Source organism: Octopus sinensis, linkage group LG6, assembly GCF_006345805.1.
Source record: "Octopus sinensis linkage group LG6, ASM634580v1, whole genome shotgun sequence".
Classification (NCBI taxonomy): domain Eukaryota; kingdom Metazoa; phylum Mollusca; class Cephalopoda; order Octopoda; family Octopodidae; genus Octopus; species Octopus sinensis.
Genome location: NC_043002.1, coordinates 3150127 through 3272022, shown reverse-complemented (window position 1 = coordinate 3272022; position 121896 = coordinate 3150127). Strand labels below are relative to the sequence as shown.

Here is a 121896-nt window from a genome sequence, read left to right as displayed (position 1 = left end):
CAGCATTGCAGGTCTAACACAAATATACACTCTGCCCTTTATTTTGTAGGCCAAGACTTTTGTTGCCAGCATTAGCAACAGCTACCTGAACCTTCTCAACCTGTTCTTACCCTGGTTATTATACTTTCATCTCATATGTAATAAAAGCTATTGACCTCTTCTAGTGAGTTGTTCACATATCTTTGAGAATTTATGTTCAGTGCACTCATAGTATAAACTGCTTCAGTGCATTAGTCACATAAGAAGCTTACCTTTCCTGTTTATCTGCCTGTGATTCCTCTACATCATTTGTGTCTCTAGCTTATATTGAGTACAACATAAGATGTTTATGTCTGCCTCTTTTCTCCACATCAAGCAAAGCTATTTTTCCTGAAGATGCCACAGTTTTGGCTTTTGTTTTACTTACTAAAACCTTAGTCTTAAGTTTACTTTTAGATCCCTTGATTCTAGATTTAGCTTCCATGACTGGAATTTTTTCTCTTATTCCCTATCAATTCAACTATGAGAACTCCATCATCAGCATTTAGGAGTTGTCATGGACAGCTAGTCTTGAACTCTTTTGTGATGGTCTACAGGACTATGTTGAATAGGAGAGAACTGAGGAACTTTGGTGAGCTTCTACGTTCACCTCTGAAGTTGCTGTTGACTCTCACTTTCAGCATACATAGTTTGTACAGCCCTCACAAGACATTCATCAACAGCTAGCTTCTTGAGTGAGCTCCAAATTACAGAGTGTTAGATGCTTTCTCTGAGTCAATGAATGCCAGAAATAGTGGTTCACTTTTGACCAGGGTATTTCTCTGTAACACTGCCCTGTATTAACTCGTACCCTTGCTTCGTCAACAGCCACATACATTATGACCTAGGCTGTGTGTAACTGGCCGTTTCAAATCTGGATTCAGCCGCAGGCCAAATGACCATTACCAATAATTCCAGTTGGTATGATGCCGCTTCATAACCTCAACAATCATTAATTTATTATCGATCTGAATGACCCCAGGTGTTAACTGGCGCAAGTGAATTGAAAAAAGCACAAAACTGGAAATCGAATGCCAGTTTAACTGACATCGTTCTCAGTATTTTTTAAACTTTAATTCAACACGTGGGGATTGAATGATAATTAAATTCGTAATATCGGAATAATTAATTTCAAAATTAATCATAATTAATTTTTGACTTAATTATTCTCAGGAACTTTCCCGCGTGAAATTGAGTGAATTATATATAACTCATCCTTTAAAAAAATATTATATTAATAAATTGAATTAAAGGATGGGTTATTTTATTTATCGTTTTGACCTAATAAAAATATTTGTTGTTGAGGTAAAGATAAATCATAGAATTACTTAACAAGACACTCCAATAAATAGCGTATTCAATTAATTTTAAACATTACGAGTTTAAAATTGTATTTCAAACCTCATTTGCTTTCACACACACAAATTTTTAACCGCTTAAATATGTTTCAGGATGTAGGTACATTTAAGGATGCAAAAATACGATTTTGAATATAGATTTCAATACAAAATAAATAAAACATTAGAGATTGTATTATAATCTTGCGTAAATAAAAATTAGAAAACCAAAAATATGGTTTCTATTTGAAACCTGACCAACATTGTTTCAATAATTGATGTCATGTTGAAAGGCATAGATCTACTTTCACTTTATTTCCCTTGTTATGCTAGTCACCCCTCATAATAGAATCGATTATTACGACGTATTATCTGAGGGATACAAATACTGTCCACTTTGTCACATTATAAATATTTATTGTGTTTGTTAAGGTTGATTCATGACGCATTGACTTTCGTTGTAGCCATTAAATAGAAATATGTTGTATTATTAGTGGGCGACTCGATATTTATTAGTTTTTACATAATTCAATCAGTTATGGGAGATAGTTTTTGGGAAATCATTTGAGAAACGTTTTAATTATTTGTGATGAGGCAACTAAAAACTACGACGTAGATGAATGTTCTTCTTCTTCTTCTTGCAGTCAACCTCGTGGCTTTTAATTAAGATAAACAAACCGGAAAGGATATAAACTTTTATTTTACACTTTCACCATACACCACAGGCATTGCTTTTCAACCCCATTTAATTATTCACTCTAAAACACAATACAATTCAACACTTTATTTATAAAACCGAATCGACATCGTTTTTATTATATTTGAAATTTTCCGTCTAAAACGGTTACAGTTTAGCGAGTTACCTGCCCTTGGTTGTGTCTCTGTATTGCTCCTTCTGCCGGCAGAGGGCGTCGTTGCGCCGTGCTCTGATTGGTCAACTTCAAACCCTGTCTTCCCAGTCTTTACAATGGAAGGAGATTATTCGCCTCCTTCGCAAAGGAAGGTGAGACACTTTTTTTACAATTATATTGCAACTCTTTCAACAAATTTAAATGTTTTTCTCATATATTTATTACTAAACTCTTTTCTTGTCACGTATTTAATGACTATTCTCGGCTCCCTCGTCTGAAATTTAACCCTAAACCTTTCTCCAACGGTTTTTCCTTCTCCCCCCCCCCTCTCCGGTAAATTTAAGGAAATCGAATTAAATCAGAAAAAAATGACAAAAAATAATTCTTAATTAATGTTGGAAACTTATTTGCTAATCTATGAATATATATATTGAGAAGTAAGAGCAAGATTTCCTGTTCCCTTGGATAGTTTTTCCTTTTTACTCAGAATCCCTTTATCTTTCTTTGTTGCTGAGTGCGAGAAAAAAATTGAGTCGAAAATCCACAAATTTTCTTATTTTTATTTCTTAAATGAGATTTAAAACCAAAATTAAGGATTCGTAAATCTGTTTCACGAGATTACGAGTAAAATTGTCAGGTTTTTTGTGTGAAAAAATGGTAAAATCTGCCAAAAGCCGGCAACTCAGGTGCTTTTAATTTAGAAAAGAAAAAAATGCCGTTTATTAATTGCATGAAATTCGTTTATTTCTCCCGACTCTAAATCCGCCGAATCCTCCTCGTTTCCTGCTCAATATTCCTCGAAGCGAGAGACTTTTATTAAATCATCGATGCTCGTTCGCCATGTTTGTCTCTCGATGGCGTAACCGGGAAGTTTCTTCTTCTTCTCTCGAATTATTTCAATTCGACAAGCAAAAAGGAAACGTTTTTCCCATTTCTCTTTTTCATATTTATTCATTTGTTCTGCAAATTGTCATGGACACAATCAATCCAGACTTTATCTGCAACTAGACTCGCCAATTAATTCATAAAATTTTGGCCGGTTTTGAATAAAATGGAAAATGTTCACTTTTTCCTTGGTTTTGAAAGTCTGTAAATTGTTTAAAAATCTATTTTTGTGATCAAAGAAAACCATCGCCGCAAAAATAAATCTACAGTAGTAAATAGCAGGACCTAAAGCCGTTGTTTCTCTATTAATAATAATATACTGTAAATGGTTAATAATAGTAGTAGTAATACTAATTGGTGTTGGGTCAGTGAGGTTGGTCGCCGCACGTTTCCTCCTTTTTCAACAACGTAATTCGCACCAAAAACCGTAAAACTGCTACTTTTATTTCACTTTTAAAGATTCTTTCTAATCTCACCAATTTCTATTTTCAATGTTAAATATTTAAAAATGGTTGTGATAAATTTTATTCACTTTTTAAGTAATTTGAAAAGGAGAGATTTTTGAAACAAAAACCCAGTAATTTATAATTATTTGTAGAAGTTAATTAAATAATTTGAAAAGGAGAGATTTTTTTTTCAAATCAATTTTTGAAACAAAAACCCAGTAATTTATAATTACTTGTAGAAGTTAAAAGATAATTTGATTGCAAAATTTCGAAAGTAAAAGGTATTCGGGAATTCCTCATACCTTGCTAATTTCAAAATTATTCTTAAAACTAAAGATTATTTTTCAGTGTAAGAATTAATGTTTGACTTTTAGGCGAAATTACTCGGTTTAAATGATGATTAACTAAAATTTAATTTCGATTTGAAAACGGACTTTAAATGATGATTGACCGGGGAAAATCCCCCCCCCCAACTAATTAAATATAGGAAAGGAGAGATATATTAATTTTTCTTGAGGGTCTTCTAACTAGTCAAGGTGTGGCAAACTGCTACTCCATGAAAAGAAAGCTTATTGTCGAGCGAAAGTGCACCATGCGCTTCTGAGAGGGGATGGGGAGAGAAAACGGTCTCCAGTGTAAAATTTAAATGTTTACAGAAATTTTGCATTAAGTTCTGCAAGAAACTAAAGAGGCTTTTTTTGTTTTTAGTATCCCAGACGTGGACGAAAACACTTCGATGATGGACCTGATTCCGAGAAATTCAGGAAACTTTTCATTGGCGGTCTAAGTTATGATACCAATGAAGAAAGTTTGAAGAAATACTTCTCAAAATGGGGTGATATTGTTGACTGTGTAGTGATGAGAGACCCCAATACTAAATGGTCAGTATTTTTCATTTGAATTTTAAAATGTGAAGATTTTTGTTTATTTTTAAAATTCACTTTTCTATCTACAATTTGTTTATTCTTTTTTTTTTTTTTAATTAAGGTCTAGAGGGTTTGGCTTCATTACTTACAAAAATGTGAACGAAGTTGATGAAGCTCAGAAGAATAGACCACATTCCTTGGACAACCGTGAAGTTGAGACCAAGCGTGCTATGCCGAGAGATGTAAGTTCTTGAAGCTCAAATATAGAATTTTAATTGTAATGCGTTTTATCGATTTAGAACTTGTGTATATTGTTGGCGTGTCCAGCTTTCAAAGTAAATTATTAAAGTATTTGATAATATTCCATTTTGCAAGCAATTGAGATAGACAGTTCTAATGGTTCTTTTGAGGACATATTCATAAAAAAAATTTTTCTTATTTTTACTCCTACAGGATGCTGAATCTCAAGCAACTGTCAAGAAAATGTTTGTTGGTGGTCTTAAAGAAGACATATCAGATGATCAGTTACGGGAGTTTTTTGAACCTCATGGCAAAATAGCAAACATTGACTTGATTACTGATAAAACCACTGGCAAGAAGAGAGGATTTGGTTTCATTTCCTTTGAAGATTATGATACTGTGGACAAACTTGTCTGTGAGTATTCATCCTAAACTTGATTGCATTGTGATTGACAAACAAAATCTCATCTGGTTACTACGAAACAGTTCTACATGTATTTGTATGGACAAATAAATGTGGACCCTGTCTCTTGATGGGTTTGGTCAGACAAACCAACTCCAGGACTTATTCCGTTGGTCTCTCTTAGAAGAAACCCAATACCAGTTGTCACATGTACGACTGGCATCTTCTAAATTCACTGGGGCTGTAATAGAAGTCTCTCTCCAAATGTGCTGTGCACTGGGACTGAACCTGAAACCATGTGATCGCAAAACAAGCTTCTTAGCCATTCAGCCGGGTGCAAACCCCGACAGCCCCTTTGTATTTCCCTTCAAATAGAAGCAGCAGTCTGTTAATAAATTTCCTAGAGTCTATTACATGTACCTGGAAGCTTGCTTGTTGCTCCTCACAGCATCCACGAGTCGGGTCATGATGTAATGTGGATAAATACTAATGTATGACATCACATGCAAATGAAGCCAATTACACAGAACTCATTTGTGCTATAGAATGTGTCTGTGATGATATGTCTGTATTTTTTTTTTTCTTTTATTCTTTTACTTGTTTTAGTCATTTGACTGCAGCCGTGCTGGAGCACTGCCTTTAGTCAAAGAAATTTACCCCCCAAGGACTTATTCTTTGTAGGCCGAGTACTTATTCTATCAGCCTCTTTTGCCAAACTACTAAGTTATGGGGACGTAAACACACCAGCATCGGTTGTCAAGTGATGGTCAGGAGACAAACGTATACGACGGGCTTCTTTCAGTTTCCGTCTACCAAATCCACTCGCAAAGCTTTGGTTGGCTTGAGGCTATAGTAGAAGACACTTGCCCAAGGTGCCACACAGTGGGACTGAACCTGGGCCATGTGGTTGGGAAGCAAGCTTCTTACCACAGCTACACCTGTACCTATGTACTTTGCTGATGCATCTAAATCTCTTGTAAAGCACAGATTTGTTGGCAAAAGTGTTTGGAAACAAATTCCATTACTAATGCCAGAAGGTGACAGAAAAGTGAAAGACATTTTTAAGTTGGGTGTTACATGGTGAGGAAGAGAAGTTTTAAGTCAGAAAAAATTGAGGGTCTGATGTGAAGAGAAACAATCTTTAAAAAGGAAGACGTACATTTGTGTATGTGAGAAATGAAAAATTTCTGTAATTGCATACGAATGGATTTGTTGGTCACTTCCATGGCTATTAAGAACATGGATACGAATGGGAAATCCTTAATATTGCAAGGGTAGATTGAGTAGAAATTGGTTAGCATTATTATGTAAGCAAAACTTGGCCTAAGCTCTTGTACTGTGGATACATATGGTTAAGATGTGGCCACAGAAGCAGATGATAATGAGTTTGATGATGACATTTTGGTGTCAGTGAGTTCATCGTTGGGCAGCAGAGGTTTTTGGATTTCCCTCCTCTTGTATGTCAGCATCTGGTTATGTTTGTGTGTTTCAACATATTACTGGGATATCCATGGCTAGACCTGTATTTATTTCTTTACTACCCCAGGGGGCACAAACAAGGACAGGCAAACGAATTAAGTCGATTACATCGACGCCAGTGCGTAACTGGTACTTAATTTATCGACCCCAAAAGGATGAAAGGCAAAGTCGACCTCTGCGGAACTTGAACCCAGAATGTAACGGCAGATGAAATACGGCTATGCATTTCGCCCGGCGTGCTAACGTTTCTGCCAGCTCACCACCTATCAATGACAGGGTTTATTTGAAATCTATTTACAAGCAGCTGCAAGCAAATTCCCACTGAACGGGCTTGGAGGCTGAAGCCCAAATCTGGGAATCACAAAAGTATTGTGACTTGTGTGTGACTATGGTAATTGTTAGGGTTTGGCAATAAGATGGAAATTGGGGAAACGTTCTCTGGTTAAAAGCTTTCCTCCTATTTGTGTGTGCCATCACTATTTAATGTCTTATGTGTGTGTAATATATTTTCAGTGAAAAAGTACTTGACTTTAAATGGAAAGCAAATTGAAGTGAAGAAGGCCCTGTCTCGCTCTGAAATAAACAACAGCAGAATGGGTGGCGGACCTGGCTATGGCGGCGGCGGCGGTGGAGGTGGAGGTAAGTGTGACACTTTCTTTTCTGAAAAACTGGTTCTAGTTTGGTAGTTACTTACTGTTTGACAGAGTTAGTGTGAAATGCAATGAATGTTCGGTAGAGTTGCTGAAATGCAATGAAATATTAGCAACAACAACGATAGGGTATACTAGTAGGCTGACTCACTCCGACGACTATGTTGTCCAAATACATAATGATGTATTGTCCTTATTTGCATGAATTTGAATTTCTGTAAATTATGGGTGGTGGAGATGGTTTTAGTGAGGGAGCTAAATTGTGTGCCTCAAATTGTAAATTCTATTGTACAGGTCCCCGAGGTGGACGAGGTGGCAATGACGGTCCTGGCCCCATGAGAGGTGGTATGGGTGGAAGAGGTAGGTTTGTGATTGCACTTAACCATTCTTAAAAGTCTGTTGACTCTTTTACTGCCCAGTTATTTTTTCCTTTTATTTCTGATCCTTTTTTTTTTTCTAAGTTAGGAAATAATGTCCTCTGAGAACTAGTGATGTATGCTTCAGTAATTTTATAATTTAGGAATAGCTGCAATAATCGGATATTTTGATGCATGTTTTATATTTGAACCTTATTGTATACGATTCAGTGTTGAGAGAGAGATTTTGCTGTTCTCATTCTAGGTGGCTCTGATGGTGAGTGGTCTCCTGGATTTGGTAGAGGCTTTGGAAGAGACAACTTTGGTTCTGGAGGTGGTTATGGTACGTTAAAAGCTACCTTTTCATATTTTTTTATGCCTCTTAACACAAAAGCCTGTACTAAAATCACATTTGCAATTGTGGATTTTGATTTGTAAAACTGTTTGGAATAATTGCTCTTCATTTTAAATCTCCTGCTTTGAAATGGTTTTCAAGCTTTATCTTCCTTAAATTTTGATTTGGTTCCATTTGACAGGTTTCTAAAGATGTTTTCTTGTATTTCTTACGTGTCGTTGAAGTTGTCTTTTTGCTTTGTTTCCACAGGAAATTTCGGAGGTAGCGGTTATGGTGGCGGTGGCGGACCCGGTGGTGGTGGTGGTTATGGTGGCGGTGGCGGACCCGGTGGTGGTGGTGGTGGTGGCGGCGGTTACGGCGGGGGTGGATATGGGGGTGGCGGTGGTGGACCCAGTGGGAACTATGGACCTGGCGGCGGTGGCGGAGGGCCTGGTGGATATGGTGGGGGTGGCGGCTATGGAGGTGGTGGTGGTGGAGGACCCGGTGGATATGGTGGTGGTGGCTACGGAGGCGCAGGTGGTGGCGGATATGGGGGTGGAGGTAGTGGAGGCTACGGAGGAGGTGGCAGTGGTGGCTATGGAGGTGGTGGATATGGTGGCGGTGGAAGTGGTGGATACGGAGGAGGTGGCGGAGGCAACTACGGTGGCAGTGGTGGTGGTGGTGGATATAGCGGCGGTGGTGGAGGTAACTATGGTGGTGAGGGTGGTAACTATGGCGGAAGTAGTGGCAGAGGTGGGGGAGGAGGTGGAGGTAATTACGGCAGTGGAGGTGGTGGTAGTGGCAACTACGGGGGTGGGGGTGGCAATTATGGAGGAAGTAGTGGGGGAGGAAGCGGTGGTTATGGTATGGGCGGTGGTGGTGGAAGTGGCGGCGGCGGGGGTGGCGGTAGCTATGGCGGATCGCAAGGAGGCAATGATTTCAATGACAGTTTCAGCGGAGGTGAGGATTTCTTTGAAGTTTGCCTTTTTTTTTTCCTTCTCTCTAATTTATTCGATTTTTCCATTTTGATGTTATAATCTCCATCTTCAGCATATTGTTTTTATGTGGATGTTTTGAACCTGTTTTGAAAGTATCAAATTTTGATTGCTTGGCAGGAAACAGCAATAATTGGCGAGGAGGAGGCGGCGGCGGTAGCAGCAATTATGGCAACAGTTATGGTGGCAGTGGTGGTGGCCCAATCAAAGGAAGTGGTTCAGGTGGCACCTACTCTCAGAGAGGATCTGGTCCTTATGGAGGTAAAAAGATGTGGATTCTGTCATTTTGTTGGGATTGAAATCTGAGACTTGTTGCATGTGACTTTTGAATTGTGGTGCCAAATTAATTAAAATGGTTTGTTGAAATGTTTTAGGTGGCTATGGCGGCGGTAATTTTGGAGGAGGCGGCGGAGGCAGTGGGGGTGGCGGTAGCGGAAGTGGCGGCGGCAGCAGCTACAGACGCTAAAAAAAAACTAACCTGGCAGCGACTTAACATTCAGGTATTTTGTGTTTTCGATTTTTTCCGTGTGATTGAGGGTCTGTTTCAAATTGATATTTTAGCCAGTTTAGTATGTATTAGAGTAATAGGGTTTATAATATATATAAAAAAAAGCAATGTTGATTACTTTATTTCTTTTCACTTCTTTTAGGAGAAGATTTCTTAATAATAAGGATGTTACTGGAAAGGCTTTTACAAACCAGTATTGCCTAAAAATATTTAATTTTAATTTCTAAAATAATAGTATGTTAAAATAGATTGCAGTCTAGTTAGGTGGTAGCTTAGGCATTTTCATTGCAGGCTAAATGAAGTGACAAAATAATTAGCCTTTATGATAACTTGATAAAAACAATATTTGTATCTTGTTAGTGTAGAGTTTTCTAGCGATGATATTTTTTAAATGCATTTAAATATTAATCTGTTTTATTTGATATGTTTAGGCAGGCTTTACAGTGCAGAAACGGAGGCAGCTAGCTTGAATTGTACTTAGTGTAACCGTGGAGACAGGCAAGAGGCAATTGTAGTAGTACTGAGGAGAGACACAAGAGAGGCAGGATTGTACTTAGTGTAACCAAGGAAATGGGCAGAAGCAGATTGGTGGCTCTCAAAGAACACCACTCTAAATTTAAAAAAAAAAAACTTTTAAAAAGATGCAATAAAAAGAAGAAACAACAGAACAAAAAAAAATGACTTGGTAGCAGGCTTTGATCATCATTTTCCAATTTTAAGACATTTTCAAGTGACAGTCGTAGCGTAAGGGTCACATTTGGCCGTAGATGTATGAGACTTTGACACATTTTCTATATTAATCATTTGGCTTGTAGTTTAGAAGTGGGATGTGTAAGCTAGATTTGAAATTTTCAATATAAACAGACAATAATAAAGTTGTTGTGTTAGGTCTAATTAAGCTTTGACATTGCCCACTGCTTTGGCATAATACGTAAATATTAATTATATTAAGAAAATGTACAAAGGCAAAGTATTGGTCAGGTTTACTTTTCATGTAATACTGTCAACTGTGATGGTGTTTTGTGACAACACTTTGCTGACTGTTGTTAGGACTCCACACTAGAAAGCTGCAAGAGATAAAAAAACGGTGGTGCTAGAGCCTAGTAGTGTGAAACTAGTTTCTCTGTGAACTGTTATTGCTTTCCTTGAATGTTGAGTTCAGCTTTGGTGGTTATCAAAACAACAATGGACTTTCCAGATTTTTTTCCAAATATATTTGTTGTGTTCTTCTTCTTTCCATAGTGTAATAAGTCACATGTTATTTGTGAAAAACATGTTTGTGATTCTTTAGATTCTGGTCTTTCACTACTTATTATTTCTACAGCTCATAAATGGACAGTGTTAGTGATCTTCTGTGACCATACAGAATATTTGAACATTGTCTTACAGACACTTCCATAGTTTGTAAATGTTTTTGATACAAACCATTATGTCATAGCTGATTTTTTCTAGTCAGTTATCAAACAACTGTCATTTTCATCGAACTGCAGTAAAATTTGCATGTACCCATTTTTTTAAAACTTTTTTTTTTAAATTTTTTCTCCCTAAAAAATAAAATATTGAAAATTAGTCGTTGAGAATGTGTGTTATTTCTGTTTCTATTGGGTATACATTAAGAAAACATCTGCTCATTGTGGAAGTCTAATTTGTTTAAACGAATATTTTAGTAGCAGCGGCAGTACAGCTGTCATTGTTCACGGATACACAAGACTTTGTATTTCAAATTCTTTTATTTTGATTTTTGGGTGTTTTTTTTTTTTTTTTTTACTCCTTAATAAAAGGAAGTTCCAAATCATCAGAAATACATAATTTAGGAATTGGACTTAATTCTTAAACATTTGCTGCACATTTTAATAAAAAAAATACTACTTTATTTAGCAAAAAGTTTGTGTTTGAGACATTAGCTATTATTAATGCTGTAGATGGAAATATAGAAATCTGTAAATGTTAAGTACAGCATATTTAATAATTGTATTTTGGATGAAAAATTAGTCTTTATTCCAGGCATTGATTTACTTGACCCAAGTCTCCTGAAATTGTAGCTTATTGCAGCTGCAAGCTTCCATAAAACTGCCCATGTATTTGCTTGTGTGCATGACTTTGGAGTAAGCTACAATTTTGAGAGGAACTCTTTCACCGCTGCAGACTTTCTACATGAACTTCCATTCTGCTTTCTTTTGTGGCTTATATCTAGTATTGTTTTAAATGGAGTAATCTTTCTGAACGAATCAATTTGACTTCCATATGTAACAGCACTGAGATATATTCCAACATAAATTTTGTTGCATAAAAACACCAATTCACTCTAGATTAAAGTATTAAGCATTAGTTTGGTTTTTTGTTAGACTTAGCTCTTAATGAATGACTTGAAATCTATAAAATTTTATAATGCTCTGTTTTTACATAGTGAAATTAATTATAAGATTTCCAAGTATTTTGAAGTTGCTCAAAATTTAGTATTTAGAATGGATTTTCATTAAAAAATACTTGTAACAATTTTTAAAATAAACCAAAAAACAAAAGGAAAAATAAGTTGGCTTCATGAAGTATGTTGGAATGCATCCAGTTTGGGTTATCTTTTTGTAAACCTTATTTGTATAAAATTATTAAATATCACAAATTTCTTCATAAAATGCTCTTTTAATGCAAACCTGGGACCAATTTTAAGTTAGTAGAGAAATTACTTTTAATATCAAATTTGAAAAGAAAAAAAGAATTTTAAAAATGTGTTTGAACATTGAAAAATGTTAAACTTGAGATTTCATCGTAGCAATTTCTGAATTCTTCACTACCGATAGATCGATCTGACTTAATGTTACCATTCCTCAGAGGAGAGAGAGTTACATGGACTCTAAAATGTTGTTATATGTTCATTTGTTCAGTGATGCCTAGCTTTTTCTTCATTATTGTTTGTTGCATCAAATAACAGTTAATCTTTAATCATACAAACACTTCCATCATGGACAGCAATGCTTTGATTTGCAAAATATTCTTTAAAATTACCAAATTCAGTTGTGCATTGCTCTGTTGTAAAAAAAAAATAAACAAAAACAAAACTGTTCATCGGAATATTTCCAAGAAATGGCTGATTCCCATCAACAGTTAATGTTTTGGCATGATACGTGATGCTGCTGTGATGAGATTCTTTAAATATTTCTTTGCAGAGTATTGAAATTTTTCAACTGAAAATGTTTCCTGGTTCTTATGTATTAAGCACTGCCTTTTTTAGATTAATATGATTGATGCAAAATTAATTATTTTTCATGGTTGAGTGTCATCACTCCAGATTAGAGTATGAAATCTCTGCAATATAGATTTATCTGTTGTGGTGGTGGGAATTAGAAAGAATTGGTTTTCTACAGCAGTTTTATTAGATAAAAACAAATGATTGGTGGCATAGCTAGTTGCTTTTTCACAGTCAGAAAAAATAAAATGGTTGATTGATGATCATGGACCCCCAAAAAACTCTTGAAATGATCATCCCCCAATGACGCCAGTCTAGTTAGTTTTTGCTTGAACAGGATTTTGCCATGTCTAACCCTTCAACTCACAAGATAGCTTAAAGTGTCAAGTCGCAGCCAAGGAAAAAGACACCTTTAAGTGCAGGTAAGATAGGATTTTAGTAAATTCCAACTTTTAGATTAGACTGTTAATTGTTTCCTAATTATTGGTTGTTTGTATTCGTTTAATAGTTTAAAAAGAGAAAATGGAATTTTCTATAGAGTCTGCTAAGAAAATGTCTTGTCAGGTAAACTTTTCCATGAGGTTCCTTTATTCAGCTGTTGATAGTTGATTGGTCAAAAATCTACTACATGCACTTTCGGCTTAATTTCTGTAGAGGCACTGAAGTAATGTATTTTATAATACTTTATATAATAGCTAAGAACTTTTTTTATGTTTACCTGGTAAAAATTCTATGAAAAGAAAATCTCACTAAACAGTCAAGACGTAGACCTTTTTCTTTTTTTTTTTTTTTCTTCAAGTGATATGGTTGATTCTCTGTGGGGCACTTTTAATGTAAATCTTTCGTGCTTTGACCCCACAAAATGTAGCTAATTTTTAGAATTGAAAATTGTTAGCAGCAGAGAAGTTCAGTGGCTGATAAGAAGAGCAGTTTGGTAATAAACCAAATTTTTTAACAAGATCAGTAAATTTTAATTCTGTTTGGAATATTGTGTTAGTGTAGAGAAATAGAACATGTAAAGATTGTGAGAAAAACCTGATTTTTATGAATACCTTTCACATTTTTATAGCAAAGTGTTTAAAAAGTGTATTTTTAATTTTTTTTTAGTTTGGTCCATCTGGCTTGCAGAAGTGTTGAAAATAAATTTGTGCTGCATCTATGGTGAGTAACATTTAATCATCATTTACCTGATTATTATTAATTTCCCCATTTCATTTCAAAATTTAAAGCCAGTCAAGCTGCTAAATGCGAGTTGGGAAAATCAGTCTTGTTATTGTGTTTAGGAAGTCAAGCTATGATTTGGTGGGGTCACCACTGATACCATTTAGACCCCTTTTCATACCAACTCACCTGACACTACTTTTAGGATACTGATATAAGTTGAAATTTTCTATTGTAAGTAGTCTTAGTAGGAAAGCAGATAAATCACAAATGCCTTCAGATAGATGACAGTAAAGGTGTAGGTAGAAATTCCGGATGTACCCAGTGCAAGCTCTGGACACAGGAGGTGCAGCAATATCAGAAGGTTAACAGGAAACTAGCCTGGCAGATGCACAGGTACAATAAACACTAGACTCAGAAAATAGACTCCAGGGAGGATGCCTAGAAGTAGTTGACAGCTTTTGTAATCTAGGTGACCGAGTCAGCAGATAAGGTGGATGCTCTGAGAGCTTGGCTGCTACTTTTGTTGGCAACAAAGGCCTCTCAGTGAAGGGCAGATTGTAGGCTGTGGTGGTAGAGGAGAGGTGAAGGCTTGAAAGAAATGAATCTAGAATGATTCATTGGATGTTCATGTTGAGAAAACTAGGACATGAGAGGCAATGTGGTGTGCAAGAGAGGTGATTACTGCATTGGTATGGAGGCGGACAGCTGTGTAATGAAGTGCTGATCTCAGTGGAGGGAACCTGCAGAAGGGGTAGAGCCAGGAAGATATGGGACGAGGTAGTGAAGCATGTTCTTTGAATGCTACTGTCTCCAGAATGCAATGGCAGGTGATGGTGACCTTCGGCAATTTACTGTACTTGAGCAGGCTAGGTCACATTGTAGATGTGGCTGGTGCCAGTGACACAAAAAGAGCCCACTACACTCTCCGAGTGATTGACATTAGGAAAGGGCATCCAAGCCAAAATCAGACTGGAACCTGGTGCAGCTCCCTGGCTTGCTTGTTCCAGTCGAACCATCCAACCCGTGCCAGCATGGAAAGGGGACATTAAATGAATGATGATGATTCCCTGTTAATTTATAGTCCAAACCCCAGCTTAATAACGCCAAAGCTATTTTACCAAATTCTTTATTTTAAAAAATCAGTTGAAACAGCAAATTTCAAGAGAAATGGGATAGTGAAAGGATCAGTCTTCTAAAATTGGTAACAGTTCAAAGGAATCTATATTAAGTCTACTGGATATTACTGTTATTGGCCTTTTACACTTTTCCTGAAGGTGTTTTGTGCAGCTAACTAGTTTTTAGCTGTTTGTTATTGTAAAGCTCCAGGTTCTCTCAGATCTGCTTTTTTCTACCCAGAACTCACTGATTCAATGGAATCAGTGTGGGGGAGGGGCATTAGGCTGGCCACCATGTTGAAGGGGTAACAAGCAACAGCTTGGTACTGCCGACACTTACTGCATACCTGTAAGACTTGGGGGGGTTTACAAACATTGTCAAAAGAGCTAAGCTGCTTCCAGGCGAACTGCCTGAGAAAATATTTGAAAATCACCCAGCAAGACAAGGTCCAAGGCACGGGTGTGGCAGAACAAAAAACCTCAAAGTGCATCCAGTCCAGAGCTAAACTCCTTGTCTTCAGTCCAAGCAAACCACCAATACTCAACCTATTGCACCCGGCCCTCTCAACACACATCAGACGAGTTGGCCCTCTCTTCCTCTCCCACGTAATGTTCTTGGTTTACTGTTTGTATTTTTGCTCTCAGTAATAATAATAAATTTAACAATGCCTGAATTTGAAGCTAAGGTAGGAACTGCAAATTATGAGACATTGTTGAAATTCCAAGCTCTTTTCTCCCTCCCTGCTTTATGCAAATTATAAGGGATATCTTTCAAATTTTAATGATCCCATTCTATAGAATTCATTCTCTGCTATTTATAGCAGCAAGTTGATTTCATTATTTCGAATATAGATTGGATGTGACAGTTTGCGAATCCTTAATTATTCAGAGATTTTGCTTTAAATGGCAATTTTAATATGCATCAAGTCCCATATTTAGATATATTTTGACTGATTTCTTTTTTTTCTTTCACTGACTCCCATTTTCTCAGATACATTTTAGCCAAAGTATTCCTCCCCAAACTTCAAGGGAAGCAACCGAGCCTTTCTGCTAAATTATATTCCAAGCTTTGTAATACTGCAGCAAGGGACCCACAGCAAACCCACCATTCTGTTTATTCCCTGCCATGCTTTCCTCACATCCTCCTAACACTCAACCCCCCATAGCAAGACACTTGTACTTGTCCCCTTCTCATTGCTTTAGCCCTTTCAACATCTGGCATAAGGCTACCTCCCATTATTTAAATACTCCCCTCCCTACTCAAAAGCAGGTGCTGCCTCACCTCCACCCTGCTTACTATACTGTTTCGTTTTTCTTTCTTTCTTTCTGTCTTGCTTAATTTACTCGGCAACCTCTCTGGTGCCACAGTGGCAAGACAAGGGCATCCAGCCATGACAACTATGTTGAAGCTGATAGTGGAACTTGGGGCCACTCTGTGGCACACTGGGTTCTGTCAAACCATCCCGTGCCAGCATAGAAAACGGACAATTGATGATGATTAGGATACCTATGTCTCTCTCTGCCACTGGTTATTATACAACCATGCCATTATATACCATCGTCTTTAAATACGAGGGGGTGATCATTAAAATTCCCTTCTGATCCCCTTCCAGTTATTGCAGGAGACAGAATTTGTATGGCTATAATCATACATGTTTCTGCCTGTCACTTTGTAAATTGCAGCTTTCCTCTAGTATTTGTTTGTCTTTTACGGCCAATGAAGTGGACAAAGGTGTTGTAATGGAGGCAGTTGAGTGCAGATCAGTGATCAGGTTCTTATACTTGAAAGGTCGTACAGCAAAAGAAACTTCCGATGAGATGAAAGCTTCTGGTGACGATATGCCCTCATAGGACGTAGTCAAGCATCAGCTCCCCCAGATCGAATTTGGTTGGACATTGGTGGAAACTGATCCTATTCCTGGACGGCCACATTCTGCCATTGATGATGACACCATTTTGGAGGATCACTGCATAACTATTTGGCAACCAGCCCAAGAAGTGTTGGGCCTGGAAGAAATCATTTGCACATGCTCAATAGATTCCCCGGATGCTCACACCTTTTCAGGAGCAGGAACAAGTCAGCTGCTCCCAGGCTCTTTTGACAATGTACCAAGAAAACAAGAGTTTTGGTGGAAAGGTTATTACACAAGATGAAACCTAGGTCCATCACTATGATCCTGACACTGAAGTCCAGTCCAAGCAATGGAAGTATAACTCACCACAGCCAAAGAAGTCTCGTGTCCGACCCTCAGCAGGCAAAGTGATGCTCACAATCGTTTGGGACCAGCGTGGTGTAGTGATGGATTTTCTGGCAAAGGGCACCATAATTGATACGGCATAGTATGCTTCTCCATTGCAAAAATTGCAGGATACTATCAAAGCAGAGAGGCCTGGCATGCTGACTAAAGGAGCCTGCCTCTTCCAAGACAGTGCTCCAATTATTTACAATGTGCATGTTACCCTGATGAAAACGCATTCCTGTGGCTGTGAGAGCCTTACTCTCCTGATCTTGCATCATCTGAGAGTTCCACCTCCTTCCAGCTGTGAAGTCTTTTTCTGAAGGACACACCCTACCGACTTCTATGGATAAGGTCTTCACAGCTGCATAAAGTGATGGGAGAAGTGTGCTACCATTGGTATTGGCTGTGTAGAGAAGGACTAAGAATTCTGCCAGTTCTTGGGAAATGGGTTAGGAGAAATCTTTATTGAATCTGTCCATTCCATGTTTGGAACATCTCAGGTGTGTTGTTGAAAATCCATGGCTACCCAACATTATATGGGTGAGAAGTAGTAACTGGGAAGGGAAATCCGGTAATGTGGGGGGGGGGGGTCCGAGGTGAATGCCACACGATGAGGTGTGAGGAGGAAGTAACATGGTTAGAGATGCAGGTAGAGGTGAGTAACGAGAGAGGGGAGGAGGGTGTGCAAGGTGGCGTGAGGATGAGAGGGAGATGTTACAGTGAGCGAAGATGTTAGGGTGTTGGGAATGATGGCAGATATGAGAGGTGTACTGATGAAGGGAGGTTCTCAAAGGAATGGATGCGAGGAGGGCTGTCAGTTCTGCTTACAAGAAGGGATTGGATGTGAGGGGAATGTTTGATGGGGCAGAATTTGTTACAAGCCCTAAACAGTGCTGTTTTGCTATTCTCTAAGCAAAACAGATCGGCAATCATCTCGGTCTTTTGTCATCTCCATCAGGCTCCTCCTCAGCATCTTCAGCCTTCACTGCTTCGTCCCACATCCTCCTAGGTCTCCCACTTTCACAAGTTCCATCTGCTGGCACTTGTACTGTTGTCCATCCTCTTCACATGGCCAAACCAGGCCTCTTTGGCCAAAGTTTTCTCTCAGTACATTTTAATACTGATACTGCACATTCAAAGCAACATACTAGCTTCATTCTTCATCTTCTACCCGTTGCTTGGCCTCTCCATCCAGGCCTGTCCCTCACTACTGTGTCTCCTTGTTTATACACCAGCATTGTACTATCTGCCTTTCATTCTGAGGGGGAGAGAGAGACCTTTTGTAACCAACAGAGGCAATAGCTCTATCAACTTCTGTCAATTATACTTCCTTCCTTAACCTTCCAGTGATTCCACTGCACTTTCTTGTGCATGAGGTGCGCACCATACGGAATTCCTGCCTCCACCTGCCCTGCATATGGAGCTGAGTTATATAGCCGAGAGGAGGCGTCTGTCTGTTTTCCTGCTTGCTAAGTTAATTGTCAGGCTCTTCAATCCTAGATTCTGCGATGACAATGGTGTTGCAGATGTTTCTAAAGAGCGTCTGCTTTCATATTCCTTGTGTTTGGGTCTAGAGAGCCATGTCTTTATATTATGCTTCGTAGTTTAGAATAACTTTGTTCTTTGGGGTTTTCCCTCCCCCTCATTATTTTAATCAGTTTCCATCAAGTTTAACAAATCAGTCAATGAGATGTTCTCCTTTGTTGTTTGTGACTTCTTTATTCAATGGTTTGTCTTGAAGAATTCATCAAGCCACTTTTTTCAGCCCCACATTATTGAAATAAATACCTCCTCAGAGTGACTGAAAATGGGGATAGTCTCAAGGTGCTATGCTTAGGGAGTAGTGTAGGTGCAGTAGAATCTCTCAACTGAGCTTTTATAGTTTCTTGGTCAGATTAGCAATCGTGGGTGAGGTGGGGCGTTTTTGTGTTGCCAGTCAGGTTGCTTCAGCTGGATTACATCATTAACCCTTTCGTTACCAAACCGCCCGAGAAAAATTTTGGTTAATGTGACCAAGCCGCCCCAAACCACCCGAATTTACCTATTCATATTTAAATGAGAATATCAGAGTAAATCTCTTTAGTACATTCGTGAAAACACGTATTATACTTCGTAAACCATTCAACTACAGTTTTGTACAAAAATCGAAGTGTAATTTTTTTTCCGAAATTTGTTCCTATTGTGTTTTCAAAATTTGTAATTCTGACAAAAAATGGATACGAATTTCATTATATCAAGCAGCGAGTCAGAATTCGAAGGATTTTCTACTGAAGACCTTCATAAATCTAACTCTATGACTGAAAAAAAAAAAAGCATGTGGTATTTGATAATGAATCTGATGTTTCATTTTCCGAAAGTGAAAACAGTGAATCCGAGAGCTCCGACAGCGATAAAGAAAATGAATTGGCACCTGAATGGAGTGAAAATTGAAAAACTGTTTCTTTCGGTGATTTTTCTGAACCAAGCCACAGACTTTCCCACAAGAGTAAAGCCTTAGACTATTTCTTTTTACTTTTTCGAATGAGCCTATTTGAAATCATTACGGCAGAAACAAACGGTTACGCTAAACGTAAACAAAGCGAAAGAAACGATAGTTTGTGGTTTCCCTCAACCTTAAATAAAATTAAGACTATTTTGCCATAAATATTATTATGGGTATCAGAAAGTTACCCAGAATAACAAATTCTATCGTAAAATTTTGTTGTATACCCAACTGAATATTAGCTAATAACCCATTTTCTATAGCGATGTTTGAACAAAATTTTAATAATTTTATATTTTGTGGAATTTACCTGTATCTACCTGCAATTAGAGTCACTTTGTGACAAAAATTATAGTATAGAATTGGTTGAGGACATTTCATTAAAGTATCTTCAAAAATTCACGTTAATATATTGATAAATAAAAAAGTAATAGTTGTTTAATGAAACCAGACTAAATTTAGGATTGTGTTAGAAATTAATTGAAACACATAAGGGGTGTATTTTGGTCAGAAATATAGTAACGAAAGGGTTAAGCCAATGCATTGGTTGGTTTTCGTAGTGGATTAGCCCTTCCTAATCCTACCAGATCCAGATCATTGGGTTGCATAGATGCAGCAGCTCACAGCAATAGGGCCCGTGCTGGGCTTTGTCTCTTTCGTTGAGAACCTGTGTCACTCATGCATTATTTTTGGGTCTTACCCTTCGACTGAAGGTGACGGGCAGCAGTTTCATGAGAGCCTTGTGCTTGGTGGGGGATTGGTATGGCTCCTCATGGACGATCTTGTTCAGTCTGATCACTCGTCATTGGCTGGAACATGGGGAGTCTGTGAGGATGAATTTCCCTCCCCCTTGAAACAAAGTTCTCTCAGTTCGAACGCTTTCTTCCATACAGCTTTGGCAGCTAGATTGAAAGCAGAGACAGGCTGCCGGCGTCGGAAGGGCTGCTTCTTCCTACTCCATTGTCTGACATCGGAAAAGGCATAACATTTATTCAAATGTCAGAAATGTAGAGAATTGAGCTATAAAAAAATGCCCATAAAACACTTTTCTTGCTAATTGAAACAAATTAGGGAAAGAAATGAATTTATCTGAGGAACCTGTGTCTGCTACAGTTCATTGGTTTTGTTACAAGCTGGAAGACGCAAAGTCCGACCGATTTATAAAGAGTGCAACAACCAGGGGAGACTACTTCCATGATGGCAAGTCCGAGTTTGTTTCTCCCGCTTTTTGAATTACTTGGTATTCCATTGTCAGTCATTGTAAGCCACCTAAATTAAACATTCAAGACATATACCCCCTACACTTATACGGTAGAACGTAACCCACAGGAGTGGGTTTAGTGTGAAGAAAGGGTCACTGTTTTTACTTGTTAGTCTTTGATTCAGAAGAAGCAATCAGTCTTCTTGGCTGTAGAAATATCGAGTGGAGGAGGAGGAGGTGTGTTCTGAGGTTGGTTTGTTTGGTGGGAAGCAGGTTTAGGGACCAGATTGGACTGAAGGAGGAGGAGCAGGATGTGTTTAACAATTGGAGACCCTGACATCTGTGAAGGAAGAATTCACATTGAGTTCCTTTACTAAAAGGTCGTATTTATTTCATTGACATCTTGTTAGCTAAAGAAGAGGACCAGGGTCAGATGGAATATCCCCCCCCCCCCCCACTTGAAGATTTGCATTGATTGTGGAATGCATCGGGGAGTAGTCGTCTCTCCATTCTTCTGGTCTCAAAGTGTTGGCAATTTCAGGGCCACTGATATTGGTCTTGAAATGTTTCTAGTATATTGTTCTGTTTGCCGATTCCCTTCTGAATTGCCAATATCTTTGCTTTGCTGAGGCAAGAATTTTTTATGATCCTTTCACAAGATCAGAATGAATATATGGTGTCTTTGCAAAAATTGAGAAGAATTTTGGTTGTGGGAAAGCAAAACTGAAATTTGAGAATTCCTCCACAATGGTCAGCAAATCTCTTGTTTTAGATTCAAGGTACTCAAGGACTGAGGGGCTTTTATCACAAAAATGGAATTTCGAATTCTAAAACCTTGGCTGTCTGAGATGTGGAGCCTGTAAGGATCATGCTTTTGCTTCTCCCCAGATTTCCTCTTTGGCATCAAGGTCAGCAGGGTCAGCTGCAGAAACCTTATGAGCTCCTCTGAAACTGTCCAACCATTGCCAGTATAGAGAACATGTGAAAGGATGAATATGGGAAATTGTTTGCTCACACAAAAAACAAAGTATTTATTGTGTGACGTTTCAACACCATTCCATAACTGACTACCACCACCACCAACATTGCTCTTCCCTGGCATTAGAAAGTGACTTATTAGAATCTTGAGAGCCTTAGATGCTAACAATTTTCCCCTTTTTGTTACCATTCCGTTTACTTTATCAAACACGATGGCAACTGGTTCCTTATCTGTTGGCAACTCGAATTGGCAGGCAAAGAGTCTCGACAGTAATGTAGATTTCCCTTTCTTGAACAGGAAGTCATTGGGTGTTCTGACTGGCAGCAATGACCTGACCCAAAGCTTTGGTCTCAGCAGGACCAATAGCTTTCATGGCAAAGTTGGCAGTGTCCCGCTTTAGACTCTCAAAGGCTTTCAGGGCTGAAGACGGAAAGGGAACTGAATCCTTTAGAGATCTCTTTGGTGTGAAGAAGACGAAAGAACAGTGAAATATGTTTTGGATCTGATCGATTAAATGTATTGGTGGTGTTGGTCTTGTTGATAAAAGAATGTCCACCTTTTCCTTGTTTAAAATAAGGTTATTTTATTTTAGAATCTTGCTGTTGTGATCGTGGGCGTTCTGGTGATAATCCACAAAGTTATGTTAATACGAGGTCTGATTTAGTATCTGGACTGTTGCCATAGTAACAAAGCCACACAGTGATGCTGCTTGGCAATGATTGACCTTAAACTCTGCTGTGCATGTGCACCAAATTTTAATGCTCTACCTCACATCTGCTGTTTACAGCAGTGCTTGCAAGGAAGGTGTGTAGCATGTGATTGTCACATTGACCATGACCAAAGTTCTCGTGGTGATACCTGCTCAGAAGCCTTCGCCAAGTTGCAGAAAGATTGAGTGGTTCCGACGTTTCCAAAATGGCTGAAACAATGTCAATATTGAGGAACGTTCTGCGGAACCTGCAACCAGCAGAACATGACTGATGTGCATGCCGCTGTGATGGGAAATCCTCGAATCACCATCTGTGCATTATCAGACGATGTGCAGATTAATTACATTTCAGTCCATTATCAGTGAAGATTTGGGTGTGAGACGCATGTCTGCCAACTTTGTGCCAAACTGCTTTCAGCTGACTGAAAAGACACAAGATCTCCTTGATTGTGTGGAGAATGATGGAAACTGCACAGATCTCTGGACAGGTATCGCCAAGCTTTTGGCAAAATTTGATGCAGATTATCTGCTCAACTTTCTCTATTAGAGTTAATGCAACAAACATACACTACACATCTTCCTTCCAAGCACTGCTGTAAACAGCAGAAGTGAACTAGAATGTTAAGACTTGGTGCTTGTGCACTGCAGAGTTCAAGGTCAATCTGTGTCAAGTGGCTTTGGCTTCATTACTATGGCAACAGTCCGGATAATTGTTGATCAGACCATGGATAGGCAATGGTGGCATTCAGTCCGTTTTTTGCAATTACTAATTATATGTAGAAAGCTAATGACCTCATTAGTGATTTCCAAATGGAATCTATCTAAAATAGAAGAAGCAATGACCATCGTCGAATGCAGTGTAAGCTTTGTCTTGTCTCTACTTTGTGGATCCAATGTAAGATTGTTTCTTCCTCAATCTGTGATGGAGAGAAGGCATCTAACAACACAGCGGTTTATTGTCTGCGAATAGTCCACAACCAGATGTTTGTTACGGTTATCGGCAGGTGTAACGAACACCTAAACCCTCTTTTAGCAAATCTCTCGTCTTAGAATTTCTGGTCATTCAGAGAATGTTGTTTAGATATTTCAGCTCTGAGTTTGCCGTCAGTTATGCGATCACAGACGGTTTCCGCTGTCCAAGTGGTGCCTGAGGAAGTTTTGTCTCAGGGATGACATCACAACAAAGATCATGGACAATGGAGAATGTGATTCACTCGCAATAATCATTTGAAAATTCAATACTGACTTGACTTAGACTCGATGGAAGTAGCTGCCTCCTGCTTGTGCCACAAATTCTTCCATTTATTCTAATAATTATTAACAGCACATGACAAGCAGTGAGGTGAGCCAGCAGGAAATGCAGCTTCTTTTGGATGCCACTGAAGATGTAGGTTGAGGAGATGAGCATTAGATCTCTCCTTGCTTCTTTGTGGGGCATTTAATCTGCAGAAGAACAACATGCGGATAAAACTGCTGTCACTGTTGAAAGATCAACCCTAGCCTCATTCAACTGAGACAGGCTGTGTAAAAGATGCTGACGTTTCCAGAGCAAATGTTTGTTCAGAGATTTGCAGATCTAGCTTTTCTTTTTTAATGTCAATTAAGCTTTGTTTTATCTGTGAAGAAGAAAAGCCATTAATTAAGGCTTCCTTTATAGTCATCTGTGTATTTGCTCAGCAGTGTTATGGCTTTAAGCTTTTCACTCGTTTGCTAAGGGGTTGTCTCCTGATTGATTAAACGCTTGTCTGTGGATAGCCCAAACATACGCTTCAATGTGTAAAGCCTGCAGACTCGGATTGTGTTTGGCAAAAGATGGTCTCGGAGCGAGACTGATTTAGAATAGTACGGCAGGGGAGATTACTTGGATCTATAATGGAAAGCCACGCATGCATTTAATGTAACTGTTGTGGATAAGAGACTGGGTGTCGTAGGATAGGGAGTTGGATAAGCATGAATCTGCCGGACAATAATTGTTGAAGGACAGGCTCTGAGCTTAATGAAAAACTGCTTCTGCTTTGTTATGTGGAGAGGTCACATCTCATCCTGCTTCCTTCTCCAGTGTAAAATGTTCCACATCTGATAAAATTCAATGACTGTTCCCGTTTATGATACATTTTTTTAGTAAGATGAAAGGAGTGCTAAACTTTCATTTGTCCCTGCTATGATGATTGGGTGACACACCATCCTAGCGAGTGATTTGCAGTTGAATAAAACCTCACAGCCCCAAATAAAAGTTCTGTATTGTAATTGTCTTGAATGGTAGATCTGAAAGAAGTAGGGACCTCCTCTCATAATGTTGTATATTTATAGATTCCTACTTTATTCCAGTAGATTGCCACCATTCTATTACTATGCACAGAATCATACCTTTTCTGTAACAAAGCTATTTTAGAAAATCTTTCTTGGGGCTAAATGACAGCAACATTTGTCGTAAGCCAGGTCTGTTCTGTTTATGTTGGCAAACAATCTTTACTCCAAAGTACTGTTGCTGAATATCTTTCGTTAGATCTATAAATCGTAATTTTCTAATTTATAGATCAGTGACTAATTGTCACTGTGAAAGCTATACATTTCGACTGGGAATTTGGCAGCGGCACCTCATACCGAACAATTATTCTTGTGCTGATGAAGGGAAGTAACCCGGAAATCGCGATACACAGATATTGTTTTGAGCTGAGTGGGGGTGCTAGATTCCCTTGTTCGGAAATATAAGGACACAGATCATGTCGTATAACCAGCTGGAGACAATGTCTCCTGGGGCTAAATTACAGCAACATTTGTCCTAGTCCAGGACTGCCATGTTATGTTAGCAAACAACCTTTCCTACATCTTTCATTAGGTTTGAAACCTTCCACCCATCACTGCTTTATTATCTTGTCAAATGTGGAAATTGGTCGACGCCCAGAACTTAACATTGATTTATGGTTCTTGTGAACTGAGTAACTTTGGGTCTGAAAGCTTTGTAACTTCCACAGTATCTCTATTTATTTATATTTCTTTAGTTATATCTGGTCTGTTAACCACTGAGCTGTGTGTTCTTTTCAAATTCTGCCATGGTCAATTTCAATAAGTACCAAGTAATCGACTCCTTCCAAATTTCCTGGCCTTGTCTGCTTACAGTAGAAATGATGATTGTTTTTGGTATCCTTACTAACCTCTACCTAAAACGTTTTATTAAATTTTTCTTTAGGACTTTTTTTTTTTAATACTCCTAGCTGTGATATCGAAGAGGACAACTTCTGCAAATCGTTCAGTTCTGGTTGACTTCAATTTGGAACTTTTGAGCAGGAAACAAGGTAAGTTCTTTGAAAACTTTTTGTCTGTACAAGAAGCTGTTAGTGTGACATTTAACGATTTTAAATTGATCAGTTTTAAGTGGATATATTTATACTTTAAAGATGCATCTCAGTTGTATGGATTGTGTGTGGATTTATAAACATGGGTTTGATTTATTGTGGCCGAGGCACATTTTGGTATTCCTCAGCTTCTCTGCCCCCGTTTTAATGCTACAAATAATTCATCCCCGGTTGACAACTTGTAACCCCAAGTACTTAGCAATCAGGCTTCTAATTCTGCTTCCAATGACCCCCAAAAAGCATCCAGTTTAGCCACAGCTCCCTTTTGATTGAAATAGAAATAAAGTTCATTTGTGCGAAATTAATAAATGACCATCCATAACTATTGTTGTCTCCGTTCCTCTTTCAATTGCTGCTATCTTTTCATGGACTGTTTTCACATGTTATGCTTAAATAGTTTTTTCTCTTTACTCCAGATTACTTGTGGTGAAGTGGAGGCTTTTATTCATCCTGGAAGCATGAATGAATGTACATAAACCTTTTTTAACTAAATAAATCTATTTTTCTACAAATACTTCTGGAATTTGTCTTTTCTTCTGACCCTGCTTGTATTTTTCATGCTGACATTTCATAAAAACTGATGTTTAAGTAAAAGCTGTCTCCTCAGGTCGGATGAATCCAGTCTGTGACTGTCAGGGTTTCCATCAGAGCAATCTTTACTTCCCATTTCACTCTCTTGGCATTCAAATTACTCTGTCAAATGCAATGCTTATTTATCTATTCTTTTGAATCATGCATTATCTCAGCTTTGAGATTTGCTTCGGGTGTGAAAGGTCAGAATATTTAGCTTGGATATGACCAGCTTAAACGCTAAGCAGTAAAAGTGATGGAAATGAATTTCATGTTTCAAAGACAATAGGAATGAGTTAAACTTGATCCCAGTAGATTGGGTCTTCTTCATTCCATGGGTAAATTCTCTTATATAAAGCTAAGGTCATGCTGGAGCAGAGTATACTTTAATGCATCTTATATAGTAAAGATGCCCCTCTGCAAAATGGATTTTAGAAGGTAATAGAATTCATTCTTTTTAGTTTTGATTCAGTAGTCTTAATTTATCAAACCTGCTGAATAGATTTCTATTAATTTGCTTGGCAGATCTTATTAGAAAGCTGACACAATATCACTTAATGTCTGCTTTCCATGCTGGCATGGGTTGGTCGGTTTGACTGGGCTGCCAAGCCAGGAACCCAGCTCCAATCCGATCTGGCAGTATTTCCACAGCTGGATGCCCTTCCTAATCTCAAACCAGTCAACTACACTTGAATGGGGCTCTTTTAAAATTTTTAATGTGCCACCAGCACGGGAGCCAGTCTGGCAATGATCTCGTTTAACCCATTCAGACATAGAAATATGGAAAAGAATCCAACAGTAACGCCCCTACCCTCTGGTGAGGGAACTTTTCATACAGGGATACCGGGGACCTGACCTTTGTCCCCGATTTAAGTGTGACTCAATCAGAAAATGTGAGCCAGGGCTCGGTATGTATTTAAAAAAAGAGTTGAAAAAGTGAGAAGCAAAGAACATCCAAGAAGAAAAACTCTGAAGATTGCTACACACATGTTATGGTTTATTGACTTTCTTTTTCACTTACATGTTTCACAAAGACAAACTGATGGGTTAAAAGGGTGGGTATGACCTTGATGTACAGCTAAAGTATAACAATACATCCTTATTTTAGCCTACATTTTTCCTAATGTCAGTAGAAGTCATGCAACAGTATAGCTAAACTAAAATTGAAAAAAAGGAAAAAAGACAATGTCTTTGATATGTTGGCCTACCAATGTTAAATAGAGTAAATCGGATCTGAAAGATGGTGTCGTCCTAAATTGGCTTTCCTTCTTATGACATGTTTCATTCTTAATACGTTGCCAACCAAGTAAGTCATCCAATAATCACCAGGGCACTGGTGCGCATCTCATGTTGGCAAAGAGTAGATTACTTTCTTAACCGAGAGCAGAGTTTAATCCTATGAATAACAGATTATTTACCAAATCATGAGTGAGAAATGGTTCATAAGGAAAAAAAAAAAAAAAACTAATTCATGGACAGATGCAAGAATCGACTGCCAGAAGTGTTTAAAGAAACGTTGAATTTCAGAAAAAACTGAAGTCTTACAACTGAACCTACATGAAAGAAAACCCAAGACTAAAAGGAAGGGAAAAAAAAAGAAAGAAAACCCCTCCTCTCCCAGTTATGTCGTCCGTTAATCAAGAAAGACGTGTTAACATGTCACGGAAAGCAGCGTTCAGATCAGCCTTGTACAACTACAATTAACATGAAGCCGTTTGTGCCACTAGACCTTAAGGGACGGCCTTAACTGTAAGTTTATAGTTGACCACTCGTAGTACTATGCCCCAGATAAAACATGGCTACACATATCGCTATACACTGTCTGTTAGTGCAGTTATTTGAGTTTTTTTTTTTTCAAACGAAACTTATTTAAAAATAAGAAATAACGATACAGCAATTATTTTTCAAATGGTTTTTTTTTTTTAAAGGGTAATTTAAAAACTTTGTGAAAGATCTAAATATAATTTCCTGGTATCCTTCACTTGCTAGCTTGTTTTCCATCAGCCCAGTTACATATTTGACACTTAATAGTCCTTTTATCCTCTACTCTTAAGGGCTTTGAAACGGTTGTACTTTAATAATACAGTAGGTGGAATGAATCCACTGTCTATGGTTTGGAATACCGACAAGTTAAAGTCTAAAAATACATTGTGGCGTTTTTTTCTTTCATTTTTTTAATAAGTTGATAATATTTTTCTAGAACTCTTAAGTAGGTACCCTTAATTAGACCTACTACTTGACAATCATTACCTTTCATGGGGGAAAATAGCGATCATTTAAGGTGAATTCTTGTTAAAAGTATTCAAACTGTGGGGGAAAAAAAAAATGAAAAAGAAAAAAAAAAAGCGATTTTTTTTTATTCGAACCAGCGTGGGATTAGCTGGCTTGGAACCAACAATTAGTTTTTTTTCTTTTCTAATGATGTTTGTGTATACGTATGCATGTATATATAAAATATATACAACACATACCGAAGCAGATAGTTCGCTCCCTACCACTAAACACCTATTAACGTTCTCCTAAGGTGGCCACAAATATCACGTGCGCATGTCACACACAGCAGGTATGTCATGTTCCAACGCGAAATTCTTCCCACCTAAAGACACACTGATATTTTCAGTAGGTAGAGTGAATAATTTAGAGTGAAACTGTAATATTATTATTAGTCTAAATATTAGTATAGTTAGAGGAATTAAAGAATTTTCTTTTGGAAACTTATTTAACTTATGCCTGAAGACTTATAGAACCGAAGATAAGAAATAGCGTAGGTCAAGCAATAGAACCAACCGGACGTGCGGCGTTCTAAGTAAAGCTGGATTACTTTAAGCCAAAGAATGCAGCATCGACTTGAATAACCTCTTTTCAATATTGAAGATTCAACAGAAGAACTCTTCAATATATCAGACACACAGGTAACCAACGGGTGTGTGTGTGTATGCACATATGTATACTCACACACACACACACACACAATGTGTGAGTGTGAATATAAAAGATGTAGATAGACAGATATAAAGATTTAAATAGTTAAAGAGAAAGCATTGGAAACTAAATGTTGGTTACAGAATCCGTAGAAATAAAAATAAAATGAATGAGTGAACGAGGTGACGCAGGGTGGACAAATCCTCCAGTCATCATGAGAGAGTTTTACAGTTGTCTTTTGAGGAACTGGTTTGTCTTTTAGTGCACAATTGCACTCTTATGTACAGGACCAAACAATTTGTCAAGGAGACAAAAATCCCATCATTAGGTGAGGAATATGTTGCTTCCATCGGTTGGTTGGACTGACCAAGAAACAATTACCAGTCGTTTTAATTCTTTTCCCCAGCTGGTTCATAAAAACATCAGTTTTTCAATTGACAGTTTTTCCCTTCAATTTCATTTGCTTAGCAAGCGGCAATTGCTTGCGAGACAAATGCCAATAGTTCACCAATATCAAACTGATTGCCTGCTTTTTGATGACATTAAGCAGTATTAAATGGATCCCCTGCATGTATTCCTATGAACCACATGTTGATGGTAAGTTGACAGTTTGGCTCTAGTGCGGGGGGGACTGTTGTTCCACTGCAGGGTGGTTGGAACAGCAGGACGACAGACACACATGCCTGGCATTGCCAACTACCATAGACATACACCGTTTCAGGAGGCCTTCTTCTTGTTTGGAACTGACCACGTATCCAGCTAGAGTATAATACACAAAACAGAGGGAGATCATTGAGTACCGGGTCTGAAAGAGAGGAAACAACATCAACGGGCATCCAACAACTGACCGCATTCATTTGGAATACATCACAGGTGAAATGAAACAAACGAGGTGCAATTGACGAGAATAGGTCTGAGAGAGGAAAGAATACTTTGACATTATCTGAAACAAGAAGGAAACCATTTTAAATTACTTATGCCCTTCTATCCCTCTTTATTTGAATCAATTTTAATGCCAGGTTATCAAATCCATGCCTTAATCCGAAAAGACGAATTACCAAATTCTAAGAGCAGGAATTGACACAGAAATTTTGAATGTGTCCACACAGACATTGTACAGAAAATGCTTTACAATCAAAAGACAAATGGCAGTTAAGTCAAAACTCCAGCTTTGCTTTGGCCCTGAAACATTATTCCCAATATCACTTGTCCAGAGAAGGGAAAAGTGTATTTTCTTTTGACCTTCCTCTTTAAAATTTTGTAATTCATCAAAAGAAAGAGGCTTCACTTCAATAGAAAAATGGCAATAACAGATTCCTAAATTCTAATACAACCCAACCAATCCTCACACAACTGCCAAACCCCTTCAGCAAAACCTGAAAAAATGGTCTTCTACAAATATTCCTAGCAAACTATTTCTATAATTCATCAAGCAAAATCTTATGGAATTTAATTTGCCAGTAATTTAGAAAAAATTTGCAAGAAATAAAACCTAAAAACGGTGGGGGTTGAAAAGTCCATCGGCCGACTATGAGGGAGTGTGTGACATCTTGCATGCATTAATTGCAACTCTTCTTGTTAAAAAACATGCAGAAATGTAGGACATTCATGCAGACATGGTTGCTATGTTACGGGATGATGGTCAGCTGCATCACCAGTGCAACAAATTCAGGAGTCTTGAAGACAACCCAACATCTCTCATAACTGACGAGGAAAACCTTGATCGTGTTCACCACATGGTGATGGACGACAGGTGATTGACCAGAAACCAAATAGCCAATGCTATTAGCATATCCCTAGACAGAGTTGAGAATATTCTGCACAAGGAACCTGGCATGACAAAGGTTTCTGCTTGGAGAAATCCGACATTGTCTGAGGCAGATCCAGCTGATATCCTTGAACATTTCCTAACCCAACATCAGTGTTGGGTTCATCATTTTGAGACAATCCATGCAGTGGGAAACACTCCTCCTCAACTGCTCCAAAGAAGGCCAAGGTCATTTCATCTGCAAGGAAGGTGATGGCCTCAGGTTTTTGGGGTGCAAAAAGGCATTGTGTTTATTGACTGCCTTCGAAAGGGCCACACCATCAACAAAGAGTACTCTGCCAACTTGCCGCGGTGGTTATGAAAAGCTATCATGACCAATCACCCAGGAAAACTGAGGAAAGGGATCTTGCTTCATGAGGACAATGCTACAGCACCCAAGTCCTTGACTTTAGTGGCTGCTGTGCACGATTGTGGCTCTGAACTGGTTTGATCAGCCTCCTCTCATTCTGCCGATCTGGCCTCATCTGTTCCCTAACACGAAAAACACTTGGCTGGGAACCAGTATCAAAGTGATGATGTTATCACATCTGCTTTTGATCAACAGGATGAGGGCTTCCTCACCAAAGGGATTCAAGCACAGCAACACCAATGAAAGATAAACCTCAATTGGTCATGTTCCACAAAAGTATCTTGAGCAGCCTATGTACTTTTCAGCCGTGAGAAGCTAAGATAGAAATAATAAAGTAACAAACATGATTGGAGTTCCTCACTTTTTATTTTTTATGGGAAAAACTACATTGTACAGAAAAAGAAAAAAAAAAGAGAAAAGGAGCTTATCTGTCAGGCAGATTATACATTTAGTATATCTTTACTTTTTATCAAACAATGTTAAAATGGGACTTAATAAAGCAGCGAGAAAGTTTGGAACTTAAGAAATATTGGAAAAGAGAAGAAGCAAAGCGTAAAATGGAAGGAAGAGGATTAGGATTAATGAAAAAAAAGAATCAGCAATTTACAATGAGCCGGGGAGAAGGAAAAATGATAATAAAGCAGATGAAAGTTCTTGACTGAGAAGATTCTAGTGAACGGACGGAAACTAGTTCAGTTCTGACTTGAGCCTCCAAAAGTCTTTTTTTTTTTTGACTAAATGGCACTGGTACCGTTATGTCAGACTCCAATATGTGTGAAACTAAGAATAATGCTAGCTGCCAGGTTCCAGCCAGCAAAACTGCCATTCATCCCTGCATACAATAAGCCTGCCTAGGGTTGAACAGAAAGCATGGAAATTAATTAGAGCAATGAATTTGTAAAAGTTTTCATCAAAATCTACATCAGTCAGACACTGTCTACTAGCAATGAGGATAACTTTAATAATGGGAGTGGTGAGAGGAAAGAGAAAGCAATTTGAAACAAAGAGGGGAAACAGGATTTCCCAGCAAATGAAGAACAGACACTGAAGTTTCTTCCTAAATACAATAACCCCAGTTTTATATACAGACCCCTCTTAGCTAACTGTGTCTGTTAGGGCTTTTATTAAGAAATACCTATTTAAGGGTAGAGATGGAAAATCATGAAAGACACAAGACTGAATTGTGATAACAAACAGGACAGGGAGTTGGGTTAACAATGGAAGAAAAAGCAGTGAGCAAGTGGGTTGGTGGGAGGAGAAGGACTTTGCCAAAGTAATTCACCAAGATTGTTCACATGAAAGTAGATACGTTTGGTAGTAATTCTGGTAAAATTTAACAAAACAAATAATGATAGCCAAGTAAAAAAATATTGAAAACTACAAAGAAATTCTACAGACCAGAATCAGAGGACGAAGGTGGAAAATGGTGATAAAGCCATGAATAACCTTTGAAAATTTGTTCTAACAAACCATATATAGAGCTACTATCAACTGTCATTGTTCAACGTCAACTTTTCCAGGCTGGCAAGGCTGAAGAACTGAATGTCTGTCCTGGCATGGATTCTATGGCTGGATGCCCTTCCTGACACCAACCAAAAGTACCCAGTACACTCTACAAAGTGTACTGGGTACTTTTATGCAGCACTGGCACCCACGAGGGCACAAGATTAGGATCGCTTAACTGAAAAAGGATACAAAGGCAACGAATATTCCACCTGATGCCTCAGTCCTCATCCACGACCAATGCCAGCAGTTCCCTCTCAAAACACACAGACACTACCCATCCATACTGGCTTCGGTTCTTTTAAACGCCTGCACATCCTCGGTAGTCAGTCGAGGTGTCACTGCCATGCAGCATGGCTGTTTCTGCTCAGGCATCATACAATCTGCCTTTCACACGTGGGGGGGGGGGGGGCACATTATACACACACCCCAGCTAGAAAAAGAAACAAGATGGTGGAGAGAAAAGTAGAGATTAGATTGGGGTGGGGAAACTGGTCAGGAGAGATCAAAGGTGATGGGAACGACATCTGTACATCTCTGCCCTCAATTGCAACCTTAACAATGTCTGTGACAAAAAAAGCTTACAAATTGCACATGGGAAGTGATACCAGTAATAAACCACATACCAAGCACTACCAGGTAGAAGGGGGCCATCAGAAAGTAATGCGTATCACATCCACTGCACAATTGGCAACCAGCCTTCTGCCAGAGCCACCCATCTCTTGGACATCCTTCATGAGGAATTTGCCCCAGCAACAAGGAATCCTCATACTACGTCCCAGAAACCGACCACAGCCAACTTTTGATAATGACCCAGCCTCCATCTTTACATTCTTCAAGATAATTTTACTGGTCATTCTCCTCAGTGAGCAGAACAGCTCCGTCAAAACGATCGACTCTCTTGCCTCCACACCAAATGACTGGCCGTCTTTGGTAAAATCTTCCACAACCTGCAAATCTGCAGCCACCTGGTAAAAACCATTCCAGCTTTCAACATCATCAGACATTTACATCTTTGCTAAGACAACATTGAGATCTTGTCTGATTCCAGACTCTCTTTGACACCTGACTATAGTGGGAGCACTAGCATAAAGCAGGCCAACATCTCTGAGAATCAAGTTTCAGCACACAGCGTGTATGGCTTTTGCAGGCCAAAAACATTCTAACTTCTCCAGTGACAACAAGAACCACAGGGCAAGGCCTTGTAGAATACTCCCTCCAGGTTGACAAATGCTAAATACACTGACATTCTTTGACCCCTCCATGACCAGGCTCAGCAATTCCATCCAAAGTATCCCCCCCTTCACTCTTGCAAACCACCAATCATGAGGCAACAAGCCAAGCACTGATTGACCACACGGGTAATTGGGCTGTACCCACTAGAAAGGCCTGGGTCTACACTAATGGACATCTAAACTGTCAAGCATTTGAATTGAACCCGAAACCACATGGTTGGGAATCCAGCCTCCTAAGCACACACACTGAACACAATGGAAAACCCCCATTTTTTCATTAACTGCTGACAAATAATGGGTTCCAAGCAGAAGCCATATTCCACTATGAAGATCATGATTAAAGAGTGGTACAGGTGGCCTGACATCCCCAGAAGGGGACAAAAGACTGATGAATAAGAAAAAAGGAACCAACACTGAAGACAAGCCCCATGGTGGGAGACCATCGGCTTGAATGACCAGTGGACGAAATGATTGATGAGGAGCAGGCAAATTATAATCCTTGAACCTGCTGGGCCGTGCTGACAATGCATTGTAGAAAGCACCTGAGCAGGGGCAGTAATATGCCAGGTGGATATCTTCACAGTTGACATTTTTTTCATTTGTTGTGAAGGTTACAGGGTCTTTATTGGTAAGACAAAAGTATTGTTCTCCTTGATTTTCAGTCTTTGGGAATAGTATCTACTGGAATATTCTCAAGAGTTTACTGATGGAGTAAATGTACAGAGGAAGGAAACGGGTCAGTGAAGAATGCTAGTCCCACTTTGGGGTTGTATACATAAACATGTACAGACAGACGTGCTCTTTTCCTGGTTTAATTTGTAAGGTCATAAATAGATTGCAAATCTGTGGATAAAGAGGTTTGAAATTACACTTTGGTGTCTGAATTCTGAAGGACTTATTTACAGCAGGTCTTTAATGAGAACCTGGTTTGCTGTTTCTTCTCAGATAACTAATTATTACAGCAGTGATTCCAGTCACTGATCATAGCTTCAACTCTAACATTCATTTAGTTTAGATGTGTTTTCTGGGTTAAATTTCTTTTCCCTGTCATACATTATTACGGAGATCTCGACAAGAATTCTCTTAAACCAACACTGACAAACCATCCACATTTTCTGGCTACTTAAAATTTGCATTAAAAGGAATATCCTGGCGACAGATTACACTGCACAATGTCCAGGCCAGAACAGCACATCTCATAAGTCGATCTGGGTGACCATCTCACGGCAAAGCCTACAGTCTGCATTTAGCAGTCACCACTTTGTCCACAGTGGTGCTTCTAGAAGTGCAGACAGAAGTATCCAAGTGTCTTTTGAATACACTTCTACTCATCCTATTTCTCGGACAGATACTGGAAAGATGTGGGGCCTTGAACCCTAGGCTAATTTAGTAAGTAGAGGGTGGGACATTCAGGTCTTTACAATACTGATCTGGGATTGGTATATCACTTCAAGGATCCATCTCCCACACATACACTGCACAACTTCCCACAGACCAATGCTCTTCACCTCTCGCAGATTCATAATGCATTGCATTCAGATGTCCTTCATGAGGCATCATGGGACTGATTCTCGACCTACAATACCATAACACTTTCATCATCAACCCCCTGAAAATTATTTTAGCTCATTTTACTAACCTGCCCAGAATGACTTGGTCATATTTAAACGAGAATTTCAGTACAAATTTCATTGGAACACATGGGAAAACGGGATCTCGCCACCACGTAAACAACTGACTCGTGCTACCTGGCATTATTTTATAGGATATCGGAGTGCTGATAATTTGGGGAGATTTTTTTCTACCTCAACGAATGAAATGTTTCACTGTAGACAAACGCTAGGTACCAGTTTCAGGTCTCCGTGTAGCAAATTCGAATGAAAAAAGGATTTTGAAAGCAAATACAAATCTTGCAAAATACAAGGTGAACACAAGAACCACATGTGACTATGAATTGGATACTTCCATTCCCGAAAGCAAAACGATTCCGACAACAGTTCTGTGAACAATCAAATTTAAAAAAAAATACAGTTGGAAGTTACCCCACATGCTTGGAAGAAAACCAAGCATCTTTAGGAATATTGTTCTTGTACCTCCTCCACAGCCAGACACCTGTTTCTTGCCACTGTTAACCTAACTTTCCAACATCTGATACCAGATCCCTTCCTGCAATGCCCTCCTCCCCTCTCAAAGGTCCTTTGTCTTGCAAGATATTTTGGTGACTTAAAAAGCACCCAATCCGCACTGGAACGTGGCTGGCATTCAGCTGTAAAACCATGCCATAACAAACACAGAAGTCTGATACAGTCTTCTACTTGTAGAGTTCCTGGCAAACTGTCCAACCCATTGCCAGCATGGAAGGCGGTCACTGAACGATGATATATGGAAAAATGCAAGCAAGAGAAACAATATTCTGCTGTTGCTATGTTCTAAATTCAAATTTAGAAGCTACGGTCAACTTAGCTTTTATCCTTTCGGGGTCAATGCAATAAGTACGAGTTAAGCACTGGGGTCGATGTAATCGATTAGCCCCTTTCCCAAAAATTTTCAAGGCCTTGTGCTCAGAGTAGAAAGAAATACTTTTTATTTATATTACTTTTGTAAATTAAAATCAAATAATTCTTAATGTTCAAATTTTATCCTTAGCTGCAACATTTGAAGTAAAAAAATGTTCTTGTTCTGTACTTCACCAGATGTCCTCAACTTTTCCAAGTGTAATAACTTGTCCTGTATTTTCCAGGCTTATAATCTTAAGAATATTATTTCTCTTGCTCACATTTTCCCATGCTATGCTATTATGCTAATTAATACTGTGTCAGTAGTGTCGTTGATAATTTTTTCCTTACCCCAATGATGCCGATGACGTGCAATAAAAGTCCCCTTATAGAACTATGTTATCAGTCTCAAATTTGAGAAACAAACACTCAACACTTCATTGCATGAGATTGATACCAAGAAATTCCTCGAATTGAGTTCCTCCATTTAAGTTTAATTAAAATATAGTTTGTCTTTAAATTAACAAAGTTAAGTATACTTAAATTCCAATTCTTTCATTCCTAATATATTTTCCATGATATTTTACCTAACTTTTTTGATACAAATTTTTGTTGCATGGGAACAAAACTATGAAATTCTTCATGTTTTCTTCTATCATTGAAACTAAAGTATATTTTTTATCTTTGATTGTTGGCACTACTTACTCTCCTATAACAGTGCTACAAATTCTCACGTAAACTTCTCTCTACTGGATCAAATTTCAATTTTTTTATGCCAAAATGTAGCAAAGGACCAGTCCTCTTTTCAATTTGGTTAAGAACTGAATGGTGGTGTGCATGAGTAAATTGCAGCCTTAAGAATATTATTCAACTACTAATGTAATTGAATGACATATATAAACACACACACACATTTGATTCGTTTTCAAATTTACTTGTAAGATGTGAGATAAATTTTGATTAATTTGTATTGGGAATCAGAAAGTGTTTCTCTATTTTTATGTACACACATGAATTTACTGCACTTGATGCGTTTTATTTTCTAATTTTCTTCAAAAATAAATTCCGCCCTCATCATACACCTGTCTTATGTGTACTAAGTTCCACTGATAAGCTGTAATTTGCAGAATTCTATATACTAAAACTTTGTTGTATACTCAATTGAATGTTAGGTAGTGACTCATTTTTTTATGCTGATGCTTAAACAAAATTTTAATAATTTTATATTTTGATGAATTTTACCTGTAATTAGCTTCAGGAGACAAAAACAATCCTTTTGATAAATTGTATTCCAAAAATTACCATATTATGCTCATAAATAAAATTTTTTTTTTATAAAACCTGTCTAAATTCACAATTACTTTCTAAAACATAACAGATGTAGCTTGTTAATAAATATAGTTAAGAAACGGGTTAATGCTATTTTGCAGTTATAGTTGTGAACAATAATAGACAAAGGTGAGCCCACAAAAGCAACATGGTTCCCTACTGTCTCCTGTACATCATTGTTCATGAGACGATGCATAGTTTCTCATATTTACCCCAGGCTAATTGTTACCCTGCAAGTGTTATACATCCACATCCTCTCCATCCTGTTTAGAGAGTCTCTATGGGCTAATACAGAGGAGCATGGAATTCTTTTCAGCATTCAATGTATTTGTAAATTGGAGGCTCACAGCATCGACATCATTCTATATTACCTGACATACTTTGGTATCATTAGCATAGCTCATGCGAGTGACCATTTGTAGAACTGAGATGGCGTCCAGTAGAGCCAGCAAGTGACCTTCTGAGACCCCAAAGTCAGAGTTTCATTTTGAGAGAGTACTGTTGTCCATGACCATCTGATTTCTGCCCCTCCAAATTTCCCAACTACGATGAGATCACACTGCCCCCATGTTCAACTTTACAACATCATTAAAATAATGATACAGATATCTACATACATTTTAATTATAAACTTATACACATAAGCAAAAACATTTACATGTATATATGAACAAAAAACAATTCACACAATGTTTTTTTTCATTTTTTTTTTATCAATAGGAGAAAAATTAATGCGCTTCAATTTTATCAGCTGAAAACTGAAATAAATAAATTTATGCAAGATTTATTTCTCTAGCATCATAAAATGGAATATTTACCTGATAGATAAGCCAACTTCAGACTCATCGCCTATAGCCGCCCCCATAGTTACCACCACCACCACCATAACCACCTAAAAGAAATTACAATTAAATGGTTAGTAATCTACATAATAGTTGAAATTTATAGAAAAACTAAAGACGAAAACTGTTTTTTTTTAATTTACATAATATATTGAATGAAGGCAATTAATTAAATATGACAATAATTTGCTACACACCTCCAAAGGTTTCGTAACCACCACCTTGATTCCAACCACCTTGACCACAGCCTCCATAGCCATGTTGGTTACCATAGCCACCATGACCACCACCATAATTACCTGAGCAGAAACATCAATTAAAATAGAAATTAATCAAAGGCAACAAAAATAATAAAGATTCATGCTACAAACGAAGTTTACATGTATGAGTGTGTGTGTGTGTAAACGAAGGCATACACATGGATATAGCTGCTGCTGTGTGGTTGGATCATATTCACTTGGAAAACCACCTGGCGCCAAAGCTCACGATTCCAATTGTCAGGCAGAAATTACATGGAAAGGTTGTGTGTGTGTGTGAGTTTTGTCTTCTCATTGTGTACCATGTTGAAACAACATCACTGGACAGACACAGCGGCATCATTCACATCTGCTGCAGAAACATGCCTCCATGCTGACCAATCTACCATTGGAAACATGTGAGGGTTGGCACCCAGAAATGTTAGCCTGGGATTCTGACAATATATAACACCAACAAGGTGCATTTCAGAAGTGTTGAGGCTTTTCTAGGAGAAGCAGAGTTGGAACTGTCTTAGATTCTTGTAAATTTAGTCTATTGTTACTTCCAATAAGCTGACCTGCCAACTTGGAGACGGCTGGGAGAGACGAAACCTTGCGTGTTAAACTGCAAAAATCCCACACTCCAGATGGCCTAGGGATTAAATTGCAGGAGCCAAACATTTATTTTCAACTGGCACAAGAAGCTCACAAGCCTCTCTTTCGACAGTAAGGGAATTATCTACATCCACCAGGTCTCCTCTGGCCAAATGGTCGACCAAAAGTAGTCACTGAAGGAGTTTAGGAGATTTCATTCACAATAGGCCAGAGCACCTGCAGCAGCCCAATTCCATCCTGAAAACTAAAAACTTGACAGACATGGACCCATCCCCTTTACTGTCCAGACCCTTGCTCCTTGTGACTTTTGGCTGTTCCCCCAAGCTGAAAGAAGCTGTGACAAGGGTCTTGGACACCACTTTGAAGGAATCTTTTATGTCTTTGAAATGAATGCCTCAAGACTTGTGGAATGCACCTTACAACACACAATCTCACTGTGTGTATATATTCGAAATATCCACACACACCATCTATCAACACAAATAGAACAAGCATCATGTTGAACTAGCACTGTTACAATCATTTGTTTCCATTACAAAGATTCCTTGTGAGATTTACAGTAGGAATCACGGGACCACGTAAAAGAGGAATATAGCAGCCAATCAAACAAACTCAACGCCATTATTATCACTACATTGCAAAGTAGGAAGAAAAGAAAAGAAAAAACAAAAAAAAACTCCAGCATTATTTTAAATGCCAAACCAAATGTTTATCAATTAACGATATAATCCAGCTCTTTAATAATTTAATATAATCATAGAATTGTTGTGGTGGATTCTCACCACAAGGCTAATTAGTGCAAAAATTCCAAAGTAAGGTTTTATTTGGTGATTTATCGCCCTACAGATATTGAGAATGTTTAATCATATAGGAAATAGCAGTAATGTGTGCAAAGCCAAAGGTATTAATATGGAAATACTGAAGCCGAAGCGCTGTAGAACCCAGCTACAGCATTTAATACTGCACAGTTTTGGAATCCAATCCAAAAGCCACGGAATTTTATTAAGACTGCTAAAAGCTGCAACACCAAGACTGAGCATAATGTCTAGAATTGGAACCATAGAATAATTCCAGAAATTGTGTTGCTTCACAAGTGGACTTTGGGGAACCACAACCAAAACAATATGTTAAAGAAACACAGAAGAATTAGAAAAGCAGAAAGGAAGCACTTTAAATATTGTCTGCAAACGTGGATTCTCAGAACAATGTCATGAGAATCAGGTTATGCTCACCAAAACAATATTTTCCCCCAAAATATTTGCCAATGATGAAACAAAGAGGCTTTAAAAATATTAGGTTTAGAGTATTCGAGTATGGAAAGTTGTTATATATGTAAAAAAAAAAAAAAAATGTTAAAAAAAAAGTCAAACTGTAATATATAACTTGCCAGGTGTATTTCTTGAGTCATCATGTTGACCATGCTGGTGTCTGGGTAACCCAGGGTCTCTAGCACTTGCTTTTGCCGTAATGATGCATCCCATTGTCTAAGCAGACAGATGGAGACCAAATTAGTGACATTCTGAACAAGTATATGAAGAACCATGAAAGAGAGAAATTCTGTAGCTGCTGCCGAGTGGTTAAGAACAGTCGACCCACTAGCATTGCATTGGGCGCATCCCTAAATATGATACCCCATAATCTAGCTGAAAAGAGCTAAAACTCACATCAGAGGGATAAATGCCTAGATTTACTCAGGGATCCAATCTAGGATAGAAACAAACCAAAACAAACATTTCTTTTTTTTTTATCATCTAATTTTGCCTTAAATTTCTGATACTACTACATACCTTGGTATCCGTAGCCTCCACCATAACCAGGGTGACCACCTCGCCCTCCCCAATTACCTGGACCTAAAATTGGAGAAATTAAATGTCTTTATTAAAAAAATATTTCACTGGAGGAAAACAATTACACTGAGTCACACAAAAAAAGCACTAAGAGGCAAAATTTCAAAAGCAAGCAACACAAAAATTATACAAAACAATTTATTTAAATAAAAATACTAATTAAAACTTGTAGGTAACAGCCAACCTAAAAGTCGTATTTCTTAGTTAAAAGTTAGGCTCACTATAAACAGAGAATTTTAAAAAATACTATAACTTATATAAATTAACCCTTTAGCATTTCAAGCAGCCGTACCTGGCCAAACTATTCCTTCCATTTTATGTTCAAATTAACCAGATCTGACCCCCTCACACCTACCCCCAACAATGCAACCAGATCATCAAAATCTTTTAAGTCAAGAGATAATGTATGATAATCCAAAAACAATGTGAATAAATAAGTATTACATTTGATAGAATGATCTGAAATGCTAAAGGGTTAAGCATGCATCTTCCTTTATTTCAATGTGCTAAATAAAATACTGCTTTTCCACCAAGGGGGGAAAAAAATGGTGCAATTAGTAGACTGTGCATCCATGCAAGTTAGTGAAAAGAGAAAATGATGTGTGATCATCCTTATAATAATAATAATCTATAAAAAGCAATAGGCTTGCACTTAAGAAAAAAGAAAACAAACTAGTTTGTTCTGTTGGTAATAGTTTCAATTCCACCACATAAATTCCTAGTTCACTAGATGCACACACACACCCGTTTAACAAATACAATTTAACAGATCTCATAAATGTAAAAATAATCTAAAAAATTTCAATGACATTGAAAACCAAAATCTTTTCAACATTCTCTGATGAAATACAATAGGAAACACATAAAGCTATTTGGAAGCACAAAACAATCTAGAAATCAATTCAGAAAAAAATAAAGATTTGCAAACTCTACACAAAAATAAAAACAGCAGCAGCAGCACACAATAAGAAACGAGAAAAGTTTGGAGCCATTTAGTAGTTGTAAATACTTTTTTAAAAAATGCTTAAACAAGGAAAAAGGGACAAATAAAGTTGAAATATTAGAAGAGAACACAGAAACATAGATGAGTGTCTATAATTAAGTAATAAATACTTATTAATAACATTATTATGATTAGGGAAACAAAATTTGAAAAACAATTAAACCAAAATATTATAGACAGGTGAGAAAACTATCATCAGTGAGGAAACTGCTACATCGAACCATTTCAGAGGGGAATCAATGAATGTTGACGACATATCAGTTTCCAAATGACATAAGTTGTTCAGTTTACTTAGTTTAGCTTCTTCTTACCTTGGTGATATCCTCCATTAAAGTTACCACCGTAGCTGTAATTACCAGGTGAGTTGTGCCAGTCACCACCGCCTGCACAGAACAGTAGTAAGTTTCAGAGAAATGGTTACCTGCACAAACCTATACAAGTGGTTGTTACCCTAGAGCACATACATTGCAATAACCTTCTCCAAAATTTAACCTCACATACGATATTCTAGCATTCAAATTTAAATACAAAATTTACAATGTTTTCCTTAAATACATCCTCACACAATTTATGCCAACTCAATTTACAATCTACATTTATAAGTCGATATTCAATCAGAAAACTAGAATTTTTATTGTTCACTGAAACAGACAAAACACAGAAATAAGTCAAAAGCCAAAAGATTCTATCTGGAACATGCAGTCAATAAACTGTAAAGGATCCTGTCTATACATTAACCCACTCCCCCCATAATAATAATAATAATAATAATAAATATCATATACCAACAAATATGTAAATCAGCATTGTAGCATGACTTACACCTCCTAATTCATAGACTTAATTTAAGCAGAAAGTGTGGGCAGGCATGGGAAGGGAGTTTAATATAAAAACAACAATACAAGACAATTAAATATGTAAAACAGCTTAGAATTCTAATTTGAAGTTTCCTTTCTGCTATATGCAGCAGAAGAGGTTTCTTCAAAAACTTCTCAATTATATTGTTAGGAATTTGTACAGTTTTTCATTTAACAATCTGCTTCTTGTTCTAAATCCTTATTCAATATGGATAACTCAGAAATAATAACTCGACAGGGGAACAGTGTAGAACAGGTCTGCAGAATTAAGTCATAAATACACAGCAAATTCACAAATGCTGTCCAATGTAACATGAGATCTCCTAAAAGCTGTTTTCTTGTTATATAGATAACTCTAGTTTTTCAATGTCTACTCAGGAGATGAGGGTAGTTATTGGGCAATTAGAAGAGACACCAATCAAATAAAGATTCATTGTATGCCTTCACAAGCCAAATTTTGAAATTGTATACTAAATATAAGTTCCAAAAATAGAGAGGGGGAGGAGAGAACATTGAGCAATCCTAAAATTGAACTTAAAAATTTTAAATGGAATTTCTATTCTGTAGATGCTTTAAAAGCCCAGAGTTAGGTGATTAGGGTTACAAAAATACTATTTTTACACATGCAAACTAGAAGCAAAAGATGGAATAGATTACAAAAATAACTAAAGAAGTGCAAATTTGTCCAAAACTATCAGGTTTTAAAATGTTTATTATTAATTATTATTATTATTATTATTTTAGTTAATGACTAAATAATGTGCATTAATGGAAAGGAAGGAGAAACACTCACCTCGGCCGCCACCCATACCACCTCGATTCCCACGACCTAAAGAGATCATAAAAATATACAACAATGTTGTAAAATGTGTATGAATGGAGAGAAGTGAATGAAGGCCAATATATAAAAAGGCGGCAGCTGTAACTTACCATGTGGTCCAGGTGGCCCCATGTGTGGGCCAGGCCCCATTGGCCCCATCGGTCCCATATGTGGGCCAGGTCCCATCGGCCCCATCGGTCCACTCATTTGGTTCATATTCGCCTGTTTGTTGTGGTTCATTTCGGCACGAGACAAGGCTTTTTTAACTTCTATCCGTTTGCCTTTGAACTCATAGTATTTTCGTACTAAAAAAATAGAAAGAGTTCAAGTGAAGGAGTTAGAAAAAAAAAAAGATTTCTTTTCTCTTTCATTTCCCATCTTTATTCAATATTTTGCAATTAAAAGCTAAACACACACACACACACTATTATTATACTTACATACTAATTTGTCGACTGTGTCATAATCTTCAAATGTAATAAAGCAAAAACCTCGTTTCTTTCCTGTGCCTTTGTCAGTTATCATATCAATCGACTCGATTTTTCCTTTACAAGTAAAAAATTCACGAATATCGTCCTCGGTTGTATCTTCTTTAATGCCACCAACAAATAATTTTTTCACAGTAATTTGAGAATCTGTTTCCTAAAAAGACAATACAAATAAAACAATCAGAACACAATCATTCTTTGAGGATAACTCTCCCATATTGCTACGAGTAAATCCTAAATAGGAAAAGAACTCACATTTCTTGGCATAGCTCTCTTGGTCTCGACTTCTTTGTTGTCTATATTGTGGGGCCTATTACACTGGGCCTTGTCCACTTGTTCTTCTGTCTTATAAGTTATGAAACCAAATCCTCGAGACCTACGAAAAGAATGTAGTTAAGTATGAACATCAGTTCAGAACAAATAAGGATACAAGTGTTGTTGTGGACCTGGCCCACATGGTAAAAGATATATTGTGGAAGAAATATAAAAAAATATGTAGCCATCAGAATGCATCATTATTTTCTGTCAATTTATTTCTTCATCTGGGATGTGGGGGATGAGTAAACTTTTTTTTGCCTTCGCCAGACTGAAGATTGAACCCACAATCCTAATGTTAACTATGTCAGCACCCATCCAGGAAGTACCAGCCGACTCCTTTCAGAAACACACATTATCAAAATGGATTTTTTTTTTAATAAAAAAAATAGTAAAATAATTTTAGGAACCATGTCAGAGGTGGAAGAGTTTCACCGTTAATCTCTCATTAATCCGATAATACAATAAATATATTAATAAAACAGCTTAGTATTTTTCAAATCTAAGCTTCAGAAGACTTAACAATGAAACTATCATTTTGAATAATCCAGCTTAAATTGATTAAGAGCAAATAATCCAGTGTACGTGTATACTTTCTAAAAATAAAATCTACAGCTACATCCAACGGGATGGGGAGAAAAGGCGGCGAGGAGGAGAGGTGAAGTCTCAGTCGGAAATCCGTTTCTATTGTCTCTGCACCCCCCCCCATTGATCTTACCTTTGTGTCTTAATAGGAGCCATCTACTACCGGAATCATGGTAATTCACTCGTCCTCTCTCCCTCACTTCTAAATTCGTATATAATATATAATTCAAATTATTTAATTTTCGTTGTGATTCCCATCGTTTATACATTAAACCTGATATTTCTAAAATAAATTGTTTTAATCACATACATTAAAAGCAAAAATATCGTATAGTTGTAAGCAATAAGCTTACCTTTAGTAATGAGGGCAAGAGGGGGAAACACACACACTAACAAAAGGACAAAGGTCAGGCAACGCACACACACACAATAAATGTGAAGCCGTCTTACTTTTTTGTGTTTGGATCTCGCATCACGACACAATCGACCACATCACCCCACGGTTCAAAATATTCTTTCATCGATTCTTCATTTGTGGAATAACTAAGCCCTCCGATGAAGAGCTTACAGAACTTCTCCGAATCGCTGTCGCTCTCTCGGTATCTTCCTCTTGACTGTAAAGCAAAAAATACAAAGAAATATATAGGAACAATTAGCAGAATTTCGGTCGGGGGGGGGGTGCCGATCTCTAACATTAAAATTGGTTTAATGAACAAAGTCATTTTTTTAATTCCTTAAAACTGACGGTTAACAGACGAAATTTATTAGCAATCGCTTAAGTCGCGGGATAAAAAGATTTTAACGAGAGAAGATCTAAGTATTTTAATTGTAACTTACAAAGTCACCCGGTCCCAGGTCAGTAACGAAAAAAAGGGTTTTAAATTGGTTAAAATATCAGGGAATAATATTATAGTAGCGTCATAAACCTGTTTCTTGTCTTTCATCATTTGCTAACTTAAAAACAGTTCGAATAAGAAATATTTTCTTTACAAAAAATAGTATACATACATTTCTTGGCATCGTTCTGTCTTTGACTACTTTATGATTCTGTTGCAACCTAGAACACTATGAAAATTTAATATCAATTTTATGGAGCAGCAAGATCGTGCGTTAGGAATGAATGTATGTCTACAGTTTCTCACAAGAACCGATTACAATCTCGGAAAATATATCTACCAAGAATCCAAAACTCGATTCCTATCTATTCTGGATGCCAAAAGCAGAGTATGAATTTCATGAGGATGTCTTCCAGATTTTTTTACTTTTAACATGGCAAAACAAAAGGTCACGTCAACGAGAAATTAGGTTACACCCTCCGATCTCTCTTACAATCATCATTAATTAAAATAATTACATGTCCAACTTAATTAAGCTCAATGATATCGGTGCTGTTCATAATCTCAACACATATTTATTCATCTAGTAGAAATAATTAAGCCTAATCTCAAATACACGATAATTAAACGCTATTTCGGCTGTGTAATTAAAACAGAATCTAAAAGACCGGTGGAAAAAAAAAAGCTAAAACAGCAAATAAAATCAAAAATCTCTAAACTAATTGACTTAGATTTCCCGCTCCTATTCTTATTGTTATTTTATTGAAGTAATTCACAAAAAAACGAAAATAAATTCAAATTGAAAAAATATTTTTGATTTTATTGAGTAAAAATATTTCCTAAGCGATCGATGATGGTTAAAACTGAAATATGCCGGGAATCCAAAAAGATTTCCATTTGAAGGACTCCTGGACGGAATTTTTTAAAGAAACAAGATTTGGGTTTTCTTTTAAAAAAATATAATTTTTATTGAACTACGATTTAGAAAGTCCATCGTTTTCTTGTAAAAAGTAGGTTTTAGATGGAAGATGAGAGAGAAAGGGAGAAAAGTGGTGAAATTAGGCCAATATCAGAGATTAAAAGAGAAAAGAAAGTAATGAATGCCCGCGAGGTCGGCTGAGATTAGGTTTTGCAGAGATTAATTAGAATGGCTTTGAGGAGAAGAAAAAAGTCCCCTAATCACAAGACCCCATCACTACATCCAGCACAAAGATATTATATATATATATATATATATACGTACAGACACACGTCTATATTGGACAGTGATCTGGTTATTATATAAATGTTGAGAAAAAAGAGAGAAAAAGGCCGCCGAGAGTGGAAATGTATTAAGAGTGCGGCGGCGGCGGCGGAGGAGGAAAGCACATGGCTGTTTCTTTCACCTTCCGGAAGAAGTTTCAAGAGAAACTTGGCACTAACAATGGACTGCTTAGTGTTAATTGAATTTCAAACTCAACTGAACAATTAAAATTAATTGAATCGACCGTGTACAATGCCCCGTTATTGTGGTCGGTTTCTGTGGGTGTCTGCAACGAATAAATATCTTTACAATAAAAAAAGATGGAGGATGATTTTTTTTTTTTGTTAATTGGAACATGAAAGAGAGGGAGAGAAAGAGAGTAAGCGAGGGAGTGAAAGACATAGAGAGAGAGTAAGCTAGGGAGAGATAAAGTGAGGGAGTGAAAGAAATAGAGAGAGAGATAAAGTGAAGGAGTGAAAGAAATAGAGAGAGAGAGAGTAAGCTAGGGAGAGATAAAGTGAAGGAGTGAAAGAAATAGAGAGAGAGAGAGTAAGCTAGGGAGAAAGAGAGAGAGTGTGTGTGTGTGTGGCGTCTGATTCCATCCAAGAGCCATTTTAGATTCTGGGTATTTTAGAGAAGGAACACCAGCGAGCAGCGAAGGGGGTTCTCGGTTGGCCGAGGGAGAAATAGGACGAAATTATTTGAAACCGGGCAAATTTTGCATTGACTTAACGAAGGTCTGACTTGAATATCTCAATAAGGCTAAAGAAAAGAAAATTCATTGTGAAGCTAAAAATTACCATTAATGTCTGTGGAAATAAGAGAGTGAAAGTAAATATGAAAACCATTCGTTTCTACCGAGAAAATATGTAATATTATTATTATTAAGTGTTTAAATAAAATGGGAGAGGAGGGTGCTTCTTCTCCTCCATCTCGGCATGTGCGGTGATATCTGTGTCAAGAGTGTGGCGATGCCGCCAACACACACCTCGCTGCTTCTTCTTCTTCTGTTAACCGGCAACGATTCCATTTTAGGAGACGAACACCGACCTCCTCACAAATCTCACAGCAAAACAACATTTAACCGTTTTTCAAAGTAGAGAATGATTTCGTTTAAAATTTCCAGTAAGAAGAATCTAAAAAAGCCGACCATTATTTCTATAGAATTTAAAGGAGAGCCGAGAGCCGAGAGTTGCATTCACGTTTCAAATCCGACGACATTGCTTAACAAGGTCACGCAATGAAGGTAGTCGGTTCGCTATTCCAATTTCCCAATATTTCAACCTGGCTAATTAAAGTTTTCCATTTAGATTTACCGAAAACATTTTTTAAATCTTTGAATATCGAACGAATGCGATTCTAAGATTGCTTTTTAGCTTGGAAGATTTTTTGGGGGAGAAAAGAAAAAAACGAAGAAAGGCTAATGTAAATAAATCGAACAGCTCAAAGAATGGCATTGTTAAGAGTGGAATGGTTATTAAATGTTATGATTAGGAGAGTCAGGTAAGGGCTGGTCAAAGGCCTAGGAATGTATTTGAACACCTTACCTCAGGCATGATAGATCCTTTGTGATAAAGCCAGAAAGACGACTTCCGCTTTAATGGCCATTATATACACGCTCCACATCGAGCCGTTTCATTGGTGCATTTAAATCAAAGAAGATGGCTCTCATTGGTCAATTGCAACTCGCTTACTTCACTAATCCTAATTATTTGCAACATATGCAAATTTTTACATTTTAAACTGCAAGGATTTTTTAAAAAACCATCTCATTTCGATATTTTTTATTTTCCAATAATTCTATCTGCACCAACAACTGTTATCGGCGATGCCTGTGGTTTCTTCATTTTTTTTGTTATTTATAGGGGGGGGGGGTGGAGGGAAATATTTGACTAGTTAGTCTATCTACCGCGACGTGGCAGCACCAGAAGTGACGCCAAATAGGCGACTACAAAATGGCATTCGGTTTCTCCATCACGGCCCCTCCCCCCTCCTCCTCACCATTAATAACCAAAGCACTGCCTTACGCCACATCAATGTAGTTCCTATGCCGAACGAACAATTATCTTTAAATGTCAGTTTTCAACGAATGAAATAAATTTTAATACAAAAACTGGTTCCAACGAAATCCAAGTCATTTCATCGGCAGTGTAAAAACATCTACGTTTAAATTTCCAGAATAATTTATCTGTTTGCTAGCTTTATTTACCCTCGCACTCTGCAGACATTTTTCAAATCTATTTTCACGAGATTGATTAATAATAAACATAAATTTCAACGAAAATCGCCATCATATTAATATTTCTTACTACAACGGTAAATAGCAGAATATCTGGGAACGTCGATGTTTTATTAAATACAGGAATTTAATCCACCCTAATAGAAAACACTCGAAGCTCCCGGGTCGACCGGCTCTCCATTTCGAATTAAGGGAAATCCGTATGGCACAGACGAACGAAATAAAAACATTCATGCAAATATATTAAAGAAAAATCAGAACAAAAATGAAAAAATCTAAAATTTTATTTCATGTTTATTCAACATTAAAATTTATACAGTTCAATCTAATCTATAAAGGAAAAACCAATATCCAAGCAAATCAACATTAAAAAAAAAATTTTTTTTTAAATTAAGAAAAACAAGTCCAAACAAAATGTACCATTTCTATTATTTAATGAACAGAATTTCCACAAGGCAAGATCCACTAATTCAAAATGAGTTATGGAGTTGAACAGTTCATCACTAAACAATTTAATGGGTGAAATTTTTTCAAGTTATACCAATGTGAAATTAAGATGAAGTTATGGCACAAGATGTGAATAAATGGATCTTAGAGAAATGTCAAGCTGAAGAAGAACGGACAGCGCAAAAACTGCAGTCCAACTTTCATCATACAAGTGTTTAGAAATTTTTTGGACAAATGAAAAATCTCATACCACTGCAAGAGCTTCATTTAAAACTTTTAGTTCAAATATAAAAGTGATAAAATAGCTGTGAAATAGTTAAATAATTTGCAGAAAAGAAAAGTAGAAATTTAAATTTTTTTTTTTTACATCCAGCTTTTTACGAATTTTGTATGCCATTAACTTCCTATATCTAGAAGCTGGACTGTGAGGAAAATGTCCTAAAGCGATCTATATTTAAGATATATGTATTTAGCTGGGGTTTTTTCCCCCTTTTCTTTTGACATAAAATGAAGAGAAGTCATGAAATAAGATTATTTTATTAGCAGCCTTGAGTTTTATCAAGGCTAATTGAAATTGGATGGCAGGAATGTGTAAGTGCAGAAGGTGAAACAAATTAGCATTAGGAGTGGTTGAAAGAATTGTATGGATATTTATGAAGTAGGAAATGAGATGGTTGTTTTATCTTTTGTTGTTTTTTTTTATTATTGTTACCCATACAATAAATGTCTTTAGCAATACCATCTAAAAAAAAAACAGTTTGGTCTTAAAAGTAGAATACCAACCATGACAATGTAGCAAAGATAAGAATAAGCACAATCTTAAGACTTGTACAAAATGTGAGGTTTTTGAAATCTTCAACCTAATTTTTCTTTTTATGAAACTGATATTTACAATATAAAAAGAAACAGTCTATGAATATTTTTTTTCCCTTTTTCAATTTTATGGCTTGGTTTAATTAGGATGGTATATTTTGCAGCTGTCTGGTGTAACTTGGGGGTTCTCTGAATCATGTAGAAAAAAAAAATAGAAGAAAAAAAACCAAATAAATCAGCAGGTCAAGAGTAAGTACTCCAGTTGGTCAGCATTTTGATAGAGAAGATGCTTTGATGAATCAGTTCCACATTTAACCATACCTGAGAAGGAAAAGAAAAACAGATTCAGTGAACAGTTCCAAATCAAAACAAGCAACCTCTTTTACAAAGGAATCTAAAGAAGATTACATAATAAACATCACAATCTAATAAAATTTATATTTTTATGAAACCTTCCAATTTGTATTTTGGTAATGGCTATGTTTTCTAAGAAGAAGTGGGTCACAACAAATGACCTTTCCAAAATGGTTCTGTTGCAGCCAGCCAATACTTTCTTGAGGATGGTAAGAAAACAATGGGAACAAGATGAAGGAAGAAAGGATAGGTAATTCTACTAACTTTCAGAGATCTACAACCATAAAGGATCCAGAACTAGATATCTAGAATGTTATTAATACTTTCTCTGCTAGACTGCAGGATTAGTATTTGTTATAGAAAACAGAAAATAATTATTTGGCTGTTTAGATATCCATCCTCAATAAGTTTGAGGAGGAAAAAGTTGAGAGAATTTCACACAAAACCTTTGTGTACAAATCTTTCACATCTTGTCTTGAGACAGCATTCACCCGGGGTGGGTTGAGCTGGCTTCATTCATCCTCAATGCTGCATCTCTCACAAACGCCGACCAGATCTGGCAATTTGAGGCTAACGATCGAGTGATCTCCAACCACTCCTTATTCCAGCGGTGAACACTGTAGACATGGGGGCCTAGGTTGGGTTCCAGATCAGCCTTGACTGTCATCAGTCATGAATTCTCCTGGTTGACAATGGAGGGCATGACCCAGCCAACACAGACGTCTTGTTAGGATGACTTGTAGGAGGGAGGTCATTTTGCACCGGTGTCACACCAATTTGTTCTGACACCCAGCGGTATCAGGGCCGCACCCAGCTAACAGGGCTCTGGTGAACAGAAACGTCTGATCCGGCAACCGGCAGCTTCAACCCCTCCTGTCCCTGCGTCTGTGGAAAATCTATGGCAAACAAGACGTTCTCTCCACAGAGATATACTTGCGGCTGGGGGACCACTAGCGAACTTCCTATTCTCAAGATCCTTCATGTACATCGCACCTTCTTTAACGACAAATCTTTCACATACACTTTCATTAATCAACATTTACTTCTATGCAAAAAGGAAGAATTAGCAAGACTGCATAATGAAAGTTTACATACCTAAGTTATAATGATAGGAAATAATGAAGTTACCGTCTGTTATAACCCATACCACCACCACCACCACCAGCTCCATAGCCACCTGCAAAGAATAATAAATATTTTTAAAAACCTTCAAGTCAATAATTTAAATTTATACATAAGCTGAGAATTGACAGCCAGGTTTCGAAAACTTTAACCCTTTCGTTAAATTTCTAACCAAAATATATATCTTAAATATAAAATTTCTAAATAATCATGAATGGTTTCATAAAATTTGATTTTTTGCAACAGGTTCTTGAGACTTGAAAAAAAACCAAACTAGTGTGCTTCGCTGGATGTGCAATGTCAGTTTGCATGTTCAACAGAGAGAAAAGTTAGGCATAAGAGGAATCAGATGTGGTGTGCAAGAGACGACTGCACTGGTCTGGCTATGTGATGCATATGGATGAAGACAGCCATGTAAAGAAGTGTGGATTTAGAGCCAGGAAGACATGGGATGAGGTGGTGAAGCATGGTCTTCAGATGTTGAACCTCACAGACGCAATGGCAGGTGAACAAGCTCTTTGGTGACATGCTGTGATTCAGAAGACTCGTCGAGCCAAGTGAAATCATAGTTGTGGCCAATGCTGTGGTCCCGTGATTGGCATGTAAAAGCAACCATGCCAGTGGTACCAACCCAGCACCCATTACACTCCTGGAGTGGTCAGCATTAGGAAAGGCATCCAGCCATAGAAACCAAGCCAAATCAGATTGGAATTCGATGCAACTCTCCAGCTTACCAGTTCCAGTCAAACCATCTAACCCATGCCAGCATGGAAAGCTGGATACTGAATGATGAGGATTCCTTAATTTTTGTCTCAAAGAAAATCTAATTAGAAGTAAATTCAACAAAATATAAAAACCATTCAAATTTGGTTGCACCTTTTACTATTCGGATACCCCTGGAATCTGGTGTTGATTAATTCACCTTGTTTCCAATGAGTCCATGTATCATCTCTCATAGCTTTGAGATTTCAATGACACGGTTGCATTATTTTGGAATGACATCAGAGGATGTGTGTGAAAGACCAGATTTGCCTAGTCTTAACATAAAACAGAATACTTGAGCCAGATATGGCAGCAGGTTTAAATGCTAAAGGGTTAAACATCAGCACAAAAAAAAAAAAAAAGTTATCAGCTGATATTCTATTGAGTAGACAACAAAATTTTAATATAGAGGAATTGTGCAAATTACTGGCTTGATGCACTTAAGAGAGGTGCAGCATAAAGGTAAAGGAGAATGAAAAACAGAATGTAATATTGGAACTTGTCTCTGGAGAACACTAGAAAACAAAACACACACACACACCATCAACTAAATGAAATAAATTCACATGCATACATAAATTACAGAATCACAGTAATGATTTACAATACAAATTAAGCAAAATTTCTCACACATCTTATATAGAGAGAATTAGAAATAATGATATTTCTACTTTTGAAAACCAGTGAATGTATTCCACTGAATTTAGGTAAACAGTCAGTTAGCAGCGACATCTGCTGGGTTCGGCTACTTCACATTGATAAGAGGCAACTAAACTTGAAAAGCATATATAAATTAATCTGTTGTGTCTGCGGAGATTAATTTTCTTTTTGTGCCTTATAGTTTAACACATTCACCAGTAAAAATGTCCACTTTTTTCTTATTTTCCTAAAATTTAGAAAAATACAAATAAGAAATAAGTGGAAATTTTTACCAGTAAATGTGTTAAACTATAAGGCACAAAAAGAAAATGAATCTCCCCAGACACAACAGAATATGCTTCAACACACAAACTCACATAAAGAATCTTGCAAACCAGATCCAAAAACAAAATATATAAAGTTTATGTATAATACACACACACACAATATTCTAAAGATGCTTGGACTTCTTTCAAGCAGTTAGGGTAAACTTCAAACTATCCTTTTTCCCTCTTTGACAGTACAACTCAATTCTTTGCAGAGTGTAATCACATATTCTTATCATCATCATCGTTTAACGTCCGCTTTCCATGCTGGCATGGGTTGGACAATTTAACTGGGGACTGGCAAACCAGATGGCTGCACCAGGCTCCAATCTTAATCTGGCAGAGTTTCTACAGCTGGATGCCCTTCCTAATGAGAGCGTAGTTGTTGCTTTTATGTGCCACTGGCACGAGGGCCAGTCGGGTGGTACTGGTAACGGCCACCCTCAAATGGTGTTTTTTATGTGCCACCTGCACAGGAGCCAGTCCAGCGGCACTGGCAATGACCTCGCATGAATGTTTTTTCATGTGCCAGTAAGGTGACGCTGGTAATGATCATGCTTGAATGTTGCTCTTTACATGCCACTGGCAGGGTAGCCAGTTAGCCGCTCTGGCAACAATCACACTTGGATGGTGCTCTTAGCACTCCACTAGCACAGATGCCAGTCATCGAATTTGATTTCAATTTCACTTGCCTCAACAGGTCTTCGCAAGCAGAGTTTAGTGTCCAATGAAGGAAAGTTACACATAAGTGGGCTGGTTTATGAATGTACTGATAAACTTTGCACTGAAATTCTCATTTAAATACAAATGGGTTGTTTTGGGTGGCAGGTGACACATAAAAGGCGCCCACTACATTCTTAGAGTGGTTGGCAATTAGGAAGGGCATCCAGCCATAGAAACCATGCAAAATCAGATTGGAACTTGGGACAGCTCTTCGGCATACTAGTTCCAGTCAAACCGTCTAACCAATGCCAGCATGGAAAGCAGACGTTAAATGATGATGATGAACCAAAAGAGTTAAAAGTGAACAAAAAGTTCATGTACCTCCATAAGGTCCACTTGATCGCTGAGAGTAGTTGCCACCACGCATTGGGCCAGTATTGCCACTCCCTCCATAGCCAGTTCCAAAATTGGAGGGGTTATTCCAATTGTTTCCATCTAAAAGAAAAAAAAAAAAAGAAAAAAAAAAGACAAAGTCACTCATCAATCATAGCATTTGATTAATCAGAGCAAAACATTTAAAATCAAAATGGTGATCTCTTGGAAATTTATGACTTTGCTCCCAACAATAGTGTGATTGGGTGGTAAGAAGTTTGCTTCCCAACCAGATAGTTCTAAGTTCTCTCCCACTTCATGGCACCTTGGGTAAGCTCTTTTCTGTAGTCTTGGACCAACCAAGGCATGCGAGAGGATTTAGAACACAAATTGAAAGACTGTTGTGTGTGTGTGATCTACAATGGAAGCTGGTGTGGTCCCTGACCTTGCTAGCTCCAATCTAGCCGTCCAACCCAAGCCAGCATGGAAACAGACGCTTACACCTGTCCTCAATCACTGCTTGACCACTGGTGTGTTTATATAACTTAGTGGCTCACAAAGAGACCAACAGAATAAGTATCAAGTTTAAAAGAAATATATACTGGGCTTGATGCGATTAACTGAAACTTCATCAAGGCAGTGCCCCAGCATGGCCACAGTCTAATGACTTAAAGATGAATTATTAAAAACAAAAAAAGGATTTTGTGCTTGGCTGAGAATCTAAGAAAATAATCTCAAGTTAATAAGCTAACAAGACGTTTACAACATGTGTCACTAATTCTAGTGAAGATCTTTAACCTCCCTCTTTATAGCCCTACAAATATTTCCTTATCAAAACATACCATTACCATAATCTCCACTCCTGAAATTATTATTGAAGTTGCCTCGAGGATTAAAATTGCCACCATAACAACCAGTGTTGTTGCCTTGACCAAATCCTTGGTTCCAGCCACCTTGACCACCTTGGTTCCAGCCACCACCACCTTGGTTTGGATAACCACCTGCAACATTAGATTACAAAATAACTTTACACTATTCACCAGATCACAACAGAAGCCAACTTTTGACCAGTATTTTAAGCTTTATGCCAAACCCCCCTTTTCTCTCTAAACTTTAAATAAATGGTAATTAGTTTACAACTCGTTAGTATATTAACTCAGTTTTAAATAAAGTAGATTCTTAATAATTTTTCTAACTTTTCTGAACAGGATTCCACTTCAAATATCTTGATAGTGTCATTGTAGCAAAGCTGTATTCTTTTATCGTTGAAAAGAAAACTCTGCAACTGGCTGTCTATCAGAACAAACACAAAATTTGTTGGTAGAAGAAGAAAAAAAAAAAAAAAAAAAACCAGTCTAATAAAAAAAATTATAAACACTGGTGTAGCTTACCTGAGTTACCCCAGTTGTTTTCACCACCCATGTTCCAGTTACCACCACCTGAAATTAAGTACGTACTTATGAACTATATCAATTAACCTTATTTACTTCAACTAACAACATTTACAAATTAAACTAATTGCTTAGTACAGGTGATTTTAAAAATGCTGGTCAAAGGAGGGAGAGTGTTGAAGACAAGAAACAAAAAAGGTTTATTTGTTTTAATCTACTCACCACCATAGTTATCATCAAAATTATCACGCATACCATAGTCGGAACCTGAAAGATTAACAATAAAACATATAAGAGACCAAACCAAAACATCATCCGTGTCAAGATTTCAATTCTAACCAATTCTTATCTTTCAGTAAGTCCTTCCTTGATGACACCAACCACTACACACACACACACCCATTGTATTTCTCATTATTTACTGTAACATCATCAAGCATTCAGACATTATGTGGCCCCTGTAGTTGTACAACAGATTTGGACACAATAGCAATGGTGGCATAAGTAATTAGTTATTCAGTTTTACAAAGTAGCAGAGTTTATCAGTGATAAAGGATAGTCTCTGTGTGAAGTTTCACCTGCACAAACATTTTCTAACCAACACAAAACAATTTCATGTCCAATCCATTAGTTTGATTCCTTTCAACACATGTAGTGGTAATTCTTAGTTTTTGTTTTGCATTACGTTAGAGATGTGTTTTATTTTTAGTTTGTTAATCTACCAATTACAACACATTGAAACTCAAATGTGCTGAAGCAATTTAAGGATCATCAGTATTTTAGTTTCAATATAGAAATGAATTGCATCCCACTTTTTACAATTGGATCTTTACAACATCATTGGCTGTTTGGCCATTGCTATATCAGTTTGACTGATTTCCATTGTCCATCTGTGAGGCTGGTTGCTGCTGATGATCTGAGGAAGCAGGTGAAATAGCAGAAGACAAGAGTGTCGTCCACCAGAGCAATCACCTCATCAATTAATATAGTCAGTGCTGAATTAGCACGTTGTCAACATGAGATGATATTTCTGGGGGGTTAACAGAGTTTAAAGCAATCTAAACAACACATCCACTTTAGTTTGAACACCTGAATTATTGTTACAAACACTGCTACTGTTGTTAATAACTAATTCATTTGTAGCCTGCCAGTTATTTGTGACAACACTAGCTGTTTGGCCATTCCTATTCTATATTGAGTCAACTGCTTTTCATTGTGGCATCTGGTGAGAGACTGGCTGCTGCTGCTGCTAGTCACTTTCCGAAGGTGAAATTCTGATAGTAATTTCCTAATTTCCAATATTTTGTGAAAACATGTCTGGCCTTACTTGGAAAAAAAATAAAATAAAAGTTGACGACAGGAAGGACATTCGTCCAGTGTTTTGTTATGTTGAAGAATTTTCAAAAGAAGACATGAAAAAATTTAGCAAATCATACATTGAATATAAGAACGTGTGTCATTATGAATTGGATATTTCTATTTTCAAAAGGGAAATGATTCTGATAGCAATAAACGAGGAAAATAAATTCTTGAATGTAGTAAGAATTTGAAAATTTTTGCATAGTTATTTTTAGGAAGATAAAAGACCCAGCCAGCTTTTCCAACAAAATGAAACCTATAGACTAAGTTTTTTCTTTTTTTTTCCTCCTTTGAAGCAATTACTGAATCCATTATCTAGAATAAAGAGGAAAAAAGTTCCAAGTTTGCCCATGAGCTTGGAAGAATATGTATGTATGTGTTTCTCTATATGTAAGTTTATTTCATTTAGTTGATGGCATGTTCCATTTTCTAGTTTTCTTCAAAGATAAATTCAATATTTCATTGTTTTACCTTTATGGTGCACCAGTCTTATGCGCATTAAATTCACCTGGTAAATCAGTAATTTGTACAATTTTTCTATATCAAAATTTTGTTGTAGTCTTGAATGCTAGCTAGGAACTCATTTTCTATGCTGACCAGTAATTAGATTTACCTTGAGATAAAATTATGCAACAGATTTGGTTAAAAACCTTTTGTTGTGTTCCATAAATCACCACATACTGATAAATAAAATACTTGGAGTGGTGTTTTAGGAAACCAGTCTAGTGTGTGAACTTAGATTAGAAATATAGTACCAAAAGGATTAAATAAGCCAATATTTCATATTTAATCTCTGCTGTGTCAGAAAGTCACTGGGTGGCTTGCTTGTGCTTCAACTGAACAAATAGTTTCTCAACCACTTTAAGAAACTACCCACTAAAATGAAGGCCATCATTTAACATCCATGACCAAGCCATCTAAAACAGCCAGACAAGACCCAAGCCTAAGGACTGTGTAATGCTCCAATCTCGTTTTTCGGCATAATGTTGATGGCCAGATGATCTTGCCAAGGTCTACCAGTGGTTTAATAACATTCTATAAAGAGGCTTTGTTCTATGGAATGAGGGATTAAAATGTGGGAGAAGGTGCCAGAATAGGTCTTCTCCTACTGGGATGCTACATGGCTACTCATATTCACGAGGAGGAGGTGGTAGTGACCCCGAAAGAGAGTGGAGTAGAGGTGTTAGAGTGGACCCTTGAGGACAGCAGCCTCCTTAAAAACTGATGTGGACTAAAAATAAATTATACTGGTTTTCCATTTATCTTTAAAAGATTTCCATTTGAATAAATTTCAGCCGTCCCAAATTTGATAGCAAAGTTCTGAGGTCAAATTTTGTCAAAAGAGTGTGGTATAAGTTTGGAAAAATAGAAAATGTGAACCTACCTCCACGCATACCACCTCGACCTGTAGAAAAAAAGAAAGAAAAGAAATGTTATAATAGAGGAAAGACTGAGAGAAAAGAAAGAGCAGAAAGCAAGAGAAAAGAGAAAGCTGCAATCTACATACCAGATCTCTCGATTTCAGTTTTTGACACAGCTTTTTTCACTTCAACCACTTTTCCATTTAACTGAATGCGTTTTCTCACTGGAAAATATAAGTTACAACATGAAAATAAACAGGTGCAACAATCTGCTTGATTGAATAAATGGGAACAAAATGTAGAACCACCCCCCAATAAAAAAAAGAAAAACAAACTTACAAACACATTTATCAACTGCATCAGGATCATTGTAAGTGACAAAACAAAATCCTCTCTGCTTTCCAGTAGCTTTGTCTTTAATCAACTCTATTTTTTCAATTGTACCATAACTTTCGAATCGTTCTTTGATTTCATCTTCGGTGGTACCTTCCTTCAGGCCACCAACAAACATTTTCTTCACAGCAGCTTGAGATTCATCCGCTTCCTGCTCAAAACAAAATGCAATGTTATCAATATACATCATAGATCAATACGAAAGCAATCATGAAGAACAACGTTTAGTTACCAATATTAATTACCTAATTAGAGCACATATTTATTTTCACTAGAATTGAATTGTGGACAATTAAATCTTGTAGCACATTTTATGGTGTGCTTTAGAACAATGATCAAAGACAAGGAAAGATTAGAGTCAATTTGTTTTAAATATTAGAACTTTCAACTATGGTAAGAAACCAAACAAAGTCTTTTAGTCTTTTAACAAGACAGATTGAACTAGTGCATTTTCAAAGCATTTGCAATAAATTTTTAGATCTACGAATTATCTTCTTTGTATTGATGGATTAGTAATTTGCTTTGTTTCTGATCTCAAAATGCTTCTTAGCATTATACTTTTTTTTCTTCTTAAATTAGGGGAAAGCATAGATGGATGGATAAAACAATTTTGCATTAACAATCTAAAGAGGTTAATTTAACTCACACTACGAGGAATAGCCCTTTTGGTGTCAACCTCTCTGTTATCTACTTTGTGGGGACGGTGCTTTTGTGCTTCATCCAACATATCTTCAGTTTTATAAGTGACAAAGCCAAACCCTCTGGACCTGCAGAACATTAAATAAACATCTAAACATCACACAATCACACACAAACCTATTATATATGTGTGTGCGTGTGTCACACAATAAAAAGCAAATTCATCTTCACTTATATCGACAATGAGCATACAGTTATTTGATGACTTCAAGTTCCTTGCCATGTTAAATGGCTAAGTACACCTCAGATATGTACTCAATGCGACCCAAAGGTGGAATCAGCATAATGCAGCTTGACCTTTGAACAACAGGTGTAAATTATCTGGTGGAAGAGCTGGTGGTACAGCTGCCATCAACTAACTTTACTAACAAAGCTTGGATGTCTGAGGTTATGTTAAAAGTCCAAGATGCCATGAAATAAACTTGAACACAGGACCTCATAATCACAAACTAAACTTGTTTACTATTAGGCAAATACTGTGTGCATCACACACAAGGATATCAAGTAAAAATCAAAAATTAAAAAAGTACAAACCTTTTAGTGGTTAGATCTCTCATGACAACACAGTCAACTATTTCACCCCATTGTTCAAAGTGGCTCTTTAAGCCTTCTTCAGTTGTGCTGTAGTTTAGACCACCAATAAACAATTTACAAAACTTTTCATCTTCCCCATTCCTGTATCTCTGTACCTAAAATAGAGACAAAATATTTTACACTCTAAAACAATTGTTATACCTTCAATATTAACAGCGAGGAAAACTCCTATGGTCAAAGTTTACAAGTCTTGATTCAGGAAAATCTATTACTTCAAACATTTGGAGATTATATGTACATCTCACACACACACACACTCAAACATATATAAAACACAACAGGTGCCTGTATTTGGTCACCCAACCTGTGAGAAACACTAGCCAAATCTCCCTTAAATTTCACTATAGCCTCTCAGGAGTATTCAGGGAACCCTGAAAGTGAAAGTATATACCTTGAGAGGGCTTGCAATGAAAGTTGTGGGGTTTTAGGTTGTTATTAATTATGAAGGTAATCACAAAATGTTTGGTGGCTTCAATTTAATGGGAACCACACTCTTAGAGGGTTTATATTATCTAACCCTACTATCCACTATTTTTTGATCCTTGCCAACAAAGAACTTCCATTTTTCAACCTGAAAATACCTACAGGTAAATACTTTGACAGGGAACGGGAAACAAAGAAAAACCAGATTAAGTCCTGACAGAAAGAATAATTACGATCGCAACTGGAAGGTTTCCATCATAGGTCTGCTCAGTGAGGGACAAACTGGAGATAAAACATTTCTGAGCAACAGGTAACTAGTCAGACTAATACTTCAAAGACCATTAAAAATGAAATCTTGCACCCTTAACTTCAATATTATGCCAGAAACTGGTTATATGTGAACTAACAACACGACTATTGAATCCATCAGTGAAACTATTCTATATTCTATCTCGTTAGCAAATATCACTTGGTGCATCAATACTTTTATTTTGTTAGTTCTTAACTTTACTTTTCAACTATACCGATTTTATTTTGGGGTCTTTTTTTTTTTTTTTTAATCGCGTTTAGATCTTACTGCTTTTTCAAATATGCATTTTTTAACGAAATCAGTCCAATGCCAAGACGAGAGGTGGTTATATTTCCTAACGACCGAGAAGCCTTAAAGGTTTTGGTCAGAAATGCAAAATCAATAGCAAATGGCTATTCCAAATTCGAAAAACGATCGATTATTTCCGCCAAACGAAACCCTTGAAAGAACACCGGCAGGAAGGGCACAGACCAAGTTAGGGGGAGATTCAAAAGACAGTGAGCAAGCTCTGTAAGTATAGAAAAACTCGAAATTATTGATGTGTCTGCGATTTGTGATGATAACCGGGTGTTTTGGAACACCACCAGACATCTTTAATATCGCATTTGAAATCGATGTCAATAATCAAACAGCAAAAATTATAGATGTTAATAAAACAGAGAGTCTATTTTAAAGACTACCTGAACAAAATTATTGGAGTAAGGTGTGTATATCAGTCTATTCTGTTGATGTTAGCAAACAATACATTTATACACTCGTCGTTAATACAACTTTCACTGGCCAAACTAGTTGCATAAAAGAGTTTTTTTTTGTTACTCAATTGCTTCGTCATTGAATAGACAATTATTCTAATTGGATTTTGTGCCACAGAACCCAGACATATTGCACTCGGTTCAACTCAGTCGAGCTGAGATTCCGTCAGGCAACATTAATCATATCTATCTTTAGTCACAAATAGATTTTAAGAATTCGTTTCCGTTTAAAAAAGACAAATCGTGATACATTGATAATCGTCACACACACACACACACCACACACACACATTGGCTGTTTTGATTCTCTTTTTTTAGAAATATATAAAAATTAAATATAACTTTTTGATCCGAGTGGAATTGAAGAGAATCCGATATAAAGATCGATAGTTTGACTTTTTTTTAAACAGAAAACTTGACATATGGATCTGGAAAGGTTAAATATTTCAAATTACCTACGCATCTTTTTTTTTTTTTTTTTTTAATCAATCCACTTTACAATCGATATTTTACAAATATCTTTCAAAATGTTAAATGATGCCAAAATATGTTTACCTTTTTTTCAGATCAATAGAATGACCGGTGCTCGCTTTGGTTTTAAGATTTTTATTTCGAGAATAATTAAACTAAATTTATAAATAAACACAAAAAAATGTTTAATAGCGAGATCAAAAAATAACCTTAAAGTGAAAATAAAGCAACAACCCCGGAGTTTTTAGATTTTTTTTTAGTAATATTTTGTTGAGGAAACTACGTTTATACTAAATACGGCCATAAATATATTTATTTTAAAAATTAATAATAAACTAGGTCAGAAGTTATTTTAGGAAACTGAACATTAAGCAAGTTAAATCCGACTTAAAACAATCAAAATGATTTTATATAAAACACCCTAAAACCACAAATTAAAGACAACTGTTTTCTCTGGAACCAGACTTTACCAAAGAATGGCAACTTTTTACATTTTATTAATCTTTCATTAATAAATCCCTGATTAAACACGTACTCAAAAGAAGTGAGCAAAATACCACAACCCAATGGCGCAATATATATATTTATAACAATATATATATATATAAGTTCAGCAAAATTTAGATTCAGAGGAATATGGTACTTAAGTTAAAGGCACCAGAATTTGGTATGGTATAATCCATAGAAATCAAATGGGGGGATTATAAGCCAAATAAGCAACAAGGATATATATACATGTTATATATATATATATATATATATATATATATGTGTGTGTGTGTGTGTGTTATATTATATACATATGTTATATATATATGTTATATTATATACATGTTATAAATATATACATGTTATATATATATATATATATATACATGTTATATTATATACATGTTATATATATATATATATGTTATATTATATACATGTTATATATATATATGTTATATATTATATATATCCATAGCCGTAAAATATAAGTTTGGGGAATTGTGAGTAGATGATTTTATTGGTCAAAATGTGTGTTTGTTTGGTTGTTTTTCTTGTGCGATATTGGAATGTGAGAAGTTTAAATTGTTGCTCCTCCACTTGTTGAGGAGGGAAATAAGCTGCTGCAACAACAAGAAGACGACGACGACCAAGTATTTGGCGTCGATGCCATGATTCCTCGAAGAAGGCTTCATGTGTCTTCTTCTGCCACCACAAAAACACGTCTCACTTATTCTACTACGACTCATATTCGCTCTTTCTGGCGGCATGGCATTTTAATTATTATCATTATATACATTTTTAAAACAGTTTGTAGATAGATACGTATGTAGACCGAGGTGTGTGTAGAAATAATCTTTTTTATAAAATAACTATGGAAGATATACGAAGTTAAATAATGAAACTAAAGTGGAAGTCGCTGGCCTTGGAATGCCTAGAACTTTCTATTAAGTTTGCAGGGTTTGTGTGGAGGTATTTTTTTTCTTAACCAAAAGGGTTAATTGCAATAAAGCTGTGCTTTGAACGGAAGGAATTGGTTTTAAAAAAATTTTTAACTTCTGATAAAATGAAAAAAATAAGGAAAAAATATTTTTTAAAAAAAGGGCAGCGAAATAAGAAGACATTGATTGAGGTGTTTGGTAGGTTGATAAGAAAAGGTGAGCAGATTAGCCATAAGAGGGAGAATGAAATAAGGATATAAGAATAAAATAAATGTAAGAGAGAATAGAAAATAAATATCTGGTGTTAATCGTAGGTTTGATAGCGATCTAAGAGTGAAATATGTGTGTTGAAAAGTGGTGCAGTAGCAGTTGTTGGTGCGATTAAGGCCAATGGCTACAAGAGTAACAACCCTAGAAGCGAGGAGGAGCGTTGCGGAGCAGCGGCTCAAAAACTAAGGCGCCGGCTTACGAAGCACATTGACCAGGAATGATAAAGAGTTTAAAAGCAAAAGGGGGGAAGCCGTAAGTGGTGGTGGTGTCTGAAATAAATCAACAATCTGTCATTTGTCTTTCTATTTTTCTGGCGATATTTAAAATGTGTGAATGGGACGAGGAAGAGAGAGTGGAACCGGCTTTGGTTCGAGTGTCGAGCCGCAGCAGCTATCATCGTGGTGGTCGTTATTTAGAGAGGAGATAGTAGCGTAACAGTGATGATAGAGGAGGAACAAACCGACAACTGTGGATGATATCAATTTAAGGAACAATAGGTACTATGAAAACATAACAAAATGCATAAATAACTTTCCTACCTCAGGCATTTTGAATAATATTTGTGACTAGCGATTAATCTAACTTGTCTAACACAAACACTTGACTCTCTACTTCCTTCTCCAACCAAAGAAGAACCTCCGCACGTGGTACGGGCAGAGGCCAATCAGCGAGCCACTGCCACGTGATTGCCACATCGCCGCTCGACGACGACAAATACCGACTCCACATTCACTCTGCTAAATCTTAATCCTCGCTTACAAATAATTAATATTTTCAAATGTTTTATTAAAATTATGAAAAATCACTTTGGGCGATTTTTATAAATTTTATATATTTTTATAATTTATAAAAATCACTTTGCCCAGTGCGCATGCGTACTCGACCCATTCTGGTTTGTTTTCCGTCATGGAGAAAAAACTAATTTGCTCACCGATTTCTTAAATGCATTTCATTTATTTTTAGTCTTTCTTTCATTAAAATAAATCCTAAAAATCATTTCCTCATTAAAACATTTTCTCTTCTCTGTTTCTGCTACTAATCTCTCTCACACTTGTGCTTCTTCCCTTAGTTATTCCCTCCTCTATCCTTCCTTCCCAGAGGTGGTCCTTCCCTTTAATTGCGTGATATTTTAAAGCCAGCTCTGACTTCCATTATTCGCTTTCTAAGTATCTCAACACAAAACTTACTCGTCTACTTACCGTAAACTTTGATAAGATTTTTTTTTTTTTCATAATTATTGAATCGTGCTTATTTCTAATTTTACATTTATAAATACAGTTATTTAATAAATTAAAAAGGAGGGTTGAAAATGTCCACTAAAACCGTCTGAAATTAATATCTTAATCTTAATATATAGTAATGAAATACATATTAAAACAAAAAATCCAAAAGAAAATTCCTTATATCCGAATAAAAAAAAAGTTCATAATACAGCAGTGCTTTTATTAAAATTAATTTCGATGTAAACTGTTACACCTACAAAATGCTAATAAATATGTACAAGTAATTAGGAATAGCGTTATATTAATAAACTAGGATTGTCATATTTAATTATTTGTTCTACATTGGAAGGAATCATCTGAATAGCTAACCTAAGTAATGCTCAATTTACTACAATAAAGTGGAAGTCTGTAATACCTATTCTTATAAAAGGTGACGTAAGTGAAGCTGTTCTGCTGAGAACCGGCTTCCAACCAGCTTCTTACAACTCTTACTATGCTTTCTTACGTTTTTCATCAATCAACTTGTTTAATAAATTACATAAACGTCTGTTTAACAAATAATGTTTCTCTGACACTGGTTTTATATTCTCTCTCTTTCATAAATAATGATTTCTTACATTTCTTTTAGAATAGACAGTTGGCTTGTAATAACTGTGAAATGGATTTATAAAATGTCGATCCTTCCATGAAAACGCAATATATTTAATATTTCTGATGGTGAACTATTTCTTCATGCACATTCAAATTTTATTTCATTTTATATATTCCAAGTTAAATTCACTTCAGTAATATTAAGTGGTATTTCTTCACTTATTTCCTTTACAATTGTAATAAATTAATTACCTCACTTGAAGTATGCTTAATAATGTAGTCAAAACACAAAAATATATTATTTTAATTATTGCGAAATAATGATATTCATTTATTAATAATTATTATTCGGCATGGGGCGGAATCAAAACTGCTTTTTAAAATAATAATGCGCGCACACACACACACAGATATATATATATATATATATATATATATTATATATATATATATATAATATATATATATATATATATTTACATACATACATACACACACCGGTGTGTGTATGCATATGTATATGTGTATGTATATATTTATACATATGTATGTATGTGTGTATATATATATATATATATATATATATATATTTATACACACACACACACACACATACATATACACACCGGCTCACAATATGGGATGGAAGCTTGTTAAAACAGCAGTTTTCTCTAAACTTACTGTAAGCCCAAAGGCCAAACAAGATTCAAGTTTTAGTATTAGATGCTTTATGTCTGTCCCTCATTGAATGCCTTACCAAATCACAGTCACCTGCATGCAATAAATCTCTTATTAGAAAAATATAAGCGTCTTTCCAAATTAAATAATTTACTGGTGTTTCTCTAATGAATTTATACGCCTTTCCTGCAATCTATCAATGCATTTGCAAGCACAACCTGAAAGTATATAGAGAAAACGAAGTCCGATATATATATATGTTCTTTTATTCTTTTCTTGTTTCAATCATTTGACTGCGGCCATGCTGGAGCAACGCCATTAGTCGAACAAATCGACCCCCAGGAGTTATTCTATTGGTCTCTTGCCGAACCGTTAAGTTGCGGGGACATAAATACAACATCGGTTGTCAAGCGATGGTGGGGGACAAATACGGACACACACACAAATATACAGATAGATAGATAGATAGATAGGACGGGCTTCTTTCAGTTTCCGTCTACAAAATCCACTCACAAGGATTTGGACGGTCCGAGGCTATATATGTGTGTGTGTTTGTAAAAATATCGATATATATATATTATTATCATCATTTAATGTCCATTTTCCATGCTTGCAAGGGTTGGACGGTTTGTCAAGAGGTGGCCATCAGCAGAGCTGCACCAGGTTTCAGTTTGATTTGGGTTGGTTTCCATAGCTGAATGCCCTTCCTAATGCCAACCACTTTTATACAGTGTGCGCTGGGTGCTTTTAATGTAGCACTGGCAAAAGCGTTTTTACATGATGACAGCAAGTGCTTATTGCCACCAGCACAAGAGCCAGTCAGGTGGCACTGGTGTCGGCCACAACTACAATTTCCATTTTTGATTTTTGATTTTACTTGACTCAGTAAGTCTCCTTAAGCATGGCACATCACCTGATGATTCAAGGATACTTTTTAAATGGGCTGCTTATGTGACTCTGGTTTAGGCTTTGGCTGTGATCTCACCTTACTTGCCAGATCTTCTCAATTGCAACATGTCTCCAGAGGTCGAGGTCTTTACTTATGCCATGTGTTTTGGCTACATTTGACAATTTTTGTTTACTTTTTTCAGGAACAGTTTCATGTACTGGTGAGCAATCAATGGCATTGGAGAGCATAAAGATTAAAGCTGTAGTGTAGAAGCAGCTGATGTAAGAGGACTGGATGCCATCTGAATATTGGGAAAGAGTCACCTGTGTCAGGATGATTTGCACCAGTTATCAAAATGCCAACATCACGTCTGCTGCTCTGTGAACACTGAAGGCTGTAAGAAGCATCTTCTTCAGAATAGTGGACAAGAATTTTACACAATTCCATGGGTATAGATGATTATTTAACCCTTTCGTTACCAACCCGGCTGAAACCGGCTCTGGCTCTGACTACAAATGTTTTGTTTTCATAAGTTTTGAATTAAAATCTTCCTCCAGACCTTAGTCACAATTTATGTTCCTAACACTAGCTGAATGATACTAAGTTATTTTACTAAATTCTTTGTTATATTTAAAATTAATTGAAACAAACACAGAGTATCTCAAAATAAATACAGTAACGAAAGGGTTAATAGACAACTTAAGAGTCTCATTCAGCTGTGCACCCGGTTTTGCAAGGAGCTGCACCAGATTTCAATTGTCTGTTTTGGCAGGGTTTCTTTGGCTGGGATGCCCTTCCTAGCACCAAACTACTTTACAGAGTGTGGACTGAGTGCTTTTTACGTGGCACCAGCAGAGTGGTTTTTATGCGGTACATGTATGGGTTTTTTGCATGGCACCTAAAAAGCACCCTTCAAACTTTGGGCCTCATGGAGGCAGTGACTGAGACCTTTGGCAATATACTGTGCTTGGGAAAACCTATGAAGCTAAGTGAGACCATAGTCATGGCTGATGCTGGTGTTTCATAACTGGCACCAATGCTCGTGGCTCGTAAAAAGTATCCACCACACTCCTGTAGTGGTTGGCATTAGGAAGGACATCTAACCGTTGAAACACTGCCAAACCATGATTGGAACCTGGTGCAGCTCCCCAGTTTACCAGTTTTCAGTTAAGCTGTCCAACCCATGCCAGCTTGGAAAACAGACGTTAGATGATGATGATGATGATGATGATGATGATGATGATGATGGTGGTGGTGGTGGTGGTGGTGGTGGTGGTGGTGATGGTGATGGCTGTTGGTTTGGTAATCAAGAATGACTGTTTGCAACACCACACCAACAGAGTATATCTACAGAGGCACTGAACTAAACACAAAACCACACAAGTTATTCAGATAAAGACATCAATGCAGCAGAATTTAGTAACTTCAATGACATTTAACATTAAATTGTTGTTAAATACAAAGAGAATGGCCGTGTGGTAAGTAGCTTGTCTACCAACCACAAGGTTCCGGGTTCAGTCCCACTGCGTGGCACCTTGGGCAAGTGTCTTCTACTATAGCCTCGGGCAGACCAAAGCCTTGTGAGTGTATTTGGTAGACGGAAACTGAAAGAAGCCCGTCGTATATATGTGTATATATATATGCGTGTGTGTGTTTGTGTGTCTAGCATTGCTTGACAACCGATGCTGGTGTGTTTACGTCCCCGTCACTTAGCAGTTCGGCAAAAGAGACCGATAGAATAAGTACTGGGCTTACAAAAGAATAAGTCCCGGGGTCGAATTGCTCGATTAAAGGCGGTGCTCCAGCATGGCCGCAGTCAAATGACTGAAACAAGTAAAAGAGTAAAAGAGGGAGAGAGAATAAAACGTTTGAATAAAGATGAATAATTAAAATAAATGAATCAAAAATTATTTACTCTTTTACTTGTTTCAGACATTTTGACTGTGGCCATGCTGGAGCACCACCTTTAGTCGAACAAATCGATCCCAGGACTTATTCTTTGTAAGCCTAGTACTTATTTTATCGGTCTCTTTTGCTGAACCACTAAGTTCGGGGACGTAAACACACTAGCATCGGTTATCAAGCGATGTTGTGGGGACAAACACAGACACACAAACATAGACACAAACACACATATATATATATATATACATATATGCGACGGGCTTCTTTCAGTTTCTGTCTACCGAATCCACTCACAAGGCTTTGGTCGGCCCGAGGCCATAGTAGAAGACACTTGCCCAAGGTGTCACACAGTGGGACTGAACCCAGAACCATGTGGTTTGCAAGCAAGCTACTTACCACACAGCCACTCCTACTCCTAGAAATAAATATATAAACAACAGTTATATACAAATTGGATTCAGAATCACTGATAAAAAAAATATATAGAGAGAGAGAGGCACAAGGCGCAGGAGTGGCTGTGTGGTAAGTAGCTTGCTAATCAACCACATGGTTCCGGGTTCAGTCCCACTGCATGGCATCTTGGGCAAGTGTCTTCTGCTATAGCCCCAGGCCAACCAATGCTTTGTGAGTGGATTTGGTAGACAGAAACTGAAAGAAGCCTGTCGTATATATATATATATATATATATATGTGTGTGTGTTTGTGTGTCTGAGTTTGTCCCCCTAGCATTGCTTGACAACCGATGCTGGTGTGTTTACGTCCCCGTCACTTAGCAGTTCGGCAAAAGAGACTAAGTACTAGAATAAGTACTGGGCTTACAAAGAATAAGTCCCAGGGTCGAGTTGCTCGATTAAAGGCGGTGCTCCAGCATGGCCGCAGTCAAATGTCTGAAACAAGTAAAAGAGATAGAGTAAAATATTTCCCACTTAGAATATTACTACTAGACATTCATAGATGGTCTCTGTGTTATATGACTGTTTTGTCCAGCAAGAGATTTACAAATTTTTTATATAGACAACATGAAAATGCTTGACTTCATTGTGAAAACTGCTGCAAATTGATGTCATGACATTTCAAAGGCCTGGCTCAGATTTCAGCTCTGATTTACTTCTGCCGATCGGATTACAAACAAGTCGAAATAGTTCAGCAGGTTGTAATTGTGAATAGTCAGTAAGGGACCTAAATAAGTGCTTCCGTTCATGACTAAACAGACCAGCTTAGGAGAGGCAAATACAGTTGCAGGTATCATAAAGAAAGAAAAAAGGATCATGGGCCAAAAGGAAACCCTTTATTGCCTCTCTTTTAACCCTTTTGATACCAACCCGCCTGAAACCGCCTCTAGCTCTGTCGTACAAATGTCTTGTTTTCAAAAGTTCTGAATTAAAATCTTCCACCAAACCTTAGTCACAATTTATGTTCCTAACACTAACTTAATGGTAACTAAGTTATTTTACTAAATTATTTGTTAAATTTAAACTTAATTGAAAGAAACACAGAAGAGCATCTCAACAGAAATACAGTAACGAAAAGGTTAATCGCTACTTGTTTCTTCTTGTTATCTTCAAATAAAACAGTCCCTTCTTAGATTTCACTCCTTCATTTTGGCCAATCAGTTGCATATAAACTCTCCCAGCTTATATGCATCATTTCAAAGTTCTTATTGAATCTTTGAAATGCATTTTTAGTTTGCATTGAGGCTGCTTCGCTTCTTTTATCTAACAAATTCCATTATCAGATGGCCATTCCAGCAAAGGCTGCATTGATGAATTTCAGTTCCAATGCTACCTCACAGCAGTACACTCAAGTACATCTGTACCTCACTGCAGTACACTCAAGTACATCTGTACCCAGTAGCTTCTACATCCAAATGATTCTAATCTAGAGTATGAACTTCAATGATGAAATCACTCGAGTAATTTGAGATGCTTCCTTATGTTAGTTAGTTAATTTGGCTCAAAAGCAAATAGCAAGGCCATGTAGGGGGACATGGAGTTAAGTACAGGGTGGTGTTCATGTAAAGAGTTCAGGCCACTTGAGGTCCAGGGAGGCTTTGAACAAAGCGGTCGTCGGCATCTTCACCATCTCGTCTGGCAGCTTGTTCCACGGATCCGCAACCCGGACGGAGAAAGCTCCTCTCCTTCGATTAAGATGAAATCGTCGCAGGTAGAGCTTTTCGGAATGACCCCGCAGCCGACGCTCTGGAGCAGGAGTGAAGAACAGCTCTTTCGAGAGGTTACACTTTCCGCTTATGATGTTGTGGGCGAGAATGAGATCACCACGGCGGCGGCGTTTTTCAAGAGAATAAAGGTCGAGCGTCCTCAGCCTTTCTTCGTAGGACAAATTTTTGAGACCATGAACCATGCGGGTAGCCAGCTTCTGGACTCTTTCGAGATGCTGTATGTCTTTGAGGAGATAAGGAGAAGAGGCTTGAATCCCATACTCCAATATGGGTCTCACTAGCGTGACATAGAGTGGTAGGAATATGGCTGCCGTGAGCATTCCGAATGACCGTCGAATCAAGAACAGAATTCTGCGTGCTTTGTTGGCAGCATGGACGCACTGGGCCGAAGGCGAAAAGGAGGAATCCACCAAGATACCCAGGTCCTTTACCTGATCGGTCCTCTCCAGCAGCAGACGACCCGGCTCGAAATCAAGTTGAGTTGCAGGAGTAGAGCCGACAGGCAGATGACAGCACTTTGACACGTTCAGACACAGGTCCCAATCGTTAGACCACTTCCAAATTTGGTGGAGGCATTGACGAAGATCCTCTATATTACCGCAAGGAGCAACCAGTTTGATATCGTCGGCAAATAGAAGGGTGTGTTGCGTGAGGTCGTCAGGCAAGTCATTTATGAAGACTAAGAACAACAAGGGCCCAAGCACTGAACCTTGAGGCACACCACTGCTCGCACTGGAGACGTCGGACCACGAACCATTAACTTGGACTTGGAAGGAGCGATCTGAGAGGAAGGCACCAACCCATCGTACAATATCCGGATGGAAACTATATGCTTGAAGCTTGACAAGTAATAGGCGGTGGTTTACCGAGTCAAAAGCTTTGGCAAAGTCCAATAAAACGATGTCAACAGCATCACTATCATCGAGGATGCGCGGCACCAATTCTTCCATTACTAGTAAGTTGGTCAAGCATGATGTCTTCGGCACGAAGCCGTGTTGGGAATCAGAGATAGAGGCTGTGTTTAGGAGGTGGAGCATCATACTTTTCTTAAGGATGGTTTCGAACATCTTGCTGATTATTGATGTAAGGGAAACCGGTCGGTAGTTAAGCAGATCTTCGCGGCTCCCTTTCTTGAAAATTGGGCAGATTATCGCTGTTCTCCAGTCTGCAGGTATAACACCCGTCGCCAATGACATATTGAATAGTCGTGTTAAGGGCTCGCAGATGACCGGAGCCAACGCTTTGATAACCCATGGGTGTATGCCATCAGGGCCGTGACCCTTGTTGACATCAAGGCCTTGAATAACACGTTTGACTTTGTCCCGCGTGATGACCAATCGAAGCATTGGAGGTACCGATCTATCAAATGGAGGGGGTTCACAACCATCATCTTGTTTGAAAATAGTTGAAAAAGCCTCGGCAAATAATTGACTCTGTTGATAAGGGTCCTCAATCGATACGCCTGTTGAGTCTACCAACGTTGCAATCTGGTTGTTCAAGCGGGAATTCCGCTGGACATGGGCAAAGAAGGTTTTTGGATTGCTACTGGCATTTGCCGCGATTTTGTATTCATAACTGAAGCGTTCTTTCTTTTCAATTTTCACGGCTCGGTCTCGTTGAGTTTTGTACACCTCAAAAGCTGCAGTCGAATCCAGATTTTTGAATTCAGCCCAAGCAATATCTCTGAGTCGACATTCTTGTTTAACCTTCTTCGTCACCCTGGGCTTGTGTTTCTTCCTCTTGGGAAGCCCAACGGAAACTGCCTGGTCAGTCAAACAGATTACATATGCTTTGAGGGATGACCATAGTTCGTCAACTGAGGACAACGTCATCAGGGATCGCCAGTCCAGAAGCGCGGAAGCCTCGGTTAGAATTTCAAGATTGATTGCAGAGAAGACTCTATGTGGCAGCGAAGTAGTCGTGGGAGTAGAAAAAGTTGTGTGCATGACGAACTTCAGGACCGCATGATCACTCTTGGCAAGAGGGGCGCACACAGATACGTCTGACACTGATCTTTATATACCCTCCATGTCTCTTATGAGTTGAAAAGGGATCAAAGCACATGTGCCCTGCACACTGCTATTTTTAGTGCCAGTGGAATGTTAAAAGCACCATCCGAGCATGACTGTTGCCAGGGAATTTAGCACCCCAACAAGGGAATTTAGCACCCTAACTCAGCTCAAAACAATATCTGTGTATCATGATTTCTGGGTTTTGAGCTGAGTGGGGGTGCTAGATTCCCTTGTTCGAAAATATAAGGACACAGATCATGCTATATAGTCAGCTGGAGATGATGTCCCCCTGGGGCTAAATGACAGCAACATTCATCCTAAACTAGGACTGCCATGTTATGTTGGCAAACAATCTTTGAATCTGGTTTGTCCAAAGACATCATTGAGCTGCAATGTCTAGTTTGACTTTAGAACTTCTTAAGTCTGCACAAATGTTTTCTTTCTAAATTTGTTTTGGCCAACACCTATTAACTTCTAGAACTTATGGATTTTAGAAATACCACAAATCCTTTATCTTCTGAAGATGATTAACTGAGCAAACCCAGTTAGGTTTTGAGAAAAAAAAACTAACATTTTTCCAATGTTTCCACTATGGGAGACAATTCTGGATATGCTTCAATATTATGAAGCTACTTCAGCAAAGCGTAACCTTTTCTATAATTGTGGAAGTAGAGACGAGTGAATCACTAAATAAATGTACAATACTCTACACAAGTTGGTTCAAAAATTAGCATATTTTATAGAATGAATTACTGAGATATATTTATCAATAATTTCTGAGCTATATTTCATTGCATGAAAAACCAGTCAAGTTAATGTTATGCTACCTAACATAGCAAACTTTTCTTCAATGATTCTCTCATTACTATTTTTCTCAAGACCTATGAAGTCTATGCTTCATTACTCTTGACACCATAAGAGGAGGACTAAATAAACTGAAATATGACCAAAGTTATTTCTCATATTTGCTGAAATAATTAAACTACTGATAGGCATTTTCTTTGTGACAGAATTATTTCTATAGAGCTTTTTCATGCTCACTGCATTATGTATTGGAAAACTAACTTTGTTATTCCCAAGTCTTTTCTCAGAAAAATATTTTTTCTTATAAAGTTAATATATTTCTTTACATTGAGCAATCCTTAATACTGGATGCTTTTAATTATTTCCCTATCTCTGGCATGTCTAAAATTCTAATTGCTTACCCTTTCTCTGAGAATTCCCAATATACATTTTCGTGCATTCATTGTTTGAACAAACAACGCTAAATGGAATTTCAATATATTGATTATCTGCTGAATATTACTGGACTTAGTTTTAAATTAATTCTTTTATCTCAAATCCACTCTTCCAGGTCCAAAACTGTTTTTCTTTTTCTTTTCTTTTTTTTTTACTATTCTTCAACTGGAACCAAATTGTTAGTATAAAGAAAATCGCACAAGCAATCAATTCTGAAGATGTTTTGGTAGCTTCAATGACTAGAATGAAAGTAAGCAGAATGAGATTAGAACCTCAAGTGGCACCTGAAACTTGAAGATCTCTTCTACCTGGCTTGACATAGCTTTCTCATTTAATTTCTTTGTAGTCCATGAGACCAGCCACCAAATACAAGGCAGATTACTTTAGTTTTCTCTTGTTATATGATCAGAGTTATAGACATCACTTTAACTCAAACATGTAGCAAATCTTGCATGCATGAAGTGGATTCGATCCACCATAGCCAAATTTAAATTAACACTGCTACAGAACTTTTCCCACGGTGGAACAATGGTTTTTCTATGACAGCAGTTTTACATCTTCCAGATGCCTTTAGCTAGGCCGAAATAATGTTTTTACCACTCGACCCTTTCTAACCTCTTCTACTTCACCAAAAGCTAGAATAGATAACAAGACCACCAACTAAATCTATTGTTCTCAATGATATATCTATCCTTCTGGATCTTTATATAAGCAAGCACACACCAAGCAAAAGTTAGTCAGTCACATCGTGATGACTCAACGAGGTCTGGCTGACCAACTTTGGTCAGAGGGAGAAATGAAGTTTACTGTCAGCAACGTCCCACACCCTACAATTCTCACTAGCTCTAATTCTCTTCTCTTGCAACATCATTCTATCTGTCTCAGCAATTACTACTACAAACTCAAAAAATTTATCAACTTGCCGGTCGAGGCAAGGTATTGTAACGTAACGGTAAATAAATACTTTCTTAAAACTTTATACACTTTGTTCTTTCACATCCTACAACATGCAATTATAACAACAAATCAATTGATGCTGTTACAAACATATACAACCTGACATCTTCTCAAACTTAACTCTATCATCACTTAGTGTCCATTATTCATGCTGGCATAGATTAGACAGTTTAACTAGAACTGCTGAGCTGGAGAGCTGTACCGGGCTCCAGTCTGATTTTCTATGGCTGGATGCCCTTCCTAACATCAACCGCTTTACAGAGTGTGCTGGGTGCCTTTTACGTGTCACCAGCATGGGTGCCTTAATTTGCAGTGACCATTCTTTCCATTTCCCATTAAATTAACCTACATAAGCTGATATATATATATGTGTGTTTGTGTGTGTGCTTGTTTGTTTATCTCCTTACCTTGACGTGTGATAGTTACAAATGAGTGTCAATGTCATAGAAGCAGTTTCTGTCATTTTCCATCTTCTGTGAAAACTTGTCTGGCTCTGGGGAAATGTTACCTTCCTTGAGGGTTGGTGACAGAAAGAGCATCCAACTGCAACATGTGAGCATGGAAACTGATGATAACGATGGAGGACAATATATACAAAGCATGAAATTCATAGTTCACATTGAGAAGGGAGTCATCTATGTATCATACCTAATGCAAATACATCGTGGAAAAGCAAATTTACTGCAGAACTTATCTGGAAATAATATCCCTTATGGACCACTGCGTTTACAAAAAGAAAAATATTTCAGTAGCCTGACTCAAATCCACACCTTTTCTATATTACATATGTGACACTTTTCTCTCTCTTTCTATACATATATTAGAAAATGTAGTTAAAATCACTGCAATTGTTTTGACACATTTTTACACCCATCGTTCAGGGGTGAGATGTGTAATTGCTATCATACAACCAAGGTGTAAAATGCTCCTCGTTAGGTGATTGTTGAAATTAGTCATTCATCAGATCCTACCATCTTTTCACTGAGAGTGAACTTTCCTTTGATGAGCTAGGTGTCTTTTTCTAAAGTCATGCAAATAACCTCAGAAAATCTGATATATCCTGTCTATATATTAAAATAACAAGTTGGAAATTTTCAAATGACTAAAAATTTTCCTTGTTACCAGAAGATAAAACGGTAAGAATAATCTCTCAGGAAAGTGTTTTTGATCAAAAGATTCTGATCAGGAAATTACAAGATGGTTGTAATGTCTCATTTTATTTTTGAAGAAATTACCAACTACAGGGTTTAGGAAGATATTTGGGAGTAAAAGCATTCTGCTGTAAAAATTTTCCATTATCCAACTGAAGCTAGCATTCACAAGGTCAATTTGAATTCTTTACACTTTTAATTTTGCTCATTAGAAATATCCATTGAGTACATTTTTCCATTCCAAGATAATAAATATTTGTTATTAAGAAAGTTGTTTTTTTGTTTGTTTCGCTCTTTTCATAAAACTTGACTTTTACACTAAACCAGATTTATTAACTTATAAACAAGTTTATCTTAACTATTTACCCATGAGTTACACCTCATTTATCACTGTCAATTATTATGTATATTTTAAGGGAAATTCTGACATAGAATCGCAAAATTAATGATGCAGTAATGGTGATGATGTACAGACACTGCTACATCATCATCATCATCATCGTTTAACGTCCGTTTTCCGCGCTAGCATGGGTTGGACGGTTCGACCGGGGTCTTGGAAGCCAAGGGCTGCACCAGGCTCCAGTCTGATCTGGCAGAGTTTCTACAGCTGGATGCCCTTCCTAACGCCAACCACTCCGCGAGTGTAGTGGGTGCTTTTTACGAGCCACCTGCACAGGTGCCAGGGGGGCCCGGCATCGGTATCGGCCCATCATTTTTGCTGCCCACTTTTCCATGCTTACATGGGTTGGGTGGAATAAACTGAGGGAGATTTTCTATGGTCAAATGCCATTCCGCACCCATTTTGAAGCAAGATAATATTTCCCCATTGTCAGACATGTTTTTGCAGGCTTCTTTCAGTTTCCATCTACCGAATCCCTCACAAGTCTTTGATCAGCTTGGGGCTATAGTAGATAGTTCCCCTCCGAGGCACAAGTCTGGGCAAGGTTGTTTAGAAGACCAGCAGTTGCCTGTGTATACCAGCTTCCTGTCTCCATGCCACCGATGTTATTCAAGGGGAAGACAAAGGGGCCGATACAGCTTGGCACCAGTGATGTCCCCACAACTCATTTCTACAGCTGAGTAAACTGGAGCAACATGAAATAAAGTGTCTTGCTCAAGAACACAGCATATAACCCAGTCTGGGAATCAAACTTCATGATTGCAAGCACAACACTAACCATTGAACCATGTGCCTTCACTGTTCTGTCATAAGTAATGCTTATTGATTCACATGGATTTCAGTTAATCCTGCATTTATCTTGCAGCTTTGAGATTTTGATGAGGCAACTATTAATTTTTAGAATGATATTGTGGGGTTGGTGTGAGAGGCCAGATCTGACCAATTTGAATATAAAACAGGGATAACATTTAGGCTAGATTCGGCCAGTTTAAATGCTAAAGGGTTAACGAGATGAGACAAAGCCACAACACTCAGCTGTCCTCACCAACCTTATATTCATGAAATAGCAAAAAAGAAAGTTTATTAGAATTACAACCCAAATTTCTTCTTTTTCATTGAAGTTTGTGAATATAAGGTGCGAGGAGAGATAAGAATTTACTTCTGTCATGTGGGTTTAAGTTCAATTCCACTCCGTGACACCTTAAGCAGGGCCTACACCTTGCTTAAGGTTAAGATCTTTTCAGTGGAACTTGGGAAATGGAAACTGTGTGGAAGCCAGTTTTAATGGTGGAAATTTAAAGTAAGTGGCAAATATTATGTTCATACATGTATGTAGGGGGTGGGTCAGCTTGTGCGTGGGGGCGCATGTGCTTGAGAAACGAGGTGTGTATGTACACACATTAACTTCATTCATTTTACATCTGGCATAAGCCAGATGAGTTTCTGCAGTACAAGACAGATCTAACCAAGACTCCTAGACTGGTGCTGCTTGTATGAGTCACTTTGGTTTGGTTTCTGTGGCTGGATGCCCGTCTTCTTACCAACCCCATCACATGATGTCTTTTCTCATTGCATCATCACTGCAGAGGTTGTCACGCCTTTCATCATCATCATCATCGATTAACGTCCGTTTTTTTCATGCTGGCACGGCTGGACTGAGGTCTGGAGAGCCAGCAGCTGCACCAGGCTCCAGTCTGGTTTGGCAGAGTTTCTCCAGCAGGATGCCCTTCCTAACACCAACCACTCCAAGAATGTAGTGGGTACTTTTAACATGCCACTGGCACAAGAACCAGTATGGGGGTACTGGCATTGGTTGGTGGTTTTTATGTGCCACCAGCACAGGAGCCAGTAAGGTGGGCCTGGCAACGATCATGTTCGGAGGGTGCTTTTTATGTGCCATTGGCACAGGAATTAGTATGGGGGTACTGGCATCGATCATGATTGGCTGGTGGTTTTTACGTACCACCGGCACTGGAGCCAGTCAGGCAGATCTGGCATTGATCATGTGCAGATGGTGCCTTTTATGTGCCATTGGCAAGGGAGCACCGGTCCCAGCTACAATATTGGTTTTACTTGACTCAACAGGTCTTCCCAAGCATATATTGCCCAACACACCAGGAGTATTTTTAACAGGGCAGAATATGATTGGCTGCCATCTCACTTTACTTGCTGGGTCTTCTCAATCACAGTGTATCCCCAAAGGTCCTGGTCTCCTGTCATTGCCTCTCTGAGGCCCAATGTTCGAAGGTCATGCTTCACCACCTCATCCCATGTCTTCCAGGGTCTACCTCTTCCACAGGTTCCTTCTACAGTTAGGGAGTCGCACTTCCTCACACAGCTGTCTTCATTCATACGTAACACATGGCCATACCAGTGCAGTCCTCTCTCTTTCACACCACATTTGATGCTTCTTATGCCCAGCTTTTCTCTTAGGGTGCTAACACTTTGTCATGTGTACACACTGACATAACACATCTAACAGACCATGCTAGCTTCATTTCTTTCAAGCCTAAGCATGTCTTCAGCAGTCACAGCCCATGATTCACTGCCGTGAAGCATGGCATTTTGCACAAATGCATCATACAATCTACCTTTCACTCTGAGTAAGAGGCCCTTTTTTGTCAGTAGGGGTAGAAGCTTTTTGAACTTTGCCCAGGCTATTCTTATTCTGGTGGTAACACTCTCTGAGCATCTACCCCCACAACAGACTTGGTCACCTAGGTAGCAGAAGCTATCAACTACTTCTAGTTTCTCCCCCTGACATGTGATGGAATCTGTTTTCTGAGTATCTGTGGTGTTTATTGCCCCTGTGCATCTGCAGTACATGAAAGTTATCTTCCTTTGATGTTGCTGCACCTCTTATGGTCCATAGCTTACACTGGGTACATTTCATGGAGTTTCTACCTACACCTTTTCTACAGATCGAGCAGGGCCATTTATCTGAAGAGGTGTGTGATGTGTTTGCCTTCCAAATTACTAGAACTTTGGTCTTTGCAACATTGACTCTAAGGCCCTTCAATTCTACACTTTGCTTCCACACCTGAAATTTCTTCTCTAGTTCTGATAGTGATTCTGCTATGAGAGCCAGATCATCAGTATGGAAGGCTCCCAGGGGCAACCTGTCTTGAATTTCTGTTATTGCCTGGAGGACTATGATGAATAAGAGGGGGCTGATCCTTGGTGAACCCCTACTTCTACTCAGAATTCTTCACTATACTCATTGCCAACCCTAACCTTACTAACAGCCTCTCTGTATAGGGCTTGTACCGTCCTTATTAACCATTCATCAATCCCCAGTTTCCGCATCGCCCACCAGATAAGGGATCTGGAGGACACTGTCAAAGGCTTCCTCCAAGTCCACGAAAGCCAAGTATATAGGTTTATCCTTGACTAGGTATTTCTCCTGCAGTTGCCGCACCAGGAATATAGCATCAGTGGTGCTTCTACCTGGGACAAAATTGAACTGCATCTCATCTAAGCATACTTTGTCCGTAATTAGTTGGGTTATGACCCTCTCCGTGACCTTTATCACCTGATCCAGCAGTTTGATACCCCTGTAGTTATTTCTATCTAAAGCGTCACCTTTACCCTTGTAGCAGTTAACTATAGTGCTGCTATGCCAGTCACTGGGTATGACTTCATCATGAACTACCTGGTTTACAATACAGGTGACTGGGCTATAATCCATGCTGCCAGATATTTTAAACATCTCAGCAGTGATTCCTGATGGGTCCGGGGCTTTCCCTGGCTTCATACTCTTAACTGCTTTATCTACCATGGTGCTGTCTATTCGGATAGCTGGTCCCTTTACAGGATCAACATTTGGCAGGCTCTCCTCCTCCCATCCATTCTCCACGTTCAGCAGTCTTTCATAATGGCTTCTCCAAGCCTCTTTCTTTTCCGAATCATTAAAAGCAAGTGCACCATCATCCATGCAGACACATTTCTCTCCTGTGACATTTCTTTGGTCTTCGCATCACTGGACATTGGCAAACAACTTATCTACTTCTCCCGTGGTTATGTATACCTGTTGCCCAGCCACCCTCCTGGCTATCTGGTACAGTTCCCAGCTACCGCCACTCTTCCAGGCCTGTTTCTTTGCTCTACCAAAACTGCCTCACAACCTTCTGCTTTCTCATTTACTAACCATCTCACAGTGTGGACTGAGAAGATTTTTTTCACAGCATCAGCACCGAGGAGTCTGTTAAATTCTTGGCAAGACAAGACTACAGACACCCATTCACCTTTCTTCACTCACTAATTACTCTAAACAGTGGAGGGCTTTTCTTCATAGCTTCAAAGTAAGGGGCTGTCTTGTACACAATAGGAGGAAAGAGTAAGTAGTATGATGTTAACATGTTTTGTTTGTTCAAAGCAGCAATGCGAATGAGGAAAGAAAAAGGAGAGAAATGAGAGGTGGTGGTCGAGGATGGGTGAGTGAAAAGAGTACGACAGAATGATTGTGGAAGATTAGCAAAAGGGAGCAATGTGGCTGAAGTGGAGATCAAATCTGAGTTTCACCTTGGACCAGGGGAAATTTAGAATGGACTATCAACTTTTGATAAACAGATTTATCCATTCTATTCAAATGGATTGAGTTGTATATCTGATAACATTTTCACTACATGAAATATATATTTGTATATACATATATAATTATAGTTAAGGGCTACTGGAAATGACCAGCGCCAACTAGCTACAATCCACTCTACAATTGGTTCTCAAATTGTAGAGTGGATTGTAGGTATTTGACACCTATTTCTAGCATTGGCACTGGTCATTTCCAGTAGCCCATAACTAAGCACCCACTACACTCTCGGAGTGGTTGGCGTTAGGAAGGGCATCCAGCTGTAGAAACTCTGCCAGATCAAGATTCAAGCCTGGTGCAGCCATCTGGTTCACCAGTCCTCAGTCAAATCGTCCAACCCATGCTAGCATGGAAAGCAGATGTTAAACGATGATGATGATGATGATGTAAAAATAAAAATTAATGTTACCTATAGTGATTTTTTAATTGCTAAGTCATTTTATGATTATATCCTTATCTTATAAGTATATTTGTATATATATATACACACACACACACACACACACATATATATATATATATATATAGTCTTTTTTTTATTGAAATTGAAACTGGAAGTTTGTCTCACAACTTGAGTCTCATGCCATTGCATTCTTTATCTGAATCTGTTACAATTTCTGTTTCTTCGTTTGATGGGAGTGTTCTGCCCTCGTGGATGCCATTTATTCAGATGTTGCTTAATGCTGAACAAATGAGAAGAGTGCCGGTTGTAGACAATATTTCTTTTTTTATTGAAACTCTTGGCTCAAGTTTCATGCAACTGCAAGAATGCTGGAATAGAGTCTGAAACCACAAATTTATCCCAAGTAAAGAAACTATGATACGGGAGTCCTGTATTTCAGTTTTATGGTTCCCCACATTTTGGTCAAGAGAATTGCTATGCTAAGTGTAAAACTCATGTTTCTGGCTGTGGTGTTTTGAGTGACTGCAATCAGCCATGTGTGTGGCATGGTGCCATTATGGTTTTGTTGTCATCTGTTTTCTGGAGTGAACAATTGCAGACATTTTTTCAGTCTGGTTACAGGAGGTGAAATGTAGGTGTATCTATATGATCCGGAAACAAATTTAGAGTCCCATAGAATGATGTCACACATCTTGTTCCCTTTCAAGAACCAATGAACATCAGAGAAACTCATGATACTGTTTTTTTTTTAGGATGACAATGGTGTGATTCCTCTTAACTGTCTGAAATGTCGCTACACCATGAACAGTGAGCAGTACATTGAGGCAGTCAAAAGGTTGAGAGAAGCCATTAACCCTTTCATTACCAACCCGGCTCAAACCTCCTCTGGCTCTGAGTACAAATGTCTTGTTTTCATAAGCTTTGAATTAAAATCTTCCACCAAACCTTAGTCACAATTTGTTCTGAACACTAGCTGAATGATAACCAAATTCTTTGTTATATTTAAAGTAATTGAAAGAAACACAGAGCATCTCAAAATAAATACAGTAACAAAAGGGTTGAGAGACCAAACAATAATCTGAAAGCGATCCATATTCACCAGGAGAATGTACAACCAGCACACATCTTTGGCAACAGGGAAATGACAAAGAGGACTGGTCAGTGGTTCCCCATGATGGATGCACAGCCGCTTACTTTCCTTCATTCAGTCCAATGAAGGATAGTGTTTGCGAACAACAATTTATTGACACAGGTGAGGTCAATGTGGCTGAGAAGGGGTGGGTCCAATGGTGCAGAGGTGAATTGTTTTCAAAGAGGGTTCCGAAGTTGTGTAAATGTCTCTGTTGCAATGGACACTGCATCGAGTGATGGCTTTGCTGATCCAATGATCTGAGGAATTAGCCTTATTTGGATAATTAAAAGAAAAAAGTTTCTTAGGGGAAACTCAGTCATTAAATAAGACAAGACACATATCAGGTGTGGGTTTTATAAGCTGAGGAAGGAGATACAATGAGATGATGTGACCTTCTCACATAAAATCAGTGATTGTACTAAAAGGCCATTTTTCATAAGTTTCTGTTAATAGACTAATATCTTGGCTCGTTTACAATATTTTGTAATTGGGAATAATTACTGTGCCCAAAGCTCATTACGGGTCCCTAGCTTTCCCATGTGTAACAATATAGCTGCATTTGACGCAGGACAATTTTAAGTTCATTTGAATATGTAAAAAAGCATAACGCATAAATATGGTATTTCAAAAGAAATGTGGAAGAAAAGGATTAATGAAGGAAAAACACAAAATTGAAACAATTGTTTATTGAAATAGAATAAAAATATGGTCACCATGAGTGTGTGGTTAAGAGATTTGTATCCCAAGCACTTCATGAATCCATGTCAACTGCCACTGTCTCTTGTTGCTGTGAGAAATTGAAGCTGTTCAATCCTTTACTTAATGAGTAAAAGAATGACAGAAATGTCCTGATAAAACCAGAAAATACAACATTCAGTAATTTCTAGAACCTCTTTTGGTGCTAATTATGGAAGAATACATAAACACAGAAGACCAGCCTGAAAATGTTGAGCCTTACAGAGGAGATGACAAAAATCTGAGTTGAATGGCAAAATGCTGTGCTTAAGAAGACCCATTCATCTCAGAAAAACAAAACAAGATCCTGTCAAGCTTTACCAATCATACTATTTACTATGTTCGTTTCAATCTCCATCTCTAATCTTTAGTCCCACCCCTTTCACACTCTACTGCACACATATATATACCCACCCACCCACCTCTTATATCCTCGAGTTTGGAGGATAGAGACTACATTGTAACAGTGTTACAACACTACAAAAACTAATTCAGTAACATGCAACAAACTTATATCTTGCAGTTCTATATTTAAGAGATGAGGAATTACGTACATTATTTACATTTGACAAGAGTTCAATTCCAGGCAGTGACCTCAATAATAATAATAATAATAATAACATTGAAAAATACCTTAGGAATGAAAACCCGGATTCGAAATTTCCCTAAGACACCTGATGAAGGCTGGAGGGTATATCAGCCAAAACGTTGTGTTAACAACAAACAAAATGGGGACAAATATCCACTAAATGTAAATAATAAACTTATATTTCTTCTCAACAACTGCAAGTTGCACTGTCAGTATGCATGTGCCTTTATAAGGTTTAGGGACAATTCACTTGCTATCCTACAAGGGTGCCAAGATTTCACTACAACATCTCTCCATTTCTGTTTCTCCATCCCTATTCTTTCTCCTCTCATATTCCACTTGAGCCTTCAGAGTATGCCCTCACCATCTTTCCTTCTGTTTCTTTCCCACTGACAAATTAAAGCACGATGGTCACCCATCATACTTTAATTTCCTTCAACACTATAACCCTCTTAGTTGAGGATTCATCTTCCAAGTACTTGGTGACCTCACTGGTGCTGGTGACTCTATACACTGTAGGTTGGCATCAGGAAGAGCATCCAAGCTGTAGAAACCCTGTTAAAGCTGACATTGGAGCTTGGCGTTGTTCTTTGGCTCCTGTCAAACCATACAACTTATGTCAGCATAATGGATGTTAAACGATAATGAGGGTTTTATATATACATATAATTAAAAGATCCAAGGATGTCAGTGTAGGAAGTCTGTAAGCTTTGAGCAACCTGAGATAAGTGTAAAAAGCAACATTGAAGAATAATAATTTATTGGTGTTGAAGGCTTTTCCAATATCAAGGTTTGATAAGATGAAAGAAGTGATTTTACAGTTCATGGTTAGCATCTGGAGCCACTATGCATGAAAAAATAAAAATCCAAATTGAGGGAGAGGAGCAGATAAAATCCAGGCTCCATATGTTTCCTAGTTAGCAGAATCTTGGAAGTAATAATTACTCAACGAGGAGTACTCAGCTAGTTACTAATCAGGCCAAAGATACCTTAATTATACGAAAGTTACATTGTCGTTAAGGAGTCCTGAGTTAACTTGAAGATGTATTGGGTTGTCTGGAAAGTTTGTGCCAATTTATAGTAGCTTACCTTTCGACTTATTTTAGAATATGGTTGAGTCCATAAAATAGGATTTGACTACACCTCCATTTAGAGCACAGTTTAAGCTATCTTTTCATGGATGAAGGTTTAAGTTCATACCTGTGTTAATTCTGTAACCCTTTAAAATGGAAGATAAGAAAGTTCATTTTCGGTACTTGATGCTTTTCTTTTTCCGTAAAGGAAAAAGTGCCTCACAAGCAACCAAAGAAGTATGCGCAGTTTACGGAGATGTTTCTTTATCCGAAAGAACTGTACGGAAGTGGTTCGCAAGGGGTTATGGGATCATGAAAATGTTCAGCCATCCATTCCTGTGTTAAGGAGCCATGTGTGATGGTGCAGAGTCTTACTGAAACACATATGGCCTTCCACTACATACACTGTCTATCCAGAGCTTAACAATTATTTCCAGGACCTCGATGTAGGCGGCAGAGTTAACTCTAAGGCCTTGTGGAAAGAAGTAAGGAATCAGCACATGTCTTTCATTGCTGACAATCACTAAAACCATGACAGTTGCAGGAAATTTTGGAACTTCAGAAGGGTCTGCACATAACCGTTTGTCAGTTCTTCTGTTAACTTTTTGATCTTGGTCGAAGTTTTCCTTGTTTGAGAAAACCAAATCAAATCTTCTTCTGCTGGATTTTTCAGTTTGTTTAAGAGCCTTTTAGATCTGATGTAGTGATTTTCTTTTGCTTTTTCTGACAAACTGACTTTTCCTCATCGTATGAGACTTATATCTGATGCCTTCCTGGACAACATTTCTGACTGTTCCTTCTGACACATGGAGATCTTTTCCAACTGACCTCATTAATTTTCTGGGAATGTAATCAATGGTCTGTTGAACTTGCTGGATAAATTCATGTGTTCTGATGATTTCAGAGCATTTAGAATGCTTTTTATGCTTTGATACTGGTGATACGTTTCCATCTTCAGTCTCTAACTCCTTACAAACTTTGTAGACAAAAGATCTGGCAACTTTTAAAAATCGAGATATTTCTAAATCGTTATACTCAACCTTTATAACCACATTAGCAGCATGCTTCTTCCTTTCTTGAGTAAGCTGAGCGTCTGCCATTATTATGTTCTGGAATAAAGATTATACAGAGTTAGCAAAAACTGCAGCAACAATCCCAAAAAGACATGTCCTCGAATACCTTACACACCCTGTATATATATATATATGACAGATTTCTTTCTGTTTCCACCTACCAATTCCACTAACAAGGCTTTGGTTGGCTTGACACAATAGTAGAAGATACTTGCCCAAGGTGCCACACAAAGGGACTGAACCCAAATCTTTGTGATTGGAAAGCGAACTTCTTACTATACAGCCACGACTGAATGCACACGTGTGCGTGTATATATATATATTCCCCACTCTTCCTATGTTAATAATAGGTAAATTCATAGAAGTCTTGTATAACTTGTCACACATAATTATTTAAGTGTAATATGGTTCCAAGTGGAGCAGTGCCGAAAGAATTGTAACAAATATTAACCCTTTCGTTACTAACCAAGCTGAAACCGGGTCTGGCTCTGAGTAGAAATGTCTTGTTTTCCTAAGATTTGAATTAAAATTTTCCACCAAACCTTAGTCACAATTTATGTTCCCAACACTAGTTTAATGATAGCTAAGTTATTTTACTAAATTCTTTGTTATATTTAAAATTAATTGAAAGAAACACAGAGCATCTCAACAGAAATATGGCAACAAAAGGGTTAAGCTTATGCTACACTGAGATTTTCATGTTCATCAATGTCACACATGGATAAGCATTTGTGTGAGAGAGTTTCTATCTCCTGCCATTGTTGTGCTGGGCCACTGATTAAACAAGTCTCATTCTTCATACAGACAGTGTCCTGTGCTTGCAGTCCACTTCTTGACATGTTGTGCAATCTTTGTTAACAAAAGGCTCATTCATACAGTGAGGTTTGTTTCCAGTTCAGCACACAAACCATATCCTGGTTGTTTGTTGTTGAAAAGACTGGGAGGTTATTACCTTGCTTGGATGCAGGCGGCAGGGTTGGTGCATCACCAAAGAAACTCTGTCTTGTGCACTCTTGTCTGACCTGTAACAACATGCAAAAGCAGATTTTAAAACGATGATGGCACACACGGATGCATTCATACATCTATATCAAAGCCTTGAGTGGATTTGGAAGACGAAATACCTATTTCTTTACTACCCACAAGGGGCTAAACACAAAAGGGGACAAACAAGGACAGACAAACAGATTAAGTCGATTACATCGCCCCCAGTGCGTAACTGGTACTTAATTTATCGACCTCGAAAGGATGAAAGGCAAAGTCGACCATGGCGGAATTTGAACTCACAACGTAGCGACAGACGAAATACGGCTAAGCATTTCACCTGGCGTGCTAACGTTTCTGCCAGCTCGCTGCCTTTTGGATTTGGAAGATGGAAACTGAAAGAAGCTCCTTATATGTGCGCGTGTGTGTGTCTTTGGGTAATTTTACAACTGGTATTAGTGTGTTTACATCGCTGTAAACTTAGCAGTTCAGCAAAAGGGACCAACAGAATAAGCAGCAGGCTTTGAGAAAAAAAAGAAAAGAGAAAGAAAGAAGCACTGTAGATAATTGCTCTCGAAAGCAGCATGCCCCAGCATGGACACAGTCAATGACTGAAACAAAGTATTGGGTTGTCCGGAAAGTTCATGCAGATTTCTAAAGGAAAGAAAAAGGTCTATAAATACTTGCCATAACATTTTTAATCAACCAAATACGAACCATTTTGTTGCACAATGTGTCTCCATCTTTCCTTTAACTTGAAAATACCTTCTTCCCAGAAATGAGGTGGTTTCATGGCAAAGAATTCATCAAGGTATCTTTTTACGTCACCCAAGGAATTGAAATTTATACTATTAAGACTATTCTGCAGAGATCTGAATAAGTGGAAATCCAAAGGAGCAATATCTGGTGAATATGGAGGGTGGGGTAACACATTCCAGCCGAGCTGCAGCAATTTTTGCCTGGTTCCCAAAGCATCAAGTGCCGAAAATGAACTTTCTTATCTTCCATTTTAAAGGGTTACAAAATTAACACAGGTTATAGGAACATAAACCTTCTTGCATGAAAAGATAGCTTAAACTGTGCTCTAAATGGAGGTGTAGTCAAATCCTACTTTATGGACTCAACCATGTTCTGAAATAAGTCGAAAGGTAAGCTACTATAAATCGGCACAAACTTTCCAGACAACACAATAAATGATAAAAGATACACACACACATCATCTTCATCGTGACTTTAATGTCCAGCCTCCCATGCTTGCTTGGGCTGGGTGGAATTTATTGAGGCAGATTTTCCGTGTTAATCCTCTCCTGTTTCCAAGTTTCTACTTGCTCAGACATGTTTCCATAGAAGACTGGACAAATGCTTGTATGACGGGGAGTCTTGTTTACAACTATTACATGATGTCAAGGCAAGGACAAACACACACACACAGATGTACACTTTTAGTTTCCATCTCTTAAATCTGCTCACAAGGCTTCAGTCAGCCTGGGGTTGTAGTAGAAGACAATTGCTGATGGTGCCATGCAATGGAACTGAACCCAAAACTATGTGATTGGGAAGCAATTTGCCTGCACCAGATAAATGTGAAAATGATAATAATTTCAACAGAGATTAATTTGACAAATATCGGTTTAAGGTATGTTTACATACTGAGAAAGGGATTGGATGAGCTGCAGGAGGTCCTCTTGCCAACACATGCCCGCACACACATACTATCACCATCACTTAATGTCCATGTTCCATACAGGCACTGGTTGGACGATTTGATAGGATCCAAAGAGTCCAAGAACTGCATTCTGCTCCAGTGTCTGCTTTGACATGGTGTCTAGGCTTGGATGTTTTTCTCAATGCGAACCACTTTACAGTGTGTACTGTGCCCCATTTTTGTGCCACTGGCACTATTGAGCTTGCCATTCAGCTTGCAAGTGTACATAACCAGAGAAAGGGGGAGGGGTGCATCCTAATACAGTCATTCCTTGATAGACAAGTTGATTCATTCCCGGAGATCTCTCATAAAGCAAAAACTAGTAAAGCAGAGCAATGACTTCCCATAGTAGCAACGTTATAAATTGTAATTTGTTCCCAGAAAAATATTTTACCAATAAAATTTATAATACTTGTAAATAAATGGCAATAAAACAACAGTAGAATGTAAAGAATATTTTATGTAAAGTAAAAAGAATGTCAAGATCATTTATAATAAAAATAAACATTATTATTAATATCGTTTTTTGAATCCCTTTCTCTTGCATTAGACTTGTGCACACCATTACTTGTAGATTTCTTTTAAAAAAAAAACAAGTCTAGAATTGTTTGCTTAGAAGAAACTTTTTTCTGCTCTCCATAAATTTCTTGGTAACATGCAGAAGAATTTGTTATGGTAGCAGAAACTCTTGCACTTGGTTCAAAATTTGGATTTTGTGCTTGAAGAATTTCAGTTCACCATACAAAAGTGAGCTGCGAAATAAAACTTGTAAACCCAGGGTCTCAAAAAGCAGGTTCTTGTAAAGTGAGGTACTAGATTGGGATGGGTGGGTTAAGGTAAAAAGAGAAAAGGTTGAGGTTAGGGTTAGGGTCGTCTTGTAAAGGAGTTACATGCCTAATCAGATTTAGGAGAGGGTGAAAATGAATTGGAGACATTTCCAAGGAGATAGACAAAGGCAAAAAGTGTTCAGGTGACAGCTCAAGGTATGAGGTGAGGAGAAATGAGTGAGGACAGAGAAGGTAGGAATGTGTGTGTGGGTGGGGATTTGCAAGAGGGTATGGGTAGGGGACATCATGTTTGGGATATATTAAAACTGTAAACAAGGTATTTTCACTGCTGTTTGGTATGGAGAAAAATTCATGTTTTAGGTAAAAAATGTAATAAACGCAGCAAAGTCAGCTCAGAGTGTCTCACCCCTAATAGGTAACTGGTACAAAAAGCTCAAAATGCATCTAGCACCGCATAGGAAGTGGCCTCAACTGACTTTGGTGTGCCATAAGTGAGAATCTTTCTCCCTTGTAAATTACAGCAAAAAGACTTTTTTTTTTTACAAGTGAAATATGTCCCAGAGTTGAACTGATCTAAATATATACAGGCACAGGACAGGCTGTGTGGTAAGTAGCTTGCTTACCAACCAGACAATTCTGGGTTCAGTCCCACTGCGTGCCACCTTGGCCAAGTGTCTTCTACTATAGACTCAGGCCGACCAAAGCCTTGTGAATGGATTTGGTAGACGGAAACTGAAAGAAGCCCGTCGTGTGTATATATATATATATATATCATCATCACTTAACGTCCGCTTTCCATGCTAGCATGGGTTGGACGATTTGACTGAGGTCTGGCAAACCAGACTTCAATCTGATCTGGCAGAGTTTGTACAGCTGGATGCCCTTCTTAACGCCAACCACTCAGAGAGTGTAGTGGGTGCTTTTACGTGCCACTGGCACGAGGGCCAGTTTAGTGGTACTGGCAATGGCCACGCCCAAATGGTGCTTTTTACGTGCCACCAGCACAAGTGCTAGTAAGGCGACGCGGTAACGATCACGCTCGAATGGTGTGCTTAAACGTGCCATCAGCACGAAGGCCAGCTTGTTGCTCTGGCAACGATCTCACTCGTATGGTACTCTTAGTGCTCCACTAGCAATGGATGCCAGACACCGAGTTTGATTTTGACTTCGATTTATATATATATATATTTGTGTGTTTGTCCCTCACCATCACTTGACAACTGATGCTGGTGTGTTTACATCCCCGTCACTTAGCAGTTTGGCAAAAGAGACTGATAGAATAAGTATTAGGCTTACAAAGTCCTGGGGTTGATTTGCTCGACTAAAGGCTGTGCTCCAGCATGGCTGCAGTCAAATGACTGAAACAAATAAAAGAATAAAAGAAAGTATGTATGTGGGTCTAAATTGTACCAAAAGACAAAAAAACAGAGACAGGTGACGGAACGACAAACAAGGTGTATTGGGGGAAGGACTCCGTCGGTTACGACGATGAGGGTTCCGGTTGATCCGAATCAACGGAACAGCCTGCTCGTGAAATTAACGTGTAAGTGGCTGAGCACTCCACAGACACGTGTACCCTTAACGTAGTTCTCGGGGATATTCAGCGTGACACAGAGAGTGACAAGGCCGGCCCTTTGAAATACAGGTACAACAGAAACAGGAAGTAAGAGTGAGAGAAAGTTGTGGTGAAAGAGTACAGCAGGGATCACCACCATCCCCTGCCGGAGCCTCGTGGAGCTTTAGGTGTTTTCGCTCAATAAACACTCACAACGCCTGGTCTGGGAATGGAAATTGCGACCTATGACCGCGATTCCGCTGTCCTAACCACTGGGCCATTGCGCCTCCACAAACAAGGTGTATTAGTTTGATGCTCAAGTAAAATGGAAGAGTCTGTGATATTTTGAGCCTACATTGTTCAACAAGAAGGAACAAGCAGAGAAAAAAAACGTGTCTCAATTAATGGCTGCAAGAAACAAAAGAGATAAGTAACTGTGAGTGGCCAGGAGCATATATTTGAATAAGAAAGGCAAATAAAAGTTTATTAAACAGCATACCAGATAAATTTCTTGATCTATGGAAATCATCTCTGCCTCCAGAGAAGATAGAATAATCATTGTGGTAACTGGGGACCAATTCCAAATGAAGGGGTAATTTTTTTAGGAAAATCAAGAATTCTTGAAAACTAACAAGCCATTAAAGGAAACACAATATGATTGCCTGGAGACAAAAGGACGGCTGGGGAGATGCGTTTCTACTGCTTTAAGCATCATCAGCACAGCAGTTGTCCTTCTGTAACCCCAGCGGAATGAGACATGTAGATGTGCATTCTTCAAAACTGACAAGCTACTAAGTAAAAGATGGTCTGTTTGTCTGGAGAAAAGGGGAGAGACATGGACGTGTTTCTGCCTCAACAGATGTCCAACTTCAGTAGATGGGACACTTACATATAAATAAAAAGGACACACACACACATCTTTATCACCATCCTTTTAACATTCACTTTTCTATGCTTGCAGGAGATGACCTAGACACACACAGACTGAGAGTACAGCACAAGTTGACATAACTATTTTACTGTCATTCAAATTGAACATATTGGTAACGTAACTCTCCTTCTATCAACTCTTTCTATTGTAAGCAAATAAAGGATTAGTCTGTCTGACACCCACAGATTCCAATGGGCTGTTTGCAGAGATGACAGCACTGACAAGAGCGATATAAACAGATGGATGGAGAGGCTTAAAGAAAGGGAAACCAGCAGGAGACAACCAACTGCAACCACTCGCATCAATCACCAGCAAATGGATGAAATGATTGAAGTAGACAGATGGCTCACAACCTGTGAGCCTGCAGTACGACAGGATCATTAGTCACAATGCATAAGAGAAATTGCTGGAAGATTTTGAATGGGCAAATGTGTACCCTAGCAGCTGACATCCAATTTGAAGGAGAAAAGGGTAGCTGCCTGCTCTGATCTACTGAAAGTCTTTGAAACTATTGCAGACATTTTTTCAGTCTGGTTACAGGAGGTGAAATGTAGGTGTATCTATATGATCCGGAAACAAATTTTGAGTCCCATAGAATGATGTCACACATCTTGTTCCCTTTCAAGAACCAATGAACATCAGAGAAACTCATGATACTGTTTTTTTTTTAGGATGACAATGGTGTGATTCCTCTTGACTGTCTGAAATGTCGCTACACCATGAACAGTGAACAGTACATTGAGGCAGTCAAAAGGTTGAGAGAAGCCATTAACCCTTTCATTACCAACCCGGCTCAAACCTCCTCTGGCTCTGAGTACAAATGTCTTGTTTTCATAAGTTTTGAATTAAAATCTTCCACCAAACCTTAGTCACAATTTATGTTCTGAACACTAGCTGAATGATAACCAAATTCTTTGTTATATTTAAAGTAATTAAAAGAAACACAGAGCATCTCAAAATAAATACAGTAACAAAAGGGTTGAGAGACCAAACAATAATCTGAAAGCGATCCATATTCACCAGGAGAATGTACAACCAGCACACATCTTTGGCAACAGGGAAATGACAAAGAGGACTGGTCAGTGGTTCCCCATGATGGATGCACAGCCGCTCACTTTCCTTCATTCAGTCCAATGAAGGACAGTGTTTGCGAACAACAATTTATTGACACAGGTGAGGTCAATGTGGCTGAGAAGGGGTGGGTCCAATGGTGCAGAGGTGAATTGTTTTCAAAGAGGGTTCCGAAGTTGTGTAAATGTCTCTGTTGCAATGGACACTGCATCGAGTGATGGCTTTGCTGATCCAATGATCTGAGGAATTAGCCTTATCTGCATCAGTCTGTGAATAAACAATTGTATCTTTTACCGTTTTTGTTTTAGTCATTAGACTGCGACCATGCTGGGGCACCACCTTCAATGTTTAGCTGAATGAATTGACTCTGCTATGTATCTTTTTTAAGCCTGGATTTATTCTATTGGTCACTTTTGCTGAACCACTAAGTTACAGGGACATAAACACATCAACGTCGGTTGTCAAGCAGTGGCGAGGGACAAACACATACATAAAGACACACACACACATAGATGTGGTTGGGAAGCAAACCACTTACCACATAGCCACAATGTTGAGCATACGTGTAAACAACTGGGTATAATTTTGCAAACCAAAATTGATAAAACTACACAAAGAAGGTTATAAAATGGCAGCAGAAATATGGAAGAATATATCTCTATTCATCTCTCACTCTCATCTCTAACTTTATGCTTTACACACACACACAACAATAGTCTGGGTGCACGTGGTCTTTTTTCTTGTAATTTCATCATCATCATTTAACATCCGTTTTCCATGCTGGCATGGGTTGGATGGTTCGACTGGGATCCGGTAAGCTAGGAGGCTGCACCAGGCTCCAGTCTGATCTGGCAGTGTTTCTACAGCTGGATGCCCTTCCTAATGCCAACCACTCCGTGAGTGTAGTGCGTGCTTTTTACGTGCTACAGGCATAGGAGCCAGAGGAGGCTGACAATGGCCACAATTGGTTGGGGCTTTATACATGCCACTGACACAGAAGCCATCTAGGCAGCCCTGGCATTGGCCACATTCAGATGGCTCTTTTTTCTCCAATGATAAAAATAAAAGTACATGGATTTAGTTCAAAAGATTGAATAATATCTATTTCTTTATTGCCCACAGGGGGCTAAACATAGAGGGGACAAACAAGGACAGACAAAGGGATTAAGTCGATTACATCGACTCCAGTGCGTAACTGGTACTTATTTAATCGACCCCGAAAGATGAAAGGCAAAGTCGACCTTGATGGAATTTGAACTCAGAGCGCAATGGCAGATGAAATACTGCTGAGCACTTCAACCAGCGTGCTAATAATTCTGCCAGTTTGCCACCGTAAAGAGATTCGATGATATTGCAATTGTTTATTTCTCTGTAAAAACAGTTTGCTCCCTGCCCATCTAGGAACATACGTTCTTGTTAGAAAAAATCAGGATACCTAGTTTAAGCACAATGTCTCCTACGATTGGCCGTGTCCAAAGGAAATTGCAGAAGAAAACGGGTGAGATATTCTCAATGACAATATTTATTTACAGTTTGCTTTGACTGGGAAATCAGGATATGCAAATGAGTTTGAAAATGTTAATAGTCATATAGAATAACCACCGTGTCATTGTGCTTGGGAAAACACAAGACATGTAGGGTGTGTCTGTGGGAAGGGAGTTTAAGTGAAAACAGAACACAGTCAACAAGTTTAGAGGACTTTGTAGAAGAGATCTTTAGACTGATAACAGGCCGAGTTTCATGTCGGGGAGTGAAAGCTTGCCTTTCAGTCAGTTGATTTTACTATAGTTTAAGAGAGAAAGAGAGAGAAAGAGAGCACGTGTGTGTGTGTGGGGTGGGGGTGGGGGGAGATGTATAATTTGTTGGGTATTTGTTAATTCAGTTCATTAAAACCCAAAACTACTGGTTAATATTCAACAATTGTAAACGATATATTTTTAAAAGGCTCTTTAAACAATGCAGGTGAGAAGTCAGGTAAAATATGGAAGGTGATGTGACTAAAGACAAGGACCAGAAAATAATCCAAGAATCCATTCCCAACACCAAAATGGTTGGCCAAAAATAAGAATTGTTCTCCAAACTCTTGCATTATTTTCTGCGTCTTAACTGACAAAAGGAAGATTTCCCAAAATATAATGCAAACATTCAACAATCTACATAGGTTGATATAATATCTTGTTTTTTTAGACATCATTTTATATATTTTGCCTAATTTCTCGTTTGTATTGTTTAAAGGACATCTTTAAAATATTTATATCATTTACACACAGCAAATGAGAGTACTCTTTCATTTAACATTTGTTATATTTGACATACAAAAAGCATCCACTACACTCTCAGAGTGGTTGGCGTTAGGAAGGGCATCCAGCTGTAGAAACACTGCCAGATCAGATTGGGGCCTGGTGCAGCCTCCCAGCTTTCCAGACCCCAGTTGAACTGTCCAACCCATGCCAGCATGGAAAACGGACGTTAAATGATGATGATGATGAAATTGGTTATACTTGTACAATACACAAAATATTTTAACGATTTTGTTCATACAATTCCTAATAATATTTAATTATAAAAAAATGATTTTTTTTCAGCATCGGATGGCTACATCCAAGTGAAACAGGAATCAAAGGGGCCCATAGGTAAAGAGTGGTCGAGAAACTCTGCTCTAAAGGGATTGATGATCAAGCAAAGACAAAGTGGAGTTGAGATGTTCCTTTGTCCTGTCCTACAGAGGACTTGAGAACCTCTCTGGTGCCGGTATTACAAAACAAAAACATACCCAGCATGCATTGTAAAGTGGATGGGAAATGAGGAGAGAAAGCATAGAATTGTGAGGTCCCTTTAGTGCAATTTTGCTGAGGATTTACCAAACTTTCTAGTGGTGATGCCAGGACTGTATATAAAGTGGTTTGCAGTTGGAAGGGCCTCTAGTTTGTAGAAACCAAACCAAAGTGACATATGCAACAGCACCCGACAATGAGAACAATAGGGACTAGTAATAAGAAAGAACCTCAACTGTGACAACTCCTCTAACTCATGCCAGCATGAAAAGTGGATGTAAGAGGACAGTGATGATTTATATATGTGTGTGTGTGTGAAGTTATACATAAAAACAATTCAATATTAAAGTGAAGGATAACTGAATAGCTTTTAGTAAATATTTATTAAATGTTAACAAAGGCGCAGGAGTGGCTGTGTGGTAAGTAGCTTGCTAACCAGCCACATGGTTCCGGGTTCAGTCCCACTGCGTGGCACCTTGGGCAAGTGTCTTCTGCTATAGCCTCGGGCCGACCAATGCCTTGTGAGAGGATTTGGTAGACAGAAACTGAAAGAAGCCTGTCGTATATATGTATATATATATGTGTGTGTGTGTATGTGTTTGTGTGTCTGTGTTTGTCCCCCTAGCATTGCTTGACAACCGATGCTGGTGTGTCTATGTCCCCGTCACTTAGCGGTTCGGCAAAAGAGAGACCGATAGAATAAGTACTGGGCTTACAAAGAATAAGTCCCGGGGTCGATTTGCCCGACTAAAGGCGGTGCTCCAGCATGGCCGCAGTCAAATGACTGAAACAAGTAAAAGAGTAAGAGAGAGTAAGAGTAAAGGAAAAAGTTGACAGTGACTTTGAAAGATTGGCTTGCTTCCTTTTCTCAGACTGTCTGATGAAGGTGAGCGAGCTGAGACTTTCAACCTTTTCCTTCTTAAAGACTTATTTATACACCATTTACCATTTAAGTGCATGCCAGATGCAAGAGGGTCTGCATCATAATTGTGATAGGTCTTATCTTTTACTTGTTTCAGTCACTTGACTGCGGCCATGCTGGGGCACTGCCACGAAGGGCTTTTCATCAAACAAATCGACTCTAGGTTTTTCTTTCTTTTTTTTTTTAAACCCTGGTACTCTTTCTATCAGTCTCTTTTGCTGAACTGCTAAGTTATGGGGACATAAACACACCAACACCGGTTGTCGAGCAGTGATGGTAGGGGATAAACACAGATACAAAGACATAGATGTACACATAGATATGACAGGCTTCTTTCAGTTTCCATCTACCCAATCCAACTCACAAGACTTTGGTTGGCCCGAGGCCATGGTAGAAGACACTCGCTGAAGGTGGTGCCATGCAGTGGGACTGAACCTGGAACCATGTGGTTGGAAAGCAAGCTCCTTACCACACAGCCATGCCAGTGCAAGTAAATCTGCAGGATCATCGTTTAACGTCTGCTTTCCATGCTAGCATGGGTTGGACGATTTTGACTGAGGGTTGGCGAACCAGATGGCTGCACCAGGCTCCAATCAACAGCTGGATGCCCTTCCTAACACCAACCACTCCGAGAGTGTAGTGGGTGCTTTTTACGTGCCACCGGCACATGGGCCAGTCAGGTGGTACTGGCAATGACCTTGCTTGAATCTTTTTACACATGCCACCGGCACAGGTGCCAGTAAGGCGACATTGGTAATGACGACGCTCGAATGGTGCCCTTGTATGTGCCACCGGCATGGAGCCAGATGTGTACTTTTGCGCATGTGAGTTGGTAGAGAGTTCTGTGAGTGCTACCTGTGAAAAGGTAACTTTTAACTGGTGTAGAAGCTGTAGTAGATGTGGCCATTAGCTGCTGCCCGTGGTATAACTGTATGTGTGTCGTGTGTTTGTATAGTGTTGAGAAGAAAAGGATACATACTGGTGGAAAAGTTCAATGTTGGAAGCTGTTGACTGGAAAAGGCCAGGCAACTTTGCTGTCGGTGAAACACGGGTACGATGCGCTTGTTGTCGCTCCTGTGTAAGGTCAGTTGAAGTTCTTTAAGCTGAAGCTGTGAGCATTGAACCTGGTTGCTTTCCTGTATGATGGTATCTGGGGTCGATATAATCGACTTAATCCGTTTGTCCCCTCTGTGTTTAGCCCCTTGTGGGTAGTAAAGAAATAGGTATCTGGGATGCCAGTGAAAATTATATTCAAATTGATGATGATGTAGATGGTCTGACATGCATCGTTGCTTTGTCCACTGTTGACAGAGACCCAGTAATTACTGGTCACCAGGGCCCTGCATCATTGCGCCAGGCTGGACACCTGATAATTACTAGCAAGAAAGACAGTCAGTCAATACTCGTGTGTTGTGTGGACCTGAGGTAGCAGTTACTATTTTTTCCTGGTTTATGTTGCTGATTGGTTCAAAAAGTGACCATGTTGGCAGACCTGTTGATGATGCAGCAACACCAATTGATCTGCAAAATAATGACCTTAGAATAGCTTTTGACAGCAGTGCATCTGCACATAACGGCTGTTGCACAAACTGACTGAAAGATGATGGAGGTATATCAACTGATGCTACACAGTTGTTGACAAAAGCAAACTGCCTGTTTATGGATCTACATTCAAGTTACTGGGGTACCACAAATATACCAACGAGGTATCTGTTACAACTTCATCCCATATTTGTAGGGTGTAAACATTAGATTGGTTCAATACCCATCTCTGGCAGAAGTAAATTCTAGACCCGAGAGGGGAATCCAACCTTCCTAATGTGGCTTTGATCAAGTAAATAATGTGGTTTACTTATAAGCAACGGTGTGGGATGTGTAGGGAAAATTCATAGTTTCAGCTAAATATTTTTTTACGAGAACTTAATAACTGGTTTGTAGGCATCTGTGCTGTTGGCGATGTTACAAGTTTCCAAGTTCCCATTCAAGTACGTTTCCAAAGTCTCTGTCGTAATAAGATATATACGAAGCTTATTTAAGAAATGTGAGAGAAATGAGGTGTAGTGAATGGGGACAACGTTTAGGTTATTAATAAAAGAGCCGTTTAAAATGAGGTAGATACAAATTGTTTGAGGGAGGGGAAAGACTGATATTGCAAGACCCTCCCTTGGGTCCAAGGGATGTATGTAGCCGAGAGGCGGGCCACTTCATGCGATACGGAATTGAAAAGTTTTACTGACATCAATTAAAGAGACATTAAGAGTGTATAATTTTACAACGGCAATTACGATTAGCACGTGCGCAGACATGATAGGTAAACAATATTTTTGTTTTGGCAGATTAAATTAAAAAAACTAAAAGCAGAAAAACAAAGAAAATTTAAATAATTTTAAAATTTGAAAATAAAAATGGTTTACTTATAAGCAACGGTGTGGGATGTGTAGGGAAAAATCATTGTTTCAGCTTAATATTGTTTTACGAGAATTTAATAATTGGTTTGTAGGCATCAATAACATCTGTAAACATTGCAGGCATCTGTAAACAGAAGAAAACATTTCAGGTGTTGAATTTTTATGAAATACTTTAAAATCTCACCTGTGAATTTTCCGTAATTTATTTCTGAAAGCAGTTATAATTAACAATACATACGATTTTATATGCTTTAGCCAGGTTCTTAAACATATATCTCTTTTGAAACTAAAAGACTTATTTTATGGATTTTCGTTTGATGCACTTAGAATGAATTCAGGAACACCACAAAATTCAAAAACAGAAAATGTGATCAACAGAATTAAGAATAACAGTAAATACAAAACTACTTTCAATTGTTCCACGCTTTCAGGAATTATCGCGGACTTCTTCCTGCAATATACACGGCTGTGTCTGTGTGCGCGTCGGGAATATGTGTGTGTGTGTATATATGTGTATGTATGTGTATATATATATATATATATATATATGATGTATACTTTATATTTACATACAGGCGCACGAAAATCTTACATCAGGTGAAATTATAGGAAACTGTAGGAAAATTTCAAGGAAATTCTGCAAATACAACACCGATATTATGTCGAGAAAAATTAAGTCCTTCCTTAGCATAATAATTAAAAATAAAATAATTATTTCTAAATTTTGTTTATTTGTAAAAAAAAAAAAAAAGTACTCCTCCTAAATGTGCTAAGTGCCTGACTGTAATTAGATTGGAAAGACCAATGCAAACATATGCTAAAGTCCAGTTTCCACTAAAAGACAAAGATGACCATTATCTCATAGACTGATATTCAAAGCCAGTCTGTTTAAAATGATTGGGATTTTTTTTTCATGGTTTTACTCCAAGGGGGGATCTGGTGGTAAAGATTTAGAACCTGTTGGCTCAGGATTTTCAATAAGAAACTTACCAGGGAATTTTTTTTTAGAATTCTTCGGTTTAAGGATGCTAATATTTTACCAATAAGACGGTAATGACTTATAAAAAGAAAAAAAAAAAAGGGTTTAAGAATATTCGTTTAGGGAAGGAAAGTCTTGCACTAAGGGATAGTGGAAATATTTGATGTGCAATGATTATGGAAACTTAATTTTCCACCACTCAACTATTAATAGCCTTTTGGACAGAGCACTCCCTCTCGCCAATTAGGAATTCATCGAAAATAAGGTTTATAATTATTTCCGGTTTCTTTATCCTGTTCTTATTTTAGATAAAAACGTTTTTTTTCTTTTCTTTTTACAATTTCTTCTCATTGATTAGAAGTTGTGGGTCATAGAAGTATTTTGATGACATTTTCACCTTTACATAAAAATTTATTATTATATTGCCGTTAAAAACAAAACAAACTTTCCCCCCTTTTAAGCGTCAGCGAAATTGTGTAAAAGTTAAGTTTAAACGCCGGAGCACCTTGCAATAAATAATAGGTTTAAGTATAATAGAAAGCTGACAATGTCTATTGTGAGTAACGTGCGGCAAGAGAAGAAAGAAAGATATCTGAGGGGAGAGGCTTTCTAGCCAGGGTGGTAACGAAAGATAGAGTTTATTGAAGTTTGCTAAATAAAAGTTGGATATTAATTTCGAGATATTCATAGGTGAGGGTCACCAGATTTTTCTTTTTTGTCTTCTATCAATGATTCCATCCTTTCTTTTATGAAAATCAATAACGCTTTTGAAAACAATGTTTGCATTTGAAAAATATGGGTTTTAGATAAGAAATATTTTTACACCAACGATATTACAACTTGTAGGCTACATTACAACAACACAGGACTAATTGAACGGTTAATTAAAAGAAAATATCGATTTAAAAATTAATGGAAAATATTTTCGATGAGAAAAAGTGGAGGAAATTAAAGAGAATCGATCGATTACGTCCCTTGAATTCACTGCTGAACACTCCACACAAAACAATAAAGCGAAATCACGTGACTAATTAATTTACAAGAATATAACAACTTTTATTGAAAACAGCTTCATTCTTTATTTCTAAAAAGGTTTTCAAATTTTGAAATTAAACAATAAATTAACCGAGTTGATTCCTTCCTACTGAATTTTCGACCGAAAATCTTTACGAAGGGATCATTTTCCCGCTAAAACCCTCTTCATAATATCCCGGATGTCATAGTGACGCATGCGCAAAGAGGTCATTAATAGACGTTCAAATAGGCAAGGAGTGATATACCTTCCAGGTATGTATGACTTGATTGTTTAGCCACAATTACCCACTGATTCACCTTTTTCCATTAATTAACTCATTTACCTGTTCTAATTAATAATCCACAAAAGAATAAACCAAACCAACGCCGTTTGTTTGGAAGGAATAAATTTTTCAAAATGGCGCCTTAGCTGTCAACAATTCTGTTGGAACTGCCAGAGCTTCTCTCTTCATTGTCTCTCTCCACCCAAAACGCGTTTTCCGTCCACCTTTTGCCCACTCTTTCTTGCTCCACTCCCATCATGTGTAACCCGCTCGCCGTGCACCGACCCTTGCGCTTTCGTTTCCCTTTAGTCTAATGAAAAAAAGAGAAGCGACCAAGACCCAGCCTCCCCGTTTCGAGGTGGGGAGGTGGACGAAAGCGTGGCTACGCTCAATAATAACTGCACACAACATTGCCGAGATGCGACCAGACTCACTTTGATTTACCGCCGATTTAATAAACTTTTTTTCACTATTTAACTCATTAAAACCCATGCCCACACACTCTTCTTTAATTCCACACCATCTTTTCGTTCCATTCCTATTTTCCCCCCAAAAAAACTTTCCATTAAATTTCGGTGGAAGCGAGAAACATTTTCATTTCTGCTTAGATTTATTTTAAGATCCAACAATGAACCGGCTTCGAAGATGAAGTATGTCAAAGCCAGTCGTCATCTCGCTGCGATCGTCTGGTTTCTTGCGCCTTCTTCTTGTAAATCCCATCTCAAACTGTTTTATTTATAATTTCACAAATCCCTCTTTTCTATATACTTTAATCGTTTTAATATCTCCCATTCTATTCTCCCCCATTCCAACCTATTCGCTTCCCCTTTTTCAACTTAGTTCCACTTTACTAAATTGGGACAAACTTTTAAATCTCCAATTAAGTGCAAATCGCTGTATACAAATAGCAAAAAATACATGATTTAAATCTGATTTCAATTTTGGCGATTAATCAATGTTTTCTGGCTGAAATTATTGCCTTTGCCTCATGTTTTAAATGATAAAAAAACCACCAAAAACTGTGCCTCCTTATTTACACCATGTGCTTCTTGTGAGGAGCGGTTAATGTTTAAAGTTTGAACGTTAATTTTGTTTCTACATTTTTTTTCATCTTTTCTAGCTTGGATTTGCGTTCATTCAACAATAGTGGACCTCTGACTGTTGCCAATTGTAGACTTTTGCGCCTTCCGACCATAACATGAGTGTTGATAACCTCGCAGTCAAACAAAGAGATGTACTTACTTTTAGGTTTTCTTTATTGATGATGATGATAATGATGGAGATAAAGTGACACCTCCTTAAAATCAGGGTCATTTTTTCTCTCCTTGTACCCTTAAAAATCTACTTTTAAAATTTCAAAAAAAAAAAAAAAAAACTTCCATAATAGACCAAAAGAAAAAAAGAACAAAAAAAAACTAGGCAAATTTTAATTAAATCCTTCCCCCCCTCCTTTTATTTTCAAGGAAGAAATTTTTGCCGAAATTCTTGAAACTTGGCTATTTTTCTTTCTTTCCTTTTTTTTCTTTTTTTCCTTTGGCGGTAGTTGAAGGTTTTCCAATCTCTGCTTCGTATGTTTCGCTGAATATTCTTCTCATTAATAATTATCCATTTATCTCCTTTGCTAATCGAAGGAAGTTGATTAGTTTGGTTGGCTCCGTAATTACAACAGTTGCTATTTACAGTTGTGCATCGGAGCGGACACCATTCCGTTCCTTCCGTGTCTCTAGACAAAAAAAGTTCCTCTTGGTATGCGATCTTTTCGAAAGCAGCGAAGAAGAGGAATCGGAACAGAAATCTGGTGTTCTTGGATTTTCAAAGTTGTTGCATGATTGATATTAGAATGGATAATTATGGAGAGATTTCGGAACCATTCTTGCTGGTCATGCATTTGTGTTTGGATCTAATCGAAGCTTTAAGTTCCAGAGAAAAGTAGCTTTAGAATTTCTGCTTATTTTCAAGTGTATCGTTGCGAAGATGTTGCGAGAATGTTGGATATTTGTTGAGTGGAATCATTTTCTTTTCTTTGGTTATTTAATAACATGAATTTTTTTTTTAGAAATACTTTCTGGAAATCTTGATATAAATAATAGCTTTTTGTTAAAAATATGAATGTATGTTGATTGGAATGGTCAGAGTTCTGACTCGATTTTCGTTTCGAAAAATTGTATAATTTGTCTAAGATTAATATCGTACAAGAGAAGCTAAAATTAATGAAATTTCAGGTTCTTCGTATCTTTTCGCGGCAACTAATTATTTCTCATTAGAAAGTTGATTAAATTATAAATCCAGTGTATAATCCAAGATATTGTTGATAACACCGTTGTGTTTAAATGTGTAATTTAGCAATCTAATAATTAATCCTGTTGATGAGTAGTAGTATTACGGTGAGAAGAGTTGATGTGTTTGGAACTTTTTCATTCTCCTTCGATTTCCTCCAACCTTGTTTTGGTTGCTGTTATTTATTATAGTGATTATTTATTTTTACTGTTTGAAAGGCCAATAGAACTTCGGTGGGACTTCTAAAGCGGTATTTCTGTGAAAAATATCTTGTAGATGACAAGCTATCTGCTAAGATAATCCCTATGTTAAGTGTATAGGTTTGTGTGTGAGTTTATGTCTACTTTATGGAGTATCTAAGGTTTTAACGATACCAATTCTTTATCGATGTTTGTACAAAATGTAATTTCCTTTGAGATTGTGTATACATGCCATATTTTTTTTATTAGTTTATATTTTGACATTTAATTGAATAATTGTATCAAAGAGGGGCAATAACTCAGCAAGTAAACCTTGTTTTTTCCGCATTAAATTAATGAGGAATAATGAATGAATGGGGGGGGGGGGGGAAACCGACTCCACACAGATATTTCCAGGTTGGGTTTAGATAATTTTTGTATTAATTTGTTTGCCTAGTTTTGCGTCAGTTGTATTGTAATATATAATAAGTTGATTTTCTTCCCCTCTTTCCTCTCACTATATATCCATCTCTGTATACTTTCAGGGATCCTCTTTATTTTGCATATTAAAGTCACTTCAGATAATTGTTTTTACACTTTTAAATATTGCATTCAGGAAAGATAACCATGAAAGCTAATTTTCACTAATCGGATACTAATAAATTTTACTCTTAAATTATTCAGAGCATTTTTACTACAAAATTTTAATTTATAAAGTTTATAATTAAAATAATTACATTTTATTGTATATTTCTATTTTGAATTTTATAAGAATTTAAAGCAGCGTGTATTTTGTATTGCAGGCCAAGCCGGAAGTCATGGCGTTAGAAAAGAAGCCAGGTACCACCCAAGTATGTATTGGTTTTAATGAACCCAATATCGATATAATTGTCATTTTATTTTATTTGTTTGGTAAAATTGAATTTTAGTCTTTTTTTGTTTAACTATTCAACAATTTATCAGTGCTTCAAATGTTTTTGCAGCCCAAAATTGGGAAGAAAAGTAAAAAAGAATTTGAAGATCCTCAAGAAGAGGAAGAATTGGGTGAAGAGGAATATACTGTTGAAAAAGTGGTTGATTCTCGAATGAGAGGAGGTCGACGTGAATATTTACTGAAATGGAAAGGATATCCAGAGTAAGAATTGATTCTAGTTTGAAATTTGGTTCGAATACGAACGGAGGCGGTGGGAAAAAAAAATTATTTTTTTTCTTTTCTTACAAAAGCAGCCAAGGTATCCAAATTTTTTTTTTCTTTTTAGCTCTGAAAACACCTGGGAACCCGAAGCTAATTTAGATTGTCCGGATCTAATAGCAGAATATGAAGAAAAGCAAAAAAAGAAACTTGCAGAAAAAGAAAAGAAACGGAAACAAAACGGAGAAGACGAAAGTTCTACTAAAAAGAAAAAGAAAATCGCAGAAGTGAGATCAACAGTAGGTATTTTGGGTTTATTTTTGAAACGTTTCTGTGACCGGTTAAAGCTTTTAATATTCAGCATTTAAGCAAAGGTTCATAGTGAAATGTGCTAATAGTTTTGATTTATCCATCATTCTGTCCACACTATTGGACCCAGCAGAGTTGAATTGTTGATATTTGCAAGAATATAAACAGGTAAGATTTCATGAATTTTCTTCTGCTATTTTGCATTTTCCTCAATTTTCACAACGGCATAATCATTTTAGGGATATTTAATTGGGTTTCTTTTTCTTTTCCAGTTGATGTGAATACACTTGAACAAATGTATTTCTGGAATTTTTTGAGTTAGGGTTAATTTTACCTTTATGTTAACTGATTTTTGTTCAATAAAAATTGTTAGTAACACGCACTAATTTTCTTACATTATGTAATCATTCATGAAATAAGTAAATTTTACCATTATATTCAACATATTAACACTTTCAGGTAAGTGGTTGTTTTTTTTTTTAAACCCCCACATCGTTTATTTCTGCAACTGATAGTGTTTTTGAAATCCTATTGAGTGTAGTTTTGTTTTATTCTTATATTTTTTTTATTAATGTTTATTATTCATGGCTTTGCATTCAATTTATCCACTTTCGAAGGGAAATAGATACTAGAAAAACTTTCCTAATGCTGGTACAGAGATAGCAGTAATATAGTTATGATCTTTTCAAGGAATCTGTAAAATTTAACAAATATAATTTTCAAATTTTGTAATGAACTTTCAACAAAAGCAGTTTCTGTTGTAATTAGTGAATTGCTTAGACATTTCTTAGTCTCTGATTTGGTATTATTATGAAATATTTGTTGAATCCCTTCAATTAGTTACAGCCAACTCTGGGTCATATACTGTTTAAAAATGGTAGAACTTGGTCTGCTAGGAATTTAGTCTGAGGGGCTAATTTATTTGTAGACAGCTTTTTATGTCTGTTGGTTTACTTAATTATTGGGAAAATATATAATTACAACTTGTCGAAGATGCAATGGCCAGAAATTGTAAATTTTCATTGAGAAGATGTTTGATTATTAGCAAATTACTTTTGGATGTTAATGAAATGCAAAATAGAATTTCTTTTCTAATGAAATTTTTTTATTTTTTAAATCAGGAAGAAGACAATAAACCCAGAGGTTTTGACCGTGGTCTGCAACCCGAAAGAATAATTGGAGCAACAGATAGCAGTGGGGAATTGATGTTTTTAATGAAATGGTAGGTTGAAATTTTGTTGGCTTCACATTTTTGTTTTATGTAGTTTTTGTGGAATTTTCAGAATGGTTAAAAGTAGTTAGACTTAATCGTTTAGCATTCAGATTACTTGGTCAAATGTTTTGAGTCAATCTTGTATCATCTCCTAGCTTTAAGATTTTGATAATGTGATTCAGTTTCAGAATGCAAGGTATAAGGGCAGAACTGATTGGTTTGAGTGTAAAACGGAATATTTTGGCTGGATATGACCAGTTTAAATGTTAAAGAGTTAGTGTTACAACATTATTCAGAGTTCATTATTTCATCATCATTTAACGTCTGTTGTCCATGCTGGCATGAGTTGGACAGCTTGACCAGGGCTGGTAAGCTGAGGGGCTGCCCTAGACTGCAGTCTGATTTGGCATGGTTTCTATGGTTGGATGCCCTTCCTAATGCCAACTACTCCAATAGTGTAACGGGGGATTTTATGTGCCACTGGCACGACACCAGTATTTGCCACAACTATGATTTTGCTTGGCTTGATGGGTCTTCAACTCAAGTTCTGAATATTGACAAAGGACCGAGACCTTTGAAGCCCAACACTTGAAAGGTATTTTTATGTGCCACCAGCATGGGTGCCAGTCACATGACGTCGGCATCAGCCATGACTGCAGTTTCACTTGGCTTCATGGGTCTTCTCAAGCATAGCATCACCAAAGGTCTCGGTCACTAATCATTGCTTCTGTGTGGCCCAACATTTGAAGATTATTTAAGACAAAACCCCATCTTTCAAGCAATGAAAGTATCTGAATGAGATTGTAGTTTTAATTTGTGATTCTTAAATGATGTCTTTTGGCTTGCATGACATTTTGTCAAGTGTAAGTAATTTGGAAGAAGGCCCAAATGTGATAATTGAAAGATGAAAAGGCCATAACGAAATTTATTAGTTCTATTAAGAAAACCACTCAAAACAAAAAAAAAAAGGTCACCTTTTATTTTGTATTATATGTGAGGTAATGAAAGGAAGATATGCAGTGTGGTTTAGTTTCATTCTAAGTTGAAAGTGCCTGGCAAATAATCCTACAGTTTTTTTAAGGAAAGTTCTTTGATATAATCCCATTCTCTGAGGACTGAATTTTAACTCTGGTGAGCTGTCGGACCGAGATCTAAGGTGAATTGGAAATGATAAAAGAGATCCTTTTTTTTTTTTTAGCCTTTTTCTTGGGTATTTTTCAAGATTTTGAATTTTTTTGCCCTATTTTATCAATGTAAAGTATTTTACGATAATGTATGACTAATCAATTACATAGATGAGAATTGTTGACTTAATGCCTCGGTTATTAGATAAGAAGCAGCCTGATGAGATTCGTACAGGAGAAAGGCTTCTTGACAACTTGGGAAACCTCATTGGTTCATCACCATTGGCAGGGGTTGGATGGTTTGACAGGAGCTGAAGACATGGTTTCTACAGCTGGATGCACTTCCTAACCCCAACCACTTTACAGTGTGGGGACTGGGTGCTTTTTACATGACCCTGGCATCTGAGAGCAGGATATAGAGGACATGCCTATGTTTATGGGCATCCCTGATTTTACTTAGATGGGTGTACAGCAGAAGTGGGCCAATGTTCAATGATCGTTTATCACCACTGTGACCCTTGTTTTTCCTAGGTCTTCAACATGTTCTCTCCACAATTAGAGATTGGTGCTTCTTGATGCAGCTGTCCTTATATGCATCACATACCTATTCCAGCACAATCTCCTTGTTTGCGCACTGCATCTGATGCTTGGTGTACCCTGATTCTCTCTCAAGTCACATAAACTCAGTTGTATGCACATCCTGAGATACATTGCTGGCTTCTTCACTTATTTTGAACCATCGCATATCAATATTAAATTATACAATATCATCACATATGTAATTCTCTAATACTATTCCCAAAGCTAAAATGTTTTTTTTGTTGATACTAGCATTGACTAGCTCGTAATGTGAAATAATGGAGTGATTGATGTCCAGTTTTTAGGGTCTACATACATACACACGTTCCAGATATTGATAATTTTCCCTCTGTTACTGTCTATTCATGTAGTGAAATAATAATGAAAAGAAAGTCTTGTAAAATTTGTTCAAAGTAAACTCAACAGAAGGTGTTGAATATTTAGGAGGAGGCATTTCAACTGCAAATTATCAGTTATTTTCAATTGAATGTCTATAAAACAATAAGAAATTGAAGTAATTCTTCGATTTCAGAGCTAATAACAGAAGATAGAAGTGCCATTTCTTTTACTGGTTTCAGTGATTGGACTGCAAGGGCACTACTCTTTAGGGTTTCATCACCATTTGTTGAATTCATAGGTTATGGGACAAATCGCTTTAGCCTGAAAATGTTGTGGTATTTTGTGTGAGTTCCATTGTCAGCTTTGGCATAGCTTCTTCTACTTCCTAATGGCTGGCTGCTTTATAGTGTCTACTGGCACCTGTGACAGTGGCACGAGTGAGGTGACAACTTGTAAGACCAATCCTTCAACTGAATTGGGCTTCAGTATTGAAGAATGTGTCAAGTGATTGAAAAGTTGAAGTATGATAGCGAAAAGTTGTCTTCATCAACGAGATGTAATTGGGAAGAGAATGGCCGATAGCGAATGTGTGAAGCTTTCTCTGCCTTTGTTTGTCCGCTTTTATATTCATCTCACTGTTGTAGCCTTTCAGTCTTACTTCACGGTTTCTTATTGCAGATGGGTAACGTTTTTGGTTTTAATTTTTACTTTCTCATTTATTGATTGCTTTAAAACAAATACACTTTCACATGATTTAGATTTTAAAACGATCAAGATCTTAGTCTGATTTCAGACAATGGGGACATATCTCCTTTGTTTATTGATGATGTGCATATTTGAAATAGTAAGGGGTTTCTCTGTAAATCTGTGGTGGATTTTCATCTCAAAACTAATTCTTGTTTACTTTTGAAATTAATTTAAATCTCACCCTGCAAATTATTAGCCAATATTATGCTGAGATATGTTGTGTAAAAGTATTGTGCACATTACTGAACTTCCAATTTGAGTGCCTCTACACATAACAGGTGCACCACGTTTGCAGATTCTTCAAAACGGTTGAAGAATCTGCAAAAATTAATTAATCCAGATTGGACAGAGTGGTTGTAAAGCTGTGTTTGTAGTGATTTTGAGAAATCCAGTTTGGCATTGATAGAATTAAGACAAATTCTAGCAATAATTCTTCAGCATTCAAATTATTCTGTCCAATGAAATCCTGCATTATCTGATAGCTTTGAGATGTTGATGGATGTGATTGCATGTTTTAAGAATAACATTATCAGGAAGGTGTGAGAGGCTGGATCTGGCTGCTTTGAGCATAATGCAGGGAGAATGATTGGCCATATATGGCTAGTTTAAATGCTAAAGGGTTAAGAAAGGTTGTGTGGTTAGAAATGGAAGGCAGTTTGTAGGAGATGGTGGAAGAATTCATAAAATGGGGGTCAGAGAGCTCCCTCCCGAAAGGGCTGGTTGGTCAGGCAAGCAAACATGGTTGAGTTTTTCAAAAGTACATTAGAAGATTAAAGACCCAACCCTGTTAGACAAACTTGTGTCCAGTAAATGTTTGTGTGGCTCTGGTTGGGGTATTTGGTTCAGGATCATCAGGTTGTGAGTTCCATTCTCAGCAGCAGCATGTTGTCCTTGATCAAAGTTCTTTCACATTGCTCAGGTCCATTCAGCTGGCAAAACTGTACTTGGATTTCAAAGGGCCAACCATCTCACATTGTGTCCTGCTGAATCTTTCTGAGACCTTTTTTTTAAGGATACATATCTGCCTGTGGAGTGTGTATTCACATTCACATTAATTTCACAAACAAGCTGTTCCTTTGGTTGGCTCTACTGGAACCTTAGTTTTCATAACCGGAGTGCCATTTTGAGTTGTCTGTATGTATAATACTCTCCTATTTAGAGAAAGGGGCTTTTCCCTTTTCTGTATTACAAGTTCCTTGACAATCCCACTGGTGTTGGTGACGTGAAAAGAAGCACCCAGTCCACACTCTGTAAAGTGGTTGGCATTAGGAAAGGCATCCGACCACAAAAACCATGTCAAGCTAAATAGTAGAGCATGATGCAGCCCCATGGTTTAACTGACCTGGTCAAACTGTCCAATCTAGGCCAGCATTGAAAATGTATGTTAAATGACTCAGTATCCAGTCTACACTGTGTGAAGTGATTGGTGTTTGGAAGGGCATCGAGCTGTAAAAAGGGTGCCAAAACAGACCCAGAAGTCTGTTCCAGTCTTCTTCTGCCTGGCCAACCCATGCAAGCATGAAAGATGGATGATAAATAGACAAATGGATGTAAGTGCTTGTGTCACCTTGCCATGATAGTTGTGACTGGCTGCTTCTATCATTCAAGGAGTGTCATTTCCATTCTAATATCCTGCAAGAACATGTCTGGCAATGGGGAAGTACTGCTTTGCTTGGAAACGTGTATGGGTAGGCAATGGGGGTAAAACTCAATCTCAAATAAGAGTGTGTATTGTGTAGGGTTTTAATGCATCACAGCAATAATAAAGAGCAGGAGAAAAACTGTATCTAATGAAAGGTTAGGGTATTCGACTCATGACTAAGGACGTGAGTTCAATTCCTGGTTGTGCGCTGTTCTTGTGCCAGACACTTTATTTCACTTTGCTTCCACTCAGCCGACCAAAATGAGTTGTGTCACATTCTGTATCATGCTAAATCTCCTTGAGAACTATGTGAAGGGTGTGTCTGTGGAGTGCTCAGCCACATGCACACTCGTTTCACGAGCAGACTGTTGTGTTGATCAGATCAACTGGAATCCTTGTAATTGTCGGAGTGACTGTGATGTCTGTCGATGGCCATGGTCGGTTGGTTTTATCCTGTCACATTTCGCACTGCCCCATCCCCTGCAAGAGATACAGAGAGGTAAAAAGAGGTGCAGGATGAGTGTACATACTAGGTTTTGTGGTGGTGGTGATACAATTACCGTAAGAATACATGTAATTTATGGTTGTTTTTCACAATAATAAAATTAAACTTTAGGGGTGCATAAATTACATGAGATCATTTTCAGAATTTTTTAAAGAAATTTTTTGTTGTTGAAAAAGGACGAACAAAAGGTAAACATTTGTTCTGGAAGTTGACTCATTTAATGTCAGAAAAGGTTTTTACAGAAAAAAATAATAAGTTGACTTTTATTTATGCTGGATGATATTTTTCTGTATAAATTTACAAAAAATTTACATTTTGAAGTCTGAGACATTCATGCTAGTAATTATGGTCCAGGCCATATTTTACTTGGTTGAGTAAAGTGTCATCCAAGCTGATGTTAGTTAGTTAGTTAATTTGGCTCAAAAGCAAATAGCAAGGCCATGTAGGGGGACATGGAGTTAAGTACAGGGTGGTGTTCATGTAAAGAGTTCAGGCCACTTGAGGTCAAGGGAGGCTTTGAACAAAGCGGTCGTCGGCATCTTCACCATCTCGTCTGGCAGCTTGTTCCACGGATCCGCAACCCGGACGGAGAAAGCTCCTCTCCTTCGATTGAGATGAAATCGTCGCAGGTAGAGCTTTTTGGAATGACCCCGCAGCCGACGCTCTGGAGCAGGAGTGAAGAACAGCTCTTTCGAGAGGTTACACTTTCCGCTTGTGATGTTGTGGGCGAGAATGAGATCACCACGGCGGCGGCGTTTTTCAAGAGAATAAAGGTCGAGCGTCCTCAGCCTTTCTTCGTAGGACAAATTTTTGAGACCATGAACCATGCGGGTAGCCAGCTTCTGGACTCTTTCGAGATGATGTTGATAATCAAACTTAATTTGCAACACCTGTGCATATTTATCAGCTTAGTTTTTGTTAATAATTCCAGTAATTGTGATTTGATTAGATACAGCAGTATGCTAAAGATAGGCCATAATAATCCCTTGTGGGCAAGAAATGTAAAATAATGCTTGTTATAAACAACACAAACACTTTGTAATTTGATAGCTTTCATTGTGATACCTGTTAAACAGAAATTATTTTTAATGAAAATTTAATAAGTGAAATTATGCTAAATACAACTAAATTGAACCCCACTGCCACATCGGCAATACTGAAAACTTTTGGGTGTGAATTTTACATGAGCAAAAAGCTTTTTTTTTTTTGTTAACCCTTTTGTTAATGTATTTATTTTGAGATGCTCTGTGTTTCTTTCAATTACTTTAAATATAACAGAGAATTTAGTAAAATAACTTAGTTATCATTAATCCTTTAGTGTTCAGAATACTCTGTTAAATGTAATACTTTTTCACTCAAATTGTTTTGAATTAATCATGCATTATGTTATAGCTTTGAGGTTTCAATGATATGATTGTTTATTTTCAGAACGGCATTGTAGGTTAGGAGTGAGAGGCTAGATATTGCCAGTTTGAATATAAAACATGTAGAATATATTGGGCCGGATTTGGCCAGTTTAAACACTAAAGGGTTAAGCTTGTGTTAGGAACATAAATTATGACTAAGGTTTGGTGGAAGATTATAATTCAAAACTTATGAAAGGAAGACATTTGTACTCAGAGACAGAGCCGGTTTCAGCTGAGTTGGTTAAACAATTTTTATCTTGAAAATCACCTATGTAAATTACGAGATTTTTTGTTATGGTACACAAGTGGGAAATTGTTTTTGAAAATTAGTATTAATTTCGACGTCTTGACAGTGTGTGTACAAATACGCACACACACACACATTGTTAGTGGGTATTATTTTATTTTCCTTGTTTTTTTTTTTGTTGTAGGAAAGATAGTGACGAGGCAGATTTGGTACCCGCAAGACAGGCCAATGTCAAGTGCCCACAGATTGTAATTGCTTTCTATGAAGAAAGGCTAACTTGGCATACACACAATGACAATGAAGACGAAGAAAAAGAGGAGAGCAAGTCATGAATTACAAATGATTAAGTTTGTTTCAGCAATTTTTATGTCCACATTTTGTACAGTCAATCATCTTGTGTAGTGTCCTATAACAGTCTGTCTGGGATGTGTGGCAATTTTATTTGGCAGAGAAACTGGTACAAGAGCATGTTTTATTACAAACCACAAAAACAAGATGAGTATTAATAATAGTTCATCTCTCAAAATTCATTGATATTGTCACGCCAACTTCTTTCACCCACTCCCCCCCCCCTTTGCTGTACCATTTTTGGATGAATGCTTTTCATTGTTCTATGGAAATCCCTGCTGATGAAAGTGAATTAGGTCTTGTTTGTGTTTGGGAATGAAATAGGGACATTGCTGCTACTGCTGGGATTAGTTGGTATTCAAAAAAAAAGGAAAAAGAAAAAGAAAAAAAAGCCAATATTACAAAAAAAAAAGCCAGCTTTAAATGCTGATAAATCCAAATTACACAACCTACCCACTTTAACTCCCCAGGAATTTATTGTATTTTACCTTTTTTTACTTCTCTATCTTCATTCAAATATTCTTTTTAAACATTACTTCATTTAAAACCAAATTTCACCTCCTTTATAAATCTCTGCCTCTCTTTTTAGGCAAGGTAAGCAAACTGTTTTTATTATATAAGAATCGTCCACATTTGTAAGCTTGTAACAATGACATGGAACATCAATATTTGACAATTAAACATGAAAGTAATTAAATTGTTAATTATAGGTTTTCAAAGTGGACTTTTTGCAGTCATGTACTTTATTTTTACAAAAAGCTATTGTACTTACAACTTATTAGATTTACTCATTCACAAAAGTTGTATATATCTCCATGTAACATATCTATGCCATTTTTCTTTAGAGACCGTTTCATTGTGATCATGACTCATCTGATTTCATTATCGGTGACATACACTTGATGATTGTACAGTAGACAACTGGTCCAACCAAGTTTGATTGTAATCTGAGCTTGGTGGGGTTTGCTGCAAAGATTGTTAATTTGGTTCAAGTAGTCAATTACGTAATATCTTATAACAAAAGATTGGATTGAGAAGAACTGTATGGGGGTAGGGACATTGTTGTCGTGTTCCCAACTGCTTCTCACTCAACAACACTTTACTTGGATCATCACTAAGGAGGCTACAAGTATATGAATTCTCATTGTCATTAGTACCTTTAAGAATCTCATATTGAAAATTGCTGTTTGTACTGTATTGTTCATTTGTGAAGACTTGCTGGATTAGGATGCTGTATGTAAACTTGCTAATTTCCTTGATTCATTACTTGTATTAGAAAATGGTAGTGCTCCCATGCCTGTGTCTCGTGAAATAAATGGATTTTAATCAAATTCTTTCTCCTTTCCCTTATTTACTTTTTTCTTCTAGCACTTGAAGTACTTGTACCATTATTACAGCCAAAATTTATTTAGTTGCTAAGATGTAAAACCTTATAATATGTTACAATATTAAATATATATTGCAATATTATTATAAAAAAAGGAGGCATTGTTTGGCACCAAGATTGATGTTAAATTTTCATATTAGCAGTGGACTACTTTCCATTTGATTTTCATGTGACTGACTAATCAAAGACAGGTGGAAAATATTTTAACTGCTCAAGTTAAAGCCACTAGTGTGTATGGGCATGGTTTTTATTTTTTTTCCTTTCCCTCTAAATTTCAGCATTGTTTGGGAGTTAAACCAGTTGAATGGTTGCACGAACTAATGCAACTTATTTACACTTGTGCCAAACTATTTCATTAGCAGAATTAGTTAATTGTGGTTGTGGGTTTCATATCACTTTTATTTTTCATCTAAGATTCAGCTAATTAAAAACATTTTTTTTTTTTACATTTACTTCTTGTGTCTAGATGCCTGTTGGTGTTATATATCTCTGATTTTTCCAACAAGTAGGTTCTAGTTAAGTTCTATGTCCCTCTTCATTCCCTTGGCAGTTAACTAGTAGTTATTGTAAAACTGTTACTGTTAGTAGACATATACTAGCTTTCATACACCACAATGTACTCGGATCATTACTACATTAACTGCTCCTCTTCATGTAATAAAATTAAACGTCACAGACAGAAAATTGTGTTGTTGACTAATTTTCATTAGAAGAATTCTCTCTCAATATTTTTCACTTCTATTTTGTAATTAAACATAAAAAAAACTAAAACTAATAAAAGCTGTACTTTTATATGTAAGCAACATGTTTCTCTAGCTTTATATTTTTATTTTAAAGTGTTCGGTCTCTATTCAGAATGTTAACATTTACACAATAAGGCCTCTTTTGAAGTTGTTCCAGCCTGGTGAGGTGGGGAGGGCGATTCTTTGAAAGAATTCAGGCACGTAGGAAATGTTTTTGACTTGGGCTTTATTTTAACACTTGTTTAATTAGAGTCTAAAATGTTTCTTCATTTGATATTCTGCTTTGTAAATGAGCTGCAGGAACCTTCGATGCTCCACCAGTTTTAATTGATCCTCTGCTAGTTCTGTTTGGATGATGATGTCTTGAGGTAGCTAACTTTATTTTACATTTATCTGAATTCATTTCAAAATCTATTTCGTTGGTTTTACAAATGTCAAATATTTTTTTCTGTCATTATTCAAAGTGAATGGAATCCTTTCTTTATTACCCACGAGGGGCCTCGAAGTGAATGGAATGAGAGGCTATTTCCCTTTTAACTTAATTCTCGATTTTGGCTTTTTATTAGACTTGTTTGTAAGTTTCCTGCTTGTTAAATATGAATTGGTTTTTATAAAATTTTTATTGATTAAATATTCTAGGTTATTGCCTAAGCAAGGCAAGGGGAAGCAAATAGTCTTTAAATTATAATACACATTTTAATATTAGCCACAGCTGTGTGTGTGTGTTTCGGCTTGTAAGACTAGGGTTTTGGGATTATTTCTAAGTCGGATCTTTCAGTGTGTTAATTTTTCTGAAAATGTAAGTTTGTTATAAAAGTATTGTTTTTTATTGATTAATTAGTAGGTTTTTTTATATTTGAAGTCCTGGGTGCTGGTCCTGCTCGGTGATCTAATCAGGTTGGTTCGTTAAGATATTAACATTATCTCGTAGCATATTTGGAAAGATGTGGAGAGTAAGCTGGGATGTTCCATTGAAGATGTAGTCATGTGATGATGGTTATTAGCCGAGGTGTCAACGAGACAGTTCGAGGAACTGTTGGAACTGGTGTGGTGTGAATATATTTTGTTAATTTAGTTGAAGGGAGTGATGTGTTAATGAGGACCGGAATATTGCTGGAACTGGGAGCAGCAGAGGAGGAGTTAGAATTGTTTGGTGGGTGAAGCGGAAAGAGAAACGACGACGACGTGAAAAGATTGTTGCATGGTTTACCGTGAGAGAAGTGAATATGGCCAGAAGTCGAGGAAAGATGCAGAAAGACCTGAGACTACAATTGGGGAAGGAGACGAAAAGAAGGTTGTAACGGGGTCGGTGGAGTTAACCTTCTTTTAGGAGTCGTAAAATGTTTGCTTTTTGTTGTAACAATTAAAAAAGAAACCAAATGATGACCCCTTTTTTTCTTGCTCTCATTTTCTGCTTTGTATGTAAATTGAATTCTTGTTGAGTATTTTACTAGGTATTAGAAATAAGACCACTTGTTTCTTCACTTTTGACCATTTGAATTGGTGTCTATGTATAAACTGGGTTTGATTTGGAGTTGATTGTACACAAGTTTTTAACATTGTCTGGACCTTTTTTACAAGCACAAAATGGCTTAATAACTTTTATGGTTCAGTTCAAAAGACCTGTGAAAAGAAATCTACATCATTTGAGAAGCAGGGGATTGTTGGCAACAGAGGAATCTGCTTTGACATTTTGCTTGACCCTTACTGGTATGGGCGAGGAATATCAAGGCATGAAAACTGATAAACGAGGAACTTTAGTGTTTGCTCAACTTACCAGAGAATTAAGTGCCACTGCTAGCTCGATTTCATCACGCTGCTTTCAAAATATAGTGGACATGTCGAATCCTGCTGGATGGTCATGGCTGGAACACTTGCTGTTTGCTAAGCTTTATTGGAACTAAGTAGTTTATAAATGGAAGGACTTACTATATAATATTCTAATATCTCAGCCTGTTGTTCACTTTATTAGTGGAATGTTTTGGTCCAGGTAATGGAACTATTGACGAAAAGAAATCAATTTATTCCAACCATTGAACTTCAGCTGTTGTGTGGATTTGGCAGAGCAAATGAACCTGGATTGGAGCCTCACACAGATAATGTACCTTCAAAATGTTCTGGGGTTAAATAGGGTTCCCGATTCCAGAGTTCTCTTTTGTCCTGCTTTCCTGTAGTGGTTTGCTTTTTTTATAGGCAGGGATGGGGTTTACTCTTGGGCCAACCAGGTGTGCTTTAACAAAAGCTAAAGGACACCTCACTCCCAGTAAGCTGATAGTTTGCTGGACATCTGAAACGCCTGGAGTTTCAGAATCGACCCGTTATTGAGTTCATCTGTTTTGACTGCGGTTGGTTTGTTTCTCTGCTGGGTTTCTGGGAAGCTTGTGTGGGGAACCAGTTTAGTCTGTGATGAACCAATGTTGCAACTGCTGCTACCAGTGACATTTGATGCATTGAATATTGTTTTAATTACACAAGTGATGTTATTAAGAAGAGAACTAGATCCCAGAATGAAGAAGGAAAGCTTTTTTTGTAAAAGATAAGATGAAATAGTTGGGTGTAAGAGGTTCAAAGGGAGGTTACAAGTGGCAGGGGGTGAGTTAATGTGGTGTGACCTCCACATTATTTTGGGCCTGTGATTCTGCCTTGATGGAAACAGCAGCCGAAATAATATCTATGTATTAAGATGGAAATTTTTTTTGTGTGGATTTGTTGTCTTTAGAATCCTTATCCAAGATGATTGAGAAGTGCCATCTGCAATGAGGGAACTTCATCATCATCATTGTTTAACGTCCGTTCTCCATGGTAGCATGGGTTGGACGGTTCGACCGGGGATCTGGGAAGCCAGAAGGCTGCACCAGGCTCCGGTCTTATCTGGCAACGTTTCTACAGCTGGATGCCCTTCCTAACGCCAACCACTCCGTGAGTGTAGTGGGTACTTTTTACGTGCCACCTGCACTGGTGCCAGGCGGGGCTGGCATCGGCCACGGTCGGATTGGTGCATTTTAAGGAAGCCAGTCGAGGCGGCACTGGCTTCGGCAACGATTCGGATGGTTTCTGTTTACGTGCCACCGACACGGAAGCCAGTCGAGGCGGCGCTGGCATCAGCCACAATTCGGATGGGGCATTTTATGGAAGCCAGTTGAGGCGGCACTGGCTTCGGCTGCGATTCGGGTGGTGCTTTTTACGTGCCACCGACACGGAAGCCAGTCGAGGCGGCGCTGGCATCAGCCACAATTCGGATGGGGCGTTTTATGGAAGCCAGTTGAGGCGGCACTGGCTTCGGCTGCGATTCGGGTGGTGCTTTTTACGTGCCACCGACACGGAAGCCAGTCGAGGCGGCGCTGGCATCGGCCACAATTCGGATAGTGCTTTTTACGTACCTCCAGTCCCAGGGCCCTGGCATCTGCCGGGTGCTAGTCATAGGATTGGTTCAATTTCGATTTCACTTGCCCCAACAGGTCTTCGCAAGCAAAGGGGGTTTGCCATAGGTGCCTGTCGTCGGATGAGGTTCGATATCGACTTCGCTTGCCTCAACAGGTCTTTGTGTGTCCAAGGGACGAAAGGCATGCATAAGTGGGCTGGACTCGCTTGTCCTGCCTGGTCTTTTCACGCACAGCATATTTCCAGAGGTCTCGGTCGCCGGTCATTTCCTGAGTGAGACCCAAGGTTCAAAGGTCGTGCTTCACCACCTTGTCCCAGGTTTTCCTGGGTCTACCTCTTCCACGGGTTCCCTCAACTGCTAGGGATTGGCACTTTTTCACACACCTATCTTCATCCATTCTCGCCACATGACCATACCAGTGCAATCGTCTCTCTTGCACACCACAACTGATGCTTCTTAGGTCCAACATTTCTCTCAGGGTACTAACGCTCTGTCGAGTATGCACACTGACATTACACATCCATCGGAGCATACTGGCTTCATTCCTCGCGAGCTTACGCATGTCCTCAGCAGTCACTGCCCATGTTTCACTGCCATGTAGCATGGCTGTTCGTACACATGCATCTTACAGTCTGCCTTTTACTCTGAGCGAGAGGCCTTTAGTCACCAGCAGAGGTAAGAGCTCCCTAAACTTTGCCCAGGCTATTCTTATTCTAGCAGTTACACTTTCAGCGCACCCACCCCCACTACTGACTTGGTCACCTAGATAACAGAAGCTATCAACTACTTCTAGTTTTTCCCCCTGGAAAGTGACGGAAGTTGTTTTTTTGCAGATTTTCAGAGATTATTGCTCCTGAGCATCTGCCACATACAAAAACTATCTTCCCAGTTAGCCTTCCTTTGACATTGCTGCACCTCTTATGTGTCCATAGCTTACACTGGGTGCATCTTATAGAGTTTCTACCTACACCTTTTCTACAGATCGAGCAGGGCCATCTTCCTGAAGACATTTGTGGATTGTCTACCTTCCTACTTATTAGTACTTTGGTTTTAGCTAGGTTGACTCTAAGGCCCTTCGATTCTAGACCCTCCTTCCACACCCGGAACTTCTCCTCCAGTTCTGACAGTGACTCAGCAATTAGAGCAAGGTCGTCAGCATATAGGAGCTCCCAGGGGCAACCTGTCTTGAATTCCTCCGT

The 121896-nt window shown here is 37.8% G+C and overlaps 5 protein-coding genes and 1 long non-coding RNA gene across 27 annotated transcripts; 2 read left to right on the top strand and 4 right to left on the bottom strand.

Annotated features, from left to right (window-relative positions):
* Positions 1 to 2199: 2199 nt before the first annotated feature.
* On the top strand, positions 2200 to 26312 carry LOC115212911 (heterogeneous nuclear ribonucleoprotein A3 homolog 1). Of its 5 annotated transcripts, XR_004999543.1 has the most exons (14): positions 2200 to 2358; positions 4246 to 4418; positions 4525 to 4645; positions 4857 to 5058; positions 7039 to 7164; positions 7470 to 7535; positions 7797 to 7874; positions 8136 to 8327; positions 8508 to 8825; positions 8981 to 9121; positions 9235 to 9360; positions 13660 to 13713; positions 25633 to 25738; positions 26215 to 26312. XR_004999543.1 is itself a non-coding variant. In XM_036503549.1 (12 exons), exons 1-11 carry the CDS (start codon positions 2323 to 2325, stop codon positions 9324 to 9326), a joined length of 1539 nt encoding a protein of 512 aa, XP_036359442.1. In that variant the 5' UTR covers positions 2200 to 2322; the 3' UTR covers positions 9327 to 9360; positions 9800 to 10543. The 5 variants fall into 5 exon arrangements, 4 of the variants coding, with proteins under 4 accessions (XP_036359442.1, XP_036359441.1, XP_036359444.1 ...); XM_036503549.1 differs by lacking the exons at positions 13660 to 13713; positions 25633 to 25738; positions 26215 to 26312 and adding an exon at positions 9800 to 10543 and having other exon boundaries at positions 7039 to 7158; XM_036503548.1 differs by lacking the exons at positions 13660 to 13713; positions 25633 to 25738; positions 26215 to 26312 and adding an exon at positions 9800 to 10543.
* A 3615-nt stretch (positions 26313 to 29927) lies between these two features.
* LOC115213524 (heterogeneous nuclear ribonucleoprotein A3) lies at positions 29928 to 49417 on the bottom strand. 7 transcript variants are annotated; one of them, XM_029782541.2, is made up of 12 exons: positions 49264 to 49354; positions 46646 to 46694; positions 46088 to 46251; positions 44993 to 45113; positions 44690 to 44891; positions 44360 to 44554; positions 44223 to 44258; positions 42884 to 42955; positions 41510 to 41572; positions 39069 to 39170; positions 38848 to 38921; positions 29928 to 30049 (listed from the first exon to the last, which is right to left on the bottom strand). In XM_029782541.2, the coding sequence occupies exons 2-11, from the start codon at positions 46655 to 46657 to the stop codon at positions 38872 to 38874; spliced, it is 1017 nt and encodes a 338-aa protein (XP_029638401.1). In that variant the 5' UTR covers positions 46658 to 46694; positions 49264 to 49354; the 3' UTR covers positions 29928 to 30049; positions 38848 to 38871. The 7 variants fall into 7 exon arrangements, with proteins under 7 accessions (XP_029638401.1, XP_029638399.1, XP_029638402.1 ...); XM_029782539.2 differs by having other exon boundaries at positions 46646 to 46702; positions 49264 to 49287; XM_029782540.2 differs by lacking the exon at positions 29928 to 30049 and adding an exon at positions 32125 to 32318 and having other exon boundaries at positions 46646 to 46702; positions 49264 to 49287.
* Positions 45826 to 65612, bottom strand: LOC115212800 (heterogeneous nuclear ribonucleoprotein A3 homolog 2). 9 transcript variants are annotated; one of them, XM_036503545.1, is made up of 13 exons: positions 65446 to 65612; positions 61191 to 61345; positions 60604 to 60724; positions 59904 to 60108; positions 59711 to 59788; positions 59588 to 59608; positions 57067 to 57111; positions 56845 to 56892; positions 56296 to 56454; positions 55463 to 55576; positions 54325 to 54339; positions 52518 to 52519; positions 46950 to 46961 (listed from the first exon to the last, which is right to left on the bottom strand). In XM_036503545.1, exons 1-11 carry the CDS (start codon positions 65452 to 65454, stop codon positions 54332 to 54334), a joined length of 963 nt encoding a protein of 320 aa, XP_036359438.1. In that variant the 5' UTR covers positions 65455 to 65612; the 3' UTR covers positions 46950 to 46961; positions 52518 to 52519; positions 54325 to 54331. The 9 variants fall into 9 exon arrangements, 8 of the variants coding, with proteins under 8 accessions (XP_036359439.1, XP_036359438.1, XP_029637366.1 ...); XR_004999535.1 differs by lacking the exons at positions 46950 to 46961; positions 52518 to 52519 and adding exons at positions 50882 to 51536; positions 52665 to 52746 and having other exon boundaries at positions 54309 to 54339; XM_029781506.2 differs by lacking the exons at positions 46950 to 46961; positions 52518 to 52519; positions 54325 to 54339 and adding exons at positions 50882 to 51536; positions 52665 to 52746; positions 63291 to 63361 and having other exon boundaries at positions 65446 to 65577.
* Positions 65613 to 67983: 2371 nt separating this feature from the next.
* LOC118763796 lies at positions 67984 to 83235 on the bottom strand. The gene is made up of 3 exons (XR_004999541.1): positions 83225 to 83235; positions 76587 to 76589; positions 67984 to 68142 (listed from the first exon to the last, which is right to left on the bottom strand). It is a non-coding gene; the product is annotated as an uncharacterized LOC118763796 (long non-coding RNA).
* Positions 83236 to 87021: 3786 nt separating this feature from the next.
* LOC118763794 lies at positions 87022 to 102832 on the bottom strand. 3 transcript variants are annotated; one of them, XM_036503547.1, is made up of 3 exons: positions 99433 to 100855; positions 88676 to 88745; positions 87022 to 87759 (listed from the first exon to the last, which is right to left on the bottom strand). In XM_036503547.1, the coding sequence occupies exons 2-3, from the start codon at positions 88706 to 88708 to the stop codon at positions 87340 to 87342; spliced, it is 453 nt and encodes a 150-aa protein (XP_036359440.1). In that variant the 5' UTR covers positions 88709 to 88745; positions 99433 to 100855; the 3' UTR covers positions 87022 to 87339. The 3 variants fall into 3 exon arrangements, 1 of the variants encoding a protein (XP_036359440.1); XR_004999538.1 differs by lacking the exon at positions 87022 to 87759 and adding an exon at positions 101046 to 102832 and having other exon boundaries at positions 87946 to 88745; positions 99433 to 99829; XR_004999539.1 differs by lacking the exons at positions 87022 to 87759; positions 99433 to 100855 and adding an exon at positions 101046 to 102832 and having other exon boundaries at positions 87946 to 88745.
* A 139-nt stretch (positions 102833 to 102971) lies between these two features.
* On the top strand, positions 102972 to 116516 carry LOC115212805 (chromobox protein homolog 1). 2 transcript variants are annotated; one of them, XM_029781513.2, is made up of 7 exons: positions 102972 to 103127; positions 104259 to 104372; positions 106398 to 106445; positions 106578 to 106729; positions 106854 to 107025; positions 108157 to 108257; positions 115022 to 116516. In XM_029781513.2, the coding sequence occupies exons 2-7, from the start codon at positions 104337 to 104339 to the stop codon at positions 115167 to 115169; spliced, it is 657 nt and encodes a 218-aa protein (XP_029637373.1). In that variant the 5' UTR covers positions 102972 to 103127; positions 104259 to 104336; the 3' UTR covers positions 115170 to 116516. The 2 variants fall into 2 exon arrangements, with proteins under 2 accessions (XP_029637373.1, XP_029637374.1); XM_029781514.2 differs by lacking the exon at positions 104259 to 104372 and having other exon boundaries at positions 103067 to 103127.
* Positions 116517 to 121896: the final 5380 nt, after the last annotated feature.

What these genes read in the sequence shown, in the direction of transcription:
- LOC118763794 (XM_036503547.1), bottom strand. Translation starts at nt 88,708, where the DNA reads ATGCACCAACCCTGCCGCCTGCATCCAAGCAAG. An exon ending in GCCGCCTGCATCCAAGCAAG is followed by an intron (nt 87,760 to 88,675) that starts GTAATAACCTCC and finishes TCTTTATTCCAG; the next exon opens with AACATAATAATGGCAGACGC.
- LOC115212805 (XM_029781513.2), top strand. Translation starts at nt 104,337, where the DNA reads ATGAGTGTTGATAACCTCGCAGTCAAACAAAGAGAT. An exon ending in AGAAGCCAGGTACCACCCAA is followed by an intron (nt 106,446 to 106,577) that starts GTATGTATTGGT and finishes ATGTTTTTGCAG; the next exon opens with CCCAAAATTGGGAAGAAAAG. An exon ending in TTGATGTTTTTAATGAAATG is followed by an intron (nt 108,258 to 115,021) that starts GTAGGTTGAAAT and finishes TTTTTGTTGTAG; the next exon opens with GAAAGATAGTGACGAGGCAG.
- LOC115213524 (XM_029782539.2), bottom strand. An exon ending in AGAGAGCTATGCCAAGAAAT is followed by an intron (nt 44,892 to 44,992) that starts GTGAGTTCTTTT and finishes TTGTCTTTTTAG; the next exon opens with GAAACAGATTCTCAAATTAC. An exon ending in TGGTTACGAAACCTTTGGAG is followed by an intron (nt 38,922 to 39,068) that starts GTGTGTAGCAAA and finishes AATTTCTTTTAG; the next exon opens with GTGGTTATGGTGGTGGTGGT.
- LOC115212911 (XM_036503548.1), top strand. Translation starts at nt 2,323, where the DNA reads ATGGAAGGAGATTATTCGCCTCCTTCGCAAAGGAAG. An exon ending in CGGAGGGCCTGGTGGATATG is followed by an intron (nt 8,328 to 8,507) that starts GTGGGGGTGGCG and finishes GTGGATACGGAG; the next exon opens with GAGGTGGCGGAGGCAACTAC. An exon ending in CAATGACAGTTTCAGCGGAG is followed by an intron (nt 8,826 to 8,980) that starts GTGAGGATTTCT and finishes ATTGCTTGGCAG; the next exon opens with GAAACAGCAATAATTGGCGA.
- LOC115212800 (XM_029781503.2), bottom strand. An exon ending in AGAGATCTAACCACTAAAAG is followed by an intron (nt 60,725 to 61,190) that starts GTTTGTACTTTT and finishes AATGTTCTGCAG; the next exon opens with GTCCAGAGGGTTTGGCTTTG. An exon ending in AACTGAAATCGAGAGATCTG is followed by an intron (nt 59,609 to 59,710) that starts GTATGTAGATTG and finishes TTTTTTCTACAG; the next exon opens with GTCGAGGTGGTATGCGTGGA.